This window comes from Corylus avellana, chromosome 7 (genome assembly GCF_965113065.1).
Source record: "Corylus avellana chromosome 7, dhCorAvel1.hap1.2, whole genome shotgun sequence".
Taxonomy (NCBI): domain Eukaryota; kingdom Viridiplantae; phylum Streptophyta; class Magnoliopsida; order Fagales; family Betulaceae; genus Corylus; species Corylus avellana.
Window position 1 is genome coordinate 11560670 of NC_142496.1, and position 144179 is coordinate 11704848.

At 41.4% G+C, this 144179-nt stretch overlaps 2 protein-coding genes, 1 long non-coding RNA gene and 1 pseudogene across 4 annotated transcripts; 2 read left to right on the forward strand and 2 right to left on the reverse strand.

The window, feature by feature from the left end:
* The first annotated feature begins 9052 nt into the window (after nt 1–9052).
* LOC132185250 (uncharacterized) lies at nt 9053–10283 on the forward strand (annotated as a pseudogene).
* A 2609-nt stretch (nt 10284–12892) lies between these two features.
* Nucleotides 12893–15058, reverse strand: LOC148584474 (uncharacterized). The gene is made up of 3 exons (XR_015912918.1): nt 14887–15058; nt 13612–13774; nt 12893–13506 (listed from the first exon to the last, which is right to left on the reverse strand). It is a non-coding gene; the product is annotated as an uncharacterized LOC148584474 (long non-coding RNA).
* A 1994-nt stretch (nt 15059–17052) lies between these two features.
* On the reverse strand, nt 17053–28963 carry LOC132183878 (inorganic pyrophosphatase TTM1). The gene is made up of 12 exons (XM_059597341.2): nt 28724–28963; nt 27708–28077; nt 23291–23405; nt 22853–23048; nt 22642–22755; nt 22353–22526; nt 20649–20843; nt 19925–20047; nt 19747–19859; nt 19388–19511; nt 18726–19001; nt 17053–17517 (listed from the first exon to the last, which is right to left on the reverse strand). Exons 2-12 carry the CDS (start codon nt 28048–28050, stop codon nt 17299–17301), a joined length of 1992 nt encoding a protein of 663 aa, XP_059453324.1. The 5' UTR covers nt 28051–28077; nt 28724–28963; the 3' UTR covers nt 17053–17298.
* Nucleotides 28964–31086: 2123 nt separating this feature from the next.
* Nucleotides 31087–84445, forward strand: EMB1873 (porphyromonas-type peptidyl-arginine deiminase family protein). Of its 2 annotated transcripts, XM_059598462.2 has the most exons (10): nt 31087–31336; nt 45663–45776; nt 45870–45959; nt 46056–46140; nt 48116–48171; nt 48282–48360; nt 51933–52067; nt 58989–59221; nt 81199–81357; nt 84147–84445. In XM_059598462.2, exons 1-10 carry the CDS (start codon nt 31250–31252, stop codon nt 84237–84239), a joined length of 1131 nt encoding a protein of 376 aa, XP_059454445.1. In that variant the 5' UTR covers nt 31087–31249; the 3' UTR covers nt 84240–84445. The 2 variants fall into 2 exon arrangements, with proteins under 2 accessions (XP_059454445.1, XP_088374393.1); XM_088518267.1 differs by lacking the exon at nt 51933–52067.
* The last annotated feature ends 59734 nt before the right edge of the window (nt 84446–144179 follow it).

Genomic DNA, 144179 nt, shown 5'->3' on the forward strand with positions numbered 1-144179 from the left:
TGAGTCAAACCGTTATAGAAAAATTGAATGAGCCTCCAAGTCTCAAATCCGTGGGGGTAGGCATTTCAAAATCAGTTCTTTAAACCTCTCTCGGCTTTCATAGAATTTTTCTCCTCTTCTTGTGTGACACCACTAATCTCCCAACAGAATTCATTGACCTTGGACATCGGGAATAATTTATTCAAGAATTTGCTAACCAGGGTTTCCCGAGAAGTGATGGATCCGAGCATGTTGGAGTTCAACCAAGCTTTTGCCCTATCATGTAGGGAAAAAGGAAACAGCCTTAGACGTATCGACTCCTTAGAGAAGTTTTGAGACCTAAATGTAACGATTCAGGGAAAAGCGCTAGCCACATCTACATTCTCATCCCAAAAGGACTAGTCAATTTGGAACTTTCCTAAAATTCATTATAAAGCCTAGTTTCACCTAGTAACTAGGCAATGTGGGACTTAATATCCATGACTATCTTTATAAACGACCCACTCTATGTGGGCTTCTTCTCATCTTCCCAATATGGGACCGGGGTGTTGCAAACTTTTCCTCTTAAATTCTTGACGACCTCATCAGGTCCACCTCATGCAGTGTTCCAGTACCACATGACCTGGTGTTATTAGGTGGCTCTGATACCACTTGTAACGACCTAGGAAAAAGCACTAGCCACATCTGGGCTATCACCCCAAAATGACTAGTCAATTTAGAGCTTTCCTAGTATTTATTATAAAGCCTAGTTTCACCTAGTAACTAAGCAATGAGGGACTTAGCACCCATGACTATCTTTATAAACTATCCACTCTATGTAGGCTTCTTTTCATCTTCCTAATATGAGACCGGGGTGTTACATAAAAGTCGAACAAATATCTAGGAAGGTATTCACATGATTGTACAGATTCTCATTCCTAAACCATGGAAGGAGGGAAGGAGTTGAATCACATGGGATTTCAAGTCAAAGTGAGTAGCATCGGTTGTAGGCAACACTATGCATGATGGAGGGTTGGTAACGATGGGTGTGAACAACTCTCTAAGGGTCCTAGCTTCATCTAGATTCTCAGGCCAATCTCCCATCTCAACAGAATTTTCTAACTCAGCAGAATTTTCTAAATCAGCAGGTGTTCTTAGATTCTCTCTAGCTGTTCTTTCAATCTCGGAATCTTAGGGTATTAGCTCTAGGTTTAAAGATGGAAAAATTACAGTTTATCCCCCCAAAGTTGACAGCATTTTTCAATTCGAATATCAAAGTTTCAATTTTTGCAATTCACCCCCACAAAGTTCTAATTTTTTTCAATTCGGCCAATATTATCCCAAAATTCTCATACTACCCTGATTTTTTTTCTTTTTTTTTTTAAGGAAAAAAAAAACAAACAAATTTGGGGGTGCAAAAATGGTCAGATGGCCAAAGGAGCCACCCCGATTTTTTAAAAAAAAGTTTTTATAAAAAATAAAAAAAATAAAAATTAGGGACAATATGGGAAGTTTTGGATACAATTGGTCAAATTGCAAAAATTTGGAACTTTGGGAGGGTGGATTGCAAAAATTGAAACTTTGATATTCGAATTGAAAAACGCTGTCAACTTTGGGGGGGTAAACTGTAATTTTCCCTTTAAAAATTTATGACCAAGCATGCAAAAGAAATTAAACTATCAAACTCAAGTATCACAAAAATAAACAAAATCACAAGAAAAATAAATTCAAACAAAAACTAAAAACTCACAAAAAATGACCAAAAAAAAAAAATTGGCAAAATTTTCAGCTATTGATCTACAGCAAGTGCTGCCCTTTGCGTTGGTGCGCTCGAGTGCAAGCTTGGTGGGATCGAGCCACGTGCTCTGATCCGTTAGTGCTGCTGCTTTGGCCGTGAGTGCGCTCGAGCGTACCAGGTGTGCGCTCGATCGCACTTGTGTTGTTGTGCAGAGAGTGATGCGGTCAGAAGTTGCAAAACAGTAAAAAGAAAAAGGTAAATAAAAAAAATAAAAAAATTATAAGTGCATAGAAATAAAATATAATCAAATTGCAACATTTAAAAATCCTAGCTATAACTAGTAGAAAGATAAAACCAATTTAGACATAAATTGTTTTCAAAAATCAATCAATTCCCTAGCAACGGCACCAGCTTGTTGTGAAATTTTATTGTACTCACAAGTGCACGAATCGTTTTGCAATATAGTGTTGGAAGTGTGACGTCGAACCCATAGGGAATTGTGTTGATGAAAACAAAATATACCTAAACCAATTAAATCTTAACCTAGTTTCAAAAGATGAGTGATTTTTTTTTTTTTTGTGAATATAAAATCAAAAGCATAGACTAATAAAGTGACAATGATCAAGTGGTGAAGCACTAAGGTTTCGGAATTTGCACTCACAAAATCATATCAACATATTCTCATGACCAATAATATTTCCAAAAGCATATGTATGTATGCTCTACTTTGCTTCAAAGAATTTATTAAAACCATCCAATGTATCCATTCATGCACAAATCACAAAAGATATCTAATTTAAATCAAATCATCAAATGTATCCGTAAAATAAATTACAAGGGATATCCAATTTTTTTTTTTTACAAAGAAAACCCAAGCAATCAATTAAATGAATGTCTTCACCTAATTGAATTGAAAGAGAACAATTAGAAAATCAAACTCATTTAATTGGAAAATATTACATCACATGAAAATATTGTTGCTAATCATAAGTGAGGCTTCATCCTCAACCTTAGTTGAGAGTTTAGCCTCTCATGGAAGTGAAAAATAATACAAGAGTAATTGAATCCATGGAGATTTTGAGAAGCTTATAAATTGAAAACTCCAAAATTGAGAGCACCAAAGGCTAAGAAAGCCCTAAACTTTATTCTCTTTACTCTGAAATTTCGTACTTAGCGGCCTCTAGAATTTTCTTTTATGTCTCATCGATTTATAGGGCTTGTTCTAGGTTTTTAACCTAATAAAAGTAGCTAGGACTGATAAGTGGTCCATCTAGACGGGACTTTTCACCATCCGAACGGGTACTTCACCCGAGTGCGCTTGATCACACACTAGGTGCGCTCGAGCACACCTCCGTCCGGACGGAACTTTCCACTGTCTGGACGGGTGCTTTCACCATGTGTGCTCGAACCCCTTAGACATGTTGAGCTCAATCCAACTTTGTTGACAATGCTTCCCAAAGTGTCTTAAGCCCCATAATTAATGGAATTAGTTGCATTTTTTCTTCGGAACTTGAAAACACAAAAACAAAACAATATCAAACAAATAACAATGCTAAGGAATTAACATATGCAAATTAAGAAGCTCAAATATACAACATTTAACACTCATCATAGACCATACAGTTAAACTATCATTGATTCACATGATGATACCATGTACGATACCTATACTGCATTAATGGGTAACTGTCATACTCAAAATGCTGCATACTTTACCAAATGGAGTTCATCACTAAATGACATAAGTACTATATGCATTTTTACTCACTAAGTCTTTAGACTTACCCCTTTATTTTTCCCTTTCCATCGTATATAATTGTGCGATTTAGCTAGCATAGAGGAAGATGCCTACGAACGACATAATGGCGGTGGCCCAAGACCTGATCCAAGTCATTTTTGAAGATATGGACCCGATTTGGCTCAAGTCCATGTGGGATGATGGAGGAACTCCACAGGCAGAGATGATAGAGATTTTTATCATGCTAGCACTACTTAAACTTAGGCGTTGATTTTGTTATCATATGTTCAAACAATTACTTGTGGTTTGTAATATTTGATGATCGGTCTTTGACTAGCACATTTGGAGATTTATTTATGTTATAATGCTTTCCCGTTACTCTGTTGTTATGAATATAGTATTTTGTTATTGCTTTTCTATTCCTGTGGTTGAAAGTCTTCCACTGTATTTTCTCGTTTAAGAGAGGTTATGATCCCCAAGTCTTGTTCCGTAAGGGACAAGGCTGGGAGGCGAACTATGAGATCAATTATCAGTTAATTAATTTTCATGGAATGTTACAAAAATAAAACCTAAAAAAAATCAACCCAACTCACTTCAAATCCAATGCTAATCATAACGAAGCTTTTTCTGGTGTGAAGAAGAAGAAGCTTTTGTTTTTTTTTTTTTTTTTTGAGGGAAAATGAAATGGTAATTGAAAACAGCTGGCCTGTTGTTAAAATCAAAATTTACTGCCTCGGTTATACAAAAGTAGCTAGCATTTGTATAGACCATCGGATTTAATGAACAGTCACAATTTCGTAACATGAGAATCACATATTTTGAGTAATTGGACGAGATCTGAATCCCAACTTTCTTCTTAAGTTTTGTTTTGTTTTTTTTTTTTTTGTTTATATATATATATAGGATCCCACTTGTATGAACTACTAGGAGCTTTATAAATTTAGCAAATTCGGATTGTACTGTGACGGTCTGAATAGAACAAACATTTTTGTGTAAAGTTGAGTCAGTCGACATACCCCTATCACCCAATTGACAATATTTCTCTCAAACTTTTAATTATGACAATGTTTCTCTCAAATTACCAAAAAATTGTCAATGTTCTCCCTAAGGCTAGCAAAAAGATAAAAATGCTCTTATATATTTCTCAATAAGACAAAAATACCCCTATAAATTCAAAAATTATTTTTTAAACCAAAATTTTTATTTATTTTTTAAAATTTTGTTTTTGAAAACGAAAATTTTCATTTTCTTAAGCGAAAAATTGTTAATTTTTTTAAAACAGAAATTTTTATTTTAAAAAGTTATAAAACAAAAACAAAAATTTTCATTTTTTATAACAGAAAAAAAAAAATCAAATTTTTTAAATTTTAAATTTTAAATTTGCCACCCTTTAGATTTTTTTTATTTTTTTTTTTTTTTAGTTTTTTTCTAGAAGTTTTGGTATGTTTTGTTTTAATTTTACTAAGGGTAGTTTCGTTATTGGGGGGAACATTGACAATTTTTGGTAGTTTGAGGGGGGTATTTGGACTTTCTCCAATATTTTTTTTATTAAAATATATGACAATTCCACTTATTTAGAAGGGGAAAATCCACTTTACCCCCCCCCCCCGGCGGAAGTTTCAGGGGTTTTTTAATTTGAATCCCAAAGTTTCAAAATTTGCAATGTACCCCCCTAAAGTTACAAAATTTGTCAATTTAAACCTTCTGTTAGTATCTGCCGTCAAAGTGGATGGAAAACGTCTCACATGCATATCATGTGATCTTTTTCATCCTGCTGTTCCAAGTTTGCCCTCAATAACACCTAAAGCCCTTTTCTTTTTCTTTTTTCACTCCACCTTAGTCAACCCGTTTTTCACCATCCTTCACGGCCTCACGCAGCTCTATCCCCCTTTTTCACTCCAATAACCACACCGAAGTCATACGGCTGAAGACGACAAGAAGAAACGTGGTCCCCTTGTGAGTACCGAAAGCGATTTTCGTGGTCCCCGTGTGTTTCTACCCCACCCACACGACACGCACACGACAAGAGGAAGACGACAGTTGGTGAATTCGTTCGTGGTCCCCTTGTGCTTGGAGAAAAGGGACAGCACACTACTCTCTTACATAAATTTCATTAAATTACAAGGTATGCCCTAAATTTGCTGATACTGATGAAGTTTTGTGTAATATTGGGGGAATAATTAGGGTTTGCAGTTTTGTGTAATATTAGGGGATTTGGGGGAATTTTTAGGGTTTAGGGTTGTTGTCGATTGAGATTAATAGGTTGGTTAAATGGTTTGAAATGAGTTTGGCTATGGATTTGTTTAGGGTTTAGGGAAAACGATTAAATATTAATTGTGTTTAGGGTTGAACAGTGGTGTATTTTGTAGTATGAGTTAGGGAAAATTAAGAGAGGCTAAATTTTGTATTGCTTGTGTTATGGGCTTGTTCCTGGCATAATTAAGATTTGGATATTTTTCATTACAACTGAAGTTGTCATTTCTGATTTGAGATAAATGAGACAAAATAATGAGTTACTAAGAAAGTTGTAACGCACATAAAAGACAGATTTAAATATATTTAGCAGGTTGTCTATTATCATGAAATTTTGACTGATAAGGCTCAATCGATCATCTGCTATTGTAATATTTTAAGTAATTTAAGAACCAAATTGGAACTTCTTAAATATGAAACACCAAATATCTAAACTTCCAGTGAGGATAAAGGGCCAAAATCCTTAATATAAAATACTTGAAAAAGAAGGTGTTCAATCATTCATATTTGTTTATATGGAATTCTCCATAAACATTTTATGTTTCCCCTTCAACTTTTTCTTTGTTCTGCTATTGATTAGCTTCTGAAAAAGAAGGAGTTCATATTCATAACATAGTGCACGGAATTCTCCATAACATTTTATGTTTCTCATTCACCTTTTCTTCTTCTTCTTCTATTTCTAGAAAGAAAATATAATGGAAGCATATTATGGAAAATGTATATGTAGAAAAGGTAACAATATGTGTGCTAAAGAATACAATCTAATCAAGAAAATATAAGTATCTAGTAACCTACTATTTATTTAGAAGTCTACAACCTTTCTGTGACATGAGAGGGAACCTACTATTTATTTTCAACATGATCTCCTAGTTACTTGTGAGTTAATTATATGAATTAGAAAAATTCATGATTGATACAAATACTTAATAAAATCTATTTAATAGTAGTTGTCTATTAGCATGACATTTTGACTCATAAGGCTCAATAGATCATCTGCTATTGTAACCCCCACCTCCCTGTGCCCAGTACCAAAAAGGAAAATTATACTAGTGGTGGCTGTAGGGTTTTAGATTAAATTTGCCCAAATAATTTCTTTAGATTTAAAAACTATCATTTTCATAATGATATATTGAAATAATGAATAAAAGTTCATAGGTAAGAAAAAAGGTTAAAAAGTATGAATACCATTCAAGCTACTGAAAAAAAAAACTGATGGCACAATTTTTAAATGTAACATATAAATTTCTAATTTCTATTTGATCACAATGATAATGTATTAATGCATTTACGATGGCAGTAGCAAGTATTAACCATGTTGACACCTTAAAATTTCAAGTATTAGCGTAAAGTTTAAAGAAGCGAAAATGTTTGCACTATAATTCTTAATGATCAGTAGTGATTTGATTCCACTCTTTTTGAAATAGCCCTATGGGATATTCAAAAAAATTATATCATCTGTCAACACTAAAGGGTTGATTACATGTTCAGCACAAACTAAATTAAGAATAATAACCGAACAACATATGTTTTAATCATCATAAATCATGAAACATTTCTAAAAGAATAATCTATTTATTCCGCTTCAACCAAACGACTAAAGCATCACGTTGAATGATGAGGGATGTATGTTGTGATTCCAATGATCATATTATTTGAGGGGAAAGTGTTAGATGGTTTTATTTTCGACAAGGTGTTCATTCTTACGGTATAATAATGTTGGAGATATGAAACCAAGTCAAATAATTCATTGCTTATAGTCATTATTGATGCAAGATACAAATTCCCATCAACTGCAAATTGTGGACCTTTCTTAACCCGCCCAATTGCCGGATTTAGAGTTATTCGATAGGTGGTTTATAATTCATAAGTACTTGTCAAAACTTTTATTTGATAATGACTATTTCATTCTACCATTTGCAATTTACAATTAATTGATTGTATCAATTTCGTTTATTTTTCTTGAGATGTTTTTTTATTACAAAATTTGATAAAATATTTATTTTCACTTTGTAGGATGGCCAATTCAAGATTAGTGTTCGAGGTCCATTATGGGGGTAGATTCAACAGGACAGTTGGATGTGAGTATGTTGGGGGGGATGTGGCAGTCCATACAGAAAGTGTTGACCCAGATGAATTGTCTTACTTTGAATTGGAAGCCATATGTCGACATTATGGGTATAACTCAGGGGATTTAATTTATTTTCAACAACCTAGTCACACTCTAGCTAATGGGTTGCATTTGATTACATCTGACCATGCTATGCTATCTATGGTTGCCTCCCATACTGGTCATAACATAGTGCACCTATTTGTTGTTTCTTTCGGAGAGAGTGGAGTTGGTGAAGAGGAATGTGAGGAAGAGCATGAAGATGAGGATGGAGGGAGGGCTGATCTTAACGACCCTTGGTGGCGTGAAAAGCTTAGTGATGATGAAGATCTATTTGATATAGATGTTGATGGGATTGATGATGGGGCTGGACCATCAAAAACACAACCCAATACGTCCAATGTAGCAGAGTGTGAGGATGTGGAACAAGATAGGGATGAAAGAGGTGTAGAAGAGGGTGATGAAAATGGAAGTGATCATCATGAGAATGATGAGGGAGAGGCTGCTGTTGATGAGCAAGATGAAGGGAATAATAGTAGGGGTAAATTTAAGAAATCATTTGATGACGATGATGGTGATGATGATGATGTTGACAACTCCGACATGGGTAGGAGTGATATTCTTGTGTCACCAGTCCTTAGTGATGAAGATGGTGAAGCCGTATCTGCACCCACATTAGATTTTCATGCTGTGAATCTAGGGGATCCAGCCATTCGGCTTCAGATGAAATTCCTAAATATTAAGATGTTTAGGGAAGCTGTTAGGGTGTATAACCTAAAGAGGGGGAAGGATGTCAGATTTTTAAAAAAATGAAACAATGAGGCGTGTAGCGTTATGTAGAGAAGCCAAATGTAAGTATTGAGTGTATGCAAGGAAGATGCCTGAGGAAGAATCATTTCAGGTGAGATCTGTACACTCTAAGCACAGTTGTGGTCGGAAATACAGAAATACAATAGTCAACTCCACTTGGATTGCGAACAAGCTAATTGACAAGTTTAGGGTTCAGCCCAACATGCCTTTGGAAGTAATCCAACATGAAGTGAAAGACAAATGGCGTGTGGATGTCAATCCAACTATGATGTACAGAGCTAGGAGGAAGGCCAAGCAAAAGTTATATGGGAATCTTGAGGGCCAATATCGGAGGTTGTGGGACTATTGTGAAACATTGAGGCATACTAACAGTGGAAGCTGTGTTCTGATGAAAGTAGACGGACCAAACCCAAACTTGCCTCCAAGATTTAGAAGATTGTATGTTTTTCTGGCAGCCATGATGAAGGGCTTTCTAGAGGGTTGCCGGCCTTTCATAGGGGTAGATGGGTGCTTCCTAAAAGGACCATTCAAGGGCCAACTCCTGTCTGCAGTTGGAAGAGATGAGAACAACATGTATCCAATTGCTTTCGCGGTTGTCGAAGCTGAGACGAAAGACAGTTGGATTTGGTTCCTTGAAACACTCATTTCTGATCCTGGTACCTATGCTAGGCATGCTAGGCATGCTAGGCCTACATTCATTTCAGATCGGCAGAAGGTAACATTTTAGTCACACTTTATAAAATATTCATGCATTTTGTTTGACTCGAGAAAATGTAACATTTTATAATTTTTTTTTTTTTTTGCAAGGTCTTATGCCTGCTTTTGAGGTTGTTGTGCCAATGGCTGATCATAGGATATGTGTTAGGCATCTATATGCCAACTTTAGAGACATTTGGGGGGCATCGAGGGTTGGCATTGAAGGAACAATTATGGGCTGCAGCGTCTTCATACACAGAATATGCTTTCAATGATCATATGGAAAAGTTGAAGAAAATGAACACAAACGCCTATGAGTATTTGAGTAATGTTGACCCTAGCGGGTGGTGTAGGGCATGGTTTAGTGACTGCTCAAAATGCGACCTACTAGTGAACAACATCTATGAGTGTTTCAACTCATACATTTTAAAGGCTCGTGACAAGCCCATATTGACGATGTTGGAGATGATAGGGAAGAAGCTGATGAGAAGATATCAAGCTAAGAGGGAAGGGATAGAGAAATTGATTGGGAAGTTATGCCCTAGGATTGCTACAAAGTTGGAAGCAATTGGGTTGGAAGCAGTGAATTGCATTGCGCAGTATGCTGGTGATTCAATGTTTGAAGTTACTTGTTTGGATAATAGACAATTTGTCGTAGACCTCAGTAGAAGGAGGTGTGGTTGCAGGCAGTGGGAACTTACTGGAATTCCATGTCCCCATGCAGTGGCCGCTATACTTTATGATTGTGGGGATCCAGAGGATTATGTTGATGAATGCTTTACTATAGCAGTGTACAAGAAAGCATATGCTCCAATTATATATCCAATGCCTAGTGAGGAACAGTGGATCAAAACGAGTCATGATAAATTGGAGCCTCCAATAGGCCGAGTTGCTCCTGGTAGGCCAAAGAAGCAAAGGAAAAGGGGTCTGGATAAGAGTAAAGACCCCAAAAATCCAGACCGGATGAGAAAATTTGGAGCTAGAATGAAATGTGGGAAGTGTAATGGCGTTGGCCACAATAAAAGGTCATGTCCAACGAATAGAAGTGAAACATCCAACAGCAGGATAGTACAACATCTGTAAGTTTATTTGTTTACATAACTATTATGTTTAATAATGAGATGCTTAATAATATTTATAGTGTGTGTGCTTTTATACATGATAATATTGTGACACTTATTTGTTGTTATCAGGTGTTATGTGTGCAGTCACAAAGGGTTGGTTCAAGGACACCTAAAGTGACCAAAGGCAAACAAAAGGTTGGGGAGAAAGTACTACTTTCAATGCTATGGTATTATTGTAGGAAATTCTAACATTGAGTACTAAAATATCATCTTATTGGGAGTGACTTACATCTATTGCATATTTTCTCTTGGTATGGGGCCTCCTTTAAGGTTAGGAGAACAATTTATAAGATTGTTCTCCATTCAGTACACCGGGTTTCAATGATTGGTATTACAATACTCCACTTTTCAACAAATGCAATTATTAATATTTTTCCTTTCCACTATTTGTTATTCAGAGGGGTCAGCCGACAAATGGTGGTGGACTATGTGGTCCACAACAAAAATCTACAGTTTTTAAGGTTATGGTTTACTATACCCTTATTTTATGTTTGTTTTTTGTACCCTCATAGTTTGTGCCGGTTAAACTAACTTTCGGAATGTTTTGCTTCTTTTGTTTTTGCTTCTTCTTTTTTAGCATATAAAGAAGAAGGGCATATCCAACAGGAAAGCGGCTACAAGTGTTGGTGGTATACATTCCAAGAGGAAGGTAATCAACATCCCACAACTTGTTGATGAGCGAGACCACACACCGCCCCCTGGATTTGGTTATGAAAGAAGATAATTACCGCCTACTGGGGTTGCTGACGAAGCAAGGGTATCACTTACCACTTCTGATAATGATAAAGGAAAAGTATCACCTCCACCTACATTTGCAGAGCATGAAGCAGGATTTGGTGCAGGCATTATCGTACCTCCAGCATGGGGTGTATCAATCAGAGAATTAACAGATGATCTAATAATTCCTACAATGTCAATGGGAGGGCCTGCAACAAGGACTCACCGTTCGGATCGGATAGCTGGTATTTGCCATAGTGTTCCCATAAAAAACACTGGGCCAATACACATTGATCTAACATAAGATGGAAGTGAAACTGAAGCCGTTGGAAGGAGAGGGCCATTAATTAGGGGTGGTGCAAGTTCAAGACCTGCAAGAAAAGGTCCACTGACTAGGGGTGGTGCAACTGTAGCAATTGGCACCAGGGGTGGGGCAGCTAGGGGTGGTACACTTAGGGGTGGGACAGTCAGGGGTGGTGGAACTGCTTCTTCATCACTAGACAAAGGAAAAGGCAAACGCATTGTTACAACAGTCCAAAAAGGAATAGAAATTATGGAGGCTAAGAAGAAAAGACCAAATCCAGATTGGAAGTCATAGTCTGCGATGTGAATGACTTGAAAATACTCAAAATGGTAGTTTTCGTATGTTAGGTGTTATGTAAAATGGCATGTAAATTTGTTGGTTTCGTAAGTTTGGTGGTGTGTAAAATGATAGGTGAAACTTTGTAGTTTTGGAATGTTGGGTGGTGTGTAAAATGATAGGTTATATAGTTTGTGTGTAAAATGATAGTTGAAACTTTGTACTTTTGAAATGTTTGATTTTGTAGAATGACATATAAACTTGGAAGGTTTGGTATATTTGATGGTGTGTAAATGACAGGTTATATCGTTTGTAGGTTTGGAATGTTTGGTTTAGTAGAATGACATGTAAACTTGGAAGGTTTGGTATGTTTGGTGGTGTGTAAATGACAAGTTATATAGATTGTAGGTTTGGAATGTTTGGTTTTGTAGAATGAAATGTAAATTGGTTGGTTTGATTTTTTTTGTAGGTGTGTAAATGACAGGTTATATACTTCGTACGTTTGGAATGTTTGGTTTTGTAGAATGAAATGTAAATTGGTTGGTTTGGTGGTGTGTAAATGACAGGTTATATACTTTGTACGTTTGGAATGTTTGGCAGTGGGCAAAATGATAGGTTATGTTTGGTATGTACGACCCTTGTGTACAATGACATGTAAATTTGTTGTTTTGGTATGTTTGATGGTGTGTAAAATTATAGGTGAAACTTTGTGGTTTTGAAATTTTGGATGGTTTGTAAAATGATAGGTTATATACTTTGTAGTTTTGGTATGTTTGGTGGTATGCAAATTAGGTTGCAATACTCGTGCCATTATTAGTGTGTTTTGCTGTGTTTGGTGGTTATGTAAATATTCATTTCAGGTAACATTTGTAGTGTGCGTGTAAGGTAAATAGGCATGAAATTTACAGCTTTGTCAGTTTTGGTACAATTATACAGGTTTTCCATACACTATTATTAATGATACTAGGTACTATGCACTTGGAACGTTTTAAACACAATAATACAAAGCACGGTCTTTGCACAATATAAAGTCCAAACATGATAACTCAAAGAAGGAAATTGTAAGTTTTTTTTCCTTAAATTAACAAGGCTAAACCATACTATTGGTCTCGTAAGCATGCGGAAAGGTTCCATATATTGCTTTTAGGAAGTTCATGAGTCCATCCAAAAAGCTAATAAGGCTATACAAAAGTGAATGACTTGAATTAACCCATGTCATCAATACAAAAATAAATCCCACATCGGGCTATTGTCTTCAAATAAATCTCACATGGGACTACATAATGACAACATGAATAACAACTTATATCATACTATGCATTAGTTACGAACATATCAAAAAACCACAACAAAAAACCACAGCAAGATCCAGCAGCCCCACCATGACAGCCAACCTCAAGACAACATCACACGGCCTACTTTGCATACATGGTGACCGTTGGAAGTGTATCCAAAGAAGAACATGAATAGTGCCAAGATTATTAAGCTCCATGAACAAACAATTATTGTCTGGTAATTCTTCTTCATTGCATGCATCTTTATCTCTCCAATCTTTACTTGTTTACGATACTGAGATATCTCACTCTCCGTTTCTGCCTTGAGCTGCGCAATTTTTTTTTCATTTTCTGCTCTCACATTCCCAACTTCAACTTCAACCAATGTTTCACATTGTTTGGCTTGAGCCTCCAAATATTCATGCCTTTTATGCAAACGATGAACCACCTTCCTACCAAAGGAGCACATCTTTGGATCAAGCCACTCAAAGAAACCACAGTCTTGGTTAATCTGCAAAAACACATTACACCTACCAATCACCAACCACTAAGAGATTATTAAATAAGAGCACATTTTATGTTCATACCATGATTACATAAAATATCAAGTACTTGCCTTCCAATTTTCGCAACTCACAAACTTCTTTCCAAAGTTTTTCTCAGTATTGGCGGTTTTGACAACTGTGGGCCGCTTGCAGAAGCAAAGGCGCTGCAATGCAGATGAAGCATTGCTTTAAGATGAACCAAAGAAACTTGTACTTTCATTTGAGGTATCCATCCTACATGATATACTAATACATAATTAGTTTACTTGCACATTATTGTCGATCACATTTGAAAGCAACCATAATGCATGCATATGCTCAAACTCAAGGGGTAATAATGCATGCAAGCAACAAATCTATTATGAACCAATCTGTTTAATATATAATATTGGTACTTAGATTAACTGTTTACTTGCAAGCATAAACCAAGCTACGTTTTACTACTTGATTAATACAATTTATTTTTATTTTTTTAACACGGAAAATATTCTTCTACAAATTACACTATTACAGTTCTAAAACCTAAGACATACACTTAAATAAAATGAATCTGCAAACTATAATGTAAATCGAAAAAATACTATCAGCAATAACCTCCAAGAAAAATATAATCCCTATTTTCACTTCAAGTTTAGTTCTTTCTTTTGTTTTTTTTAGTACATGCAAATCCCATATGAAAATTGGTATGTTGTGGAAACATATATTTCTTCTAATGGACCAGAAAAAAGAGAGTTTCCTTCACAAAAAGCACAAACAACGCATACACTTAGAATGCCTAAATGAAAAAGTGAGTGTAACCCAAAGTTAGCCCAAAGCTATTCCAAGGAACAATGAAGCTTAGTAGGGTCTTGGTGTCCATTGTCTTCACATACATGTCTATGTCATCAGAGTCTCTCTTCAAGACAGTCTTCTCTCCCCCCTTTTTTACCCAACATGTACCCTCCAACCCATTTTTCACATGAAATGGCCGAAAAGCTCCCCCCCCCCCCCCCCCCCCGCCCTAAAAAAAAATGATAGGTTACTTTCAAATGCTTTTCTATCAAACTCAGTTGATTAATTAACGCAAACCCGTTAGGGAATATAGCAATATTAACAATTAAAACACAAGAAAAATATATAACAACAAATATTTATTAGACTACTTTCGAATTACAATGACAAAAAGCAGACATTGAAGACTATTATGTTGCATTTGGATGTGCAGCTGGAAATATGATAGGCAGACATATAATATTCCCCTAAACCCAATTTACAAGAACCCTAAACAAAATTCTCACAAAACCCCCAATTTTACGTAAAACCCTAAAATAATAGATGGTCTTATATTTTGAAATTTTGGGGCATACCAACTGGTTTCGTGTGTATGTGGAAGATGATTATGTCTAAGGTTGCTCCACGATTTGGTTGCTGTCGTCTTCGGCTGGGAGGATTTCGGTTCTGCACTTGAGCGTCGTCTTCAGCTGGGGAGCACGACTTGTTTCCCTTTTCCTTGCTGTCGTGGGTGTGTGCGTGTGTTGGAGTTAAGAAGATAAGGTAAGGTGCAAAATGGGTCCACTTAGCTACTATAAAAAGAAAAAAAAAAAAAAAAAAAAAAAAGGCCTTTATGTTCACTGAGGGCAATCTTGTAATTTTGATATCAATATTGAGGGCAAACTTGGAAGAGCAAGCTAAAAAAGATCACGTGATATGCACGTGAGACGTTTTCCATCCACTTTGACGGCAGATACTAACAGAAGGTTTAAATTGACAAATTTTATAACTTTAGGGAGGTGCATTGCAAATTTTAAAACTTTGGGGTTTCAATTGAAAAACTCTTAAAACTTCAGAGGGTAAAGTAGATTTTCCCCTATTTAGAACTTAATTGGTACTCACTTGAAACTAACTTAAATCTACAAATTCTTTCACTTGATTAACATTTCTCCATGATTCTAGTTCAAACTGTATACTTCTTAGTTCAAATTGGAAATATAAAATTAGATGTCAAATATATTGTCAAAGTATATCTCATTTAACTTAAGACCAATATTTATACTAAAGTATTCTTAATCATCCTAATAAATTCTTTATCTGTCACAAAAGGTATTATTAGTAACCCTGTCAAGAATGATCGAATAATCAATTCGAATTTTGGGGGAGTTACACTAGGGCTTAAAAAAAATTCCTAAAATCACATTTTGTCAAGAATGATCGAATAATCAATTCAAATTTTGGGGGAGTTACACTAGGGCTTAAAAAAAATAAATAAATAAATTCTAAAATCGCATTTTGACATAGGAGGCTCGATCCTAAAAATTGGATGATTGATCCTTAAGGTTTCTAGCCTTGAGGGGCTAAAGATCAATACTCTCTTGTGGATGATCAATCATCTAGGTCAAAAACTAACTTGGCAGTCCTTTCGAGCCCCAAAAACTCCCTCAACCTTCCCAACTTGATTTTCAACTAACTCTAGAGTCTAAAATACAACGTCTCTTAACAAAGATTAGGACCGAGTTATTATAGTTTTTCGTAGCTTAACTTGTAGGTTTTAAGCTTGTACTCATGTTGTAAGCCTTAATCTTAGTTTAATGATAGTTTAGCGTTATAATAATATTAGACGTGGTTTCTTTAGCATGGATGTATTATTATTGGTTAAGACTCTATTAGGGACCATGTTAAGATCTCAAGACTTGTTTAAAAGTAGTTTGGCGCATTTAAAATGAAAGGACATAGTTTTCATCTAACCTATTCTATAAAAATGATATGTCATTTTTCTTGCGAAAAGCACATGTTTTTTAAATAGCATGTGAGATGCTGAAAAACACATGCTTTTTGAATAAAATTTCTTTAAACTTTGTCCTTACAATTAATAAAAGCATGTACTTCTCACATTTAGCGGACACATGTCATTTTTATGAAAACCTAAACATATTAATATACATATTAAAGTGACTAAACATATTAATACTTAATTTGATTTATATTATTTGTTTTCTTATTTGATTAGGATATTAATAATACTTGATTTATTGAATAATTTATATATTATATGAAAGTGGCACTTGTCAGCATTTTAAAATGCCACATGTCATAATTTTAAGGCACTTCTAAGAGATGTTTCGGCTATATATATATATATATATATATATATATATATATATATATATATATATATATATGCTTTACAAGACCTTGCAAATGCCGGGGCCACTAAGAGATCGACATGTTGTGTTTTGGTGCAAACGAAGCCTATCAAGGGATAATTAGATCCGGAGGAAGAGGATAAACTAAAGGCAGAGATGATGATTATTATTATTATTATTATTATTTTTTTTTTTTTTTTTTTATGTCAGGAAACCTCTCCAAGGTGGGACCCTTCAGACCCAACCCTGCAAAGCAGAGATTATAAAAGCAGGTTGCAGCGGATGTGTCATTTTATCATACCTCTTTTTTCTTTTTCTTTTGCTTTTCTGGTTTGCCTATTATGTTTTGTTCATACGCAATTTCAATGGAACATAATTCAGTCATGTTAGACATACTAGAGAAGATACCACCATATTTACAACACTTGCAGTAGTGTGTATGCATAGAACAATCAGCAGCCAGCGTATCTGCGTATGTATACAACTTTAAAGATTAACAGAAACCCTTATTTAAAAGACTTGAAGATTTTCAACATTTTTAGTACTTACAAGACCACCTTAGAATAAGCCTCTCGAACCATGGAGCTGTCTGTCAATGATCGAATCTCATGAAATATTTATTCACCTTGGCAAGAAATACTATTTGTGGGATGTAAAACCCTTGAACAAGAAGACACCCAAACCAGCAATTGCCAAAGTTAGAATAAGAGGGATGCCCATAGAATCAACACCCATGAATCTGTTTGTCTCATCTCTTCTTCCATGACGTGACCTTTCTCCCCAGTACTCATGCAAAAGATTGCTTAGATTGTCTAATTGGTGCATGATTTGACGTTGTCCCCGGGCAATAACAAGTATCTGTTTACCAAACACCGACAAATAATCAGAACAATCGTTCAACAGAAAGTTTAAACTATTCTGGACAGTCATCTTTATTTGGTATTTGATCAGATGGCAAGGAAATCTAAGTCAGTTTAGATATATTTTAAGCAGAAAGGAAGATAAAGAAAAATTTATAGAGACGAGCAATTTCCTAGATTGTTAAAGCCACTCTTCATCATGAATCAATTCCTCTAACAAACAATGGGTGGTAAGTTAACACAAGTCCTTATTGGATGTTGGCTATTGTTCTCTATCAATTTTCTTCCACGAGTGGAGCACAAAAAACTACCTCAAATGTGCGCTAGCTTAACAACACCGGACTGCTAAAGTTGTCATGCAAATGCTATTATAATCTTATGCTTTTTGTTTGTATGCAAATGAAGAGGCACAAATAAAGATTTCATCCCAAAAGGGTGCTTCACCTTCTTCTATTAGTAAAAATAAATAAACAAATCAATGTCATCTGCATTCATATCCATTCTTCCACAGTAAAAAGAATAGTTTACATGTCATTCTTTTACTGAGTAATGCTCCAAGTATATAAATAAAAAGAGTCAATAATAATTTGACCCAAAAGGTTATTTCACCTACTATTAGCAAACTTAAATTTGATATCATAAGTGTTATTCATTGTCCACATTAAAAAAGTGAGTTTTAAAGTTTTACCCTCAGAGACCCAAAAGGTTATTTCACCTACTATTAGCAAACTTAAATTTGATATCATAAGTGTTCTTCATTGTCCACATGAAAAAAGTGAGTTTTAAAGTTTTACCCTCAGAGAGTAATATGTTCATTACCGCTTTTGCAAAGTCTGTCCTCGTTACATTCATCTCCCAAAACATCTTATCATCTAAACCCAATACAAACTTTTTATTTCTCTATTTTTCGTGAAAATAAAACAGCAAAATGTATCTAAAAAAAAGGAATTACAACATTTTCAGTTAAAAGAGCCACCAACGTGCTTTAAAGATATTGTGCTATATTCAGTATTCTTTGGTTTTTTTTATTGATAGCCTTTTTTTATTTTCTTTTTTGAAAAGTTTGTTTGCCACTTAGCTAATGCATTTTAGTACTAGGCAGCTAAAAAACTCAAAAAAAGAAACTTCATATATACTATGTAACACTACAGTCATAGATCCTTTCCTTCTTTCGGCAACAGAGATGAGATTCATTAGTATACATACCTCTTCCATTACTGGGGACTCCCTAGCCAATTGGGAAGAAGATGAAGAATGGGGCAGTAATGGCCCAGTAGTCAATGAACCATTCCCCAAGCCAGTCCCAAAAAGAGAAATGGGCCCAGAGCCATTGCATGCTTCAGCCTGCAAAGGCAAGTTTTGTTGACTGGCTGAAACTCTCCTGACAGAGATCTTCGAATTCAGCTCTTCAATACGAGATGTAAACTCGTCCATCCTCTCATTCAGTGTGGAAATTTGTTCCGAGAGTTGAGTAATAACTCCCTAAAGGAACTCCAAAAACAAATTGATAGATGAAAACTAATGCCGCATGTAGATGCCATGGCGGCTGTAAAAAGAACAGAACTAGGAAAGAGCAATGAAAGAAACAGAAACCAATTTGGAGGGCTAAAACTTATAAATTTTCACCAATCATGTGGGTGTACGGTGAAAGCATGCCTTGCAACTCTTTTATACTAACAAAAAAAACCATTTATATATAGGGAAATTGAATACAAACTTGCCCCTGCTTCCTTCTATTTTAGTTTCTTGCTAACCAAACAACAAAATGACAAGATTCCACAACCAGACAGTGGAGGGTTCCCACAAAGTGGTTTAGGAAAAGACCGAAATATTAGCATTGGAAAATTTGAAAGGCGAAATACACTCACTTGGTTTGCAAGTGCTGCAGGTGATTCTGGGGTTCTCCCATCAAACCTTCGATTGTTAACAGCAAGCTTTGTGAGCTTTGATAGGTTCTTGTCCCTTTGATTTGAGTATGAGTGTGATATACCTCTGCCCAATATGTAACAGAATATTGTGAGATAACTCGCCAGTCCTCATTTTCCATGAACTTGAAATCATTTTGAGTTTAACTACTATACTGAAAAAGAAAAATTATATAAATAGAATCATATTGGGGAAAACATGTGAGCTTCTAAAAGCATGATACTTTTTTTTATTCAATTTTTTTGTATCATACCATTTCAGATTGCAGATATATAAAACTGTTGCTAGAAATGGACAGTACCGGTTGAGATACTTCATTCTCCTATCTGCAGAGGCTCGAGAAAGGGCTTCTTTAGGGCTTGAAACCAAATCATCGTCTATGCTGAGCTTTGTCTTCAAATCATCTGGCAATGCCTGAAAATTGATCAGATCAGGACTATGCACGAGAAGGTATAGCATGCTAAGCAAAAGAGTCACACCATAACATCATTAACAAGCTTCTCCAGCTGAATTTGTTCTATGTAAGTTCGAGGAACATATGAACCATCCAAACCCAGCTGCTCTGCAATATATTTAACATATAATCGATCTCTTCCCTGCACCTTTATACCAAAAATAGTGAAACTAAATTAGTGCTAAGCTTTGAAAATTCACCTAATAAACCAACAGTGACAAAAATTAACAGATTAGCACAAAAATATCCCATTCTATATACTACTTAACCAATGGCCTTCAACTCTCCAACTGTTACACAAGATATTTTCATTACTGAAGGGTAAAAAAGACCCTAGCGGTAACAGTCAGAAATATTTGATTGTGCGAATGTGAGCCAGCACGTGTGTGTGTGTGTGTGTGTGTGTGTGAGAGAGAGAGAGAGAGAGAGAGAGAGTTACTTAGGATTATTGATCAACATAGCTATGTCAAACACAGGACTTGGAACTTGGATTAGTCAAGTGCTGAGTCAGCCACAAGTCATGAGCTGACAACTATGTACATGTACGTGATACACTACCATCCAAAGAATGGAATAATGTTGCAATGATCAAAGCATTGCAATTATTTTTACTAACAAAAAAAAAGTCAGACTAATCATTGCATGATCATCGGGAACTAAACAAGAGGACCTGACAATAATAAAGAATGGAATTAGTGCAACAGACCCCATATCAATATGAACAAACACATTAAGTAATCAGTATATACCTGAACATATTTGCGATTAAGTTGTTCTAACCAGTCAATTTTCACGCACACCCTGTCATCAGAGAAGACATGACTGCTCCGTTTCAAGATGGTTGCAATTGTATAACCCAAAGCCATGAGCCCTCCAAGAAGGCGCACACTGACTTCAAAAGTGATTCTAGGTGATATAATAAATGGACTATCTGTAACCCATTCCTGCAAACACGAAGCAGAAAAATTCAGAAAACCTAAATTTTCCCACATTTTACAGTCCTCAAAGTTCACTCAGGAAATCTCAATCATGAAGGAAGAACATATCAGAAAACCCAATCTGCCACTGAAGGAAATCACTTTATGCTATTTGATTGCCCATGTTCCCAAATATTGCAGATTCCTAATTTCATTACAGCATACAGTGCCATGCATCAAAATTTGATTATCACACTAAAATGCCCTGCATCTAGCTCCTGAGGTGCAATATTAAACTTTTGCATCAAGATGTCTTGTTTTCATTTTTTCTGCATAGGTCCTTCCAAAAATAGGTCCAAAAGGTTTGCAGAATATCTAATTAAAGGTGACTGCTCACTATTGCAAAATATCAAACAATCCAGGAATTCCTTAGAGTTACGAGCTTATTATCCAGCTATAGTTACTAACTGAATTGCTTAATCCTATTAGTAGGAAGAGGGAGAGATGAACCAATCCTATTAGTAGAAAGAGAGAAAGATGAATACCAGCTATAGTTACTAAACGAACTGCTTAATTTTTTCAAGTAATCTGAAACAAGCAGGATTTGAAAAAGAGGCTTTAGGTATGATTATATGGTATGCTACAAGCTTCCATGACTATGATGATTGCATCTGCTTTACTAGGTGAAGGGATGCATAGGCCATGGAAGTCTGGTACAGATTCTTTATCAATGTACTATTTTTTTTTTTAAGTAATCGAAATATATATCATTAAAAGCGTAAGGCACCCCAGATACACATGAAATATACAAGAGAAAATACCTAGTTATGAGCAAAATTTATCAACGTACTTATACAAGAGGTAAAGGGCATTGCAGCCTGTCTAAAAGTGCAGCAGTTGACTAACACAACTAGCAGCTAGGATGGAAGATACAGTCAAGACCAAAAAGTAGGTAAATAAACAAATAAATTAGGGTGTAGCATCCAATAAATACACTTAAAAGGCTATATAAAGTCTGGAATGTCACCAATTTCACATGATAAGGTGAAACCTAAAATCAAGACCATACAAATAATTTCTTTTTCCTTACCAGAGTTGGAAGGAAATATAAATAGCCCCTTGGAAGTCTCATAGAGATCCATCCTTTAATAATGTAATATTACAAAAGGTGAGGGATTCTTTCAATCATACTACAAGGAGCAATGAAACAGGAAAACCCTAAAAGTAGGGAAATAAATATATAAATTAAGATGTAGAATCTAATACAAGACATTCAAAATGAATATGTGGTCTGAATGACTTGATATGAATACATAAAACCTACAATCAAACCCCTATAATTATATCTTTTATTTCTGATCTCAGATGGAAGCACATATGATATATGTGAAGTCATGGTCATCACAATATCTTCATCATTGACGTAAAAATACTAAATATTATTAATGATTCCTTCAACGCAAATCAAGCATATACTCAAAAAACAAAAGTATCACTTCAATAAAGAAGCTTGGGTTTACAATACTATTGGCCAACCTCGAACATGAGATTGTACTTTCCATCCCTGTTCCTCATCCTTAGATATGATTGACATGCTTCAGGATCTTCCCCTGGTGGTAGAAGATATATGTCATATGTTTCCTCCGTAGTTTCCTTATGTTCTTCAGAAACAACAGCCTTGATTTGATCCACTGTCACTGCCCTTGTTGACTACAATAATAGAATCACACTGCGTAAGAGTTAGATGAAGTAAACAGAATCATGAGGCACTTATAACAGATGAACCATAAAAACTTCGGATTGAGTGAGTAAACCATAGGTTCACCTTTAGTATATAAGTGGGGTTCTGAAATCCACTGAAAGGATTAAATTTGTTGATGATTTTTATATGTGCTGTTTGGAGATCCGGCTCAATAAAAGCTTTGTACATAGGATATACCTGTAAAAAATACATTGAAAAGAACTACCGTAGATGCTATAAACAGATCAGTCAAAGTCCTTAGTTAAAATATTGAACATGAGATCAGTGAAAAGACCGTTTCAGATATTTGATGAATTATCTCTTCAGGCTCTTGGCCAGCACGTTGAATGTCCCGCAAGACCCGTTTGACAAGATCAAAATGAACCCCACCAGTGACAGAGACGCGAAGATCTAGCAAAGGCCGCAATCTTTCACTTAGGGCATAGATGCCTTCAACAATTACAATGCGGGAGGTAGGGACTTCAGCTGTCCTATAAGAAATTGATTGAGTCAAAATTATGAAAGCGCAGTGCTGGACACAGAGAGATGTGATGGGCAAAGCAAAAATTATATGAGGCTATGCATGAATGATCAAAAGAAGCAAAACTCTAAATAACATGGAAGATTTTCTGAACTAGCAGCATCTCATGCATTTCTAGTCATGTATCTTAAGTGGAGATGGCACAGTTCCTAGTCAAGAGCTTTAGGAAAAACAGACTGGAGAGAATACAACCTGTAACCTACGCGAGAGCTAGCTTTGAAATCATATATTGGGACCTGAGCAGGCTTCCCTGCTTTTAAATTGTGTATGTTCTCTAGCAACGTGTCATAATCTGTCAAGCGTGGGTCTGTCACAAAACATAACAACCATTAGTGCTCTACCACAGATTCTTCTCCCACCTTGTTCATTACCTTTAATGATATACAAATAACAATCAGTGGATAAAACCCAAGAAGCAAAACCAAGTTATACATTCAGGAGAACTACAATAAGGGAAAGTGAAAGACATTTGCAACATTTAATAATATGATAAAAAATTATCCCTCTCATGGTCTGCAATATATTTCATTGAAAGTATTTAACAAGCTTTTTCAAGTGGAATGAATCTTAAGTTGTCCTTTGGTATAATGAGAGAATAAAATAAAATCCATCCATTTACCATACAGTTGGCAAAAATGAAAGTAGATGATAGCTAAGGTGCTCTCAAATGTTGAAACCCAATCGAATCAATAGTCCTAACCCAACCAACTAACACCAGTCAATTTCTGATGATTAAAACAACTCAGTCAATTTTTCCATTGGATTGCTAATGCAAATAGAAGACATAACAAAATTGAGATGTTGATTGTAAAAGGCTTTACCACTTCAGATCAAGAGGTTATTAGTAACCATGTCACCCATTTTTACGAATCTCTTTTCACAGAGAGTCTCATTTGGTGGCCAAGGCTAGATGATCTTGATTTTGACATGTTGAATGTTGCTGAGGCCACTAGGTTGGAAGCTCCTTTCGAGGAAAGGGAGGTTTGGGAGGTGGTGAAAGGAATGGATAGGGACAAGGCTCCAGGTCCGGACAGCTTTTCTATGGCGTTCTTTCAGGATTGTTGGGATGTGATCAAGGGGGACATTATGGCGGTCTTTGCGGAGTTCCATGATCGAGGTAGGTTTGAGAAAAGTCTTAATGCCATGTTCATCTCTCTTATTCCGAAGTCTCATGGAGCGACTGATATAAAGGATTTTCGTCCAATTAGCCTTGTGGGAGGGACATACAAAATTATTGTCAAGGTCCTAGCCAATAGAATGAAGAGAGTGATGAACAAGGTAATCTCTAAACCCTAGAATGCTTTTGTTAAAGGCAGGCAAATCTTGGACTCAGTTCTCATCCCCAATGAATGTCTGGATAGTCGTATCAGATTAGGGGAACCCGGCTTATTGTGCAAATTGGATATGGAAAAGGCTTATGATCACATGGATTGGAAGTTTCTTCTCTACTTACTGAGAAGGTGCGGTTTTGGAGAGAAATGGTGTTCCTAGATTGAGCATTGCATCTCGTCCGTGAGATTTTCAGTTTTGATTAATGGTTCTTCATCCGGTTTCTTTGATAATTCACGTGGAGTGAGGCAAGGTGACCCTCTCTCTCCATTCCTGTTTGTCTTGGTCATGGAGGCTTTCAATAGGTTGATCGATGCCTCGATACATAGGGGACTCATCTCTGGGTTTTCAGTGGGAGCTAGAGAAACGGATTAAATTATCATCTCTCACCTTCTCTTTGCTGATGACACTTTGGTTTTTTGTGGGGCAGATCCTACTCAAGTAAGAAATACTAGCGTTGTACTTGTCTGCTTTGACGCTGTCTTTGGGTTAAAGGTGAACTTGGCTAAATCCGTCTTGGTCCCTGTGGGTAGTATGGACAATGCGGACAGGCTGGCTAGTATTTTGGGATGTGGTAGAGCTCCTACGCCGCTGAAGTATTTGGGTCTCCCGTTGGGGGCCTCGTTTAAGGTCAAGGCTATTTGGGAGGATGTGTTGGAGAAATATGCTAGAAGGTTGGCCTCTTGGAAACGCTTGTATTTATCAATGGAGGGGAGGATCACTCTCATAAAGAGCACCTTATCCAATCTTCCCACCTACTTTCTGTCTCTGTTTCCTATTCCGACTTTAGTGGCGAAGCGTATTGAGAAGATTCAACGTGATTTCTTATGGGGTGGGTTGATGAAGAGTTTAATTCCATCTGGTTAGTTGGAATAAGGTCTATTCTCCAATCTCTAAGGAAGGTTTAGGCATTCGGAATTTGCGTTTGATGAATCAAGCTTTATTGGGAAAATGGTTGTGGAGATTTGCTCAGGAGAAAGAGGCTTGGTGGAGAAAGATTCTAGTGGCAAAGTATGGTGCGGTTTGGGGTGGTTGGTGCTCCAGGGTACCCAGAGGATCGCATGGGGTAGGGTTATGGAAGCAAATATGCAAGGGGTGGAGGTCGTTCCAATGCCACATTAGATTTGTCCCTGGTCTTGGGTCCAATATCAGGTTCTGGGAGGATATATGGTGCGGTGACATGTCTCTCAAGGAGGCTTTTCCTGGACTTTTCAATATTGCCACCAAGAAGGATGCGTCTATTGCAGACAATAGGGAATGCTTAAATGGCTCTGTTCAGTAGAATGTTTCCTTCACTCGCAGGGTACATGATTGGGAAGTGGAGGTCTTGGCTTCTTTTTACATGCTATTGTATTCGCATCCAATAGGCGGGGAAGGGGAGGATAGAATAAGGTGGATCTCTTCTCGTAAAGGCAAATTTGAAGTAAGATCTTTTTATAGGATCCTTGCTTCTAAAGACCCCATTCTTTTCCCTTGGAAAAGTATTTTGCGCACCAAGGCTCCCTCGAGAGTGGCCTTCTTTGTTTGGACGGCCGCGCTTGGAAAGATTCTAACTTTGGACAATGTTCGGAAGAGAGGTATTTTTTTTTGATAGGTGATAAATCGTTGTTGCATGTGTGAATCAGATGGAGAATCTGTTGATCATCTCTTTCTTCACTGTGGGGTGGCGCGTACCATGTGGAATGCCATTTTCATTCGGTTTGGTTTGTGTTGGGTTATGCCGGGTAACGTTAAGGAGTTGTTTGCTTCTTGGTAGACAGGTGATAAAACTAGCAGCGCCGTTGTGTGGAAGATGGTTCCTCTATGCCTCTTGTGGTGCATTTGGAACGAGAGAAATGCTAGATGTTTTGAGGACTCATCTACAAATATAGAGGACCTTATTTATTTTTTCTTGTACACCCTTTTCTCTTGGACTGCTGGTTGGCTAACGCCTATAGTGATCAGCTTCCAAGATTTTCTTTTTATGTTGTCTTCTTCTTTCTCTTCCTCTTAGTCGCTCTCTTGTATACTGCCGGTGTGCTAGGGTTGCGCTCCTCTGCGCTCTTAATCTATATATCTTTACTTATAAAAAAAAAAAACAACTCAGTTATGATTTAGGGTTACGGACGACCAACCCAACAATTGTTGGTTTGGATGTAGGTGAACATAACATTACCTATTCATAGGATATATACATATATGCCTTCTTCTTCTTCCTCTTCTTCTTTTCAAAGGAGTTACATTTTCCTCAGTATTTCCTCTCTCAGGGTGTAGGTGAACTTGACATTGCCTCTCTTCTCTCGTCACTGCCAGTGTTCCTAGTTTTGAGATGAAGTGAAGTACTAGAAACAGATTTTTCAGATTTGTGATTTGAAGAGGATAATGTTTTGGGGTGGTGTTGGCGACCTCGGTGTTTGTGTTGTTTGTATTGGTTCTTGGCCTGGAAGTTTAAGTGGTGAATTATAAATGATGGGTTTGTAAAATGTGGCTATGCAGGATTTGAGTGCAGATGGGTTTGGTGAATTGCAGGCAAGGTATTTGGTGAAATGCGACTGTGCAGGTAAGGATTTCAGGCCAAACAGCCCAAAACCAACTGCCTGCTGTCAAAGTCAGTGCGGTTCAGCAACCATACACCAACTTGTACATTCGAGGGGCAGTTTCCGGTGGTTGACACATAAGTTTGGATGTTTCAAAACCAGGGGTTGGTGCTCAACCCTAGTGATTGTCACAAATCCAGGTAAATGAGAGTGGAAGTCACCTTTCCATAAGTTCTTCCAGTGTGAACTGTGGGTACAACACAAACGAGAGATATACACCTTTGATGTCCAGGAGACTACTACTGACTAATATTAGCAATATCTAAGCCACTCAGGATATTGGGAAAGAAGAGTGATGAAAAATGTATTTAAGATCAACCATGCAAATCTTGAATAGGAGTAACTACTTAGGCAAATAGTAATCTGAATAGCCACGGAAAGCTTGGAGATATCCTAAAAAATTCAATTCATATGTTGTATACTTGTTTCTTTGACAATGTTCACTACCTTATGAAGTCCTAACAGTCAACTCTGCCAGTCATTAGGGGGCTTCTCAACTAGATGGAAAAACAATAAAGCATGTTATTGATTTACACTCCGTCATCTTCTCCCAGGGGATGTATGGAATTAAAATGCAATTGCTTACAAGAAAAAATAGTAACTAATGTTTAAAAGCATTCTCAAGAGCATAATCCGTATCAAACACACGCAGATGCCTGATAACTCTGACATAAAACATATAAGGGAAAGAAATTAAAGTTTACCATCAAAGTTGCCATCAATAATTCGACTAGAGTCATTGTAGTTGTCCATTGTTATAACAGCAATGCTGGGCATAAAGCTGAGCACCTTCTCAGTGAACACAGTCTTTCCAGCTCCAGAAGGACCCGCAACTCCTACTAATATTATCCCATCATTCTTTTGAGCCAGTAGCTGGCATGCACGAATTACAATAAAGAAACCTTTCTCAAATGAGAGTGGATCTTGGATTGGGACAATTTCGTAGCGGTCAGAGTCCTTTTTTTTAACCAGTTGGACCTGGTCCCGCAACAGACCAGAGCGTCGCCGAGGTGAATCGGCACCAGAAGAAGGATCTTGAGCCGCCATCTAAAAACCTAATATATATTTTCCAAGCTGAGAAAAGAAAAGAGAGAAAATAATAAGAAGCGTATATAACAAAAAACAGCTAAAATTGAAAATGTGTTTCAATATATGCAAATCAAATGGCAACTAAAATTGGACAAGAGCAACTCCACTCAAGCAGACTAGCTAGAAGGTTCATAATAGGAGCTTTTTTGGTCTCCAGACAACAGTACTGTAGCAAAATGTTAGAAATTTTTTAATCCTTTTTCTCTCTCCCCCTTTCAGTTCTCTTTCCCTCTATCTCTCTCCCTTGCCGTTCCTTTACATCCAAACCATCGTCGTCCTCCATCCTCCACAACAAAATCAAAGTTCCTTAACCGAAACCAAAATCAAAGACGATTGTCTTCATCGGCCCCAAACCATTGTATTCATCCCAAGAGCACATTGAAACCCAATCGTCTTCCATCAACCAAAACATCTCCAATATCAACAGAAGCTTACTCCATGGATTCCATCAATCGAACCACAAATTCTATGAATACTAGCACAAATGCAGAAAATCAAAGAAATTATTATCATTACCCATCACAAATCTTTCTTCAAAACACCAACCCACAACTACCCATACCAAGAAATCAAGAGAAACCCCATGACAAATAGACACTGATGAGAGAGACAAGGTGTAGAGAAAAATTACCTTCTGTTAGCAGAGAAAGAGAGAGACATAGAGAGATAGAGGAGTTCGACGAGATGAGAAGAGAGAGGAAACGAGAGGTATAGAGAAAAAAATCACCATTTGTCGGCAGATAAAGAGAGAGACAGTGGGAAGAGAGGGGTTTGACGAGAGACAGAGGGAGACGTGAGTGGTGATCGAGTGGGATCCGGCTTCTGTGTGTTACCATCTACCGGTAAAAATAACAGATTTTAACTCAGATATTTGTAACCCATGCGACGTTTTGGTGCCGACTGCCTAGCCTAGCAAAAAGGCAATTAATGCCGTTTGTTTTCAAGGCAAAATCAAGCCTAGAATTTGTCCAAGAAGCCCAAGTTGAAGATTTCAATGAAAAACATGTTAAACAAATTTTTGGATTGAGCAAAAATTTTTACTCATACTAAATAATATTAATCCGAACAATTAACAAGCGAGAGGAACTTCTATTTGGGTGCGGCACAATCTCAACCCCTTTGTGCCCCCACCAATAAGAAACTGACACCTAAACATATTATAATAAACCTAAGATTAAGAAAAAAAATACAATCACACTGTATTATACCAAAACTTAAAAAATAATTAATTTTTTTTATAAAAAAAAAAAAAAAATGAAGGGATGGCTCGCTAGCCACCCCCTCCCACTAGGGGTGGCTGACGAGCCACCCGGCTACATTTGGGGTGGCCTGTGCGGCCACCCCATGGCCTAGGGGTGGCTCCTTAGCCACCCTGTGGGCTGGGGGTGGCCTGTGAGCCACCCCCAATGGTGGCTGGCCACCCTAGATAGATTTGAGGGTGGCCGCAGCCAACCCAACCACCACTAGGGGTGGCTTACGGACCACCACTAGGGGTGGCTAGGCCCTAAGGTGGTTGCGCGCCACCCCAAAAGTGGCTAGTGTGGCTTGCCGGCCACCCTGGATTGCCCTCTAAATTTATTTATTTTTTAAAATAATAAAACTTGATATAATAAGGCATGATTGTGTTTTCTTTCTTACTGTGTTCCAAGTTAAGGTGTAAGCTTTTAAATGGTGAGCATAGAAATTAGAGGGTGTACAGAAGTTAGGATAAACATTTTATCATGTTCTTTCTGCAAAAGTGATGTTTTGCAGCATCCAATAGAAGGTGTACACATTTGATAGAATAGGAATAAAAACATTGAATTTTTTCTCTCTCCCACTTCCTCTTCTTCTCTGGTTCATCTTCATCGTAAATTTTATTTCCTCTTCTTCTATTTCTCTCCAACCATTCACCCACCACATCCACGACTGGGTTACGGCAGGCGGCAGCCCTCTCCGGCGGATCCCTTTAAGGCGATAGAATCCCTAAAAGATTAACCTTTTCTCCTATAGGTTTTAGTTTTAAATCAAAAAAAAAAAAAAAGAGTTTTGAGGTTGAATTTGGTAGAAAAGTGGCTTGAGAAGGTAATCCACGGTTGGGTCGTAGGTGTTGCCAGACCCACGGCGTGGGTTTGGCAGGCTCAAGTCTTTTTTTTTTTTCTCACATTTTGATTTTGTATGGTTGTTCTCACTTCTTTTTTTTGTTTCTTCTTAAATTAATGATGTGTCACAATGTAATTTGATGCTGTAAAAGGGCCGGTTTACACTAAGACTTGATAGTAGGGGCCCTCTAGAAGTTATACTCTTAACAATTAGATAAATAGAATACAACAAATATAAATAGAACAATGAAAATATCTCACGAATCTATAGAATCACACAACAATATTAGTTAATAAATCTTAACATAAAGAGTCTTGCTATGCTGCTACCAAATTTTGGATACATATTAAAAGGATAATAATAATAAAAATTTTGTTATTTTTTTTAGTTAAATTTTTATGAGTTAATATTTAGTTTTTAATGCCTTAAAATTTGTTTTTAGATTTAAAACTAAAATCAAGGGGTGGAAGGTTAACCATTTAGGGATGGTATCACCTAAAAGAGATTCGATCATCCTAACTTTGGTGTTAATATCTCAAATTTGGTGTTAATGTCTTAAATTTGGTGCTAATACCTTAAATTTGAATTTTCTTTTAATATCTCTCTTTTTTAATTAAAAAAAAAAGGAAAAAGAAGAGGAGAGATATGTCTATGCTTGGCAGCTGGAAATCTCTATTCTAACATAAAAACTTATAACCAATCACCTATTAACTGACTAACCGAATAATTGAAAGAATCGAAACTATTAATTGCCCGTATGAAATCGAGTAATTAATTAATTTAACTGATATTTACGAATCAAATGACGAAAATGCCCTATCTATACCACCGAAACCCATCCAAATTTATTTTTCCGAAAAATTAGGACCACGTCACGTGATTAGAGCCCATTGCGTTATTCCGCTGACAAAAGTCGCACCGGATTTAAGGGGGTCGTATACATTGCCGAAAGATCACATCGAACTCGATCGGAGTCTCGGTTCCACCTTTGACTCTTTTTTTCTCTCTCTCAAGGGTCAAGCCACTTCACTTCAGCTTAAGCGAGAGAGGGAGAGAGAGAGAGAGAGAGAGAGAGATGGACTTGGAAGGAACTCCTGGTCTCCATGGATACCGCATGCCCGCCGAGTGGGAAACGCATGCAAAGTGTTGGATGGGTTGGCCTGTAAGTACATCTCCGCTTTCACGTGACATGATAATGTTATTCAGGTTCATGGGTCATGAAATTAATGACCTTTTTTTTTTTTTTTTTTTTTTTTCTTTTATTTTGGGCGTTTGGGAAATGGATTCTCAGCTAGGTTCGTGTTGCGCATGAAATCCAATAAATTTTAAATGAGTTTTTGGTCAGTTGTTTTTCTCATGTATATATCTATATTTTTGATGCCTCAATTAGCTTCTATGTATGCCTAATGTATGGTTGTCAGGTTATGTTATGGAAGTAAGATTTTTGTAATACCATTCATATGTTCGATGAATTTTCCTCGATATATTTGTTAATTATCACATGTTCGTCTATTTGGGTTTTGTAGGATTTTATCTTCTCTGGATATAAGTGAATTGTAGAAACTATTTTGTTACATTATGTGCTTGGAGTGCACTGTTACGAACCATATGATATATGATGTTGCTGGGCCTTGTTTGGGATCGCCTTTTGGTGTGCCGGATGCCAAAGAGTGCTTTTGCTTGCATTTCGTGACACCAAGAAGCTCCCCTATCTACATTTGATGACATCAAGTGACCAAGATTGCTTTTACCATCATACAAATGCCCAAACTTCTTCCTTTTTTCTTTTTTATTAAAGAAGCTAAAATTTGGAGCTTCTAAGAAACTGCTCCTTAGGATGTCATTTGCCAGAGATTTGTTAGTGAATAGACCATAGACCAATTCCTATTGGTTTAAATGACTTTGATACCTTCCACAAACAAATATATCAAACCCAGGCCCCAGCTCCCTTGACATGATGAAACTGTTAAAGGATAAATCTCAACAAGGCAGCAGACCTCTCAGCTGCTAACGACCCAGGAGTCCCATATTTCATGCAGGCTGAATGACAGCCTACAACAGACCACAATTCAAGATGATGGACAGCTCAAAATCCCTCAATTCACGCAAACCATGTTTCCTGAACTTCCAGATTTTCTGCAACAAGATACAAGTCCTCTCAATTCCATATTTGGATTTCACTTGTATCACTCACATGATAGCTTTCCTTAAGTGTTTTTCTGTTTATGCACTTCTTTGTAAATCTTCCGTATAGAACTTCTAGCTCCTTTGGTTATAAATATGAATGAACTACTCTGTTGTTGGTAAGTTAACCAAACAGAGATTTCTCAAACTCTTTCAGAAACCACTACCAACTCTTCTAATTGTAGAACTCTGGAAACGGGCCATTAGATCTTGCTTTGTGACTTTGCCATTACTCATTCATGAATAGCATTACTTTCCCAAAGTTCGAATTTGAAATTTTTATTTTAGAAAGTTCTCCCACGCTCATTACACTAGCACTAATAGTTTCAGCAATCATTGTTTGATATTCCAGCTGTGCTACATGTGTGGTTTTGGTTGCATTGTATGTAATCCTGGCATAGCAAAACTCTCTAAGAGCACTAGCAATAAACACCCAACCATTTTCCTTAAATGTAATGAACAAAACTACTTTTTGCTTCCCTATACAAATATACTACACAACAACTTCCCTTAATCTTTCTCAATACCATTCAAATGTTAATTTTTTTTTTTTTTACCTTTTCTTTTCTTTTCTTTATTTTATTTTTATTTCTTTTTTCCTTTCACTGTATCTCTCACTCTCCCTCATTCTGTGTCTCCCTTTCTGTCCTCTATGTAATATCTTCTTGAAAGATCGAGAGCTAAAATCTTACCAATAAGAACATAAGTGTTAGTATATTATTGTCTCGCGAGGTGAGGGTTGGCGTGTGAGTAGGTAAGGGGTGGTTCCCCCGCCCATCTAGTGGCAGGCAGTAGTAGTTCGGTAAGAAGAATGGGGTATCTGGGGTTTTTTTACGTAGAAAAGAAGTCTTTTGAATTCAGGTCAGAAGTGAGAGGGGGTGTTCGCTTGGCGGAAAAAAGTAAGGGTGTTTCTTGGTTGGTGATCATGGCATGGCCAACAGTATTCTGGTTCTTAATGTCTTGGGATTACCTGTCTCACAACGATAAGACCAAGGAGAATTGGAGGACCTTCCGGTTCGGTAACACCGTATATGTGTTACAAAGGTGAAGGAATAACTATGGGAATTTCATGGAGCTCTCAAAATATGGTGGGAGTGGAAGAAGAAGCTTCATTATCATACCAGAGGGAGATGAAGGAATGGGCTGGAAGGAATGTCGAATGCAATTATTATGGCTGAAACAACACCATGAAAAACAATGCTCAAAAGGAACGCATGCGAGTAAGGCTCCGGAGGCAAAGATGGGGAACATAGTAACAGAATCGCAAGGAGTCCATGGAAAAGTGTCTTATGCGGACGTAGTGATGGGTAAGGGGATGGAGGCTGAGCAGAGGATTCCGACTCTGGCCATCTCGCAAAATTTACAAGGTGGCGCTCAACTCGTTGGCGACCATGGTGCTGCAACAGTCAAGGAGAAGCCCATTCAGGAAAGTGTTGAAGACAAGTTGACTGTGGACCATGCTGGAATTAATGAGAAAAGATTTTCGCCGCTCATAACGGAAGGGAATATTATGGCAATTCGAAATATGTTGGTTGCATTTAAGGAGGAAATAAACAGCTGTCTGGAGAAGAATTAAAGTGAGCGTGGCATATTCTTGGGCTGGACAAGGAAATGGGCCTAGAGATGGAGCACCAGCAAGCAAAACCTTGGGCGCACGTCTAGCAGCCCAAGTATCATCAGCAGCCCAAACCAATTGTCAAGAAAACATAATTTCAAAGGAAAACACTGAAGTCCAAGCCACGTTGGCATTGGAAAAACACTGCACGTTGCCGATGCCGGAGCAGCTGTTGGAGAGTCGCTGGAGCTGAATCTTGGCTCAACAGTAACAGATCAAGCCACACAGGCCAATTGCTCTGCGAAACAGAATTGCGATGGTCTCCAGCAGCCTGAAGAATCAGTAGAAGACAACGCAATGGTGCCAGAGAGTGGCCAGAGGTGGGTGCTGGAGTCGAAGTCCACAACGGCAACGATGGCAGATCCCATACTTTTTCCAGAGAAGTCAGTCAAGGCCGACCAGGCCTTTGGGCAGACTCGGGAGCACATAGCGAACAACCCATGGCTTGTGGCGGCAGTCAGAGGTAGCCCAGAAGTGGAGGAAACGCCATAATTGGAGAGAATAGTGTCAAAGTTGGACATTGAGCAGCTTGAGCAAGATATCAATAGGAAGGTTGCACAGGGGAATGAATTGACTAAGGCACTGATGACAATAGGGGCGGAGGGCTGCTACAAATTTTTTTTTTGATAAGTAATAAAAGTTTTATTAAAAAGCGTAAAGGCGCCCCAAGGTACACTGGGAGTATACAATAGGATCACCTAACTAGAAGGAGAAAAACGAAGAAGAAAATCATCATAACTAATCGAAACTGGAAAGACATGCGCAACGGTCCAAAGATACAGAGTTTAAAAGCAAGATGCTAGTATGTCTTTCCAAGTCCCCTCCAAATCCTCAAAGCACCTATTATTCCTTTCCCTCCACAGTCACCAAAAAAAGCATGTAGGCACCATTTTCCATACCGCGGCACTCCCCCTCCTCCTCGAAGACCACCAACAAGCGAGCAAATCCGAAACCCTATTCAGCATCACCCAAGACAACCCAAACAGACCAAAAAAGGTGCTCCACAAAGCATAAGCTACCTCGCAATGAAGGAGAAGATGGTCCATTGTCTCCTCGGTCTTCTTGCACATACAATACTTGTTTGTCACAATCACCCGTCGCTTTTTGAGATTGTCCAAGGTCAAAATTTTACCCAAAGCCGCCGACCACACAAAAAAACTCGCCCTCGGAGGAGCTTGGGTACAATTCGCAAAATAGATGTGAGGGCAAGGAGGAGAAGATGACAGAAGTAGCTTTGAATTCCCTAAGATGTTGGTGGACCCCAATGGACAGCAAGCCAACTGTTTTAAAATGGCCAATAATTTTTGTCTAAGGGGAAAACTCTGTTCATGAAGACAAGCAGCTCACTGGCAAGGAATTGATACAGTTTTGGGATGAAGAAGTGGTGGATTGTGAACCCCTAGCAGTATAAAGGGGGACATGCTGGAGGGTGAGTTGACTCAGGAAGAGACTTGTGAATGGGTTGTGGAAAGAGTGAAAGGTTTTTGCCATGTTGTTGGGTTGTCACTTGAAGGACATGAGGAAGAGATAATGGCGCTGTTCAGAGCAATTGAAGTTGATTGAAAGAACAAAAAAAGTCCTCCTAAGGCGGACATAGTGGTGGCACCTCCATCAACAATGTCCAAAGGTAAACGAGAGTTACAACGACTGTCATGTTTGGTTAATTATGATGGCAAGAAAGAGACTGCAATCAAGGTCAATGGGAAAGGGAGGGGTTCGATGGTTGATTAGTGAAGCCAAGAATTTTGTAGTGGAATGTAAGGGGGCTGAACTTGGAGGAAAAAAGAATGAAGATAAAGGGCCTTCTAGGGGAGTGGAAAGCGGATATTGTGTGCTTACAAGAAACTAAATTGCAGCAAGTTACTAGAGAAGTAGCAAGGAGCTTGTGGGGTTGCCCTCACATGGATTGGTATTATGTAGGGTCACATGGAGCTTCTGGAGGCATTTTGCTGATGTGGGATAAAAGGGTAGTGGAAAGATTGGAGGTTAGTGTGTGGCGTTTCATCATTGCATGCTATTTCCAAAGTGTCAGTGACAACTTTGAATGGGCATTTGCAGGTGTGTATGGTCCCAATAATAATAATGATAGGCAACTACTGTGGGATGAATTGGTCGGCATCATGAGTTGGTGGGAAGTGCCTTGGTGCATTGGTGGAGATTTTAATGCCATTAGATTTCCAAGTGAAAGGGTAGGTGTTACGTGGTATGCAAATCGTATGGAGGAATTTTCTAGTTTCATCTTTGATCAAGGCTTGCTTGACATCCCTTTGGTGGGTGGGCAATATACTTGGTCAAATAACCATTATTGGTCTAGAATTGACAGATTTTTATTATCTCCTGACTGGGAAGAAAAGTTTCTTGATGTGGTTCAACGAAGACTCTAGTGCCTATTGTCGGATCACTCTCCCATCTTACTTGATTGTGGGGAAAGGAAGAGAAGAGGTGGATACTTCAAGTTTGAGAGTATGTGGCTGAAATCTGAGGGGTTTGTGGATCAGGTAAAAATCTGGTGGCAATCTTATCAATTTACTGGGAGTTCCAGCTATGTGCTTGCATGCAAATTAAAATCTTTGAAAGGTGATCTGTGACGATGGAATAATGGGGATTTTGGGCATGTCGGGAAAAGAAAATGTTGCTGGATGACATTAGGAAGCTTGATATTAGTGGGGAAGGTCGTGGGTTGAATGAGAAGGAAAGGAGGAGCAAGGAGGAGTTATCTTTGGAGTTGAAAAGATTATTGTTGTGTGAAGAGATAAGTTGGCGTCAGAAATCTCGGGCACTATGGTTAAGGGAGGGGGACAAGAATACCAAATTTTTTCACAGGATGGCAAACTCAAACAAAAGAAACAATGCCATTGAGTCTTTAATTATCAATGGTTCTTTGTCTTCGGAGGCCACTGATATCAAGACGCACATTGTTCAATTCTATACTTATTCATATACTGAAAGATGTAGGAGGAGGCCGACACCGGATGGTCTATCCTTTCAATCTATTGGTAGCGAGGAAGGGTTGTGGTTAGAAAGGGACTTTGAAGAAAATGAGGTGTTAGAAGTGGTTAAGGAGCTACAAGGAGACAAATCTCCGGGCCCTGATGGCTTTTCATTTGGTTTTGTGCAAACATGTTGGGAAGTAATTAAAGAAGACATTATGGCTGTTTTCCGAGATTTCCACAAGAAGGAAAGGTTTCAGAAAAGTCTAAATGCTACATTCATTGCGCTTATTCCAAAAAAAAGCAGGTGCGGAGGAGTTAAAGGACTTTCGACCTATTAGTTTGGTGGAAATTGTGTATAAATTAATCTCCAAAGTGCTAGATAATTAGTTGAAAAATGTGTTAGATAAGATAATATCGAAGTCTCAAAATACGTATATCAAGAGGAGACAGATTCTAGATTCGGTACTGATAGCAAATGAATGCATTGACAGTCATCTTAGATCTGGAGAATCCGGTTTGTTATGTAAATTGGACTTAGAGAAGGCGTATGATCATGTAAATTGAGAGTTTTTGCTATTCATATTGCAACAAAGTGGGTTTGGGGAAAAATGGAGGAACTGGATAGCGTTCTGCATTTCTACAATCCGATATTCAGTTTTGATTAATGGAGAGCCCTCAGGTTTTTTTAGTAGCTCTCGGGGCATAAGACAAGGGGATCCACTATTTCCTTTTCTATTTGTTATTGTTATGGAGGGGTTGAGTAGGATGATGGAGGCTACAGAAAACAGTAATCTTGTGTTTGGATTTTCTATGGGGATGAGAAACAATCTTGGACTCAGTGTCTCACATTTGCTGTTTGTTGATGATACATTGATCTTCTGCCGTCACAATGAGGATCAACTTAGAAATTTGTGTTGACTGTTTTTAGCTTTGAAGCTGTCTCGGGGCTAAAAGTTAATTTGGCAAAGTCTGAGATTGTTCCAATTGGTGAGGTGGAGAACGTTGATAGGCTGGCAAGAATTTTTGGTTGTAGGGTGGCAAGATTACCCATGAAATACTTAGGTCTTCCTTTGGGGGCGTCTTACAAGTCTACCACCATTTGGAATGACATTGTTGACAAAATGAGAAGGAAATTGGCGGGTTGGAAGAAAATGTATCTATCAAAAGGTGGGAGGCTCATACTGATTAAAAGCACTTTGTCCAACCTCCCCACATGCTTTTTGTCTCTATCTCCTATTCTAGTGAGCGTGACGCACAGTTTGGAGAAAACTACAAAGAGATTTCCTATGGGGTGGACTAAATGAGGAGACTAAATTCCATTTAGTGAAATGGACTAAAATTTTCTCGCTCATGCAAGTTGGAGGTTTGGGCATCTAAAACTTACGCACTTTTAATCTAGCCTTATTGGGTAAATGATTATGGAGATATGCTACGGAAAGGGAGGCATATTGGAGGTTGGTTGTTGAGGGCAAGCATGGGTGCATGAATGGTGGTTGGTGTACCAAAGTGGTGGAGGGTCCTTATGGAGTGGGAGTGTGGAAGCATATTCGGAGAGGATGGGAGGTAGAGTTGGTGATAGCGTTCTTTGGGAAGTTATATACTTTTCGCAGGCGTATGGGAGTAATGGACTGCATGTTGTGGAATCCTTCCAAACGGAATATTTTTGGGGTAAAATCTTTTTTTCGCATGCTCTCTTCTTCGGGAACAGAAACTTCCACTTTTCCATAGAGAAGTATATAGAAAGTCAAAGTTTCATTGCAAGTCAGTTTCTTTGTGTGGACGGCGACTCTAGGAAAGATTTTGACTTTTGACAACTTGCGTAAAAGAGGTATCATTGTGGTGGGATGGTGTTGCATGTGCAAGCAATGTGGTGAGTCTATCAACCATCTTCTCCTTCATTGTGAAGTGGCACGAGTGTTATGGAGTGTAGTACTCACTCTTTTTGATGTCACATGGGTTATGTTTGGAGGGGTGGCAGATTTGTTAGTGTGTTGGCGTGGTCAACTTGGTAATATTTCAGCTAAGGAGGTGTGGCGAATAGCACCATTGTGTCTTATGTGGATCATTTGGCGAGAGCAGAATGCAAGATGCTTTGAAGATCAAGAAAGGTCAATGGAAGAGCTCAAAAAGTTGCTTATTCGAACATTGTTCCATTGGACTGAAGCTTGTAGTGTGCCTAAGATTTCCACCATGTCTCTATTTTTATCTTTATGTTCCTCTTTTTGTCTATAGTGGGGCTTTTTTTTATATACTTCCTGTGTATTAGGGTTGCGCCCCTCTGCGTTTTTCAATGAATTGCTTATTTATCAAAAAAAAAAGTGTTAGTATATTGATTTTCCGAAATCGATTCCAACAGGGATGGGGAATTATTCTTTTTTCTTATTCGTAAATCCCCTTTTTTATCATCCCATCCAAGAGCTTTGTTTTGAGCAATCAAGATCTTGGAGTTTTGAGTTGGAAGCGCTTGGGACAAATAGCAAAGGAATGTACAAAGATGTAAAAAGAAAAGGAATGCAAGGTCTTGAATGATGGCTTGAGCTCAGAGAGAGAGAGAGAGAGAGAGAGAGAGAGAGAGCTTTTTGAGGAAACCCGGGGAAAATGCTTCAACGAAGAAGAAGGAATATGGGGGCGAAAACATGTGAGAGGAGAAATAATATATATATATATATATATATATATATATATATATATATATATATATATTTTTTAATTTTTTAATTTTTTATGATTATAATAAGGCATTGGGTAGTTAAAGTGCTACCCAACCCAATGAGAGCGAGCTTTTTGAGGAAACCCGGGGAAAATGCTTCAATGAAGAAGAAGGAATATGGGGGCGAAAACATGTGAGAGGAGAAATAATTTTTTTATTTTTTATTTTATTTTTTATGATTATAATAAGGCATTGCATAGTTACAGTGTTACCCAATGCATTGGGTAGCACTGTAGCTACTCAAGGGTTTAGGCTGAATTTAGGAAAATTGATGTGGGTAGTTTTTTGTGATTTTTTTTTTGAGATTTTCCCTATATATAGAGGGAAGGGAGTGGGCTATAGGGTGTTTGTTGCTAGTGATTTAAGCCCTTAACTTATATCTATCTAAGCAATTCCATGGCGTGTAGCTTTCAAACGCGGGAGAAAGCGTCCACGGTGTGTGATGACTATGTGCAAGCGCTGATGGGACGAGAGGTTGGTGAGTGTCAGAAGCAATTCCATGCTGGTGTAAGTCTTGAGCTACGGGAATGCAGAGAGACGTTGAATTGGCTGAAAGAAGAAATTGACGTTGGAATTCACAAGTTGGATAGGGCTCTTTTAAGAATGGAGGAAAGTGGGCTTCATCAGGTTGAAGGGGGTGGTGGTTCAGCCCAGGCTGTTGGAGTGAGTGAAAAGCTGGAGAGGAAGACGTGGACTGATGGTCACGGTCCAAGGCCTGGGAGAGGTTTAGGTTTAATTCATTCTGGGGGTGAGGGTAGAGAAGTTAAAGGAAAAGAGTGGGCTGACCGGAATGGCGTTAGGCCCACGAGAGAATTTAAGGTAAAGAGAAAAGTGGTAGTTTATAAGAGGAAATCTGAGTTGGGCTCAGGTCTGGGCCAGGAGGGCCGGGGCAATATGGGATCCAAGGGTGAGAGATCTATTGGTCCCCACCCGTTGAGTATGAAGGGTGGGCTGATGGATCGGCAAAAGGGCTTGACCGGAGATGATGGGGCGTCGTCACCGGAAGGAGACTCGCGATCGGAAATGAGGTCGCCGGCAGTAGTGGCTGTCCCTGTCGAGGTCCCGGCGGTTGGCGTGGAGGTGCCGGAATTTCCCTCTGACGGAGGTGGGCCGGCGACAGGTGCGACCCAGAGTGGTCCAGCTTATGATGCGATTCAGAGTGGACCGGCGAAGCTCTTGGAGGCCACAGAATCAGCAAACTCGACACTAGAAGTGATGGGGAAGCTCTCACCGGTAGCCCTGATCGCCGATCTAGAGCCGGCTGCGCCAGGACAGTTGCCTAGCGGTGAGGGGAAGCGTCTGAAGGTAGGCGGAGAAACACAGAGGGGGCCGGCGAAGTCTCTGGTGGTCTCGGAATCGGCAGGTGGGAATCAGGAAGTGACAGGGCAGGGTTCACAGGTTGTTCAGAGCGGCCCTGTCGAAGGCTTGGATAGCCACGTGGAGCGCACCGAAGCCCATTCTGTCGGCAAGAAGAACTCAGTGCTTGCCGGAGCTTCCCAGAGTGCGTCGTTGAAGGGTTTGGTGGTCCAAGGCTCGGCAGGTCAGGCCCAGTTGTTGAAAGAGAAGTGCTCGACGATGGTGAAGATCGCAGAAACAGTGGAGGTGGCGCCGGGAGTGGATGCTGGCAGTGTGGGGTCTCGTGTTCTGCCTGGTGAGCCTCCTAGCCAGTCGGAGTTGCTGTCGCAGGTCAGAGGGGAGGGAGTTCTGGTTCAGGCTCTGACCGAGGATAATGGGCTGGTGCCGTGGGCGCAGGGAGAAGGGTCTCAGGCAGGTCTGGAGGCTTGTGAGGGGCTGGGCTTGTTGCAGGACACTAGGATCATAGCTGATTACTCTGCTGGGAAGGTGGGCAGGGAGGGTGAAGCTCGAGTTGTAGACACAGATTTTTGTGAGGTCAGTGTGCCTTCTCCCTTGAAGTCGTACGGGCCCAATGATGGGGGTGTGAAGGGATACTCGGATTGGGTAATCCAGTGTGCTAATGAGATCTATCCCATTGTGGGGATCTCTTACACGGGTCACAAGTTACAATTGCTTGCGCTTTTGACCTTCTTGGAAGAGGAACGTCGGAACAATGAGATGATTTTGAATACGAGTAGTGGGGCCAAGGGCAAGAGGGAGATTAGGAATTTGAGTGTTCTGTGAACTATGATACTAAAGGGGCGAGTTCAAGTCGCGGAAATAGGAAGGGGAGGGGGCAGGTGGTGTCATTATGAAGTTAAAAATACTTTCTTGGAATGTGAGAGGGCTGAACAGGAAGGATAAACGCCTGAGGGTGAGTAATATGCTTAGGGATTGGAAGGCTGATATTGTTTGTCTTCAAGAAACCAAGATTCAGGAGATGTCTCGCAGTATAGTCCGTAGCTTATGGGGGAGGAGTCATGTGGATTGGTGTTGTTTGGATTCTAGTGGGGCTTCGGGAGGTATTTTAATTATGTGGGATAATAGGGTGGTGGAGAAGGTCGAGGTTTGTGTGGGGTCTTACACCTTGGCAATCTCTTTTAGAAACAGTGGAGATCTTTCTGTTTGGGCTTTTGCTGGGTTTATGGCCCAAATCTCTATAGGGACAGGAGGCTGCTATGGGAGGAATTAGCGGGTGTTATTAGTTGGTGGGATATGCCTTGGTGTATTGGGGGTGATTTCAATGTAACTCGCTTTCCCAGTGAGAGATCAAGTGATGCTCATTTAGACTCGTCTATGATGGAATTCTCGGATTTCATTTCGGATCAAGGGCTCATGGATCTTCCCTTGATTGGGGGTTTGTATACATGGTCTATTTCTAATGATCCCCCCCTATGGTCAAGGATTGATCGGTTTCTTATTTCTCCGGAGTTGGAGGCACGGTGTCCAGGGGTTAAGCAAAAGAGACTCTCTCGCCTGTGCTCGGATCACTTCCCAATTTTACTAGAGATGGGGGAAGTGCCAAGAGGGAAGAGGCCGTTTAAGTTTGAGAACATGTGGCTTAAAGCAGATGGTTTTGTGGCCCAAGTGAAACAATGGTGGGATTCCTATGAGTTTCATGGTTCGCCAAGTTTCGTGTTTGCGAGCAAGCTAAAGGCCTTAAAGCTGAATTTGAAGATTTGGAACGAAGAGGTTTTTGGTAACCTTGATAGGAATAAGAGGATGCTTCTTGAAGAGCTTCGGTTATTGGATGCGAATGAAGAAAGTAGGGCTTTGGAGGAAGGGGAAGTTAGGAGGAAGGCGGAGGTGGCTCGAGAGTTAGAGAATTGCATGCTTATGGAGGAGGTGAGTTGGAGGCAGAAGTCCAGGGTGATGTGGCTAAAGGAAGGAGACAAATGCACGAAATTTTTTCACTCCATAGCTAATTCTAATAGAAGATACAATTCTATGGATTCTCTCATGATTGGAGACAGCATCTCTTCAAATCCGTCCGAGATTAGTGAGCATGTGGTTGAGTTCTATCAAAGACTTTTTTCGGAGCAATGTCACTGGAGGCCTATGGTGGATGGTATCTCCTTTGATTCCATTTCGGAGGAGGAGGCTAGATGGTTGGAGAGAGATTTCGAAGAAGAGGAGGTAAGGAAGGTAGTGTTTAAAATGAATGGCAATAAGGCGTCGGGTCCTGATGGGTTTTCTATGGCATTCTTCCAAGTTTGTTGGGAGGTGGTGAGGGAGGATGTAATGAAGGTGTTTTATGCTTTTCATGCTGGGGAGAGGTTTGAGAAGAGCCTTAATGCCTCTTTCATTTCGCTAATTCCGAAGATTCCCGGAGCTACTAATCTCAGAGATTTTCGGCCTATTAGTCTTGTGGGAGGTATGTACAAGATCATAGCAAAGGTGTTAGCAAATCGAATGAAGGTTATGCTGGATAAGGTCATTTCTCAATCCCAGAGTGCCTTTATTAAAGGTAGGCAGATTCTCGATCCTGTCTTGATTTCTAATGAATGCCTAGACAGTCGGCTGAGATCTGGGGAACCAGGGGTTATATGCAAAATGGATCTAGAAAAAGCTTATGACCATGTGAATTGGGGTTTCTTGTTATACATGCTTAGGAGGTGTGGTTTTGGTGGGATTTGGTGTTCTTGGATTGAACATTGTATTTCTTCGGTGCGGTTCTCAATCCTGATCAACGGCTCGCCTAATGGTTTCTTCAGCAGCTCCAGGAGTTTGAGACAAGGGGACCCTTTATCTCCTCTGTTGTTCGTCTTTGTTATGGAAGCTCTAAGTAGAATGATTTCGGCGGCAGTGAACGGGGGTTTTATTGAGGGGTTTCAGGTCGGTCATATTACTACGTCTCATCTTTTGTTTGCGGACGATACTTTGATTTTTTGTAATGCTAGGCCTGCCCAGCTTCGGTATTTGAGGAGTGTGTTTCTGTTGTTTGAAGCTGCTTCCGGGTTAAAAGTTAATTTGGCCAAGTCGGAGATTATTCCAGTCGGGGATGTGGTCCAAGTGGACAGGTTAGCTGAGATTCTGGGGTGTGGGGTTGCTTCATTGCCTGTTAGGTACCTTGGTTTGCCGCTAGGGGCCTCTTGCAAGGCTACACATATTTGGGATGGAGTTATTGAGAAGATAGAACGTCGGTTGGCCGGGTGGAAAAGATCTTATCTGTCTAAGGGGGGGAGAATAACCCTTATCAAGAGTACTCTCGTCAACTTGCCGACGTACTATTTGTCACTCTTTCCCATTCCAGGTAGTGTTGCAATGAGGATCGAGAAGTTGCAGCGGGACTTTTTATGGGGAGGTCTAGGCGATGAGTTCAAGTTCCACCTGGTGGGGTGGGCGAAGGTTTGCACTCCGATGAAGGAGGGAGGTTTGGGTATCAGGAACCTTAGGGTCTTCAATCGCGCCCTCTTAGGGAAGTGGTTGTGGCGTTATGGGTTAGAAAGAGATTCTTGGTGGAGGGCTGTAGTGAATGCGAAATTTGGTAGTCTTTGGGGAGGGTGGTGTTCCTTGGAGCCGGGGGGTCCTCTGGGGGTGGGGTTATGGAAGAACATCAGGAAGGGGTGGGCCAATTTCCAAAGGTTTACTCGATTTCAGGTTGGGGAGGGGTCTAAGGTGCGCTTTTGGCACGATCTGTGGTGTGGTGATTTGGCTCTTAAGCATGCCTTTCCAGGTTTATTTAGCATTGCCTGCGCTAAGGATGCTTCAGTGGCGGAGCATCTGGAGGTGCTGGGAGGCACAAACCAGTGGAATGTGAGCTTTTCTAGAGAAGCGCATGATTGGGAGGTGGAGGTGTTGGCTTCTTTTTTCCAGGTGTTACATGCTGCTCAAGTGAGGCGAGGGTGTGAAGATAGGTTGTGGTGGAATTCTTCCAAAAGAGGCCGATTCAAGGTCAAGCTCCTGTACGCCGCCTTGGCGAGTCCTGTTGGGGGAGGATTTCCGTGGAAGAGTGTGTGGCGTACCCAAGCTCCTCTGAGGGCGAGTTTTTTTGTGTGGTCGGCGGCTTTGGGAAAAATTTTGACCCTGGACAATCTTAGAAAGCGACGGGTGATTGTGACAAATAGGTGTTGTATGTGCAAGAAGTCCGAGGAGACGGTGGATCATCTTCTCCTTCATTGCGAGGTAGCTTATACTTTGTGGAGCACCTTCTTCGGGCGGTTTGGGTTGTCGTGGGTGATGCCGAAGAGGGTTTCGGATTTGCTCGCTTGTTGGTGGTCTTCGGGGAGGAGGGAGAGTGCCGCGGTGTGGAAAATGGTGCCTACGTGCTTTTTTTGGTGTCTATGGAGGGAAAGGAATAATAGGTGCTTTGAGGATGTGGAGGGGACTTGGGAAGACATTTTAGCCTCTTGCTTTCAAACTTTGTATCTTTGGACCGTTGCGCATGTCTCTCCTGTTTCGATTAGTTATGATGATTTTCTTCTTCGTTTTTCTCCTTCTAGTTAGGTGATCCTATTGTATACTCCCAGTGTACCTTGGGGCGCCTATACGCTTTTTAATAAAACTTCTTATTACTTATCAAAAAAAAAAACTTATATCTATCTAAGCTTTATATCTCCTGATTCTATGCACAAAATTTTAGAGCGCTCTTTGACATCCAACCTATCGTGCTTAGTTGGTTATGACAATCAAGCTTCATTTTGAGTTACAGGAACGCCCAGATAACTGGAGAAATAATGCAGTGCATGCCCAAAGTGTATATGCCAGGATAGCATCTGCAATCTCAAAGTTTGAGCCTGTAACTGTATGTGCAAGTGCTGCTCAGGTTGGTAGAAGTGATAAGAGATGAAGAGTCTTATAACTTGTGCTTAATATGGTTCTTAACTAAGTTTGGAATTTGGGTTTATTACATTCTCAGTGGCCCAATGCACGAAGTGAGCTGCCAAAAAATATAAGACTGATTGAGATGAGTATGAATGACTCTTGGTTTCGTGATACTGGACCAACTGTAAGATTCCTTGTTCTACTCATTTTGGCATTTGGAATAGTAATATCTTCAGTTGCATATTTAAATTGACAATGGGAATGGTGCTTTTTTTAATAGTTTGTAGTTAGCAAGAACGCGTCAAATTCTGGTACCTCAAAGCCGAAGGTTGCTGGCATTGATTGGAATTTTAACAGTTGGGGAGGTAAACTATTGAATAGTCAAATCTCATGTCTATCATATATTTAGTTTTGCTTTTGTATCTTAATATTCAAAAAAAGATGGTGCACCATTTTTCTAGAATTATGATCTTTTAAGGGTATGATAATCTCAGCAGTTGAAAGTTCTGTTACATTGATAGCAAAGGTAAGGGTTTTTTAAAATACTGCATTCAACCCCATAGTCTAAAACTTACTATTTGAGTAAGTTATTTCCTGTTCCTTTTCCTTTTATTCTCTTACCAGAATAATTTGTCCTTTTTTTAATGCAAAATTATTTCAATCTCTTCTACCAAAGAGGGGAAGAAAAAAGGGGTGATCAACTGCTGGGATTTGAGGAACTAAATCTAGAATCAAATGTGAACTAATGAAGCTTGTTCACGAGTGGTGCTTTGATAATCTTTTAAGTAGTGCAGAATAAGTGGTGTATTTCTGCTTGTGTAAAGACTTATCTAATTCCCTTTGTCTTTTTTTTTTGGGGGAATAAATGGAAACCAACATCCATTATATGTTTTTTTTGATAAGTAATGATGATATAAAAAGAGTGTAGAGGGGCGCAACCCATATACACGGGAAGTATAAAAAGAGAGCGCCTAAGAGGGAGAGAAATGGAAAAGGAAATCAGAAAAACTAATTACTAAAGGAGCTAGCCAAGCGGCCGTCCAAGAGTAAAGAGTGAAAAAGAAGAAATGAATAAGTTCCTCTAAAGACCTAGAGGAATTCTCAAAACATCTAGCATTTCTTTCGCTCCAAACACACCACATAAGACAAAGAGGGATCATCTTTCACACAACCGCACTACGAGAGCGCCCTCTCGTCCACCAACAATCGAGCAAGTCCCTTACCCTGCAAGGCATAACCCAAAGTAACCCGAACCGACTAAAGATAGTATGCCAAAGAGCTCTTGCAATCTCACAGTGAAGAAGAAGATGATCAACAGACTCTCTGTTCTTCTTACACATAAAACACCATTCCACTACCACAAAGTTCCTCTTTCGCAAATTATCGAGATTCAGAATTTTGCCGAGGGCCGCAGTCTACCCGAAAAAAGCCACCCATGAAGGCACCTTCATACACCAGATACTCTTCCAAGGAAACGCCTCATGGTTGATGTTGGACAAGGCCTTAAAGAACAACTTCACCTCGAACTTACCCTTCTTAGACGAGGACCATCGAATACGATCCATAGAGTCAAAGGTTATCTTACAAGAGTACAACCGATCAAAGAAAGCAATGACTATATCCATCTCCCAATCCTGGACGGGCCGCACAAAAATGACATTTCACTCGACAACCCCATTTCTCCAAGAAAAATTGACCTTCACCCAAGCTTCTTTGTATCTAGCGATATTGAACAAGGAAGGGAAGGCATGCTTCAACGTTTGATCCCTACACCAAATATCATGCCAGAATCGAACTTTCGAACCCACCCCCACCTCAAAACGAATACCTTTGGCAAAGAAGTTCCAATCTTGTCAGATATGCTTCCATAGACCCACACCATGAGAGCCCGAAACCTCCTTAGTACACCACCCACCCTCCTGATCTTTATACTTAGCTTTGATAATCTTGTACCAAAAAGTCTCACTCTCATTCGCATATCTGCAAAGCCATTTCTCTAAGAGGGCTTGGTTAAACTGATGCAACTTCCGAATGCCAAGGCCACTGGAGTGTAGAGGACAATAGACTTGATTCCAGCTTACAAGGTGCAACTTAGGCTCATCTCCCATCCCTCCCCACAAGAAATCTCTTTGGACTTTCTCAAGCCTTTTTGCTACACTCATAGGAATAGGAAACAAAGACAGAAAGTAAGTCGGAAGGTTAGATAACGTACTCATTATATGTACCAAAAAAGTTCCTGAAGTTTGTGACTCTAGATGTATTAGTTAATTTTTTATGACAAGTCTATGATCCTGTTTGCTTGGTGTCTTCTCTAAATGAATTTACTCATAAAATTTCTAGGCATTGATGATGGTTGCTACCAGGATTGGAGTCTTGACTGCCTAGTTGCAAGGAAGGTTAGTGTAACTTAGTAGAAGATACGGACTGCGCTAGATTTTTATGGCTACATCTTTTTTCCAAGGATTTTTTTGTATATATTTGCTAATATCCTTATTGCTTCTTTTAGATCTTGGAGATTGAGAGGATTCCTAGGTTTCCACATTCTATTGTTCTGGAAGGTGGAAGCATCCACGTTGATGGAGAAGGTAACAATTTATTTACTTACAAAAAAAGAAAACAAAAGAGGAAATACTAATCAGTTGATGCCTTAATATCGATGTTGACAAATTGATTGGGCGCTTGTTGCCTCCTTGCACTAATGTACTTATATATTTAAAGAGGATATTATACTTTATGAGCGCGTACCCTTATGTGAGTATGTACATTTAGATTTGCTTTAATAATAAGGAAGAGAGGATATTTAACTTGTAGAAATATTTTTTATGGCAGTTCCTTCGTACAAATGTACATGCACACTGGTCCATATGGGATATTCTAACCCATGGATTTCGTTCTTTTACACTGTATAGATTTATGAGAACTCTATTAATCAGATATTAATATGAATTCCAGACTTTTGATTGATAGGGTCCCTGTGGTCCTTGTAGCTCCATTACAAATTTAAGACGATCTACTTAGGTTTAGAAGGTTAAATACCACAATCTAGTGAATGGCTAGTTAGGTGTAACTTATTTCAAAAACAAAATATAATTATTATTATTTTAATAAATAACTCATTTCATTGATAAGAGTACTAGCAACAGCTTTCCTTAGATTTTCCTTAAATGTAGGGAACCAAACTTCTTCTTGCTTCCCTATTCAAATAAGCTTCACAATAGCTTTCCCTATCCTTTTTTTATACCAATTAAATATTCTTTAAATTAAATGCTAGGGGAAAGAAAGAGGAAAGAGAAACCATTTAAATATTGTTTCAAATAAATGTTAGAGGAAAGAGAGAGGAAAGAGAAAGCCCTTTTGTATTAAAATAATGTTAAGGGAACTAATGTGCTACCCTAAATCTAGGGTAAGACTTTTGCTTCCCTTAGTGTTCCCTAACACTATGTTTCAGATGATTTTTAGGAGTTTTTCCTACATTTAGGAAAGAGAATGAGATTTATGGAAGCAACTGCTAGTGTTCTAAGCACAAAAAGGTGCAACCCTAGTACACAGGATCATGATGTATACAAAGAGAGTCCCCCTTAAATGCTAAAAGAAGAACATAAATCCACAAATTCAAAAAAGTTAGAAAAATGAGAAATGTTATACTCCCCTATCCAATTAAAGAGCGATTTGATCAAGCTGTTATTGAATTCTTCCTTCATCCTTGCACGATCTTCAAAACATGTTGCATTTTGTTCTCTCCATACGCTCCACATTAAGCACGATGAGGCTATCCTTCACACATCTAGAACTGAACGACTGCCCACATGACTTCTCTAACAATCTAACATGTCTCACATAACCCCATTAGACTCTGAAAAGGGTAAAGATCACATTCCATAATTCTCTTGCCACTTCGCAATGGAGAAAAAGATAATCAATAGATTCTCTGCTCCTCTTACATATGCAACACCGTTCCACCACTATTACTTTTCTCTTTCTCAGATTGTCCAAGGTCAAAATCTTACCAAGAGCTACTGTCCACACAAAAATACTCACTCTCATAGGGACTTTTAACTTTTCAAATACTCTTAAGGAAAAGAAGACCCCGAAGTATACAACTCATGAAAAAAACGACCTCACCCCAAATTTCTTTCTCTTTGAAGGAATCCACCGAAGACAATCCTCACCGCCTCGTCTCCATTTGAGGGGAATATAATAACACACCAAAAAACGCAAGCACCAAATCTAGCTCCCAATTTTGTACAGATCTTACAAAAGATACATTCCCCTTCTAATATGTTTCCACACTCCCAACACCGAAAAGCTCCATTACCTCAGAACACCAACCATTGTGCAAACTTTTTTTTGATAAGTACCAACCATTGTTCAAACTATCATATTTTTTTGCTTCAACAACCTAACGGCTCTGTATCCGTAGCATACTGCCATAGCCATTTACCCAACAAAGCTTGATTAAACTTAATCAAGTTTCTAAACCCCAACCCACTATATTGCATAGGAGGACAAATTGTCGACCATTTAGGTGGAATTTAAACTCCTCATTCCCCATAAAAAATCTCTTTGTAGTTTCTCAATCCTATTTGCCACACCCAAATGAATAGGAAACAAGGATATATGATATGTGGGAAATTGGGCAAAGTACTTTTGATCGTCAACCTCCCTCCTTACGACAAATATAGTCTCGTCCAACCCGCCAACTGCCTTTCCATTTTCTCGACAATACTATTCCATATAGAAGCTGATTTGTATGGCGCTCCCAAAGGAACACCCAAATATTTTTTTGGTGACAGAGCCACCCTACTCCCAAATATTATGGTCAAACTTTCTATATCATCCACCTCTCCAAGCGCGACACAATCATTCATGCAGCATTTCTTGAGCCCATTATAAAACCATCTAAAAGACCCCTATCCACAGTTCTCGATATCATGCTACTCGGAACCTCCATAACCACTACAAAAGGTACAGGTGATAACGGATCCCCTTGTCTTAAACCTTGAATTAGTACTAAAGAATCCAAAGGGGGCTCCATTTATTAAAACTGAATAGCGAATTGTAGAAATACAAAAAGCTATCCATGCTCTCTACTTCTCTCCAAACCCGCTCCTTTCCAACAAGTACAACAAATACATGTTCATCCATCACTATCTAATCTCTAATCCATCATTAATTTTTCCATAAAGCAACATCATAGTTACTCATTCAGCCCTCTTGCATTCCAAGATAAAATCTTAGGTCTCATTCAGCCCTCTCACATTCCAAGATAAAATCTTAGGTTTCATTAATCATACAGATGTCCCTCCCCATTCCTTTAACTCTGTGTGATTGCCCTCCCTTTGCAACATAATTGATAGAGCAAGCCAACAACTTTACTTCTCTTTTTCACTTGGTATCTGTCTTGGCGGGAAAACCAGAAGTACTAGCCATACTACTCTCATCCTGGCTTGCTTCAATAACTGTAAACAAAATCAAAATTATCTTTGAGGGCAATTATAACTTTGGACATGATTAGAGTTAAATTGTCTTGATGTAGAAACTTACTGGACTACCACCTTTTTAACTAGAGAAATCTCTAACGGCATGGATTGCATTCGTTTACTTGATAATCTTCTTGGTGAAAGTAACTTACTTTGGAAGGATCCTCACCTGATCTACCTCTTTATCTGTTGAGATGGTTGCATCCTCGTCCATCTAAAACTGTTCTAGAATGAGGAAGCAATCCAAAGGGAAGTGCATATGCATCGAGTCCCATATCTCTTCACTTTGCTGGACCAAAGAAGAAATATTTTGCAAATAGTTAAGCTGGAGATTGTTCAGAAAGGAAAATATACATACATTCAAGTCACCAAATATATATAATTTTACTTTTACTGGGAAGGTTTTCCTTATCTTAATATTGTTGAAGGCCTCATATCTTGATTTTTTTTTGAACATTTATTCTTTCTCAAACTCTGCCCCTAAAGAAGTTATTGTATCACTCAGTGAGGCATCGGGACACTAATAACTATGCAGTTCATGTGGAAAAAATTCCGAGCCAGAGCTTTTCTCCCTTCCCCTGTTATAGACATTTGCAATACCTTACTGAAAATTTCTGCCTTCTGCCTATTTAATTGTATCCTCTCGCATTTATTCGGCGTTTGTTTTCTTCCTTTAGGAACATGCCTTACCACAGAGGAGTGCCTTTTGAATAAAAACAGGAACCCACATTTAAATAAGGGGCAAATAGAGAATGAACTCAAGGCATATCTTGGGGTCAGGAAGGTTATTTGGTTGCCTTGTGGATTATACGGTATGCAATAATATGCTGATTGTTTTCTTCTTTACATAGCTTATATATTTTTTTTAGTTATTATGAAACTCTGCTCTTGATACTTGTTCCCTGTATGAAGGTGTGCTTTCTCTTTTCTCTTATGATCATATGTACACGAATGCATACAATATGCTTCTTTTGTAATATTGGCTAGATGCTCTAAGTGGCATCCATTGTCATTCATTTTTAGATTTTATTGCTCTTTGTATCTTTGGACAATTGCTTATGTTTTTCCTTTAGTGCTTAGTTATTATGATTTTCTTGTTCTTTTTGCCTCTACTACCTAGGTGGTTTTTCTTGTATATTTCTTGTGTACATGGGGTGCCTTACACTTTTAATGATATGTCAATTAATTTAAAAAAAAGGAGAAAACTTCACAAAATCTCACTTAACTTTCATGCGTTTTGAAAGTACCTCTCTGAAGTTCAAAAACTCTCAATTAAGGGTATCGAACTTTCAATTACTCAATTTCGTTAGAATTTTCCATTAAATCTTGTCAAAATTTAAAAAAATAGCCATATTTTTTTTTATTATATATATAAAAAAAATTGTAAAGATTCAGGCTTTTTATTTTTTATTTTTATGAAAAAACATCTTTGCTATATATATATATATTTTAATAAAAAATGGAGTATTTTGGGCATTTTGACAAAAAATTAATGGAAAATCCTAACGGAATGGGATAATTGAAAGTTCGATATTCTTAATTGAGAGTTTTTAAACTTTGGAGAGGTAGTAACTTATCAAAAAAAAAAAAACTTTGGAGAGGTAGTAGTGGTCTTCGAAGAGGAGGGGGAGTGCCGCGGTTTAGAAGATGGTGCCTACTTGCTTTTTTTGGTGTTTATGGAGGGAGATAAATAATAGGTGTTTTGAGGACTTAGAGGGGTCATTGGAAGACTTTTTTTTTTTTTTGATAAGTAAAGATATATAGAATAAAAGCGCAGAGGGGCGCAACCTTAGTACACCAGGAGTATACAAGAGAGTGACTAAGAAGAAGAAAAAGAAGAAGAGAACATAAAAAGAAAATCTTGGAAGCTGATCACTAAAGGCGCTAGCCTCTTGCTTTCATACATTGTACCTTTGGACTGTTGTGCATGTCTTTCCGGTGTCCATTAGTTATGATGATTTTCTTGTTCGCTTTTTCCTTTCTAGTTAGGTGATCCTTTTGTATACACCCAGTATACTTTGGAGCGCCTTTACGCTTTTAATAAGACTAATTATTACTTATCAAAAAAAAAAAAGTAGTGTCAAAACGAGTAGAAGTTCATGGGGTTTTTCTCAAGTTTCCCCAAAAAAAGAAAAAAGAATATAGTGTACATCCCATGTGTATTTGTTTTGGTGGTGATAGTGATGGTGTGATGGTGTGATGGTGGTAAGCTTGGCGGTGTGAGGTTAGATTTGCCTAGCTACTTCCTTATAGATGGGCTTCCAGCCTTCCACTGATAACACATATGCAGGTGGATTTGTGAAGAGGATTGATTTGGGCCCTCCATATCCCTTCAGGAACTTAATACTCCTGCTATTCTAAACAACAAAATCTTTGTGAATTCTCAAAAGGTTTTTCCTAGCCATAAAATCCCTCCTTCAATATCCTCATTCTTGTACCCTTCTAGAAATATTTTGCATTTACATACAAATATTCAAACAGTTAGACATCACTTGTGTCAATTGTACTGAATACCTCTCAAAGTGAGGGTTGCTCGTATTATATAGGAATTGCATAGCTAATTACAGGCTGTATCTCAGCGATTACAACAATATAGGGGAACAAATAAGGTAACTAAAACCCACCTATTAATTACAAAATACTATAGCTATAATACAAAAACATGCCATAACTAGAGAAACTAATTATGGCTAAATATATATATGATATACTGTATCTAACTGACATCCCCCCTCAAATTGATGCTGGTCGATCAAGAAGCATGAATTTGTCCACAAGGAACTGATGACGTTGTCGTGTTATGGCCCTCGTGAATACGTCAGCTATCTGGAGATTAGTGGAAACATGAGGAAGAGATATAACTCGAGTGTCCAAGGCTTCCTGAATAGAATGACAGTTTACCTCAATATGCTTCGTATGTTCATGGTAAACAGGATTAGCAGCTATTTGAATGACACTGGTATTATCAGCATGAAGAGGAGTAGAATTAGATTGAGAAAAACCAAGCTCAGCCAGAAGCCCATGAAGCCATACAATCTCAGAACAAGCAGTAAACATTACCCGGTATTCGGATTTAGTAGATGATTTAGAAAAGAATCACCAAGAAACATACACCAACCCGTGACAGACCGCCGAGTATCCGGACATCCAGCCCAATCTGCATCACTATAAGCAACAAGGCGAAGAGGAGAGCCGGTTGGAAAGAACAACCCACGGCTAGGTGACCCCCGAAGATATCAAATGATAGGGCAAACAGCAGCTATATGAAGATGGCGTGGAGTTTGCATAAACTGGATAACTTGCTGGACATCAAAGGAAATATTATGCCGAGTAATAGTCAAATAGTTCAAGCTGCCTACCAATTGTTGGAACACAGTAGGATCAGAAAGAAGATCACCCTCCTCACTTCGATATTTCACATTAACCTCCATATGAGTATCCACCGAAGAAGAATCTTGAAGACCAGCCAGGCTAATCAAGTCCTGGGTATATTTGTGTTGATTTAAGAATATACTTGAAGAATCAGTGTGCATCTCCAACCCCAAAAAATACGTAAGAGGACCAAGGTCTTTCATATGAAAAGAAGCCTGAAGATTCCGCTTGAGATGGGCAATCAAATTGGAGTCAGTGCCAGTAATGATAATATCATCCACATACACAAGTATAAGAACGAGCCCAGTTGGAGTCTTGCAAAGGAACAAAGATGAGTCATATTGGCTTTGGACAAAGGAGAAGTGAAGCAGAGTAGACCTGAATTTTTCAAACCATGCTCGGGGAGCCTGTTTGAAGCTATAGAGAGACCCGCTTTAACTTACACACAACAGCAGATGGAGAAGAAAACAAACCCGGAGGAGGAGTCACGTAAATATCCTCTTTGAGATCACCATGAAGAAAAGCATTTTTGACATCCATCTGGTGAAGTGGCCAGCCTTGGGAGGCGGCAATAGAAATAATTGTACGCATTATGGTCATCTTCGCCACCGGAGCAAATGTCTACTCATAGTCTACCCCATATTCTTACCTGTTCCCAAGAGCAACTTATTGTGCCTTATACCGATCCAGAGTCTTATCAGAGCGAAGCTTAATCGAGTAAACCCATTTACAACCTATGGCTTTAACATTAGAGGGGCAAGGAATCACGTCCCATGTATGATTGTCCTGAAGAGCCCAAAGTTCCTCATCCATCGCTTTCTGCCAACATTTATATTTAATTGCTTCGGAAAAGCATGTAGGGATGGAAATAGAAGACAAAGTAGTATTAAAAGAAGTGTGGGAAAAACCATACCGATTAGGAGGACGTGATACTTTGGCAGATCGTTGAGGACCAAATTCAGGAACTGTCTCAGATGGCAGCTCAATCTGAGGAGAAGTTGTCGGAACAGTTTCAGATGAAGGGCCAGTCTCGAGAAGGGGCAAAGTCGGTAGACGTCGAGTATACACAGTTCCAGGTTTGAACCGTTTAGGCAGAGAAGGCAATTCATCAAAACAAGGCAGAATACTAATCTCAGGCAATGACTCAACATGTGTAGAAAAGAAACATTGATTCTCAAAGAAAACAACATTACAAGATGTACGAAATTTGTTAGAAGAAGGATCATAGCAAACATAACCTTTGTGAGAAATACTATAACCCATAAAGGCACATTTAACAGACTGAGCAGAAAGTTTATGACGTTCATGAGGAGGTAAATGAACAAAACAAACACATCCAAAAATATGCAAATTAAGATAGCTAGGATGCTGATGATGCAATCGATAATAAGGAGAATCAAAATTCAAGACCTGAGAGGGCAATCTATTAATTAAGTAAACTACAGTAGATAATGCCTCAACCCAGAATTTAGGAGGAACAGATGACTCAAGCAGTAAGGTGCGAACAACGTCCAAGAGATGTCAGTTCTTTCGTTCTGCCACCACATTTTGCTGAGGAGTATAAGGGCAAGAGCACCGAGAGACAATTCCTTTGTAGTGTAAGAAATCATGAAACTCATGGGACATGTATACTACAAAGGTCTGAAAAACAGACAGGACCTCAAATTTGGCCCAAAGAAAATAGACCCAAGTATACCGACTGAAATCATCTATGAATGTCACAAAATATTTATATCGAGCATGGGAAATTACAGGAGAAATGCCCCATACATCACTATGCACAATATCAAAGCATTTTGCAGCATGACTACCATGAGAAGAAAACGAAAGAGTCTTACTCTTACCAGGTTTGCATACAAAATAGTCAAATGACAAATTTTTAGAAACACGTTATTTATTGCCTAACAAACCAGAATTTAAAATATGAGACAGAATAACAGAGCTCAGATGACCCAAATGTTTGTGCCATACTTCGTTCAGAGTGTTAACTGTCATACAAGCCAAAGATAAACAACAGGAATTGAAAAGTGTAGTGGAAATAGTCCGCCAACTTTAGGCCCCTTCGCAAGTATCTTCCCCGACACCTGATCCTGCACAAGACAACCATCACGAGAGAAATGGACATCACTGTTTTTTACAACTAACTGGCCAACTGAAATAAGACTATTAGAAAGTCCAGGAGATACATAAATATCTCTGAAAGAAGGATTGATATCTCCTACTTCATTAATAGCTAAATGACTCCCATTAGTTACTTGAATATGGGATGAACCATGATATGGACGCACATTGCAAAGAGTATCAAACGATCTGGTCATATGATTGGATGTAGCAGAATCAATAAGCCAAGACTTAGACGAAATAGTACCATTACCTTGGAGCCCTAAGGTGGAAAAGGCTGGCATAATCATCTGCTGGACCATTTCAGGGGTAAGCACAGCTGATCCGGCCGTAGAAGAAGCTGAGGACATCACTGGAGCAGAAGAGGTGTTCACTGCAGCCTGATAGGCGGTAGCTGGACAATTCTGAGGCCCAGTGGGTCATTCTTTGATAAAGTGGCCCTATTTCTTACAGTAGTTGCAAGATTTCTTTTCACAGTTGGCGGCAATATGACCATACTCCTTGCAACTGAAACACTGGACCTTGCACATATTCTTACCCTTCCCTTTCCCATAGGTTGCATAGGCTACTGGATTCGAGTTGGAATCTTGCTGAAATGTAGCCTGTATGAGAAGTCGCTGCTCCTCGCGAAGTAATTCTCCAAAATAAACATCCAAAGATGGAAAAAGATCCTGGTTCATTAAATTTGAGTGAGTAACCTCAAATTTAGAGCGCAATTTCATCAAGAATTGATCTCTCTTGCTCTGCTCATGAACAGCTTGAATAGTAGAGAGAGATGTAGCAAGTACCTTCGCACAAACCATATCAGAAAATTATTCTCACAAATTCTGAAAACCAGAAAAATACTCCGGAATGGAGAGATCGTCTTGAGTGTAACTAGCAATCTCATATTCCAACTAAAAATGGCATGCGGTATTGTCCTGATGATAAACCTTCAGCAAATACTCCCACATGGTCTTCGCAGTCTTATATGGCCTCAGATTGAGCACAATAAGAGTATCAACAGATCCTAAGATCCAGGACATCACATGTGCATCCTTGACCTTCCACTTAGCCAACTCCTTAGTCTCCATAGGAGCTAGATCACTACTGTCAATATGTCCTCACAACTCTTTTCCCGTAACAAACAACTGAAATTGGAATTCCCAAGCAGAATAATTTTTTCCAGTAAAACGAACCCCAAAAGTCTCGTTAGAAGACAGGATGACATCAAAAATAGAATAAGAAATTATAAAACCTGATAAAGGAGTAACAGGCCAACTAGATCCGTTGGATAGCAAGCCCAAGCCCACCAAACAGCACCCAAGAAGCCCACAGCCACCAAACAGCAACCAAATCCTTTGAACAGCAAGCCCAAGCCCACCAAACAGCACCCAAGAGCCCACACAATTACCAGTCAGCAACCCAAACCAAATAGCAACCCAAACCAAACAGTGCCCAAACCAGCACCCAAACCAATCAGTAACCCAGACAGAAATCGCTGACAACACCAATACAGCAACCAAACCAGTCAGCAACCCAAACAGAAATCGCCAACAACACCAAATAGCCGACAAAAATCGCCAATAGCCCAAATCGCCGGGAACACCACGCCGACCACGCTCACCGCACCAAATCCTCCAGAAATTGCCAGGAACACCACGCCGACAGCACCAAATCCTCCAGAAATCGTCAGGAACACAATGCCGACACCACAGACTTCACAGACCTCCAAAGAGTCTGCCGATAGCCACTAATCACCAAAAAAGTAGTTTCCGGTAAGAAATTCCCAACCCTCAATAGAAACAGCTGCTACCCTCAACAGAAACTGACGAATAGCAGTTTAGAACCCACTAGAATTATCGACAACTTCCCCTGAAGTTACCGACAACCAAAGAGAGCAACTGCACAGTCCCGACCCAACTCAGAAAGCTCAAATCACAACCCTAATTTAGATGATTTTGGCTCTGATACCATGTCAATTGTACTAAATACCTCTCAAAGTGAGGGTTGCTCGTATTATATAGGAATTGTATAGCTAATTACAGGCTGTATCTCAGCAATTATAGCAATATAGGAGAACAAATAAGGTAACTAAAACCCACCTATTAATTACAAGATACCATAGCTATAATACAAAAACATGCCATAACTAGAGAAACTAATTATGGCTAAATATATATATGATATACCGTATCTGACTGACAACTTGGTCACCTTCTCTATCTTTCTTGAAACCTAATTTACATAAGGTTTAACAGGTGATGATGATACTAATGGTCACATTGACAACATGTGCTGTTTTGTGAAACCTGGCGTGGTTTTGTTGTCTTGGACCGATGATGAAAATGATCCTCAGTATGAACGATCTGCAGAAGCCTTTTCTGTTCTTTCTAGTGCTACTGATGCCAATGGTAGGAAATTAGAAGTGATTAAACTCCATGTTCCAGGGCCACTTTACATGACAGATGAAGAGGCAGCTGGAATAATTCAGGTAAATATTTTATAGCCCCAAAATTTGGCTTTCTTGGCTCTTTGTCTTAACACTTGTCTAACTACAATTTAAAGCTAACTTAAAATCTGAACACTTCATTTCATTCTCCTGGTTCTTTCATTTGGTAATTAAATAGTGGAGATGATTGCCAAGTTAAACTAACAGTAACTAGTTTATTTGGAACTTCGAAAGTTTGTGGGTTCATCCTTATATTTGTATGAGGAATCCTCACATTGCCTCTTTCTTGTTGTTCCCCTATTTAATTCTTTACTAGTTAAAAAGATCCACCCTTTGACTTTATTGTAAATAGATTACTGATGTGGTCTTTTTAAAGCAAAAATATATCAATAATAAAATACCACTCGCAATAGTACGAATCCTTGTAGAATAGGGCTATATTGAGGGTGTCGAACCTCAAGGACTGCAAGGAATTGTTATCAAGTTTTTCAAGATTAAAAGTAACTTAGGGAAAGAGTTTGTTGATTTGTTTTGTAACTAAAGAGCATAAAAGTAAGAACTTCAGAATTGTTAACGCTCATTCATTACTTTTTTGAGGATATTTACTTCACATGTGTGGATTATCTGCTGGCAATGCTCAGCCTTGTGGTAATTTAAGCATTGATAAGACTAGATGCTAGGTTCTTAAAATGGTAGCTGAATATCCCTATCAAAGAGAAAACTTGGTTAGCTCTACATCTATCTATGGAACTTAATGGGAGCCTCGTAAATAATTTGCCTATTCATTCATATCTAAAACAAGTGCTTCTTTTCCCAATAATTTAGATTGCAGGGGTTGGTGAGAGCTGAGAGCTGTGTGTTGGTGAGCTGAGAGCTGTGTCGGCGCGTGGGGGCGCGCGTGTTGGTTGGTGCTAGTTGTAGGTTGTGTTATGTCTGGGCCGAGGAGGTGGACGGTGGAGTCCAAGGAGTTTGAGGTGTTGATCAAGGTAGGGGCATCAGGGGTGAGGATTTTTGAGAGGAGCAAAAGATTCAAAAGGTCCATTTTCTTGAAAAAAGATGAACAAGCTTGGTTGGTGCGTATAGTGGATGATTTGGTGGCAGTGGACAATTTTGAAGTATTTTGGGATCAATCTAGAGCTGGATATCCTAGAATAATTGCCCAAAAGTGCTCAAATAGGCATGGAAGTTTCTTGACAGTGGAGGAATTTGATGGAAGGAGTTGTGGCTCGATCATCATTCCTGAAGGACGTTGTGGGTTTGGGTGGGATCGTTTCATTAAGGAAATGCAAGCGGCCAACTCATCTCTCTGGGAATATCGAGTGATCAGTGAGTATAGAGAGCTAAGGGGAGAAAAGGGAGAAAACGAGGTTAAGAAGCAGAGAAGCTATGCGGAAACAATGAGATTACAGTCGAAGGAATCCTAGGAAGGAGGCAATTTCGGCCAGTTTCAGGGTCGGCGAGGACATATGGAACAGAAGGTACAGAGCTATGGCAAGAATTCATTATGTCTGAAGAAGGCCCAAGTTTTGGCGACGGCTCAGGGAGGCTCTGGGGGGGTCCCGACGAAGTTTTTCTGGCCGGCGAAGTCTGTGCAAAATCCAGGAGAGAATGGATTGTATGTTACGTAGGACGAAGGTTGCGTGGAGGTCTCGTCTTCAGCTCCGGCAAGAGGTACAGCAAGGTCGGCGGAACAGCTGGTGTCGTTGTGAGTCTCTGATCGTATGAAGGGATGGGAGGGGATGGGGTACCATGCTGGGCAGGTAGGCATCGAGCTCCTCAACATGAAGGAACTGTTGAAACATTTGAAGAGGGAATGTGATGTGGGGATGACCAGGATCGATAGGGTGTTTAAACAGATGGAGATCAATGGGTTTGGGCCGGAAAATAAGAAATTAGATGGACTGGGGAAGGCAGAAATGAAAGGGAAGAAGAAAGTTGGGCCGGGAGGAACAAGCAGACTGAAGGTCAAGAAGAAAATGATTTTTAAGCTCAAAGGAGTCGTGGGCTCAGGCTCTAGCCCATTTAAAGCTAGACCGAGTCTTTTTAGCTTTCCAGTTGTGGCCTCAATGGAGGCCCTTAAGAAAAACACGAAAGGCTTGCATCTTCCCATGGCTACTCCGGCGAGTTCGTCTTTGGCCGTAAGAGTTTTATTGGGGGGAGGGGGGAATGGGTCAGCGATAGGAGCGACTCCCAGGGAGATTAGCAGCACGTCTGCATGGGGTGCTGGTATTTTCCTGGCCGAAGAGAGAACCAGAGATATGAAGCCCGTAAGTCAAGTGAAGAAGACCCAGCCTACCAGTAAGGAGACAACCTTGTTGACTTATAGGAGGAGGAAGATTGGGCCGCAGAGATGGGACGAGACATGGGTGGGTTCGCTAGAAGCCTCAACTTCGAAGTCTGGGCAGTTGAAGGGGCTCCTGGGACCGACGCCGGAAAAGCCTCAGAGGGTGCCGGAGACGCTTCCGTCGTCGTCGGAACAACAGAAGACGCCGGAGAGGGAGGGTACGTTTTTGGCCACACGTCAGCTTCTGAGGGGGAGTTCCTCTTGCCGGAAGGTTGGGATGGCCGTGGGGGAGTGGGCTCAGTAGGCTCGTCGGGGGGAGGAAATGAGATTGGGTCTGTTGACTCAACTTGGGTAGGAAAGATTGGATCGAACATCGGAATTGGAGATATTTGAGTCTGATTTAGGCATGGATGGGGACAAAATTGCTGAAACAGTAGGTTTGGAGGATTTAGGGTCAGACACGATTTCATCCAGCTGGGTAGTTGAAAACTGCCTCAAATTTTGCCCAAAAATTGGCGTTTCTGATGAGGGGAAAAAGGAGGACTTGGAGGCTTTATTCAAAGCTGTTGAAGCTTCTAGAATACAGTACGATTCGGACTTGGGAGGTGTTTCTGCCTGTGTTCCTGCACTCAAAGGACTTGAAGAGATTGAGGAATGTGAGAGGGTCGCTTTGGTGGATCATGAAGTTTAATATAGTAGTATCGAATGTGAGAGGGTTGAATGCCCTCAAAAAAAGGTTGCGCATTAGGGGTCTTTTGAAAGAATGGAAAGTAGATGTAGTGTATTTGATTGAGACGAAGATAGAGACTATCTCCAGAGAGGTGATACATAGTCTTTGGGGAGGTTAGCATGTGGGATGGAAGTATAAAGGTTCTAATGGTTTTCTGCGCTCTTTAATGCATCATTACTTATCAAAAAAAAAAAAAAATGGTTCATCGGGGGGATGCTAATGATGTGGGAAAGGAGGGTAGTGGAGTGTAAAGAGGAGTGTTGATGTAGGACATGTGTGTCCCCACCCTCAAGAATAAATAGTTTACTTTTAATCCTTTTCCTACTAGGAGTATATTTACTTTTCCTATTAGAATTATGTTTACTTTCCCTACTAGGATTATGTTTACTTTCCTACTAAGATTAGATTTACTTTCTCTACTAGAAGTAGGTTTACTTTTTCTCCAAGGATTTCTCTTCTATAAATAGGCGAGCTTATTATGTAAAGCTGAATCAATTGAATTATTATAAAATCAGAGAATTCTCTCTCAAATACTCTGCGGAGTTTTATCTTTCTTTTAGCCTGCGGGCTTGTTTTATCTTTTTGGGTAGAAGACGAAAACGCTTCTCCTTGCAGAATCAAAGACGCTGCTCTTTGATTAGTTACCTTAGTCTTCCGCTACGTCAGTTGGTATCAGAGCAGGTTTTATCCTGATCATGACCAATCAGCGCAACGGTGACAATTCCCTTAACGACGCTGCTCGTGACAGGGAGGCTCCTTGGAGAGCCGAATTCCAAGAGTTCCAGCAAATCCAGCAAACGATGCAATAGGAGATACGACAGCAAACGATGCAATAGATGATAGAGCGCATGCACATACGTCCTAATCGTAATCACAGGGACAATGATGCCCATGATGACGATGGGATCCGAGTGAGGCCTATTCCTCACCAACGACCTGCACCCATAAACTGACCACCGGCTTATGACGATCTTAGTGACGATGAAGACTTCGCTGAAGGAGTATTCGGACGGGACATTGGGGTAGATCGAAGGGGAGGATTACATAGAGGAGTCGGTCGTGGTGGCGCAGGCTTCAGAGGTTATCAGCGCGGTGGAGCTGGCCATATGAGGAATGTCTATGAAGGCGTTGGCTACCGGGATGCTTATGGAGAGCAACCCAGACGTCAAGATCATGGTACGGAGGAATCCCACGAATACCGAATAAAGATTGATCTCCCATCATTCAACGGGCATCTTCAAATCGAAGATTTCTTAGATTGGGTGATGGACGTAGAGAGGTTCTTTGATTATATGAGTATTCGCGAGGATTGCAATGTGAAATTAGTGGCATACAAGTTCAAGGGAGGAGCTTCTGCTTGGTGGGAAAATTTACAAATTTCCCGAGCCCGACAAGGGAAGGGACCTGTAACTTCATGGTTGAAGATGAAGCGGCTACTCAAAGCACAGTTTTTACCATTGGACTTTGAGCAACGGCTATTCCAATAATACCAAGAGTGTCGACAAGGAGGTCGGACCATCCAGGCGTATGTTGATGATTTCTTTCGCCTATCTGCTCGGAATGATCTCATGGAGACAGAGGATCAACAAGTTGCAAGGTTTATTGGTGGACTGCGTGTGGCAATACAAGATAAGGTTTCTATGCATCCTGTCTTTACTTTGAACGAGGCAGTTAGTTTGGCAACTCGAGCAGAGAAGCAACTGGAGAGGCCTAAAGCACCAACCTGGGAGTGAAACTCGAGCGATTCGACAAAACCAACACAGGGTCGGGGAAAACAACCTCTAGTCCCGACAGTCGCACCAAGTCAACTAGTGACTTCCACGGGAAAAGGAGCCAGTAGCAGTTCAAGCACCCCGAGACAACCAGCCAACAATCCATATGCATGGCCCGGTCTAGACAAGTGTTTCAAATGCAACCAACCGGGACATAGGTCGCATCATTGTCCCCGAAGGTAGATGGTAAACTTGATCGAACCCGAGCCAGAGGAAGGGTCCGAGAATGGAGATATTGATACACCTGAGTATGAGGAAGAGGAGTTGGCTGACGCTGATGAGGGAATCCCACTTTCCCGATCCTTAGTAATTCAACGTTTACTCTTGACCCCGAGGCAAGAGGATCAATCTCTAAGGCACAAGATTTTTCGTACTCGCTGCACAGTCAACTAGAGGGTATGTGATGTGATTATTGATAGTGGTAGTGGGGAGAACGTAGTGTCTAAGGAGATGGTTTCGAAGTTGGGTTTGAAAACTGAGAAGCACCCTGCTCCATATAAGATCGGATGGATCAAGCGGGGAACCGAGACACTAGTAACCGAGAGATGTCGTTTCACATTTTCGATCGGTAAGCATTACTCGAATTCTATTTTGTGTGATGTTGTGGAGATGGATGCATGCCACTTAATCCTGGGAAGACTGTGGCAGTTTGATGTGGATGCCCAGCAGCAAGGAAGAGCCAATGTCTACACTATCTTTTGGGATGGTCGAAAGATAACATTTCGACCCTTACAAGAAGTCGAAAATTCTACTCAGTCCAAGGGAAAGCCGGTCCTCCTATCCACTGGATCAGACTTTATAGAAGAAGTTAAGGAGGCCCGAGACATCATAGCATTGGTGACCGAGGGAACCCCGGGCTCCGTCTCACAAGAAGTTTCCGAGATAATGCAGCCGATGTTAGAAGAATTCCAAGACATCATGCCTAAAGAGATACCCGAAGGACTGCCGCCCATGAGAGATATCCAGCACTATATTGACTTAGTGCCGGGAGCAAGTCTCCCGAACTTGCCACATTATCGAATGAGCCCAAAGGAGAATGCTATTTTGCAAGAGCAAGTAGAGGGGTTAATTCGGAAGGGACACTTGCGTGAGAGTATGAGTCCATGCACAGTACCGGCCCTACTTGTACCGAAGAAAGATGGGAGTTGGCGAATGTGCATGGATAGCCGGGCAATAAACAAGATCACGGTCAAATATCGGTTTCCTATTCCCCGAATAGGTGACATGTTTGATATGCTATCTGGGGCTAAGATTTTTTCGAAGATTGACTTGAGGAGTGGATATCACCAAATTCGTATACGACCAGGAGATGAATGGAAAACTGCGTTCAAGACTAAAGAGGGGCTTTATGAGTGGATGGTGATGCCTTTTGGCCTTTCGAATACACCAAGCACTTTCATGTGACTCATGAATCAGGTACTGAAACCTTTTATCGAAAAATTTGTCGTTGTCTATTTCGATGATATTCTTATCTATAGTTGCAACGTGGTGGATCACATGGATCACGTGAGGAAAGTGTTGGAGGTCCTTCATGAAAATAAGTTGTTTATCAACTTAAAGAAGTTTGGTTTCATGATGGATCAATTACTCTTCCTCGGATTTGTAGTCAGTGCCGATGGAATTCGAGTGGATGAAGAGAAGGTGAGAGCAATCCGAGAATGGCCCATGCCCAAGTCAGTGGGAGAAGTAAGAAGTTTCCATGGGTTAGCAACTTTCTATAGAAGGTTCGTTCGTAATTTCAGCAGTATTGTAGCACCGATCACCGAGTGTATGAAGAAAGGAAAATTCAATTGGGGTGACGAAGCCGAGCGAAGTTTCTCAATCATCAAAGAAAAGCTATGCACAGAACCTGTACTTGCCTTACCTGACTTTGACAAGCTGTTTGAAGTTGAATGTGATGCATCAATCATCGGGATAGGAGCTATGTTATCTCAAGAAGGGAAGCCCGTTGAATTTTTTAGTGAAAAGCTCGGAGAAGCAAGACAGAAGTGGTCAACATATGAGTTGGACCTTTATGCTGTCTTGAGAGCCCTCAAGGTGTGGGAGCACTACCTGATCCAACGAGAGTTTGCCCTCTATACCGACCATCAAGCATTAAAGTTCATCAGTAGTCAAAAGAATCTGAATTGGATGCATGCTCGGTGGGTTTCTTACATCCAACGGTTCACTTTTTCTCTTAAGCATAAGTCGGGAAAACTGAATCGTGTAGCTGACGCTTTAAGCCGCCGAGCTACCTTACTGATCACCATGAAAGCTGAAGTGACTGGATTCGAGTGCCTAAAGGAGTTATATAAGGAAGATGAAGATTTTGGTGAAACCTGGAAGCATTGCAAGGCAGGGCAACCAATTTCTGAGATACATATTCAGGAGGGGTATTTATTTCATGGGAATCGGCTGTGCATTCTGAGGAGTTCCTTACGGGAACAAATAATCCGAGAATTACATGTTGGAGGTTTGGGTGGTCATCTGGGAAGAGACAAGACTATTGCTCTGGTAGAGGAGCGGTATTACTGGCCGCAACTGAAGAAAGAAGTAAGTAATTTTGTCCAACGATGCCAGACTTGTCAGGTCGCCAAGGGGCAAACCCAAAATACGGGATTATACATGCCTCTACCAATACCAGAAGTACCGTGGGAAGATGTATCCATGGATTTTGTATTGGGTCTCCTGAGAACCCAACGAGGAGCAGATTCTATAATGGTAATTGTGGATAGATTTTCCAAAATGGCTCACTTTGTTGCTTGCAAGAAAACATCTGATGCGGTTCAAGTGGCCAATCTATTCTTCCGAGAGGTGGTTCAATTGCATGGAGTCCCAAAGTCTATCACTTCTGACCGAGACACCAAGTTCTTGTCTCACTTTTGGCGAACATTATGGAGGCGGTTCGACACAGCATTGAACTTTAGTAGCACGAGCCATCCGCAGACAGACAGGCAGACAGAAGTTGTTAATCGAACTCTAGGTAATTTACTTCGATGTATTGCAGGTGACAAACCGAAGCAGTGGGACCTGGCTTTAGCTCAAGCTGAGTTTGCCTACAATAACATGGAGAATCGATCTACTGGAAGGCACCATTTGAAGTCGTCTATGGGAGAACTCCGAGACTTGCAGTAGATCTTGCAGCTTTACCTAAGCTACCTGGTGCAAGTGTGGCAGCGGAGCATTTAGCAGAACGGGTGAAAGCTACCCAAGAGGGAGTTCGTCAGCATCTAGAAGAATCCTATGCTAAGTACAAGATGGCAGTAGACAAGGGTCGGCGATCGAAGATTTTTCAAGAAGGAGATCTTGCGATGGTGTATCTACGCAAGGGGCGACTGTCGACTGGTACCTCTGGAAAGCTGAGGAATAAGAAGTATGGTCCATGCAAGGTACTAAAAAGGATTAACGACAATGCATATGTCATCGATCTTCCAGAAGAAATGGCGATATCCTCAACATTCAACGTGGTAGAACTTTTTGAATATTTTCCACCAGAGGAGTCAGAACTTACCTCGAGGACGAGTTCTTTTCAAGAAGGGGAGACTGATGTAGGACATGTGTGTCCCCACCCCCAAGAATAAATAGTTTACTTTTAATCCTTTTCCTAGTAGGAGTATATTTATTTTTCCTATTAGAATTATGTTTACTTTTCCTACTAGGATTATGTTTACTTTCCTACTAAGATTAGATTTACTTTCTCTACTAGAAGTAGGTTTACTTTTTCTCCAAGGATTTCTCTTCTATAAATAGGCTAGCTTATTATGTAAAACTGAATCAATTGAATTATTATAAAATCAGAGAATTCTCTCTCAATACTCTGCGGAGTTTTATCTTTCTTTTAGCCTGCAGGCTTGTTTTATCTTTTTGGGTAGAAGACGAAGACGCTTCTCCTTGCAGAATCAAAGACGCTGCTCTTTGATTAGTTACCTTAGTCTTCCGCTACGTCAAGTGTGTGGGACATGACACTTTGGCTTGCTCTTTTCAAAATGTAAAGGATAGATGGGTTTGGGCGTTTGGGGGAGTGTATGGGCCGAATGAGGAAGTGGAGAGAAGGTCTCTTTGGGAAGAGTTGGCTGGTTTGATGAGGGTGTGGGAGGTCCCTTGGTGTTTGGGTAGGGATTTTAACATTGTACGTTTTCCCAGTGAGCGCTCCAATGGTTCTTATTATTCTTCGGGCATGATGGATTTCTCGGACTTCATCTCAGAGAATAATTTGGTAGATATTTCGATGATGGGGGGTCAATTTACTTGGTCAAATAATCAAGAAAATGAGAGTTGGTCGATGATTGACTGGTTCTTGCTTTCCTCGGATTGGGAAGATCAATACCTAGCAATATCACAAAGGAGACTTAAACGCCTGCTCTCAGATCACTTCCCTTTATTACTGGACTGTGAGACTCCTTGTGGAGGTAAGAAGGGTTTTAAATTTGAAAATATGTGGCTTAAGGTAGAGGGTTTTGTTGATATGGTTGCTTCTTGGTGGGGGTCGTATTCGTTTGAGGGTTTGCCTAGTTTTGTGCTTGCTAATAAACTAAAATCCCTTAAAGTGGACTTGAAAAAGTGGAATAAGAGGTCTTTGGGGATATTGGGAGGAAAAAGGAGGAGTTGTTGGGAGGTATCCAGGAGTTGGATGAGCTGGCAGAATCGAAAGGCTTAGATCAGGAGGAGAAAATCCGAAAGGCGGACAAGTTGAAAGATTTGGAGAATACATTGTTGTGTGAAGAAATTCATTGGCGCCAAAAATTGAGAGCTTTGTGGCTCAAGGAGGGGGATCGGAATACTCGCTTTTTCCACAAGATGGCTAATTCTCATTGAAGGTACAATCGTGTGGAAGTGCTTCGTATTAATGGCGTTTTATCAGGTGATCCAGCTGAGGTAAAAGATCACATAGTGCAGTATTACCAAAGCCTTTATTCGGAACAAAGCACTTGGCGCCCTAGAATGGATAACCAGCCGTTTTTGTCAATTGATGAGGAGGATAATAGGTGGTTAGAAAGAGATTTTGAGGAAAAGGAGGTTTGGGAGGTGGTAAAAGGCATGGATGGTGATAAGGCTCCGGGTCCAGATGGCTTTTCCATGGTTTTTTTTCAAGCTTGCTGGGGTGTTATTAAACAAGACGTTATGGCGGTTTTTGCAGAGTTCCATCATAGACGTCAATTGATGAAGAGCTTGAATGCAATTTTTATTTCCTTGATTCCGAGAAAGGCGGATGCGGCGGAGATGAAGGACTTTCGGTCCATTAGCCTGGTGGGAGGGGTGTATAAAATTGTGTCTAAGGTTCTTGCCAATAGGATGAGAACTGTTTTGGGTAAGGTCATTTCCTATTCTCAAAATGCTTTTATTGGGGGTTGGCAAATCCTAGGTTCCGTTCTCATTGCAAATGAATGTGTGGATAGTCGCATGAAATCAGGGGTGCCAGGTGTTCTTTGTAAATTGGACTTGGAAAAGGCCTATGACCATGTAAATTGGGACTTTGTTTTGTATTTGCTGCATAGATGTGGTTTTGGTGAGAGGTGGAGGGCTTGGATAGGGTGGTGTATTAAGACAGTAAGATTCTCCATTCTTGTGAATGGTTCTCCGGAAGGGTTCTTTAACAGTTCGAGGGGAATCCGGCAAGGGGATCCTCTCTCACCGTTATTGTTTGTGCTTGTTATGGAGGCTTTGAGTAAGATGGTGAATGCGACGGTTGACTAAGGCCTTTTGACGGGCTTCTCGGTGGGAAATAGGATCTTGTCAGAGTTGTTGGTCTCCCACTTCTTATTTGCGAATGATACTTTGATTTTTTGTGAAGATTATATCGAGCAAATCCGGTATGTTCGTCTCATTCTCTTATGTTTTGAAGCTGTTTCAGGTTTGAGAGTGAATCTGGGAAAGTCAAAGATTGTGGCCATTGGTGAGGTGGAGAACATTGAGGTTTTAGTTAACACATCCTTGGGTGTAGTGTTGCCGATTTGCCTTTGAAGTATTTGGGCCTCCCTCTTGGGGCGTCGTACTAGGATACGACTATGTGGAATGAAGTGATCGAAAATATGGAGCGTCAGATGGCAGGTTGGAAGAGAATGTATCTTTCTAAAGGAGGTCGCTTAACCCTCATTAAGAGTGTTAATCAAATACGGTCCATATATATTTAGCCATAATTTGCCTTTCTAGTTATGGCATGTTCTTGTGTTATAGCTATAGTATATTGTAATTAATAGATAGATTTTAGTTGCCTTATTGGTTTCCCTAGATTGCTGTAATCGTTGAGATACAGCCTGTAATTACCTAGACAATTTTCTATATAATACTAGCAATTCTCACATTGAGAGGTATTTAGTACAATTGACATGGTATCAGAGCCTAATTTATCTAAATTAGGGTTTTGATTCGAGTTTTTTTTTTTAGTTGGGTCGGGACTGAGTTATTGGTCTCTTTGGCTGTCATTAACTTTAGGGGGAGTTGTCGATAATTCGGTTGAGGGTAGGGAATTTATTCTTACCTGAATTTCTGGAGGATTTGGGGCTGTCGGCGTGGAGGTTTTGGGGCTGTCGGAGATTTCTAGAGGATTTGGGGCTATCGGTGTGGAGGTTTTGGAGCTGCCGGAAATTCCTGGAGGATTTGGGGCTGTCGGCATGGACTGTCGCAGATTGCCGGAGATTTTTGGAGGAGTTGGGTTGTCGGCTTCAATCTCACTCTCGTCGGTGACTCTCTCGTTGCTGACGTTGTCATCGCTGGCTGGTTCCGTTGCCGGCGTGGACTGTCCCTGATTCTTGGTGCGATTTTGGTGTTGAGGAGTGTGGACTGTCGCTGGTTCTTGATTTCTGGAGGAGCGTGGACCATGGTTTTGAGCTTGCTGTTTGGGTTTGCTGTTCGGTGTGGTCAGCAATCATCAAATTAGGCTTGCTATTTGGTGAGCGTGACTTTTTTTTGTTGGGTGGATTGCTGTTTGGACTTGGGCTTGGGCTTGGGCTTGGTTGCTGTTTTGGGTTGTTCTGGTGGGCTTGTTACTCATTTATCAAGTTTTATAATTTCTAATTTTTATTTCATTATGTCTTCTAGCGAGACTATTGGGGTCCGTTTTACTGGAAAAAATTACTCTGCTTGGGGATTCCAATTTCAATTATTTGTGACGGAAAAACAGTTGTGGGGTCATATTGACGGTAGTGATCCAGCTCCTACGAAAGCTAAGGATTTGGCTAAGTGGAAGATCAAGGATGCACGTGTGATGTCTTGGATCTTAGGGTCTGTTGATCCTCTTATTGTGCTAAATTTGAGGCCCTATAAGACTGCAAAGACTATGTGGGAGTATTTGCTGAAGGTTTATCATCAGGACAATACTGCACGTCGTTTTTTAGCTAGAATATGAGATTGCTAATTACACTCAAGGCAATCTCTCCATTCCGGAGTATTTTTCTGGTTTTCAGAATTTGTGGGGAGAATTTTCTGATATGGTTTATGTGAAGGTACCTGCTGCATCTCTCTCGGCTGTTCATGAGTAGAGCAAGAGAGATCAATTCTTGATGAAATTACGCCCTAAATTTGAGGTTACTCGCTCAAATTTAATGAATCGGGATCCTTCGCCATCTTTGGATGTTTGTTTTGGAGAATTACTTCGTGAGGAGCAACATCTTCTCACACAGGCTACGTTTCAGCACGATTCCAACCCAAATCCAGTAGCCTATGCAGCCTATGGGAAAGGGAAGGGTAAGGATATGCACAAGGTCCAGTGTTTTAGCTGTAAGGAGTATGGTTATATTGCCACCAATTGTGCAAAGAAATCTTGCAATTACTGTAAGAAACCGGGCCACTTTATCAAAGAATGTCTCACTCGGCCTCAGAATCGTCAAGCTACTGCCTATCAGGCTATAGTAAACACCTCTTTTGCTCCAGTGATGTCCTCAGCCTCTTCTTCTGCGGCCGGATCAGCTGTTCTTACTCCTAAAATGGTCCAACAGATGATTATGTCAGCCTTGTCTGCTTTAGGGCTCCAAGGTAATGGTATTATTTCATCTAAGTCTTGGCTTATTGATTCTGCAGCATCCAATCATATGACCAAATCATCTGCTACTCTTTGCAATGTTCGTCCATATCATGGTTAATCTCATATTCAAGTAGCTAATGGAAGTCATTTAGCTATTAATGAAGTATGAGATATTAATCCTTCATTCAGAGATGTTTATGTCTCTCCTGGCCTTTCTAATAGTCTTATTTCAGTTGGCCAATTAGTTGAAAAAAACTGTGATGTCCATTTTTCTCGTGATGGTTGTCTTGTGCAGGATCAGGTGTTGGGGAAGATACTCGTGAAGGGGCCTAAAGTTGGCAAACTATTTCCATTGCACTTTTCAATTCCTAGTTGTTTATCTTTGGCTTGTAGGACAGTTAATAATCCAAACGAAGTATGGCACAAACGTTTGGGTCATCCAAATTCTGTTATTCTGTTTCATATGCTAAATTCTGGTTTATTAGGCAATAAAGAACGATTTTCTCAAAATTTGTCATTTGATTGTTCTGTATGCAAACTTGGTAAGAGTAAAACTCTTTCATTTTCTTCTCATGGTAGTCGTGCTACAAAATGCTTTGATGTTGTGCATAGTGATGTATGGGGCGTATCTCCTATAATTTCTCATGCTCGATATAAATATTTTGTAACATTCATAGATGATTTCTGTCGATATACTAGGGTTTATTTTCTTCGGGCCAAATCCGAGGTTCTGTTTGTTTTTCGGACCTTTGTAACATATATTGAGAATCACTTTTCTATAGGCATTAAGATTTTGAGGTCTGATTTTGGTGGAGAATACATGTCCTACGAGTTTCATGATTTCTTATGCCACAAAAGAATTGTCTCTCAGCGTTCTTGTCCTTATACTCCTCAGCAAAATGGGGTGGTGGAACGAAAGAACCGTCATCTCTTGGATGTTGTTCGTACTTTATTACTTGAGTCATCTGTTCCTTCTAAATTATGGGTTGAAGCATTATCTACTGCTGTTTACTTAATTAATCGACTGCCCTCTCAGGTCTTGCAGTTTGATTCTCCTTATTATCGTTTGTATCATCAGCATCCTAGTTATCTTAATCTGCATACTTTTGGATGTGTTTGTTTTGTTCATTTATCTGCTCATGAACGTCACAAACTTTCTGCTCAGTCTGTTAAATGTGCCTTTATGGGTTATAGTGTTTCTCACAAAGGTTATGTTTGCTATAATCCTTGTTCTGACAAATTTCGTATATCTCGTAATGTTGTGTTCTTTGAGCATCAATGTTTTTTTTCTACACATGTTAAATCATTGCCTGAAATTAGTATTCTACCTTGTTTTGATGAATTGCCTCTTCTGCCTGAGCGGTTCAAACCTGGAATTGTGTATACTCGACGTCTACCAACTTTGCCCCTTCCCGAGACTAACCCTTCATCTGAAACTGTTCCGACAACTCCTCCGATTGACTCGCCATCTGAGACAGTTCATGAGTCTGGCCCTCGACGATCTGCTAGGGTATCACGTCCTCCTGATAGGTATGGTTTTCCCCACACTTCTTTTAATGCTACTTTATCTTCTATTTCCATCCCTCCATGTTTTTCGAGGCTGTTAAATATGAATGTTGGCGGAAAGCGATGGATGAGGAACTTCAGGCTCTTCACGACAATCATACATGGGGCATGGTTCCTTGCCCCTCTTATGTTAAAGCCATTGGTTGTAAATGGGTTTACTCAATTAAGCTTCGCTCTGATGGGACTCTGGATCGGTATAAGGCCCGATTAGTTGCTCTTGGGAACAGGCAAGAATATGGGGTGGACTATGAGGAGACGTTTGCCCTGGTCGCGAAGATGACTACAGTGCGTATAATTATTTCTATTGCCGCCTCCCAAGGCTGGCCACTTCACCAGACGGATGTCAAAAATGCTTTTCTTTATGGTGATCTCAAAAAAGATATTTACATGACTCCTCCTCCGGGGTTGTTTTCTTCTCTATCTGCCTCTGTGTGTAAGTTGAAGCGGTCTCTCTATGGCTTGAAACAGGCTCCCCGGGCATGGTTTGAAAAATTCAGGTCTACTTTGCTTCGCTTCTCCTTTGTCCAAAGCCAATATGATTCTTCTTTGTTCCTTTGCAAGACTCCGACTGGTCTTGTTCTTTTACTTGTGTATGTGGATGATATTGTCATTACGGGAACCGACTCCAGTTTGATTGCACATCTCAAGCGGAATCTTGAAGACTCTTTTCATATGAAAGACCTTGGTCCTCTTACGTATTTTTTGGGGTTGGAGGTGCACACTGATTCTTCTGGTATATTCTTGAATCAACACAAATATACCCAGGACTTGATTAGTCTAGCTTGTCTTCAAGATTCTTCTTCGGTGGATGTGAAATATCGAAGTGAGGTTAATGTGAAATATCGAAGTGAGGAGGGTGATCTTCTCTCTGATCCTATTGTGTTCTGACAGTTGGTAGGCAACTTGAATTATTTGACTATTACTCGGCTCGATATTTCCTTCGCTGTCTAGCAGGTTAGCCAGTTTATGCAAACTCCCCGCCATCTTCATTTAGCTGTTGTTCGGCGTATCATTCGATATCTTTGGGGCTCTTCTGGCCGTGGGTTGTTCTTTCCAACTGGCTCTCCTCTTCGCCTTGTTGCTTATAGTGATGCGGATTGGGCAGGATGTCTTGACACTCGGCGGTCTGTCACAGGTTGGTGCATGTTTCTTGGTGATTCTTTGATTTCTTGGAAGAGTAAGAAGCAAGCTCGTGTTTCTAAATCATCTACTGAATCCGAATACCGGGCAATGTTTGCTGCTTGTTCTGAGATTGTCTGGCTTGGTGGGCTTTTGGCTGAGCTAGGTTTTTCTCAAACTGATTCTACTCCTCTTCATGCTGATAATACTAGTGCCATTCAAATAGCTGATAATACTAGTGCCATTCAAATAGTTGCTAATCCTGTTTACCATGAACGTACGAAGCATATTGAGGTAGACTGTCATTCTATTCGGGAAGCCTTGGACACTCGTGTTATCTCTCTTCCTCATGTTTCCACTGATCTCCAGATAGCTGACGTCTTCACGAAGGCTATGACACGACAACGTCATCAGTTTCTTGTGGGCAAATTGATGCTTCTTGATCGACCAGCATCAATTTGAGGGGGGATGTCAATCAGATACGGTCTATATATATTTAGCCATAATTAGTCTTTCTAGTTATGGCATGTTCTTGTATTATAGCTATAGTATATTGTAATTAATAGATAGATTTTAGTTGCCTTATTGGTTTCCCTAGATTACTGTAATCGCTGAGATACAACCTGTAATTACCTAAACAATTTTCTATATAATACGAGCAACCCTCACATTGAGAGGTATTCAGTATAATTGACAAAGAGCACTTTGGCTAATCTTCCGACTTACTTTTTGTCTCTGTTTCCGATTCCTGTAAGTGGAGCTAAAAGGATTGAGAAAGTTCAAAGAGATTTTTTGTGGGGAGGAATGGGGGATGAGCCCAAGATGCATCTTGTAAGTTGGAACCATGTCTGTAGCCCTCTACGCTATGGTGGTCTTGGCATTCGGAAGTTGCACTAGTTTAACCAAGCTCTTTTGGGGAAATGGCTTTGGAGATACACAAATGAGAACGGGGCTCTTTGGTGTAAGGTGATCAAAGCTAAGTATGAAGACCAAGAAGGTGGGTGGTGTACGAAGGATGTTTCGGGCTCTCATGGTGTGGGTCTATGAAAGCATATTCGTAAAGGGTGGAATTTCTTTGCCAAAGGTATTTGGTTTGAGGTGGGGGAGGGTTTGAAAGTTCGTTTCTGGCATGATATTTGGTGTGGGGACAATTCTTTGAAGCAAGCTTTCCCGTCCTTATTCAGTATCACTAGACACAAAGAAGCTTGGGTGAAGGATAATTTTATTGGGAGGAATGGGGTTGTTGAGTGGAATGCCATTTTCGTACGATCGGTCCAAGATTGGGAGATGGATTTGGTTTCTCCTTTCTTTGATCGGTTGTATTCTTGCAAGGTTTCCCTAGGTAGTGTAGATCGTATTTGCTGGTCTTCGTCCAACAAGGTCAAGTTCGAGGTTAAGTCGTTCTATAAGGCCTTGTCCATTTCTAATCAAGAGGAGTTTACTTGGAAGAACATCTGGCGTACTAAGGCGCCTTAGCGGGTGGCTTTTTTCGGGTGGACTGCGGCCTTAGGCAAAATTTTGACTCATGATATGCTGCGTAAGAGGAACATAGTGGTAGTGGAGTGGTGTTGTATGTGCAAGAAGACCGGAGAGTCAGTCGATCATCTTCTTCTCCACTGTGAGCTCGCAAGTGCTCTTTGGCACACGATTTTTCAGCAGTTTGGGTTGCATTGGGTCATGCCTTGCCGGGTGAGGGCATTGTTTGCTTGCTGGTGGTCGGGAGGACGATCTCGAAGCGCGGTTGTGTGGAAGATGATCCCTCAGTGTCTTATGTGGTGTATTTGGAATGAAAGAAATGCTAGATGTTTTGAAAATTCCACTAGGACCATAGAGGAATTGACTCATTTTTTTTTCTTTACTCTTTATTCTTGGACGGCCGCTTGGCTAACTCCTTTAGTGATTAGTTTCTCCGATTTTCTTTTTCATTTCTCTCCCTCCTAGGCGCTCTCTGTTTATACTTCCCGTGTATGTGGGTTGCATCCCTCTACGCTCTTTTTATATATCATCATTACATATAAAAAAAAACAAAAAAAAGAGCATAATAGTAAAAGAGAATTGAAATATAAGAGAGAGAGAGAGAGAATGGTATTGATTTCATCTCTATCCGCACAACAATGGTTAATCATATTTAATCAAGAAATTCATTCTATGCATGTTATAAATAAACAAGAAATTACTATATTAAGGAACAAGTATAATCCATCTTTGGTTGGCACGGACCATTCACCTAACCACATGCGGTACGATCCATCTTTCCTAAGTATGGATTATTTAATTCCTTAATAGGATACATACAATTAAGGGAATAGTAAAGCACATCTTCGGTTAGCACGGATTGTTTACCTAAATTACACTAAACTAGGGTGTAGTACAATCCGTCTTCCCTATGCATGGCCTATTTAATCCTTTTAATCTTATGTCAATTAAAACTGTTGTATAATCATCATCCCCATAATCACAAAAAATAAGAATGATTTGAGTTCAATAAAGACAAAAAGCTTCCTCCTCTGCACTCTTTATTGCATAATTACTTATCAAAAAAATAAAGGCAAAAAGCTTTCTAAGACAAGATAAGACTTTCACCAATATTAATTTTGGAATTTAAGAACTATTGCATTTAAACATGAAAGAACGATTTGAGTTCAATAAAGGCAAAAAGTTTTCTAAAACAAGATAAGAATTTCACCAATATTGATTTTGGAATTTAAGAACAATTGCATTTAAACATGAAGAACAATATTAAATTGCAGCAATCTTCTAAATTATACAACCACCATGCAAAAACTGAAAATATATAAATTAAGATGTAATCAAACCATTGTGCTTGGATAGGATTACATCAATACTCCACGAAGGATTTTAGCCGCTTATGACTCTGCTAAGCCTCCAATAAGTATTTGCTAAATTTTTTGCTTTAGGTAGCAGTGTGTCTTTCTTTAATATTTAGAGGCCTATTTATAGGGATTAGGAAAACCTTAGAAACCCTAGGAAAATCGCAGGTCAGTTTCCCAGTCCAAGTGGGAGACTAAAAACCTACTCCAAGCTGAAAAAGGAATCTTTCCGCATCTAGGGAACCCGAGTGTGCTTGAGCCCAAAGGAATTGCGCTGGAGCGCACTACCGTCCGGAAGCAAGTTTCAGCCGTCCGGATGCCCTTGTGCTTGATCCCCTAGATGGTGCGCTCGAGCGCACGGCTGTCTGGACGTGAGTTCCAACTGTCCGGACGGTTACCGTGTGCTGGATGCCCATTGCTTCAAAAATGTTTCCAAAGTGTGCTTTTTGCCCAATTTTCAATGGAGTTCTTGAATCTTTCATTTAAAACCTTGAACGATAAAAACAAAACAAAATCAAACAAATAACAACGCTAAGGAATTAACATACGCGAATTTAGTAATTTACGTGGTTTGAATGTGCAACATTGAGTGCTTATCAATTATCATCACAAAAATAAAAGCTAATCATGTTAACAATGGCCGACATGCCTTTTCTTTTCTAAGGAACTGAGGTAAAAAGCTTGTCAATGCAAAAAATTAAAATTAAAACAAAATTTCTACCATTAACTAAACCAAAAGCAATCTTCTAGATCTTAAGAAGAAGGCCAAAAGATTGAAGATTTGAATCACCTTCTCTGCTGTCACAGAATATGTAACACCCCTTTCCCGTAAGAAGACGATATTACACATCATTTGAATCAGAAACATAAGGATTCAAGAATTCCATAAACTGAAAATCAAACGTCTCATAACAATTAAAAGCTTAATCTATCGTATTACTATTATCACAACTCAGCCCATTAAACTTACCTCTAAATCCCTAGTCTTAACATAGAAATCATGTTGGAACAAAAACAAACTGATGTGCTACGTGCACTTATTCAAATCCTCTTCTAGGTGAAGGCTTTTGACTCTAGGTTTCTTGTTCTATAGAACCATCCACGACCTCATCTGGATTGTTTTAAAACATAAAACAAAGGTGTGTTGAATACTCAGTAAATAGATACATGAACAGTAAATGAAGTTAGAAAAACTATTCATTTTCAAAATTTTCAAAAAGTACAATCAAAACATTCACAAATATCGTCAACATTTTTTTTTTTTCCTTTAATCTCTTGAATGACCAACACACAATTGCGCCTTGTGTGTAAGGGTTGGTGATCACAAAGATCCTAACTTCCCTCTTGTGGCCACAAGTGGAGCCGCGTCAAGGATATGGACATCACTTGATAAATGATGGTACACTCGAGTGTTTTAATCCTCTTAACACTTCCTTATTAAACCCACTAAATTAAAAGAAATAACTAAGCAAATGACTACCACACAATAATTTTATTTTATTTTTTAAAGGAAAAGCTTCAGAGGTCCTTAAGGTCTGAGTTTTTATCAAAACAAAATATCAAAAAAAAAAAAAAAAAAGTCTGGCAGCGGCCACCCAACCTCTTTTTTTTTTTTTTTTGATATTTATATTTATGATTATAATTTTTTCTTTTTCTTTTTATATATATTTTTTTAAAAGGGACAAGCGCTGCCTTTTGATTGGGTATGGTAGCACTGTTAAAATTTTAATGGAAGGTAGACAAAAGAATCTATTTGATAACAATTTAAATTTTAGGGATTGAATCGATAAAATTTAAACCTTAGAAAGAGATTTGATAAAAAGTCATATTTTTTCCTAAAAAAGAAGCTAAAACTACATTATAAAATTACCCTAGGGGGTCTAGGGTGTCATTGAATATATCTTTGTATCTAAATAAATGGGCCTATCTATTACTTTCCTTCCAAATGTTATACAGGGTGGCAAAGTGGTGCATATATGAGAAGATTGTTTCCTTTGTCTTTGCAACGTTTATTGGACCAATTGGCATTTCCTCCCTCCTAAAATAAAGTGTTGAGGGGAAGGGAACAGGTTCAATCCTATATGGACGAGTAGGTTGTTTTACCTATCAAAAAGAAGTTCCTTTGTCTCTAGGTTTCTTTGTTTGTTGTGATTGAAAACTAAATAAAGAAAAAAGCAATTAGTACATGCTGTTGGATGTGGTTGTGTGGATAGTGTATCTGTAACAATGGCCCATAAGATGCGGAAAGATGGTGTCTCCACATTATCTCCCCAACAGTTTTGCCACAAACAATAATAAAATCTGTTGTCATCACTTTCAGATGACAGCTTAGGAACTTTCAGATGGCATACTTAGGATCACCTTTTTTTTTATTTGATAAGTAATGATGATATATAAAAAGAGCGCAGAGGGGCGCAACCCACATACACGGGAAGTATAAATAGAGAGCGCTTAGGAGTGCGAAAAATGAAAAAGAAACTCAGAGAAACTAATCACTAAAGGAGCTAGCCAAGCGGCCGTCCAAGAGTAAAGAGTAAAGAAGAAAAAATGAGCCAATTCCTCTATGGTCCTAATGGAATTTTCAAAACATCTAGCATTTCTTTCATTCCAAATACACCACATAAGACATAGAGGGATCATCTTCCACACAACCGCGCTTCGAGAACGTCCTCCCGACCACCAACTAGCAAACAAGTCCCTCACCTGGTAAGGCATGACCCAAAGCAACCCAAACCTTTGAAAAATCATGTGCCAAAGAGCACTTGCGAGCTCACAATGAAGAAGAAGATGCTCGACTGACTCTCCGTTCTTCTTGCACATACAACACCACTCCACTATCACTATGTTCCTCTTGCGCAACGTATTATGCGTCAAAATTTTTCCTAGGGCCGCAGTCCACCCGAAAAAGGCCACCCGCTGAGGCGCCTTAGTACACCAGATGCTATTCCAAGGAAACTCCTCTTGATTAGAAATGGACAAGGCCTTGTAGAACGACTTAACCTCAAACTTGCCATTCTTGGATGAAGACCAGCAAATACGATCTACACTGCCTAGTAAAACCTTGCAAGAATACAACCGATCAAAGAAAGGAGAAACCATATCCACCTCCCAATCTTGGACCGATCGTACGAAAATGACATTCCACTCAACAACCCCATTCCTCTCAATAAAATTATCCTTCACCCAAGCATCTTTGTGTCTGGCGATACTGAATACTTAGGATCACTTTCCCTATAACAAAGTAAGTCATGGACTTTTCCTATTTAGTTCAATGCCCTGAATTTGGCTAAATATCAATTCCCAATTTAAGTGATAAATGGGCAATGAATAAGACGGTGATTTACTCCTACACTTACACATGTTATTCAAGAAAAGTAAATTACTAGAAGATGGTCTACTGCAGCTTCTAATATGGAGATCTGATGCCTTTTTTTGGTCCCCAGGTCATTGTAGATATCTTAGTGAAGCCTCTTTAAGAATGCCTGATAGAGTTACCCTCTGTCAGAATGTTTTCTCTACTCTCCATCTTTTTTTTTTTTTTTTTTTTAATTTTTTAATTTTATTTTCAATAACAATATTTATCATTGGCTTATGAAAAAGAGAAAATTCACTTGAATCTATGGAGTATATGTTTTTTATTTTTAAACTTTTGTTCTATATCATCTAGGAAATGGTTTAAACTTTAATGCTACCCCTATTAAATCTAGGTTATGTGCAACAAATCAGAGTTATAAATCTTATAGTGCATCATTTTCTCTAATCTTCAATGTTTCAACAGGATGGTGAGGCTAAGCTGAGACTCCCAGGTACAAGACTTGCCGCTTCATATGTGAACTTCTACATTGCCAATGGAGCAATAATCTTACCACAATTTGGGGACCAAAAGTGGGATGATGAAGCTGTTCGTGTTGTATCTCTAGCCTTTCCAAATCATGAAGTAAGCAAATATTATTGTTCAATTTACATATACAATCTTCATTAGAAAATTTGTGGAGGGGTCCAATTCCATTTTCGGAGACAAATTGCTTAATATATCTTGATTGAATAATTGACATGTCAACTATAACTCTTATCTTATTATAGCTGATGTTTTTAAAAATTACATCGAGATTCTAACTTGTTTTGTTCTATTTTCATAGAATATCAAAATAGAGAAAGGGATAAATTAATGTCAAAATCTTAACAATTTAGGCTATTTCATAGATTAAGCTCATTATATATGCCACCAATCTGGCCTTGTGTCTTGCACAGAACCATTGGCCTTTGCTTTTCTATAAACACCCATTGGCATCTAATTGCCCTTTTAACATTAGGCAGTTTGATTAGTTGCCATGTGTCATTTTTGTGAAGTGCTTTCATCTCTTCTTGCATTGCTTCCTTCTACTTTTGATCATTAATTGCCTCTTGTAAACTTTGAGGAATAATTAAACATGGACGACAATTTGGAGACAGGAATGATATGAGGTGAAAGATGCTTGTAGGAAACAAATTGGAAATAGGATGCTAAGTACAGGATCTAACTTCTTTGTGTTGAGCAATAGGATGGTCAATGTTATTAATTGAGGAATTTAAAATAGGTATGGAAGTAGGATTACCTAGGGTGGCAAAATGGGTTGGCAGGTCAACACAATTACGACCTGAATGACCCGCCACCCGATTAACCTAAACCAGAACACGACCCGTTTAGCTAAACGGGTCGAACTCTCATACACGAACACAACACGAAAGATAGCTAGATAACTCAACACGACCCGTTTGAAATTACCGGGTCATATTAGGTTGACACGATTCGTTTACTTAAAAGGTAACACGACCCGACACGTTTGAATGAAAAATAGGAAAAATAATGTAATAATAATACCAATGCCATTGAGATTAAATAGAATTCACAAATTACAATATGATAAAAACATAATAGGTTTAATTGTTAACAAATTGCCATTCAATAAAAACATTCACAAAGATTAGCAATTTTCAACTCCATATCATACAATTTATGTTAGGGTTAGGTTAGTTTAACTGTAGGATTTTTTTTTTTTTAAAAAAAAAAAAAACAGGTTTGGCGGGTCACCCGCTTAACCTGCGGTTGACCTACCAGACACGAAAAATAACTGGATCATAAACGGGTGGATTATGACCCGAACCTGTTTAGATCAACCCTAAAATCTAACTTTGTGTCGGGTTTGCGGATGTCAAAATTGCCTGCCCTAGGATTAACTGAGATAGGGTTTACTGCTTGGCATGGTTGGGAGGTGGTGGTGTTACTTTTCTGGCGTGTGGAGTAAACTTTCAACTCTTCCACCTGTGGCTCACATGGCTCATTAGTAGGTGATGACTCATCAACAGGTGACTCATGTTCTGGCAAAGTAGCAATTATAGGCAAAAGACTCAGACCACTTCTCTTTACTACTATTCTTTGCCTGAAGAGAAATTTGGGTAGGTGAAAAAAATAAGGCTGTGATTCAAAAGAGTCGCATCCATCAACACAACGTTTCTGTGACGGGGAATGATAATGCTTCTACCCCCTTTGGAGTAGGTGCATACCTAAAAACAACACATTTGAGCACTTAAGGATCCAATTTGCCTCGAGCTTGACCTTGGAGATGAACAAAACAAATACACCCAAACACCCGGGGAGAAACAACCAAGGTAGAAGGAGAGAAAGATGGTAACAAACCTCTATAGGTGTCTTGAAATTCAAGAAATGAGATGACAACCGATTGATGAGATAGTCAGTAGTGAGAAGAGCAGCATCCTAATAAGATTTATGAACATGCATAGAGAGCATTAAGGCCCGAGTTACCTCTAAGAGATGCCGAGAACATATCACTTTTTGCTTTTAACAAATAAATCCATGCAGTCTGAGAATAATCAGCATCCAAAATCTCCTTTGCAGTTCTAATAAATAAGTATCCTTGGCTACGTTCGATTGCATGGAGTGTAACAACCAGGACATGATAGTGGATTTTTTTGCCTCCCATTCATCATAAGCGGGATTATCTACTGATGGTTAGGATCTTACCATTTAAATATCCCATTTCCCCGTTACTCCTAATATAAAAGAATGCTAATTGGGACCAAGCAAGGTAATTGAGCTCATCCAATTTAACTGTTGTGATATTATGGGTTGGGTTGTCAATAAAGGAGGTTGTGTGGCTCTCTATCCCTCTTTTTAAAACTTCTATGGTTTGATTCACTTTTGTAATCTTGTGATCAACCATCTAAACCAAACAAATAGCTTCAAAACACGACTAATGGGCTGAAGAACACATAATGGGGAGCCAAACCAACCAAATTATATAACAAAGATAACTTCTAGCTACCCATACTATTCAACAAGGCATAAGAAAACAAACCAGGTCCTCTCAATCACAGAATTTCAAAGTTGGTACAGCTGATGATCATGATGATAATTAGGAATATGTATGATATATAAAAAAAATAAAATAAAATAAAAAATCTGAGGAGCATCACGGCCATCTCTTGTGGAAGTAGAAGGACTATGAGTGCAATTCAGTTTGTGATGCAAGTATAAAATATGTTACTTCCAATGATCAAGTCTCATAGCTAGTAATAGTAGTAGTAGCATTTGTTGTAAACTAATCTCATATTCTTCCATCACCTCTATGTATCATCATAATATCGTAATGTTTTCTTTTGTTGAAAGTGTAATTATCTACATAATAGTTCCGAAGAAAAAATATTTGAATTTTTTGGGTTTCTCAGGTGGTAAGAATCGAAGGAGCGAGAGAGATTGTTTTGGCAGGTGGAAACATACATTGCATTACTCAACAACAACCGGCCATTCCGGAATGCTGAAGGAACCATGTGGGCATGGATTTATTAATTAATATTCATTATTCATATCGAGATTAATCACTTCCATTTTATATGTCATATGTGTGGTGTTGCATTCAGATGCTAATCTCTACTACTCTTTGCCCCGCACCCCCACAGAGGTGGTAGTAATGTATGATTTGCTCTTCGTTTCATTTAAAGAAAGAAAAACAAAAAGAGTTGCATCATTTTTGAATAATATTATTTTGTAGACCCACATGAAATAACCAAGTGGGCCATACCTTTTAAAAAAGTCGCTAGACATTGATTTCAGACCATTCATTGCTTATGGTCCTAGGCCATTTACTTAATAACCTAAACGACTGTAAAATTAATGGTGAATCAGGAAATCGGTCCTTTCTGTACCCTATAAATTATACACAATATCCATAAGCTTTATGTATCTTAAGTGGGTCAAGCAAAAGATACCATTTTCCTAGTGTTTGGGCTTTCAGAAGATTTTATTGGTATGGACTCCGATTTTTCTTTATTTATTTATTTTTCTTTTTTATTTTTTTAACTTATTGTGAAAATCATGATAGCTAAGGTCTTGGTATTTATGAATGATAAGTTAAATTTACTTTTACATTGAAAGCCTATGGTAACATTGTATATTATGTTAAAACGATATTGATGCTTCATTGTAATGTGATATTATTGAAGACGATCTCGACTTTGGATATTACGAGCACTCAAGTATGCCTCATACTAATTTTTCCTCTCCTTTTCTCTTCCTAGCATTCCCTCTAATAATAAAGAAAAGAGTTTGGCCGTTCCATATCATCATGATGAGTTATTGGGTTTCTTTTAATAATTTCTCAAAGCAGCTTGACCTTTCTCTATTTATTTAAGTGTATTTGGTGATTCGTGCATGCTCCAATGATGTAGCGGAAGACTAAGGTAACTAATCAAAGAACAGAGTCTTTGATTTTGCAAGAAGAAGTGTCTTCATCTTCTACCCAAAAAGATAAAAACAAGTCCGCAGGCTAAAAGAAAGATAAAACTCCGCAGAGTATTTGAGAGATAATAATTCAATGAGTTGAGTTTTATATAATAAAGTAGCTTATTTATAGAAGAGAAATACTTGCAGAGAAAGTAAACTTACTTCTAGTAGAGAAAGTAAATCTAATTCTAGCTATAAAGTAAACATAATCCTAGCAGGGAAAGTAAACATAATCATAATAGGAAAATGATTATAAAATAAATAAATAAAAACATTTATTTATTTCTTTAGTGGGGACTGCATGTCTTGCATCAGTCTCCCTATCTTGAAAAGAACTCGTCCTCGAGTTAAGTACCAATACTTTGGTGGAAAATATTAAAAAATGTATGTCACGTTGAATGTTGAGGATATCGCCATTTCTTCTGGAAGATCGATGACATATGCATTGTTGTTAATCCTTTTTAGTACCTTGCATGGACCATACTTTTTATTCCTCAACCTTCCAGAAGTACTAGTTGGTAGTCGCCCCTTGCGTAAATACACCATCACAAGATCTCCTTCTCGAAAAATCTTCGATCACTAACCCTTGTCTGCTGCCATCTTGTACTTAGCATAGGATTCTTCTAGATGCTGACGAACTCTCTAGGGTTAGAGGCATGTATAATCCCGTATTTTGGGCAAAATTACTTACTTCTTTCTTCAGTTGCGGCCAATAATACCACCCCTCTACTAGAGCAATAGTCTTGTCTCTTCCTAGATGACCACCCAAACCTCCAACATGTAATTCTTAGATTATTTGTTCTCGTAAGGAACTCCTCGGAATGCACAACCGATCCGCACGAAATAAATACCCCTCCTGAATGTGTATCTCAAAAATTGGTTGCCTCGTCTTGCAATGCTTCTAGGATTCACCAAAATCTTCATCTTCCTTATATAACTCGAATCTAGTCACTTCAGCTTTCATGGTGATCAGTAGGGTAGCTCGACGGCTCAAAGTGTCAGCTACACGATTCAGTTTTCCTGACTTATGCTTGAGAGAAAAAGTGAATTGTTGGATGTTGATGAGTGCCAAATAATGCATATTTGGACCCCTTAATTTGCTTTTTCTAAACTTTTAACTTTATTATTTTATGATGTTTTGGTTAGTTTTGGAGTTTTAGTGTTTTGTAGGTTGCTAAGGAAAAATTGCGCCTTTGAAGGGAATATCCATTAATTCTGGGGCTGAAGACACTTCAGGGAGCATTGACAACAAATTTGGATCGAGCAATGATTTGCACCCGATAAGTCCCACTAAAAAGACGATATCTAGAGTTGTAGAGCTTGGATTGAAGCGATCTTGGTGTCATTGGAAAGCTAACTCAAAGATCTATAAAGTCATATTTCATAAGAGTTGTCTAATTCCACAGGTAGTGCGCTCGAGTACACATATAGTGCGATCGAGCGCACTCGTGCCCATCGAAACTGGAAAGTGCATGCTCTAGTGCGATCGAGCACACTTGGCCGACTTGGCAGCACTGAAACCCTAAAATTACCTTATAAATATTATTATTTTCTATTGTAAACGCACAGAGACGTGCCGGGGGTGCCATGTTTTGTCAATTTTCGTACTTTCTAGGTTTTTGGAGCTTTGTACTCCAATTCTTTTGTAAGTACTTTAATTTTACTGAAGTTAATTTAGTTTTTTTTAATGTTTTTTTATGTCTTAGTTCGTACAATTCCGTCGTTTAATGTAATGTATGTTCGTTTCAATTCAATTGTGTGAAAAAATTGTGATTGATTGTTGTCTATAAATCATGAAAACGTTGGATATTCATTGTGTTTCATGCAACAGATACATTGCATTTTTTGGTTTACTTTGGATAACCATTGTCTTTTGTGCAAAGCATAGATACATTGGATCTTTTGAACTAAATTGGATATGCATTGTTTTTCGTAAATATGGATGGATTCATTGAATGTTTCAATAGGATTTTATAAAAACAATAGAACATGCATTGGGTCTAATCGCTTGTCGGATGTATGAACTAAACATGAAAATGTGTGCTTTGATTTGGTGAGGTGAATTCTGAAACCTTAGTCGTTTATCATTTGATTATTGTCATCTTGTTTAATTTATGCTTGTTTATTTCTTTATTCAAAAATCCCAAAATTCGGAACTAGGTTAAAATAAGATTAGTTTAGATAAGAATTGATTTTTTCAACGCAATTCCTTGTGGATCGACCTCGTACTTGCACACGTTGTACTGCACACAACTCATGCACTTGCGAGTAATTATAATTTGCACATCAAGCTTTTGGTGTTGTTGCCGGGGATTTGTCTGTTTGTGAAAATTGATTTTTGTTTGAATTAATTTTATTTTTCTACTACTTTAGGTAGATTTTTCTTTTCTTTTCTTTTTGCAATTTTATTTTATTTTATTTGTTTTTTTTTTTGAGATTTTATCTAACCAAAAAAAAAAAAGAGAGAAAAGTTTGGTTGTTTTTGAGTTTCTATTACAGTGCCAGAAAAATCACTCCCTACTAGTGCAATCGATTTCACCTCGCCTACGCTCGAGGGCACTCGAGCACATGGGCAGCAAGCGATCGTACTTGCGCTCGATCCATCTCGCGCTTGCTCTCAAGTGCATTGCACACTCTCGCTTGATCGCACTTACCTATGCTCGAGCGCACTTCCAGAGATCAGCCTCAGTAGACCAAAAGCAGCTAAGTAAAAAAAAATTTGCAAATTCTTTTTGTCCTTTTGTGTTTTGTGCTTTTATTTTTCTTTTCTGTATTTTTGTTTATTCTATTGTCAAAAAAAAAAAAAAAAAAAAAATTGTGGTTAATGTTTTATGTGGAAGTGTGTTTTGTTTAAATAGTGAGGGTAAAGCATGAATTTTCCTTTTGATAATTTTTATGCTCCTCATAGTGTTAGGATGCCAAATCTTATTCAAGTTTGGGGGACGCCCTGGCCTTTTCACACTCCGGTTCCTCATCCTACGGTATTGTATCTCTTGCCACATTGGAACAATGTGTCATTTAAGTTTGGGGGACAAACACTCTGTCTGTTTGTTTGTTTTTATCTCTTAAAAAAAAAAATTGTGCTATGTTGTTGATTGGGGATGAGTTACATCATAACTGTGGTTTGCATGTCATTGGTGTATTTAACTTTTTGAACATTGTATGTCATTAGAAATCTGAATCTTTTGACTCATTTGGTGGATTCGAGAGACTTCACATGCTTTAGATCCTATCACAAGCATATTAGCGTAGAATCTGTGAGGTATAAGATTTGACTTGATTATGATGTATCTTGAGATTTGTAGGATGAAGTGTGATGAAACCTTGGCTTGAAATTAAAAATTAAAAAAAGAAAAAAAAAATCAGTTTGAGCTTCTCATTGAGTAACAGGACCTCATACCTTACTAAGCATTGAATGTTCACGTAAAAAGATGAGAAATTCAATTTGGCTGATTGTATGTCTAGTTTGGCTTCGTAGCCTTTTTGACTTGAGTAATTATGCCCTTAGGGATGTTTTTACATCTAGTGCCATAAAACCATCTGGTTTGGAAGTCACTGGCCCAATCCTCGTTACATAGGTCAATTAGAAAGCTTAAGGAAGCCAAGCATTGCACAGCCTACACAAAAAATGCATGTCTTGATTTAAGCCTTGGTTGTTTTCATCTGAGTGAATTCCTACGACTTTTGAGGTATACCTTACTTTGAGAAAAATTGAAGCCTCATGATTGTATGTTAGCCTCACATTGCACTTATTGGAGCATGTGTTGTCTCAAACTTCCATCTTTGAGTTGAATGATTTGTGGTTGACTTGATGATGTGATTGTGGTGTTCACTTTGTTAAACCTGCTCTTAATATAAGAACCATGTGTTTGTGTGAAAATTTGTGTTTGTCAATGACATAGTGCTAAAAATGTTTGTGGGTATCATTGCTGTTAAATCCTCACGAGACATCACTCGTACTCTAGGGATGCCTAGGGGTTTAAAAGGCTTATTGCATATGTTAAATGCAATCGTCTCTCTCACAACAGCGGACTTATGTTTCTTGCTTTTATTTTGTTTTAACTAAGGGACTAGCAAAATGTAAGTTGGAGGTATTTGATGAGTGCAAAATATTGCATATTTGGACCCTTTAATTTGCATTTGCTAAGCTTTTAGCTTTATTATTTTATGATGTTTTGGTTAGTTTTGGTGTTTTAGTGGTTTGTAGGTTGCTAAAGGAAAACTAGGCCTTTAAAGGAAAAATCCATTAATTCTGGGGCTTAAGACACTTCAGGGAGCATTGGCAACAAATTTGGATCGAGCGATTATTTGCACTCGACGAGTCCCACTAAAAAGGCCATATCTAGAGTTGTAGAGCTCGGAGTGAAGTGATCTTGGTGTCATTGGAAAGCTAACTTAAAGATCTACAAAGTCATATTTCATAAGAGTTGGCTAATTCCGCAGGCAGTGTGCTTGAACGCACATATAGTGCAATCAAGCGCACTCTTGCCCATAGAAACTGGAAAGTACATGCTCTAGTGTGATCGATTGCGCCTAGAGTGAGATCAAGCACACTCGGCCGACCTGGTAGCTCTAAAACCATAAAATTAGCTTATAAATATCATTCTTTTCTATTGTAAACGCACAAAGATGCATTGGGGGCGCCGTGCTTTGTCAATTTTTGTGCTTTCTAAGTTTTTGGAGCTTTGAACTCCAATTATTTTGTAAGTACTTTAATTTTAATGAAGTTAATTTAGTTTCTTTATGATTTTGTTATCATGAGAGGCTAAATCTTCAACTAAGGCTGAAGATGAAGCCTCACCATTGATTTGTTTGTATATTTTTATGTCTTAGTTCGTACAATTCTGTCGTTTAATGTAATGTATGTTCGTTTCAATTCAATTGTGTGACAAAATTGTGATCGATTGTTGTTTATAAATCATGAAAACGTTGGATATTCATTGTGTTTCATGCAACGGATACATTGCATCTTTTGGTTTACTTTGGATATCTATTGTCTTTTGTGCAAAGCATGGATACATTGGATCTTTTGAACTAAATTGGATATGCATTGTTTTTCGTAAATACGGATGGATTCATTGAATATTTCAATAGGATTTCATAAAAACAATAGAATATACATTGGGTCTAATCGCTTGTTGGATGTATGAACTAAACATGAGAATGTGTGCTTTGATTTGGTGAGGTGAATTTTGAAACCTTAGTCGTTTATCATTTGATTATTGTCATTTTGTTTAATTTATGTTTATTTATTTCTTTATTCAAAAATTCTAAAATTTGGAACTAGGTTAAAATATGATTAGTTTAGATAAGAATTGATTTTTTCAACACAATTCCCTGTGGATCGACCCGCACTTGTACACGCTATACTGCACACGACTCGTGCACTTGCGAGTAATTATAATTTACACATCAGATGTAAGAAACCCACCGAGCATGCATCCGATTCAGATTCTTTTGACTATTGATGAACTTTAATGCTTGATGGTCGGTATAGAGGACAAACTCTCGTTGGATCAATAAGTGCTCCCACACCTTGAAGGCTCTCAAGACAGTATAAAGCTCAAACTCATATGTTGACCACTTTTGTCTTGCTTTCTCCGAGCTTTTCACTAAAAAATTCCATAGGATTTCCTTCTTGAGATAACACAGCTCCTATGCTGATGATTGATGCATCACACTCAACTTCAAACAGCTTATCAATGTCGGGTAAGGCAAGTACAGGTGCTGTGCATAGTTTTTCTTTGATGATTGAGAAACTTTGCTCGGCTTTGTCACCGCAGTGGAAGACTAAGGTAACTAATCAAAGAACAGTGTCTTTGATGCTACAAGGAGAAGCGTCTTTGTCTTCTACCCAAAAAGATAAAAACAAGCCCATAGGCTAAAAGAAAAATAAAATTTCGTAGAGTATTTGAGAGAAAATTCTCTGATTTGATAATATTTCAATTGATTTTTTTACATAATAAGCTAGCCTATTTATAGACGAAAAATACTTGTAGAGAAAGTAAACCTACTTCTAGTAGAGAAAGTAAAAGCTAATCCTAATGCTAAACAAGAACTTATCCAAAGGTTAGTAGAGATTCCTACATTAGCATTGCGGAATAATTATAAGATAAAAATATAATTTTTAATATTATCTATATGTATATTAGTTCGGTCCAAAAGGTTTCCTTTGTGTGTTTGAACTCAACAGTCAACACTAATTTAGTAATCACTCAATGTGATAAAATGTTATACACTTTCACTCTCACTCTTAAATGTACAATCTCTAACGCGCGTAATGACAACCACCGTACTAACATACTCTCTCAACAATCTTTTCTCTCGCTACCACATGCAATCCAAATAGGAAAATAAACATAATCCTGATAACAATAGTAAACCTAATTCTAATAAGAAAAGGAAAATAATTAAAGCAAATCTAACCCTATTAAGGAAATGAAATAAAGTTCTAATAAAATAAAAATAAATCCTAATATAAAATTGACAATCAGCGGGAATCGTGACAATCTTTCCTTTTGTACTTCCATTGTTTGAGAACGGATAAAATTCTGATCAAGCGGCGTTGCTCCAATATTATTTTTGATATTTTCCTTATTTTCGTTTTTACCGAAAATATAGGTAAATATCGTCCTATATCAAACACCCTCACTTGAAAAAAATTCGTTCTCAAGTTTTCTTTGGGACATGGCACGCCCAGCTCCTCCGCAGAACTATATTTGGAGAAATCTACATAGATTTCACATGTTTTCTCCTTTTCGTCATTTTTCATAAAAATTCCCCCAATAATTTCTTCATGGACGTTATCTTCCAAAGAATCGCCAATTTTTGTGGTGATCGTGATGAGTTGCACCTATGGTGGAGGAGGTTGCATCTGTGGTGGAGGAGGTTATAATTGTGGTGGAGGAAGTTGTACTTGTGGTGGACGAGGTGGTAGCTATTCCTCCATTGATGTAGTCGTTGGAATCAATGATGGTGGCTGCACATATGTTTTCTTTGACAGCAACTCCACTTCTTCAACCAACTTAACATCTTCCACAACTTCTTTACCATAATTAAAATTCTCTTCATAGGCGAAGGGCCTATTTGGAGAGTTATGAAGATGATTATGGATGACGAAAATGGCTTATGTCATCCTCACGGAATCGGTCAACATAAGGATACCGAACGGGTTCCCTTCGAATCCCATAGTCATCTGGTGGTAGAAACCAAGCATTGAGTAACCGCTTCATCTTCGGCCAAGATGTCATGGGTCTTTTTCCTTCCCTGGATCGAGAGAGCTTCAACCATTCCCACCATGCGGATGCTCCACCTTTGAGCTTATAAGCCACCAACTTCACCTTATTTTCTTCCGGAATACACATGTACTCAAAGAAACTTTCTACCTCCATTATCTAGTCAAGGTAATCATCAATGTGAAGATAACTATCAAATGAAGGGAGATCGATATTCATCCAGTACTCCCGGGTGTCTCTGTGATTCCAATGGGCACGCATTTGCCTGCGTTCAAATGAATTGCACAACTGGCGCACCTCTAGTTGCATCTTCTGCGCCGTCTGTCGGAGCTCTTGAAATTCGGCTCTCAAAGGAGCCTTTGATCCCTTTGATTTATCGCTGATAGTTGGATCTCGAAACAACATTTCTCTCAAGAACGGCGTCGTTATAGAAGTTGTTGTTGTAGTATAAGTTAGCTATCGAATCTGGATAATGGCGGCTTGGATACCCCATGAATTTGGCTCTTTCAAGAGCCTCTCCCTTACAAGTGGTGTTGTTGGAGAAGTTTGTCACTGTTGCGCTGATTGGTCATGATCAGGATAAAGCCTGCTTTGATACCAATTGACGTAGCGGAAGACTAAGGTAACTAATCAAAGAGTAGCGTCTTTGATTCTACAAGGAGAAACGTCTTTGTCTTTTACCCAAAAAGATACAAAAAAGTTCGTAGGCTAAAAGAAAGATAAAACTTCGCAGAGTATTTGAGAGATAATTCGCTAATTTGATAATAATTCAATGAGTTGAGGTTTACATGATAAGGTAGCCTATTTATAGAAGAGAAATACTTGTAGAGAAAATAAACCTACTTCTAGTAGAGAAAGTAAATCCAATCCTAGTTGAAAAGTAAACATAATTCTAACAGGGAAAGTAAATATAATCCTAATAAGAAAATGATTATAAAATAAATAGCTAAAAAACTATTTATTTATTTATTTATTTTTCTTTAGTGGGGACTGCATGTCCTGTATCCTAGAAGAGAAATACTTGTAGAGAAGGTGCATGCTGCATGAGCTTGGATTTCGTGCAATTGTTTTGGTGTGATTTCATTTCTTATTATACGAGCAAAAAGAAAGACAAAACCACAGACAAACAACACAATTACCAAATACCTTAAAAAAAAAAAAAAAAAGAAAAAAAGAAAAAGAAAAGAAAAAGAAGGATTGGGGAGCCTGTGTCGAGTTTTAATTGGCGGCTCGACTAAATTGTATCGATCCCATAATTTTCATAAATTCATTTCCTTCTAAATATTTAAAAATGGCTTTTCCCACTTGGCTTCTCTTACCTGACTTGTGATGTAATTGTCATATTTTTTATTTATTAAAAAATGGCTTTTCCTACGCCATAGACATTGTTGCAGCCCCCATAACTAGGCCTGTAAATGAGCCGACACACTCGACAGATTGCTCGATACTCGCTCGACTTAGCTCGACCCGAACTCGAGCTCGACACTGTACTAGCTCACTTGTTATTGTTGAAACTTGCTCGATTAGCTAGTGACACATGTCTGACTCGCTCGAGTAAGCTCGACGGGGGCTCGTGAGTTCGACTCGTTTAAGTCGAGATCGGCAGGCTCGCCCAAACTCGTTAAGGGATTGTGAGCTCGAATCGTTTAACTCGATAATTGCCTGGTTCGCCCGAGCTTGTTAAGGGATCGTGAGCTTGACTCGTGTAGCTCGATAATTACCCGGCTCGCCCGACTTGTTTAGGGCTCGTAAGCTCGACCCGTTTTATCATCCGACCCGACCCAATCCACACGGCAATGTAACTAAAAAAGTAATTAAACATGTTATTAATCAATAATAATCATAACTTCAATGTGTATACAATTAACTAATTAAGATCTAAGGCTATAGTGTAACTAATATTATATGGACTATGTTATTATTTATAGGTTTAATGTCCATTGTCCAATTCCAAAATAATAATAATAATAATAATAATAGTAATCATAGGTTCAATGTGTGTACAATTAACTAATTAAGATCTAAGGGTATAGTATAAGTGTATAACTAACATTGTATATAGTATAGACTATGTTATTATTTATAGCCTTATAGGTTTAATGTCCAATGTCCAATGTCCAATTCATAAGTTAATAATAACAATAATAATAATAATAATAATAATAATAATCATAGGTTCAATTAATTTGTGTACAATTAATTAATTAAGATCAAGGGTATAGTATAATAATGTAACTAATATTGTATAGAGTATAAACTATGTTATTATTTATAGGTTTAACGTCCAATGTCCAATTAATTAGTTAATAATAATAATAATAATAATAATAATAATAATAATAATAATAATAATCATAGGTTCAATTAATGTGTGTACAATTAATTGATTAAAATCTAAGGGTACAATATAAGTATATAACTAACATTGTATATAGTATAGACTATGTTATTATTTATAGGTTTAATGTCCAATGTTCAATTCATAAGTTAATAATAATAATAATAATAATAATCATAGGTTCAATTAATTTGTGTACAATTAATTAATTAAGATCAAGGGTATAGTATAATAATGTAACTAACATTGTATAGAGTATAAACTATGCTATTATTTATAGGTTTAATGTCCAATGTCCAATTAGTTAGTCAATAATAATAATAATAATAATAATAATAATAATAATCATCATATTCATAGGTTCTATTAATGTGTGTACAATTAATTGATTAAGATTAAGGGTATAGTATAAGTATATAATTAAGTTAGTGTAGAGTATAGACTATGTTATTATTTAGAGGTTTAAATTGTTTAATGTTCAATGTCCAATTAATTAGTTAAAAATAATAATAATAATAATAATCATCATATTCATAGGTTCAATTAATGTGTGTACAATTAATTGATTAACATCTAAGGGTACAATATAAGTATATAACTAACATTGTATATAGTATAGACTATGTTATTATTTATAGGTTTAACGTCCAATGTCCAATTCATAAGTTAATAATAATAATAATAATCATATTCATAGGTTCAATTAATTTGTGTATAATTAATTAAGATCAATGGTATAGTATAATAATGTAACTAACATTGTATAGAGTATAAACTATGTTATTATTTATAGGTTTAATGTCCAATGTCCAATTAGTTAGTCAATAATAATAATAATAATAATCATCATATTCATAGGTTCAATTAATGTGTGCACAATTAATTGATTAAGATCTAAGGGTACAATATAAGTATATAACTAAGTTAGTGTAGAGTATTGACTATGTTTTTATTTATAGGTTTAAATTGTTTAATGTCCAATGTCCAATTAATTAGTTAATAATAATAATAATAATAATCATCATCATATTCATAGGTTCAATTAATGTGTGTACAATTAATTGATTAAGATCTAAGGGTACAATATAAATATATAACTAATACTGTATATAGTATAGACTATGTTATTATTTATAGGTTTAATGTCCAATGCCCAATTCATAAGTTATTAATAATAATAATAATAATAATAATAATAATCATATTAATGTGTGTACATAGGTTCAATGAAGATTAAGGGAATAGTATAATAATAATAATCGTATTCATAATAATCAATTAATAATAATAATAATAATAATAATAATAATAATCTCAAGATTCTCAACCGTTTACTATTAATAATAAATTAATAATAATAATAAACTCAACTCTCAAGAGTCAAGAATCTCAACCGTTTAGTAAATTAGTATTATTAATAATAATAGTAATTAATTAATTATTATTAAAATAATAATAATTACTACTATATATTATTATATAATAAGAATATATAATAATTATTATCAATTTATCATATTCATAATAATAAATATGTAGTACTACACTAGTGTATATGCACACACGGTTTCTTTAGTACTTTAGTTAATTAAACGGTTAAGATTTAATTGATATAAATTTGTATTTAATTTTAACGGTTTAGATAATTTATTGGATAACTAAAGAGACGAGCTCACCTGAAATTACCCATACTAGATTATTCTGATTATTTGAATTTTTGAAATTTTAGACATTTAATCATAGCCGTCCGATTTAATTTGATTTAATTCGAGCCGTTGGATTTAGTTAATGGAATACAGCTATAATCCATTACGAAGGTGAGAGTTATATGGGGTGACACGAAGTGATTCGAGTTCGTTTGCCCCCCCATTTTCTTTAACGAACGGTAACTTTTTGTGAAAATAACAAGTGCCCCGATCCCGGCCGAAACGACTCGAATTACACTTCGAGACCCGCCGACATGATCGCCACGATGCACAGAGCACCCTCGTAAATTTTCGGGCAAATCGGACGACGTTGTATTTTTTCACAACCAGGACCGAAACCCTAGGCCGAACAAAATGGTCATATGCGAAGTGAAATTTTTTTGCTCGAAATTTTACGAACTTGTGCAGAACTTTTAGGCCATCATATCGACGGGTGACACGACGTGATTCGAGTTCGTTTGCCCCCCCATTTTCTTTAACGAACGATAACTTTTTCTGAAAATAACAAGTGCCCCGATCCCGGCCGAAACGACTCGAATTACACTTCGAGACCCGCCGACATGATCGCCACGATGCACAGAGCACCCTCCTCAATTTTCGGGCAAATCGGACGACGTTGTTTTTTTTCACAACCAGGACCGAAACCCTAGGCCGAACAAAATGGTCGGATGCGAAGTGAAATTTTTTGACTCGAAATTTTACGAGCTTGTGCAGAACTTCTAGGCAATCATATCGGCGGGTGACACGAAGTGATTCGAGTTCGTTTGCCCCCCCATTTTCTTTAACGAACGATAACTTTTGTGAAAATAACAAGTGCCCCGATCCCGGCCGAAACGACTCGAATTACACTTCGAGACCCGCCGACATGATCGCCACGATGCACAGAGCACCCTCGTAAATTTTCGGGCAAATCGGACGACGTTGTATTTTTTCACACCAGGACCGAAACCCTAGGCCGAACAAAATGGTCGGATGGGAAGTGAAATTTTTTGGCTCAAAATTTTACGAGCTTGTGCTGAACTTCTAGGCAATCATATCGGCAGGTGACACGAAGTGATTCGAGTTCGTTTGCCCGCCCATTTTCTTTAACGAACGATAACTTTTTGTGAAAATAACAAGTGCCACGATCCCGGCTGAAACAACTCGAATTACACTTCGAGACCCGCCGACATGATCGCCACGATGCACAGAGCACCCTCGTAAATTTTCGAGCAAATCGGACGACGTTGTATTTTTTCACAACAAGGACCGAAACCCTAGGCCGAACAAAATGGTCGGATGCGAAGTGCAATTGTTTGGCTCGAAATTTTACGAGCTTGTGCAGAACTTCTAGGCAATCATATCGGCAGGTGACACGAAGTGATTCGAGTTCGTTTGCCCCCCCATTTTCTTTAACGAACGATAACTTTTTGTAAAAATAACAAGTGCCCCGATCCCGGCCGAAACGACTCGAATTACACTTCGAGACCCGCCGACATGATCGCCACGATGCAAAGAGCACCCTCCTCAATTTTCGGGCAAATCGGACGACGTTGTTTTTTTTCACAACCAGGACTGAAACCCTAGGCCGAACAAAATGGTCGGATGCGAAGTGAAATTTTTTGGCTCGAAATTTTACGAGCTTGTGCAGAACTTCTAGGCAATCATATCGGCGGGTGACACGAAGTGATTCGAGTTCGTTTGCCCCCCCATTTTCTTTAACGAACGGTAACTTTTTGTGAAAATAACAAGTGCCCCGATCCCGGCCGAAACGACTCGAATTACACTTCGAGACCCGCCGACATGATCGCCACGATGCACAGAGCACCCTCGTAAATTTTCGGGCAAATCGGACGACGTTGTATTTTTTCACAACCAGGACCGAAACCCTAGGCCGAACAAAATGGTCATATGCGAAGTGAAATTTTTTTGCTCGAAATTTTACGAACTTGTGCAGAACTTTTAGGCCATCATATCGGCGGGTAACACGACGTGATTCGAGTTCGTTTGCCCCCCCATTTTCTTTAACGAACGATAACTTTTTCTGAAAATAACAAGTGCCCCGATCCCGGCCGAAACGACTCGAATTACACTTCGAGACCCGCCGACATGATCGCCACGATGCACAGAGCACCCTCCTCAATTTTCGGGCAAATCGGACGACGTTGTTTTTTTTCACAACCAGGACCGAAACCCTAGGCCGAACAAAATGGTCGGATGCGAAGTGAAATTTTTTGACTCGAAATTTTACGAGCTTGTGCAGAACTTCTAGGCAATCATATCGGCGGGTGACACGAAGTGATTCGAGTTCGTTTGCCCCCCCATTTTCTTTAACGAACGATAACTTTTGTGAAAATAACAAGTGCCCCGATCCCGGCCGAAACGACTCGAATTACACTTCGAGACCCGCCGACATGATCGCCACGATGCACAGAGCACCCTCGTAAATTTTCGGGCAAATCGGACGACGTTGTATTTTTTCACACCAGGACCGAAACCCTAGGCCGAACAAAATGGTCGGATGGGAAGTGAAATTTTTTGGCTCAAAATTTTACGAGCTTGTGCTGAACTTCTAGGCAATCATATCGGCAGGTGACACGAAGTGATTCGAGTTCGTTTGCCCGCCCATTTTCTTTAACGAACGATAACTTTTTGTGAAAATAACAAGTGCCACGATCCCGGCTGAAACAACTCGAATTACACTTCGAGATCCGCCGACATGATCGCCACGATGCACAGAGCACCCTCGTAAATTTTCGAGCAAATCGGACGACGTTGTATTTTTTCACAACAAGGACCGAAACCCTAGGCCGAACAAAATGGTCGGATGCGAAGTGCAATTGTTTGGCTCGAAATTTTACTAGCTTGTGCAGAACTTCTAGGCAATCATATCGGCAGGTGACACGAAGTGATTCGAGTTCGTTTGCCCCCCCATTTTCTTTAACGAACGATAACTTTTTGTAAAAATAACAAGTGCCCCGATCCCAGCCGAAACGACTCGAATTACACTTCGAGACCCGCCGACATGATCGCCACGATGCAAAGAGCACCCTCCTCAATTTTCGGGCAAATCGGACGACGTTGTTTTTTTTCACAACCAGGACCGAAACCCTAGGCCGAACAAAATGGTCGGATGCGAAGTGAAATTTTTTGGCTCGAAATTTTACGAGCTTGTGCAGAACTTCTAGGCAATCATATCGGCGGGTGACACCAAGTGATTCGAGTTCGTTTGCCCCCCCATTTTCTTTAACGAACGATAACTTTTGTGAAAATAACAAGTGCCCCGATCCCGGCCGAAACGACTCGAATTACACTTCGAGACCCGCCGACATGATCGCCACGATGTACAGAGCACCCTCGTAAATTTTTGGGCAAATCGGACGACGTTGTATTTTTTCAAAACCAGGACCGAAACCCTAGGGCCGAACAAAATGGTCGAATGCGAAGTGAAATTTTTTGGCTCGAAATTTTACGAGCTTGTGCAGAACTTCTAGGCAATCATATCGGCGGGTGAAACGAAGTGATTCGAGTTCGTTTGCCCCCCTATTTTCTTTAACGAACGATCACTTTTTCTGAAAATAACAAGTTCCGCGATCCCGGCCGAAACGACTCGAATTACAATTCGGTACCCGCCGACATGATCGCCACGATGCACAGAGCACCCTCGTAAATTTTCGGGCAAATCGGACGACGTTGTATTTTTTCACAACCAGGACCGAAACCCTAGGGCCGAACAAAATGGTCGGATGCGAAGTGAAATTGTTTGGCACGAAATTTTACGAGCTTGTGCAGAACTTCTAGGCAATCATATCGGCAGGTCACACGAAGTGATTCGAGTTCGTTTGCCCTCCAATTTTCTTTAACGAACGATAACTTTTTCTAAAAATAACAACGTCCGCGATCCCGGCCGAAACGACTCGAATTATAATTCGAGACCCGCCGACATGATCGCCACGATGCACAGAGCACCCTCGTAAATTTTCGGGCAAATCGGACGACGTTGTATTTTTTCACAACCAGGACCGAAACCCTAGGGCCGAACAAAATGGTCGAATGCGAAGTGAAATTTTTTGGCTCGAAATTTTACGAGCTTGTGCAGAACTTCTAGGCAATCATATCGGTGGGTGACACGAAGTGATTCGAGTTCGTTTGCCCGCCCATTTTCTTTAACGAACGATAACTTTTGTGAAAATAACTAGTGCCCCGATCCCGGCCGAAACGACTCGAATTACACTTCGAGACCTGCCGACATGATTGCCACGATGCACAGAGCTCCCTCGTAAATTTTCGGGCAAATCGGACGACGTTGTATTTTTTCACAACCAGGACCGAAACCGTAGGGCCGAACAAAATGGTCGAATGCGAAGTGAAATTTTTTGGCTTGAAATTTTACGAGCTTGTGCAGAACTTCTAGGCAATCATATCGGCGGGTGACACGAAGTGATTCGAGTTCGTTTGCCCGCCCATTTTCTTTAACGAACGATAACTTTTGTGAAAATAACAAGTGCCCCGATCCCGGCCGAAACGACTCGAATTACAATTCGAGACCCGCCGACATGATCGCCACGATGCACAGAGCACCCTCGTAAATTTTCGAGCAAATCGGACGACGTTGTATTTTTTCACAACAAGGACCGAAACCCTAGGCCGAACAAAATGGTCGGATGCGAAGTGCAATTGTTTGGCTCGAAATTTTACTAGCTTGTGCAGAACTTCTAGGCAATCATATCGGCAGGTGACACGAAGTGATTCGAGTTCGTTTGCCCCCCCATTTTCTTTAACGAACGATAACTTTTTGTGAAAATAACAAGTGCCCCGATCCCGCCCGAAACGACTCGAATTACACTTCGAGACCCGCCGACATGATCGCCACGATGCACAGAGCACCCTCGTAAATTTTTGGGCAAATCGGACGACGTTGTATTTTTTCACAACCAGGACCGAAACCCTAGGCCGAACAAAATGGTCGGATGCGAAGTGAAATTTTTTGGCACGAAATTTTACGAGCTTGTGCAGAACTTCTAGGCAATCATATCGGCTGGTCACACGAAGTGATTCGAGTTCGTTTGCCCTCCAATTTTCTTTAACGAACGATAACTTTTTCTAAAAATAACAAGGTCCGCGATCCCGGCCGAAACGACTCGAATTACAATTTGAGACCCGCCGACATGATCGCCACAATGTACAGAGGACCCTCGTAAATTTTCGAGCAAATCGGACGACGTTGTATTTTTTCACAACCAGGACCGAAACCCTAGGGCCGAACAAAATGGTCGAATGCGAAGTGAAATTTTTTGGCTCGAAATTTTACGAGCTTGTGCAGAACCTCTAGGCAATCATATCGGCGGGTGACACGAAGTGATTCGAGTTCGTTTGCCCGCCCATTTTCTTTAACGAACGATAACTTTTGTGAAAATAACAAGTGCCCCGATCCCGGCCGAAACGACTCGAATTACACTTCGAGACCTGCCGACATGATTGCCACGATGCACAGAGCTCCCTCGTAAATTTTCGGGCAAATCGGACGACGTTGTATTTTTTCACAACCAGGACCGAAACCCTAGGGCCGAACAAAATGGTCGGATGCGAAGTGAAATTTTTTGGCACGAAATTTTACGAGCTTGTGCAGAACTTCTAGGCAATCATATCGGCAGGTCACACGAAGTGATTCGAGTTCGTTTGCCCTCCAATTTTCTTTAACGAACGATAACTTTTTCTAAAAATAACAAGGTCTGCGATCCCGGCCGAAACGACTCGAATTACAATTCGAGACCCGCTGACATGATCGCCACGATGCACAGAGCACCCTTGTAAATTTTCGGGCAAATCGGACGACGTTGTATTTTTTCACAACCAGGACCGAAACCTTAGGCCGAACAAAATGGTCGGATGCGAAATGAAATTGTTTGGCTCGAAATTTTACGAGCTTGTGCAGAACTTCTAGGCAATCATATCGGCAGGTCACACGAAGTGATTCGAGTTCGTTTGCCCTCCAATTTTCTTTAACGAACGATAACTTTTTCTAAAAATAACAAGGTCTGCGATCCCGGCCGAAACGACTCGAATTACAATTCGAGACCCGCTGACATGATCGCCACGATGCACAGAGCACACTCGTAAATTTTCGGGCAAATCGGACGACGTTGTATTTTTTCACAACCAGGACCGAAACCCTAGGCCGAACAAAATGGTCGGATGCGAAGTGAAATTGTTTGGCTCGAAATTTTACGAGCTTGTGCAGAACTTCTAGGCAATCATATCGGCAGGTGACACGAAGTGATTCGAGTTCGTTTGCCCCCCCATTTTCTTTCACGAACGATAACTTTTTCTGAAAATAACAAAGTCCGCGATCCCGACCGAAACGACTCAAATTACAATTTGAGACCCGCCGACATGATCACCACGATGCACAGAGCACCCTCGTAAATTTTCGGGCAAATCGGACGACGTTGTATTTTTTCACAACCAGGACCGAAACCCAAGGCCGAACAAAATGGTCGTATGCGAAGTGAAATTTTTTGGCTCGAAATTTGACGAGCTTGTGCAGAACTTTTAGGCCATCATATCGGCGGGTGACACGAAGTGATTCGAGTTCGTTTGCCCCCCATTTTCTTTAACGAACGATGACTTTTTGTGAAAATAACAAGTGCCCCGATCCCGGCCGAAACGACTCGAATTACACTTCGAGACCCGCCGACATGATCGCCACGATGCACAGAGCACCCTCCTCAATTTTCGGGCAAATCGGACGACGTTGTATTTTTTCACAACCAGGACCGAAACCCTAGGCCGAACAAAATGGTCGGATGCGAAGTGAAATTTTTTGGCACGAAATTTTACGAGCTTGTGCAGAACTTCTAGGCAATCATATCGGCTGGTCACACGAAGTGATTCGAGTTCGTTTGCCCTCCAATTTTCTTTAACGAACGATAACTTTTTCTAAAAATAACAAGGTCCGCGATCCCGGCCGAAACGACTCGAATTACAATTTGAGACCCGCCGACATGATCGCCACAATGCACAGAGGACCCTCGTAAATTTTCGAGCAAATCGGACGACGTTGTATTTTTTCACAACCAGGACCGAAACCCTAGGGCCGAACAAAATGGTCGAATGCGAAGTGAAATTTTTTGGCTCGAAATTTTACGAGCTTGTGCAGAACTTTTAGGCAATCATATCGGCGGGTGACACGAAGTGATTCGAGTTCGTTTGCCCGCCCATTTTCTTTAACGAACGATAACTTTTGTGAAAATAACAAGTGCCCCGATCCCGGCCGAAACGACTCGAATTACACTTCGAGACCTGCCGACATGATTGCCACGATGCACAGAGCTCCCTCGTAAATTTTCGGGCAAATCGGACGACGTTGTATTTTTTCACAACCAGGACCGAAACCCTAGGACCGAACAAAATGGTCGAATGCGAAGTGAAATTTCTTGGCTCGAAATTTTACGAGCTTGTGCAGAACTTCTAGGCAATCGTATCGGCAGGTCACACGAAGTGATTCGAGTTCATTTGGCCGCCCATTTTCTTTAACGAACGATAACTTTTTGTGAAAATAACAAGTGCCCCGATCCCGGCCGAAACGACTCGAATTACACTTCGAGACCCGCCGACATGATCGCCACGATGCACAGAGCACCCTCGTAAATTTTTGGGCAAATCGGACGACGTTATATTTTTTCACAACCAGGACCGAAACCCTAGGCCGAACAAAATGGTCGGATGCGAAGTGAAATTTTTTGGCACGAAATTTTACGAGCTTGTGCAGAACTTCTAGGCAATCATATCGGCAGGTCACACGAAGTGATTCGAGTTCGTTTGCCCTCCAATTTTCTTTAACGAACGATAACTTTTTCTAAAAATAACAACGTCCGCGATCCCGGCCGAAACGACTCGAATTATAATTCGAGACCCGCCGACATGATCGCCACGATGCACAGAGCACCCTCGTAAATTTTCGGGCAAATCGAACGACGTTGTATTTTTTCACAACCAGGACCGAAACCCTAGGGCCGAACAAAATGGTCGAATGCGAAGTGAAATTTTTTGGCTCGAAATTTTACGAGCTTGTGCAGAACTTCTAGGCAATCATACCGGCGGGTGACACGAAGTGATTCGAGTTCGTTTGCCCGCCCATTTTCTTTAACGAACGATAACTTTTGTGAAAATAACAAGTGCCCCGATCCCGGCCGAAACGACTGGAATTATACTTCGAGACCTGCCGACATGATCGCCACGATGCACAGAGCTCCCTCGTAAATTTTCGGGCAAATCGGACGACGTTGTATTTTTTCACAACCAAGACCGAAACCCTAGGGCCGAACAAAATGGTCGGATGCGAAGTGAAATTTTTTGGCACGAAATTTTACGAGCTTGTGCAGAACTTCTAGGCAATCATATCGGCAGGTCACACGAAGTGATTCGAGTTCGTTTGCCCTCCAATTTTCTTTAACGAACGATAACTTTTTCTAAAAATAACAAGGTCTGCGATCCCGGCCGAAACGACTCGAATTACAATTCGAGACCCGCTGACATGATCGCCACGATGCACAGAGCACCCTTGTAAATTTTCGGGCAAATCGGACGACGTTGTATTTTTTCACAACCAGGACCGAAACCCTAGGCCGAACAAAATGGTCGGATGCGAAGTGAAATTGTTTGGCTCGAAATTTTACGAGCTTGTGCAGAACTTCTAGGCAATCATATCGGCAGGTGACACGAAGTGATTCGAGTTCGTTTGCCCCCCCATTTTCTTTAACGAACGATAACTTTTTGTGAAAATAACAAGTGCCCCGATCCCGGCCGAAACGACTCGAATTACACTTCGAGACCCGCCGACATGATCGCCACGATGCACAGAGCACCCTCGTAAATTTTCGGGCAAATCGGACGACGTTGTATTTTTTCACCACCAGGTCCGAAACCCTAGGCCGAACAAAATGGTCGGATGCGAAGTGAAATTTTTTGGCACGAAATTTTACGAGCTTGTGCAAAACTTCTAGGCAATCATATCGGCAGGTCACACGAAGTGATTCGAGTTCGTTAGCCCTCCAATTTTCTTTAACGAACGATAACTTTTTCTAAAAATAACAAGGTCCGCGATCCCGGCCGAAACGACTCGAATTACAATTCGAGACCCGCCGACATGATCGCCACGATGCACAGAGCACCCTCGTAAATTTTCGGGCAAATCTGACGACGTTGTATTTTTTCACAACCAGGACCGAAACCCTAGGCCGAACAAAATGGTCGGATGCGAAGTGAAATTTTTTGGCACGAAATTTTACGAGCTTGTGCAGAACTTCTAGCCAATCATATCGGCAGGTCACACGAAGTGATTCGAGTTCGTTAGCCCTCCAATTTTCTTTAACGAACGATAACTTTTTCTAAAAATAACAAGGTCTGCGATCCCGGCCGAAACGACTCGAATTACAATTCGAGACCCGCTGACATGATCGCCACGATGCACAGAGCACCCTCGTAAATTTTCGGGCAAATCGGACGACGTTGTATTTTTTCACAACCAGGACCGAAACCCTAGGCCGAACAAAATGGTCGGATGCGAAGTGAAATTGTTTGGCTCGAAATTTTACGAGCTTGTGCAGAACTTCTAGGCAATCATATCGGCAGGTGACACGAAGTGATTCGAGTTCGTTTGCCCCCCCATTTTCTTTAACGAACGATAACTTTTTGTGAAAATAACAAGTGCCCCGATCCCGGCCGAAACGACTCGAATTACACTTCGAGACCCGCCGACATGATCGCCACGATGCACAGAGCACCCTCGTAAATTTTTGGGCAAATCGGACGACGTTTTTTTGCACAACCAGGACCGAAACCCTAGGCCGAACAAAATGGTCGGATGCGCAGTGAAATTTTTTGGCCCGAAATTTTACGAGCTTGTGCAGAACTTCTAGGCAATCATATCGGCGGGTGAAACGAAGTGATTCGAGTTCGTTTGCCTCCCCATTTTCTTTAACGAACGATCACTTTTTCTTAAAATAACAAGGTCCCCGATCCCGGCCGAAACGACTCGAATTACAATTCGGTACCTGCCGACATGATCGCCACGATGCACAGAGCACCCTCGTAAATTTTCGGGCAAATCGGACGACGTTGTATTTTTTCACAACCAGGACCGAAACCCTAGGCCGAACAAAATGGTCGGATGCGAAGTGAAATTTTTTGGCACGAAATTTTACGAGCTTGTGCAGAGCTTCTAGGCAATCATATCGGCAGGTCACACGAAGTGATTCGAGTTCGTTAGCCCTCCAATTTTCTTTAACGAACGATAACTTTTTCTAAAAATAACATGGTCCGCGATCCCGGCCGAAACGACTCGAATTACAATTCGAGACCCGCCGACATGATCGCCACGATGCACAGAGCACCCTCGTAAATTTTCGGGCAAATCGAACGACGTTGTATTTTTTCACAACCAGGACCGAAACCTTAGGCCGAACAAAATGGTCGGATGCGAAGTAAAATTGTTTGGCTCGAAATTTTACGAGCTTGTGCAGAACTTCTAGGCAATCATATCGGCAGGTGACACGAAGTGATTCGAGTTCGTTTGCCCCCCCATTTTCTTTAACGAATGATAACTTTTTGTGAAAATAACAAGTGCCCCGATCCCGGCCGAAACGACTCGAATTACACTTCGAGACCTGCCGACATGATCGCCACGATGCACAGAGCACCCTCGTAAATTTTCGGGCAAATCGGACGACGTTTTTTTGCACAACCAGGACCGAAACCTTAGGCCGGACAAAATGGTCGGATGCGAAGTGAAATTTTTTGGCCCGAAATTTTACGAGCTTGTGCAGAACTTCTAGGCAATCATATCGGCGGGTGAAACGAAGTGATTCGAGTTCGTTTGCCCCCCCATTTTCTTTAACGAACGATCACTTTTTCTGAAAATAAAAAGGTCCGCGATCCCGGCCGAAACGACTCGAATTACAATTCGGTACCCGCCGACATGATCGCCACGATGCACAGAGCACCCTCGTAAATTTTCGGGCAAATCGGACGACGTTCTATTTTTTCACAACCAGGACCGAAACCCTAGGCCGAACAAAATGGTCGGATGCGAAGTGAAATTTTTTGGCACGAAATTTTACGAGCTTGTGCAGAACTTCTAGACAATCGTATCGGCAGGTCACACGAAGTGATTCGAGTTCGTTTGGCCGCCCATTTTCTTTAACGAACGATAACTTTTTGTGAAAATAACAAGTGCCCCGATCCCGGCCGAAACGACTCGAAGTACACTTCGAGACCCGCCGACATGATCGCCACGATGCACAGAGCACCCTCGTAAATTTTTGGGCAAATCGGACGACGTTGTATTTTTTCACAACCAGGACCGAAACCTTAGGCCGAACAAAATGGTCGGATGTGAAGTGAAATTTTTTGGCACGAAATTTTACGAGCTTGTGCAGAACTTCTAGGCAATCATATCGGCAGGTCACACGAAGTGATTCGAGTTCGTTTGCCCTCCAATTTTCTTTAACGAACGATAACTTTTTCTAAAAATAACAAGGTCCGCGATCCCGGCCGAAACGACTCGAATTACAATTTGAGACCCGCCGACATGATCGCCACGATGCACAGAGGACCCTCGTAAATTTTCGGGCAAATCGGACGACGTTGTATTTTTTCACAACCAGGACCGAAACCTTAGGGCCGAACAAAATGGTCGAATGCGAAGTAAAATTTTTTGGCTCGAAATTTTACGAGCTTGTGCAGAACTTCTAGGCAATCATATCGGCGGGTGACACGAAGTGATTCGAGTTCGTTTGCCCGCCCATTTTCTTTAACGAACGATAACTTTTGTGAAAATAACAAGTGCCCCGATGCCGGCCGAAACGACTCGAATTACACTTCGAGACCTGCCGACATGATTGCCACGATGCACAGAGCTCCCTCGTAAATTTTCGGGCAAATCGGACGACGTTGTATTTTTTCACAACCAGGACCGAAACCCTAGGGCCGAACAAAATGGTCGGATGCGAAGTGAAATTTTTTGGCACGAAATTTTACGAGCTTGTGCAGAACTTCTAGGCAATCATATCGGCGGGTCACACGAAGTGATTCGAGTTCGTTTGCCCTCCAATTTTCTTTAACGAACGATAACTTTTTCTAAAAATAACAAGGTCCGCGATCCCGGCCGAAACGACTCGAATTACAATTCGAGACCCGCCGACATGATCGCCACGATGCACAGAGCACCCTCGTAAATTTTCAGGCAAATCGGACGACGTCGTATTTTTTCACAACCAGGACCGAAACCTTAGGCCGAACAAAATGGTCGGATGCGAAGTGAAATTGTTTGGCTCGAAATTTTACGAGCTTGTGCAGAACTTCTAGGCAATCATATCGGCAGGTGACACGAAGTGATTCGAGTTCGTTTGCCCCCCCATTTTCTTTAACGAACGATAACTTTTTGTGAAAATAACAAGTGCCCCGATCCCGGCCGAAACGACTCGAATTACAGTTCGAGACCCGCCGACATGATCGCCACGATGCACAGAGCACCCTCGTAAATTTTTGGGCAAATCGGACGACGTTTTTTTGCACAACCAGGACCGAAACCCTAGGCCGAACAAAATGGTCGGATGCGCAGTGAAATTTTTTGGCCCGAAATTTTACGAGCTTGTGCAGAACTTCTAGGCAATCATATCGGCAGGTCACACGAGGTGATTCGAGTTCGTTAGCCCTCCAATTTTCTTTAACGAACGATAACTTTTTCTAAAAATAACAAGGTCCGCGATCCCGGCCGAAACGACTCGAATTACAATTCGAGACCCGCCGACATGATCGCCACGATGCACAGAGCACCCTCGTAAATTTTCAGGCAAATCGGACGACGTCGTATTTTTTCACAACCAGGACCGAAACCTTAGGCCGAACAAAATGGTCGGATGCGAAGTGAAATTGTTTGGCTCGAAATTTTACGAGCTTGTGCAGAACTTCTAGGCAATCATATCGGCAGGTCACACGAGGTGATTCGAGTTCGTTAGCCCTCCAATTTTCTTTAACGAACGATAACTTTTTCTAAAAATAACAAGGTCCGCGATCCCGGCCGAAACGACTCGAATTACAATTCGAGACCCGCCGACATGATCGCCACGATGCACAGAGCACCCTCGTAAATTTTCAGGCAAATCGGACGACGTCGTATTTTTTCACAACCAGGACCGAAACCTTAGGCCGAACAAAATGGTCGGATGCGAAGTGAAATTGTTTGGCTCGAAATTTTACGAGCTTGTGCAGAACTTCTAGGCAATCATATCGGCAGGTGACACGAAGTGATTCGAGTTCGTTTGCCCCCCCATTTTCTTTAACGAACGATAACTTTTTGTGAAAATAACAAGTGCCCCGATCCCGCCCGAAACGACTCGAATTACACTTCGAGACCCGCCGACATGATCGCCACAATGCACAGAGCACCCTCGTAAATTTTCGGGCAAATCGGACGACGTTTTTTTGCACAACCAGGACCGAAACCCTAGGCCGAACAAAATGGTCGGATGCGCAGTGAAATTTTTTGGCCCGAAATTTTACGAGCTTGTGCAGAACTTCTAGGCAATCATATCGGCGGGTGAAACGAAGTGATTCGAGTTCGTTTGCCTCCCCATTTTCTTTAACGAACGATCACTTTTTCTTAAAATAACAAGGTCCCCGATCCCGGCCGAAACGACTCGAATTACAATTCGGTACCCGCCGACATGATCGCCACGATGCACAGAGCACCCTCGTAAATTTTCGGGCAAATCGGACGACGTTGTATTTTTTCACAACCAGGACCGAAACCCTAGGCCGAACAAAATGGTCGGATGCGAAGTGAAATTTTTTGGCACGAAATTTTACGAGCTTGTGCAGAACTTCTAGGCAATCATATCGGCAGGTCACACGAGGTGATTCGAGTTCGTTAGCCCTCCAATTTTCTTTAACGAACGATAACTTTTTCTAAAAATAACAAGGTCCGCGATCCCGGCCGAAACGACTCGAATTACAATTCGAGACCCGCCGACATGATCGCCACGATGCACAGAGCACCCTCGTAAATTTTCGGGCAAATCGGACGACGTTTTTTTGCACAACCAGGACCGAAACCCTAGGCCGAACAAAATGGTCGGATGCGCAGTGAAATTTTTTGGCCCGAAATTTTACGAGCTTGTGCAGAACTTCTAGGCAATCATATCGGCAGGTGACACGAAGTGATTCGAGTTCGTTTGCCCCCCCATTTTCTTTAACGAATGATAACTTTTTGTGAAAATAACAAGTGCCCCGATCCCGGCCGAAACGACTCGAATTACACTTCGAGACCTGCCGACATGATCGCCACGATGCACAGAGCACCCTCGTAAATTTTCGGGCAAATCGGACGACGTTTTTTTGCACAACCAGGACCGAAACCTTAGGCCGGACAAAATGGTCGGATGCGAAGTGAAATTTTTTGGCCCGAAATTTTACGAGCTTGTGCAGAACTTCTAGGCAATCATATCGGCGGGTGAAACGAAGTGATTCGAGTTCGTTTGCCCCCCCATTTTCTTTAACGAACGATCACTTTTTCTGAAAATAACAAGGTCCGCGATCCCGGCCGAAACGACTCGAATTACAATTCGGTACCCGCCGACATGATCGCCACGATGCACAGAGCACCCTCGTAAATTTTCGGGCAAATCGGACGACGTTCTATTTTTTCACAACCAGGACCGAAACCCTAGGCCGAACAAAATGGTCGGATGCGAAGTGAAATTTTTTGGCACGAAATTTTACGAGCTTGTGCAGAACTTCTAGACAATCGTATCGGCAGGTCACACGAAGTGATTCGAGTTCGTTTGGCCGCCCATTTTCTTTAACGAACGATAACTTTTTGTGAAAATAACAAGTGCCCCGATCCCGGCCGAAACGACTCGAAGTACACTTCGAGACCCGCCGACATGATCGCCACGATGCACAGAGCACCCTCGTAAATTTTTGGGCAAATCGGACGACGTTGTATTTTTTCACAACCAGGACCGAAACCTTAGGCCGAACAAAATGGTCGGATGTGAAGTGAAATTTTTTGGCACGAAATTTTACGAGCTTGTGCAGAACTTCTAGGCAATCATATCGGCAGGTCACACGAAGTGATTCGAGTTCGTTTGCCCTCCAATTTTCTTTAACGAACGATAACTTTTTCTAAAAATAACAAGGTCCGCGATCCCGGCCGAAACGACTCGAATTACAATTTGAGACCCGCCGACATGATCGCCACGATGCACAGAGGACCCTCGTAAATTTTCGGGCAAATCGGACGACGTTGTATTTTTTCACAACCAGGACCGAAACCTTAGGGCCGAACAAAATGGTCGAATGCGAAGTAAAATTTTTTGGCTCGAAATTTTACGAGCTTGTGCAGAACTTCTAGGCAATCATATCGGCGGGTGACACGAAGTGATTCGAGTTCGTTTGCCCGCCCATTTTCTTTAACGAACGATAACTTTTGTGAAAATAACAAGTGCCCCGATGCCGGCCGAAACGACTCGAATTACACTTCGAGACCTGCCGACATGATTGCCACGATGCACAGAGCTCCCTCGTAAATTTTCGGGCAAATCGGACGACGTTGTATTTTTTCACAACCAGGACCGAAACCCTAGGGCCGAACAAAATGGTCGGATGCGAAGTGAAATTTTTTGGCACGAAATTTTACGAGCTTGTGCAGAACTTCTAGGCAATCATATCGGCGGGTCACACGAAGTGATTCGAGTTCGTTTGCCCTCCAATTTTCTTTAACGAACGATAACTTTTTCTAAAAATAACAAGGTCCGCGATCCCGGCCGAAACGACTCGAATTACAATTCGAGACCCGCCGACATGATCGCCACGATGCACAGAGCACCCTCGTAAATTTTCAGGCAAATCGGACGACGTCGTATTTTTTCACAACCAGGACCGAAACCTTAGGCCGAACAAAATGGTCGGATGCGAAGTGAAATTGTTTGGCTCGAAATTTTACGAGCTTGTGCAGAACTTCTAGGCAATCATATCGGCAGGTGACACGAAGTGATTCGAGTTCGTTTGCCCCCCCATTTTCTTTAACGAACGATAACTTTTTGTGAAAATAACAAGTGCCCCGATCCCGGCCGAAACGACTCGAATTACAGTTCGAGACCCGCCGACATGATCGCCACGATGCACAGAGCACCCTCGTAAATTTTCGGGCAAATCGGACGACGTTTTTTTGCACAACCAGGACCGAAACCCTAGGCCGAACAAAATGGTCGGATGCGCAGTGAAATTTTTTGGCCCGAAATTTTACGAGCTTGTGCAGAACTTCTAGGCAATCATATCGGCAGGTCACACGAGGTGATTCGAGTTCGTTAGCCCTCCAATTTTCTTTAACGAACGATAACTTTTTCTAAAAATAACAAGGTCCGCGATCCCGGCCGAAACGACTCGAATTACAATTCGAGACCCGCCGACATGATCGCCACGATGCACAGAGCACCCTCGTAAATTTTCAGGCAAATCGGACGACGTCGTATTTTTTCACAACCAGGACCGAAACCTTAGGCCGAACAAAATGGTCGGATGCGAAGTGAAATTGTTTGGCTCGAAATTTTACGAGCTTGTGCAGAACTTCTAGGCAATCATATCGGCAGGTCACACGAGGTGATTCGAGTTCGTTAGCCCTCCAATTTTCTTTAACGAACGATAACTTTTTCTAAAAATAACAAGGTCCGCGATCCCGGCCGAAACGACTCGAATTACAATTCGAGACCCGCCGACATGATCGCCACGATGCACAGAGCACCCTCGTAAATTTTCAGGCAAATCGGACGACGTCGTATTTTTTCACAACCAGGACCGAAACCTTAGGCCGAACAAAATGGTCGGATGCGAAGTGAAATTGTTTGGCTCGAAATTTTACGAGCTTGTGCAGAACTTCTAGGCAATCATATCGGCAGGTGACACGAAGTGATTCGAGTTCGTTTGCCCCCCCCATTTTCTTTAACGAACGATAACTTTTTGTGAAAATAACAAGTGCCCCGATCCCGCCCGAAACGACTCGAATTACACTTCGAGACCCGCCGACATGATCGCCACAATGCACAGAGCACCCTCGTAAATTTTCGGGCAAATCGGACGACGTTTTTTTGCACAACCAGGACCGAAACCCTAGGCCGAACAAAATGGTCGGATGCGCAGTGAAATTTTTTGGCCCGAAATTTTACGAGCTTGTGCAGAACTTCTAGGCAATCATATCGGCGGGTGAAACGAAGTGATTCGAGTTCGTTTGCCTCCCCATTTTCTTTAACGAACGATCACTTTTTCTTAAAATAACAAGGTCCCCGATCCCGGCCGAAACGACTCGAATTACAATTCGGTACCCGCCGACATGATCGCCACGATGCACAGAGCACCCTCGTAAATTTTCGGGCAAATCGGACGACGTTGTATTTTTTCACAACCAGGACCGAAACCCTAGGCCGAACAAAATGGTCGGATGCGAAGTGAAATTTTTTGGCACGAAATTTTACGAGCTTGTGCAGAACTTCTAGGCAATCATATCGGCAGGTCACACGAGGTGATTCGAGTTCGTTAGCCCTCCAATTTTCTTTAACGAACGATAACTTTTTCTAAAAATAACAAGGTCCGCGATCCCGGCCGAAACGACTCGAATTACAATTCGAGACCCGCCGACATGATCGCCACGATGCACAGAGCACCCTCGTAAATTTTCGGGCAAATCGGACGACGTTTTTTTGCACAACCAGGACCGAAACCCTAGGCCGAACAAAATGGTCGGATGCGCAGTGAAATTTTTTGGCCCGAAATTTTACGAGCTTGTGCAGAACTTCTAGGCAATCATATCGGCAGGTCACACGAGGTGATTCGAGTTCGTTAGCCCTCCAATTTTCTTTAACGAACGATAACTTTTTCTAAAAAAAACAAGGTCCGCGATCCCGGCCGAAACGACTCGAATTACAATTCGAGACCCGCCGACATGATCGCCACGATGCACAGAGCACCCTCGTAAATTTTCAGGCAAATCGGACGACGTCGTATTTTTTCACAACCAGGACCGAAACCTTAGGCCGAACAAAATGGTCGGATGCGAAGTGAAATTGTTTGGCTCGAAATTTTACGAGCTTGTGCAGAACTTCTAGGCAATCATATCGGCAGGTCACACGAGGTGATTCGAGTTCGTTAGCCCTCCAATTTTCTTTAACGAACGATAACTTTTTCTAAAAATAACAAGGTCCGCGATCCCGGCCGAAACGACTCGAATTACAATTCGAGACCCGCCGACATGATCGCCACGATGCACAGAGCACCCTCGTAAATTTTCAGGCAAATCGGACGACGTTGTATTTTTTCACAACCAGGACCGAAACCTTAGGCCGAACAAAATGGTCGGATGCGAAGTGAAATTGTTTGGCTCGAAATTTTACGAGCTTGTGCAGAACTTCTAGGCAATCATATCGGCAGGTGACACGAAGTGATTCGAGTTCGTTTGCCCCCCCATTTTCTTTAACGAACGATAACTTTTTGTGAAAATAACAAGTGCCCCGATCCCGGCCGAAACGACTCGAATTACAGTTCGAGACCCGCCGACATGATCGCCACGATGCACAGAGCACCCTCGTAAATTTTCGGGCAAATCGGACGACGTTTTTTTGCACAACCAGGACCGAAACCCTAGGCCGAACAAAATGGTCGGATGCGCAGTGAAATTTTTTGGCCCGAAATTTTACGAGCTTGTGCAGAACTTCTAGGCAATCATATCGGCAGGTCACACGAGGTGATTCGAGTTCGTTAGCCCTCCAATTTTCTTTAACGAACGATAACTTTTTCTAAAAATAACAAGGTCCGCGATCCCGGCCGAAACGACTCGAATTACAATTCGAGACCCGCCGACATGATCGCCACGATGCACAGAGCACCCTCGTAAATTTTCAGGCAAATCGGACGACGTCGTATTTTTTCACAACCAGGACCGAAACCTTAGGCCGAACAAAATGGTCGGATGCGAAGTGAAATTGTTTGGCTCGAAATTTTACGAGCTTGTGCAGAACTTCTAGGCAATCATATCGGCAGGTCACACGAGGTGATTCGAGTTCGTTAGCCCTCCAATTTTCTTTAACGAACGATAACTTTTTCTAAAAATAACAAGGTCCGCGATCCCGGCCGAAACGACTCGAATTACAATTCGAGACCCGCCGACATGATCGCCACGATGCACAGAGCACCCTCGTAAATTTTCAGGCAAATCGGACGACGTCGTATTTTTTCACAACCAGGACCGAAACCTTAGGCCGAACAAAATGGTCGGATGCGAAGTGAAATTGTTTGGCTCGAAATTTTACGAGCTTGTGCAGAACTTCTAGGCAATCATATCGGCAGGTGACACGAAGTGATTCGAGTTCGTTTGCCCCCCCATTTTCTTTAACGAACGATAACTTTTTGTGAAAATAACAAGTGCCCCGATCCCGCCCGAAACGACTCGAATTACACTTCGAGACCCGCCGACATGATCGCCACGATGCACAGAGCACCCTCGTAAATTTTCGGGCAAATCGGACGACGTTTTTTTGCACAACCAGGACCGAAACCCTAGGCCGAACAAAATGGTCGGATGCGCAGTGAAATTTTTTGGCCCGAAATTTTACGAGCTTGTGCAGAACTTCTAGGCAATCATATCGGCAGGTCACACGAGGTGATTCGAGTTCGTTAGCCCTCCAATTTTCTTTAACGAACGATAACTTTTTCTAAAAATAACAAGGTCCGCGATCCCGGCCGAAACGACTCGAATTACAATTCGAGACCCGCCGACATGATCGCCACGATGCACAGAGCACCCTCGTAAATTTTCAGGCAAATCGGACGACGTCGTATTTTTTCACAACCAGGACCGAAACCTTAGGCCGAACAAAATGGTCGGATGCGAAGTGAAATTGTTTGGCTCGAAATTTTACGAGCTTGTGCAGAACTTCTAGGCAATCATATCGGCAGGTCACACGAGGTGATTCGAGTTCGTTAGCCCTCCAATTTTCTTTAACGAACGATAACTTTTTCTAAAAATAACAAGGTCCGCGATCCCGGCCGAAACGACTCGAATTACAATTCGAGACCCGCCGACATGATCGCCACGATGCACAGAGCACCCTCGTAAATTTTCAGGCAAATCGGACGACGTCGTATTTTTTCACAACCAGGACCGAAACATTAGGCCGAACAAAATGGTCGGATGCGAAGTGAAATTGTTTGGCTCGAAATTTTACGAGCTTGTGCAGAACTTCTAGGCAATCATATCGGCAGGTGACACGAAGTGATTCGAGTTCGTTTGCCCCCCCATTTTCTTTAACGAACGATAACTTTTTGTGAAAATAACAAGTGCCCCGATCCCGCCCGAAACGACTCGAATTACACTTCGAGACCCGCCGACATGATCGCCACGATGCACAGAGCACCCTCGTAAATTTTCGGGCAAATCGGACGACGTTTTTTTGCACAACCAGGACCGAAACCCTAGGCCGAACAAAATGGTCGGATGCGCAGTGAAATTTTTTGGCCCGAAATTTTACGAGCTTGTGCAGAACTTCTAGGCAATCATATCGGCGGGTGAAACGAAGTGATTCGAGTTCGTTTGCCTCCCCATTTTCTTTAACGAACGATCACTTTTTCTTAAAATAACAAGGTCCCCGATCCCGGCCGAAACGACTCGAATTACAATTCGGTACCCGCCGACATGATCGCCACGATGCACAGAGCACCCTCGTAAATTTTCGGGCAAATCGGACGACGTTGTATTTTTTCACAACCAGGACCGAAACCCTAGGCCGAACAAAATGGTCGGATGCGAAGTGAAATTTTTTGGCACGAAATTTTACGAGCTTGTGCAGAACTTCTAGGCAATCATATCGGCAGGTCACACGAGGTGATTCGAGTTCGTTAGCCCTCCAATTTTCTTTAACGAATGATAACTTTTTCTAAAAATAACAAGGTCCGCGATCCCGGCCGAAACGACTCGAATTACAATTCGAGACCCGCCGACATGATCGCCACGATGCACAGAGCACCCTCGTAAATTTTCGGGCAAATCGGACGACGTTTTTTTGCACAACCAGGACCGAAACCCTAGGCCGAACAAAATGGTCGGATGCGAAGTGAAATTTTTTGGCCCGAAATTTTACGAGCTTGTGCAGAACTTCTAGGCAATCATATCGGCGGGTGAAACGAAGTGATTCGAGTTCGTTTGCCCTCCCATTTTCTTTAACGAACGATCACTTTTTCTTAAAATAACAAGGTCCGCGATCCCGGCCGAAACGACTCGAATTACAATTCGGTACCCGCCGACATGATCGCCACGATGCACAGAGCACCCTCGTAAATTTTCGGGCAAATCGGACGACGTTGTATTTTTTCACAACCAGGACCGAAACCCTAGGCCGAACAAAATGGTCGGATGCGAAGTGAAATTTTTTGGCACGAAATTTTACGAGCTTGTGCAGAACTTCTAGACAATCGTATCGGCAGGTCACACGAAGTGATTCGAGTTCGTTTGCCCCCCCATTTTCTTTAACGAACGATAACTTTTTGTGAAAATAACAAGTGCCCCGATCCCGGCCGAAACGACTCGAATTACACTTCGAGACCCGCCGACATGATCGCCACGATGCACAGAGCACCCTCGTAAATTTTTGGGCAAATCGGACGACGTTGTATTTTTTCACAACCAGGACCGAAACCTTAGGCCGAACAAAATGGTCGGATGCGAAGTGAAATTTTTTGGCCCGAAATTTTACGAGCTTGTGCAGAACTTCTAGGCAATCATATCGGCAGGTCACACGAAGTGATTCGAGTTCGTTTGCCCTCCAATTTTCTTTAACGAACGATAACTTTTTCTAAAAATAACAAGGTCCGCGATCCCGGCCGAAACGACTCGAATTACAATTTGAGACCCGCGGACATGATCGCCACGATGCACAGAGGACCCTCGTAAATTTTCGGGCAAATCGGACGACGTTGTATTTTTTCACAACCAGGACCGAAACCCTAGGGCCGAACAAAATGGTCGAATGCGAAGTAAAATTTTTTGGCTCGAAATTTTACGAGCTTGTGCAGAACTTCTAGGCAATCATATCGGCAGGTCACACGAGGTGATTCGAGTTCGTTAGCCCTCCAATTTTCTTTAACGAACGATAACTTTTTCTAAAAAAAACAAGGTCCGCGATCCCGGCCGAAACGACTCGAATTACAATTCGAGACCCGCCGACATGATCGCCACGATGCACAGAGCACCCTCGTAAATTTTCAGGCAAATCGGACGACGTTGTATTTTTTCACAACCAGGACCGAAACCTTAGGCCGAACAAAATGGTCGGATGCGAAGTGAAATTGTTTGGCTCGAAATTTTACGAGCTTGTGCAGAACTTCTAGGCAATCATATCGGCAGGTGACACGAAGTGATTCGAGTTCGTTTGCCCCCCCATTTTCTTTAACGAACGATAACTTTTTGTGAAAATAACAAGTGCCCCGATCCCGGCCGAAACGACTCGAATTACACTTCGAGACCCGCCGACATGATCGCCACGATGCACAGAGCACCCTCGTAAATTTTCGGGCAAATCGGACGACGTTTTTTTGCACAACCAGGACCGAAACCCTAGGCCGAACAAAATGGTCGGATGCGCAGTGAAATTTTTTGGCCCGAAATTTTACGAGCTTGTGCAGAACTTCTAGGCAATCATATCGGCGGGTGAAACGAAGTGATTCGAGTTCGTTTGCCTCCCCATTTTCTTTAACGAACGATCACTTTTTCTTAAAATAACAAGGTCCCCGATCCCGGCCGAAACGACTCGAATTACAATTCGGTACCCGCCGACATGATCGCCACGATGCACAGAGCACCCTCGTAAATTTTCGGGCAAATCGGACGACGTTGTATTTTTTCACAACCAGGACCGAAACCCTAGGCCGAACAAAATGGTCGGATGCGAAGTGAAATTTTTTGGCACGAAATTTTACGAGCTTGTGCAGAACTTCTAGGCAATCATATCGGCAGGTCACACGAGGTGATTCGAGTTCGTTAGCCCTCCAATTTTCTTTAACGAATGATAACTTTTTCTAAAAATAACAAGGTCCGCGATCCCGGCCGAAACGACTCGAATTACAATTCGAGACCCGCCGACATGATCGCCACGATGCACAGAGCACCCTCGTAAATTTTCGGGCAAATCGGACGACGTTTTTTTGCACAACCAGGACCGAAACCCTAGGCCGAACAAAATGGTCGGATGCGAAGTGAAATTTTTTGGCACGAAATTTTACGAGCTTGTGCAGAACTTCTAGGCAATCATATCGGCAGGTCACACGAGGTGATTCGAGTTCGTTAGCCCTCCAATTTTCTTTAACGAATGATAACTTTTTCTAAAAATAACAAGGTCCGCGATCCCGGCCGAAACGACTCGAATTACAATTCGGTACCCGCCGACATGATCGCCACGATGCACAGAGCACCCTCGTAAATTTTCGGGCAAATCGGACGACGTTGTATTTTTTCACAACCAGGACCGAAACCCTAGGCCGAACAAAATGGTCGGATGCGAAGTGAAATTTTTTGGCACGAAATTTTACGAGCTTGTGCAGAACTTCTAGACAATCGTATCGGCAGGTCACACGAAGTGATTCGAGTTCGTTTGCCCCCCCATTTTCTTTAACGAACGATAACTTTTTGTGAAAATAACAAGTGCCCCGATCCCGGCCGAAACGACTCGAATTACACTTCGAGACCCGCCGACATGATCGCCAAGATGCACAGAGCACCCTCGTAAATTTTTGGGCAAATCGGACGACGTTGTATTTTTTCACAACCAGGACCGAAACCTTAGGCCGAACAAAATGGTCGGATGCGAAGTGAAATTTTTTGGCCCGAAATTTTACGAGCTTGTGCAGAACTTCTAGGCAATCATATCGGCAGGTCACACGAAGTGATTCGAGTTCGTTTGCCCTCCAATTTTCTTTAACGAACGATAACTTTTTCTAAAAATAACAAGGTCCGCGATCCCGGCCGAAACGACTCGAATTACAATTTGAGACCCGCCGACATGATCGCCACGATGCACAGAGCACCCTCGTAAATTTTCGGGCAAATCGGACGACGTTGTATTTTTTCACAACCAGGACCGAAACCCTAGGGCCGAACAAAATGGTCGAATGCGAAGTAAAATTTTTTGGCTCGAAATTTTACGAGCTTGTGCAGAACTTCTAGGCAATCATATCGGCAGGTCACACGAGGTGATTCGAGTTCGTTAGCCCTCCAATTTTCTTTAACGAACGATAACTTTTTCTAAAAATAACAAGGTCCGCGATCCCGGCCGAAACGACTCGAATTACAATTCGAGACCCGCCGACATGATCGCCACGATGCACAGAGCACCCTCGTAAATTTTCAGGCAAATCGGACGACGTTGTATTTTTTCACAACCAGGACCGAAACCTTAGGCCGAACAAAATGGTCGGATGCGAAGTGAAATTGTTTGGCTCGAAATTTTACGAGCTTGTGCAGAACTTCTAGGCAATCATATCGGCAGGTGACACGAAGTGATTCGAGTTCGTTTGCCCCCCCATTTTCTTTAACGAACGATAACTTTTTGTGAAAATAACAAGTGCCCCGATCCCGGCCGAAACGACTCGAATTACACTTCGAGACCCGCCGACATGATCGCCACGATGCACAGAGCACCCTCGTAAATTTTCGGGCAAATCGGACGACGTTTTTTTGCACAACCAGGACCGAAACCCTAGGCCGAACAAAATGGTCGGATGCGCAGTGAAATTTTTTGGCCCGAAATTTTACGAGCTTGTGCAGAACTTCTAGGCAATCATATCGGCGGGTGAAACGAAGTGATTCGAGTTCGTTTGCCTCCCCATTTTCTTTAACGAACGATCACTTTTTCTTAAAATAACAAGGTCCCCGATCCCGGCCGAAACGACTCGAATTACAATTCGGTACCCGCCGACATGATCGCCACGATGCACAGAGCACCCTCGTAAATTTTCGGGCAAATCGGACGACGTTGTATTTTTTCACAACCAGGACCGAAACCCTAGGCCGAACAAAATGGTCGGATGCGAAGTGAAATTTTTTGGCACGAAATTTTACGAGCTTGTGCAGAACTTCTAGGCAATCATATCGGCAGGTCACACGAGGTGATTCGAGTTCGTTAGCCCTCCAATTTTCTTTAACGAATGATAACTTTTTCTAAAAATAACAAGGTCCGCGATCCCGGCCGAAACGACTCGAATTACAATTCGAGACCCGCCGACATGATCGCCACGATGCACAGAGCACCCTCGTAAATTTTCGGGCAAATCGGACGACGTTTTTTTGCACAACCAGGACCGAAACCCTAGGCCGAACAAAATGGTCGGATGCGAAGTGAAATTTTTTGGCACGAAATTTTACGAGCTTGTGCAGAACTTCTAGGCAATCATATCGGCAGGGCACACGAGGTGATTCGAGTTCGTTAGCCCTCCAATTTTCTTTAACGAATGATAACTTTTTCTAAAAATAACAAGGTCCGCGATCCCGGCCGAAACGACTCGAATTACAATTCGGTACCCGCCGACATGATCGCCACGATGCACAGAGCACCCTCGTAAATTTTCGGGCAAATCGGACGACGTTATATTTTTTCACAACCAGGACCGAAACCCTAGGCCGAACAAAATGGTCGGATGCGAAGTGAAATTTTTTGGCACGAAATTTTACGAGCTTGTGCAGAACTTCTAGACAATCGTATCGGCAGGTCACACGAAGTGATTCGAGTTCGTTTGCCCCCCCATTTTCTTTAACGAACGATAACTTTTTGTGAAAATAACAAGTGCCCCGATCCCGGCCGAAACGACTCGAATTACACTTCGAGACCCGCCGACATGATCGCCAAGATGCACAGAGCACCCTCGTAAATTTTTGGGCAAATCGGACGACGTTGTATTTTTTCACAACCAGGACCGAAACCTTAGGCCGAACAAAATGGTCGGATGCGAAGTGAAATTTTTTGGCCCGAAATTTTACGAGCTTGTGCAGAACTTCTAGGCAATCATATCGGCAGGTCACACGAAGTGATTCGAGTTCGTTTGCCCTCCAATTTTCTTTAACGAACGATAACTTTTTCTAAAAATAACAAGGTCCGCGATCCCGGCCGAAACGACTCGAATTACAATTTGAGACCCGCCGACATGATCGCCACGATGCACAGAGCACCCTCGTAAATTTTCGGGCAAATCGGACGACGTTGTATTTTTTCACAACCAGGACCGAAACCCTAGGGCCGAACAAAATGGTCGAATGCGAAGTAAAATTTTTTGGCTCGAAATTTTACGAGCTTGTGCAGAACTTCTAGGCAATCATATCGGCAGGTCACACGAGGTGATTCGAGTTCGTTAGCCCTCCAATTTTCTTTAACGAACGATAACTTTTTCTAAAAATAACAAGGTCCGCGATCCCGGCCGAAACGACTCGAATTACAATTCGAGACCCGCCGACATGATCGCCACGATGCACAGAGCACCCTCGTAAATTTTCAGGCAAATCGGACGACGTTGTATTTTTTCACAACCAGGACCGAAACCTTAGGCCGAACAAAATGGTCGGATGCGAAGTGAAATTGTTTGGCTCGAAATTTTACGAGCTTGTGCAGAACTTCTAGGCAATCATATCGGCAGGTGACACGAAGTGATTCGAGTTCGTTTGCCCCCCCATTTTCTTTAACGAACGATAACTTTTTGTGAAAATAACAAGTGCCCCGATCCCGGCCGAAACGACTCGAATTACACTTCGAGACCCGCCGACATGATCGCCACGATGCACAGAGCACCCTCGTAAATTTTCGGGCAAATCGGACGACGTTTTTTTGCACAACCAGGACCGAAACCCTAGGCCAAACAAAATGGTCGGATGCGCAGAGAAATTTTTTGGCCCGAAATTTTACGAGCTTGTGCAGAACTTCTAGGCAATCATATCGGCGGGTGAAACGAAGTGATTCGAGTTCGTTTGCCTCCCCATTTTCTTTAACGAACGATCACTTTTTCTTAAAATAACAAGGTCCCCGATCCCGGCCGAAACGACTCGAATTACAATTCGGTACCCGCCGACATGATCGCCACGATGCACAGAGCACCCTCGTAAATTTTCGGGCAAATCGGACGACGTTGTATTTTTTCACAACCAGGACCGAAACCCTAGGCCGAACAAAATGGTCGGATGCGAAGTGAAATTTTTTGGCACAAAATTTTACGAGCTTGTGCAGAACTTCTAGACAATCGTATCGGCAGGTCACACGAAGTGATTCGAGTTCGTTTGCCCCCCCATTTTCTTTAACGAACGATAACTTTTTGTGAAAATAACAAGTGCCCCGATCCCGGCCGAAACGACTCGAATTACACTTCGACACCCGCCGACATGATCGCCAAGATGCACAGAGCACCCTCGTAAATTTTTGGGCAAATCGGACGACGTTGTATTTTTTCACAACCAGGACCGAAACCTTAGGCCGAACAAAATGGTCGGATGCGAAGTGAAATTTTTTGGCCCGAAATTTTACGAGCTTGTGCAGAACTTCTAGGCAATCATATCGGCAGGTGACACGAAGTGATTCGAGTTCGTTTGCCCCCCCATTTTCTTTAACGAACGATAACTTTTTGTGAAAATAACAAGTGCCCCGATCCCGGCCGAAACGACTCGAATTACACTTCGACACCCGCCGACATGATCGCCAAGATGCACAGAGCACCCTCGTAAATTTTTGGGCAAATCGGACGACGTTGTATTTTTTCACAACCAGGACCGAAACCCTAGGCCGAACAAAATGGTCGGATGCGAAGTGAAATTTTTTGGCACGAAATTTTACGAGCTTGTGCAGAACTTCTAGGCAATCATATCGGCAGGTCACACGAGGTGATTCGAGTTCGTTAGCCCTCCAATTTTCTTTAACGAACGATAACTTTTTCTAAAAATAACAAGGTCCGCGATCCCGGCCGAAACGACTCGAATTACAATTCGAGACCCGCCGACATGATCGCCACGATGCACAGAGCACCCTCGTAAATTTTCGGGCAAATCGGACGACGTTTTTTTGCACAACCAGGACCGAAACCCTAGGCCGAACAAAATGGTCGGATGCGAAGTGAAATTTTTTGGCCCGAAATTTTACGAGCTTGTGCAGAACTTCTAGGCAATCATATCGGCGGGTGAAACGAAGTGATTCGAGTTCGTTTGCCCCCCCATTTTCTTTAACGAACGATCACTTTTTCTGAAAATAACAAGGTCCGCGATCCCGGCCGAAACGACTCGAATTACAATTCGGTACCCGCCGACATGATCGCCACGATGCACAGAGCACCCTCGTAAATTTTCGGGCAAATCGGACGACGTTGTATTTTTTCACAACCAGGACCGAAACCCTAGGCCGAACAAAATGGTCGGATGCGAAGTGAAATTTTTTGGCACGAAATTTTACGAGCTTGTGCAGAACTTCTAGACAATCGTATCGGCAGGTCACACGAAGTGATTCGAGTTCGTTTGCCCCCCCATTTTCTTTAACGAACGATAACTTTTTGTGAAAATAACAAGTGCCCCGATCCCGGCCGAAACGACTCGAATTACACTTCGAGACCCGCCGACATGATCGCCACGATGCACAGAGCACCCTCGTAAATTTTTGGGCAAATCGGACGACGTTGTATTTTTTCACAACCAGGACCGAAACCTTAGGCCGAACAAAATGGTCGGATGCGAAGTGAAATTTTTTGGCCCGAAATTTTACGAGCTTGTGCAGAACTTCTAGGCAATCATATCGGCAGGTCACACGAAGTGATTCGAGTTCGTTTGCCCTCCAATTTTCTTTAACGAACGATAACTTTTTCTAAAAATAACAAGGTCCGCGATCCCGGCCGAAACGACTCGAATTACAATTTGAGACCCGCCGACATGATCGCCACGATGCACAGAGGACCCTCGTAAATTTTCGGGCAAATCGGACGACGTTGTATTTTTTCACAACCAGGACCGAAACCCTAGGGCCGAACAAAATGGTCGAATGCGAAGTAAAATTTTTTGGCTCGAAATTTTACGAGCTTGTGCAGAACTTCTAGGCAATCATATCGGCAGGTCACACGAGGTGATTCGAGTTCGTTAGCCCTCCAATTTTCTTTAACGAACGATAACTTTTTCTAAAAAAAACAAGGTCCGCGATCCCGGCCGAAACGACTCGAATTACAATTCGAGACCCGCCGACATGATCGCCACGATGCACAGAGCACCCTCGTAAATTTTCAGGCAAATCGGACGACGTTGTATTTTTTCACAACCAGGACCGAAACCTTAGGCCGAACAAAATGGTCGGATGCGAAGTGAAATTGTTTGGCTCGAAATTTTACGAGCTTGTGCAGAACTTCTAGGCAATCATATCGGCAGGTGACACGAAGTGATTCGAGTTCGTTTGCCCCCCCATTTTCTTTAACGAACGATAACTTTTTGTGAAAATAACAAGTGCCCCGATCCCGGCCGAAACGACTCGAATTACACTTCGAGACCCGCCGACATGATCGCCACGATGCACAGAGCACCCTCGTAAATTTTCGGGCAAATCGGACGACGTTTTTTTGCACAACCAGGACCGAAACCCTAGGCCGAACAAAATGGTCGGATGCGCAGTGAAATTTTTTGGCCCGAAATTTTACGAGCTTGTGCAGAACTTCTAGGCAATCATATCGGCGGGTGAAACGAAGTGATTCGAGTTCGTTTGCCTCCCCATTTTCTTTAACGAACGATCACTTTTTCTTAAAATAACAAGGTCCCCGATCCCGGCCGAAACGACTCGAATTACAATTCGGTACCCGCCGACATGATCGCCACGATGCACAGAGCACCCTCGTAAATTTTCGGGCAAATCGGACGACGTTGTATTTTTTCACAACCAGGACCGAAACCCTAGGCCGAACAAAATGGTCGGATGCGAAGTGAAATTTTTTGGCACGAAATTTTACGAGCTTGTGCAGAACTTCTAGGCAATCATATCGGCAGGTCACACGAGGTGATTCGAGTTCGTTAGCCCTCCAATTTTCTTTAACGAACGATAACTTTTTCTAAAAAAAACAAGGTCCGCGATCCCGGCCGAAACGACTCGAATTACAATTCGAGACCCGCCGACATGATCGCCACGATGCACAGAGCACCCTCGTAAATTTTCAGGCAAATCGGACGACGTTGTATTTTTTCACAACCAGGACCGAAACCTTAGGCCGAACAAAATGGTCGGATGCGAAGTGAAATTGTTTGGCTCGAAATTTTACGAGCTTGTGCAGAACTTCTAGGCAATCATATCGGCAGGTGACACGAAGTGATTCGAGTTCGTTTGCCCCCCCATTTTCTTTAACGAACGATAACTTTTTGGGAAAATAACAAGTGCCCCGATCCCGGCCGAAACGACTCGAATTACACTTCGAGACCCGCCGACATGATCGCCACGATGCACAGAGCACCCTCGTAAATTTTCGGGCAAATCGGACGACGTTGTATTTTTTCACAACCAGGACCGAAACCCTAGGGCCGAACAAAATGGTCGAATGCGAAGTAAAATTTTTTGGCTCGAAATTTTACGAGCTTGTGCAGAACTTCTAGGCAATCATATCGGCAGGTCACACGAGGTGATTCGAGTTCGTTAGCCCTCCAATTTTCTTTAACGAACGATAACTTTTTCTAAAAATAACAAGGTCCGCGATCCCGGCCGAAACGACTCGAATTACAATTCGAGACCCGCCGACATGATCGCCACGATGCACAGAGCACCCTCGTAAATTTTCAGGCAAATCGGACGACGTTGTATTTTTTCACAACCAGGACCGAAACCTTAGGCCGAACAAAATGGTCGGATGCGAAGTGAAATTGTTTGGCTCGAAATTTTACGAGCTTGTGCAGAACTTCTAGGCAATCATATCGGCAGGTGACACGAAGTGATTCGAGTTCGTTTGCCCCCCCATTTTCTTTAACGAACGATAACTTTTTCTAAAAGTAACAAGGTCTGCGATCCCGGCTGAAACGACTCGAATTACAATTCGAGACCCGCCGACATGATCGCCACGATGCACAGAGCACCATCGTAAATTTTCAGGCAAATCGGACGACGTTGTATTTTTTCACAACCAGGACCGAAACCCTAGGTCGAACAAAATGGTCGGATGCGAAGTGAAATTGTTTGGCTCGAAATTTTACGAGCTTGTGCAGAACTTCTAGGCAATCATATCCGCAGGTGACACGAAGTGATTCGAGTTCGTTTGCCCCCCCATTTTCTTTAACGAACGATAACTTTTTGTGAAAATAACAAGTGCCCCGATCCCGGCCGAAACGACTCGAATTACACTTCGAGACCCGCCGACATGATCGCCACGATGCACAGAGCACCCTCGTAAATTTTCGGGCAAATCGGACGACGTTGTATTTTTTCACAACCAGGACCGAAACCCTAGGCCGAACAAAATGGTCGGATGCGAAGTGAAATTTTTTGGCACGAAATTTTACGAGCTTGTGCAGAACTTCTAGGGAATCATATCGGCAGGTCACACGAGGTGATTCGAGTTCGTTAGCCCTCCAATTTTCTTTAACGAACGATAACTTTTTCTAAAAATAACAAGGTCCGCGATCCCGGCTGAAACGACTCGAATTACAATTCAGTACCCGCCGACATGATCGCCACGATGCACAGAGCACCCTCGTAAATTTTCGGGCAAATCGGACGACGTTGTATTTTTTCACAACCAGGACCGAAACCCTAGGCCGAACAAAATGGTCGGATGCGAAGTGAAATTTTTTGGCACGAAATTTTACGAGCTTGTGCAGAACTTCTAGACAATCGTATCGGCAGGTCACACGAAGTGATTCGAGTTCGTTTGGCCGCCCATTTTCTTTAACGAACGATAACTTTTTGTGAAAATAACAAGTGCCCCGATCCCGGCCGAAACGACTCGAATTACACTTCGAGACCCGCCGACATGATCGCCACGATGCACAGAGCACCCTCGTAAATTTTTGGGCAAATCGGACGACGTTGTATTTTTTCACAACCAGGACCGAAACCTTAGGCCGAACAAAATGGTCGGATGCGAAGTGAAATTTTTTGGCACGAAATTTTACGAGCTTGTGCAGAACTTCTAGGCAATCATATCGGCAGGTCACACGAAGTGATTCGAGTTCGTTTGCCCTCCAATTTTCTTTAACGAACGATAACTTTTTCTAAAAATAACAAGGTCCGCGATCCCGGCCGAAACGACTCGAATTACAATTTGAGACCCGCCGACATGATCGCCACGATGCACAGAGGACCCTCGTAAATTTTCGGGCAAATCGGACGACGTTGTATTTTTTCACAACCAGGACCGAAACCCTAGGGCCGAACAAAATGGTCGAATGCGAAGTAAAATTTTTTGGCTCGAAATTTTACGAGCTTGTGCAGAACTTCTAGGCAATCATATCGGCGGGTGACACGAAGTGATTCGAGTTCGTTTGCCCGCCCATTTTCTTTAACGAACGATAACTTTTGTGAAAATAACAAGTGCCCCGATCCCGGCCGAAACGACTCGAATTACACTTCGAGACCTGCCGACATGATTGCCACGATGCACAGAGCTCCCTCGTAAATTTTCGGGCAAATCGGACGACGTTGTATTTTTTCACAACCAGGACCGAAACCCTAGGGCCGAACAAAATGGTCGGATGCGAAGTGAAATTTTTTGGCACGAAATTTTACGAGCTTGTGCAGAACTTCTAGGCAATCATATCGGCGGGTCACACGAAGTGATTCGAGTTCGTTTGCCCTCCAATTTTCTTTAACGAACGATAACTTTTTCTAAAAATAACAAGGTCTGCGATCCAGGCTGAAACGACTCGAATTACAATTCGAGACCCGCCGACATGATCGCCACGATGCACAGAGCACCCTCGTAAATTTTCGGGCAAATCGGACGACGTTGTATTTTTTCACAACCAGGACCGAAACCTTAGGCCGAACAAAATGGTCGGATGCGAAGTGAAATTGTTTGGCTCGAAATTTTACGAGCTTGTGCAGAACTTCTAGGCAATCATATCGGCAGGTGACACGAAGTGATTCGAGTTCGTTTGCCCGCCCATTTTCTTTAACGAACGATAACTTTTTCTAAAAATAACAAGGTCCGCGATCCCGGCCGAAACGACTCGAATTACAATTCGAGACCCGCCGACATGATCGCCACGATGCACAGAGCACCCTCGTAAATTTTCGGGCAAATCGGACGACGTTTTTTTGCACAACCAGGACCGAAACCTTAGGCCGAACAAAATGGTCGGATGCGCAGTGAAATTGTTTGGCCCGAAATTTTACGAGCTTGTGCAGAACTTCTAGGCAATCATATCGGCGGGTGAAACGAAGTGATTCGAGTTCGTTTGCCTCCCCATTTTCTTTAACGAACGATCACTTTTTCTTAAAATAACAAGGTCCCCGATCCCGGCCGAAACGACTCGAATTACAATTCGGTACCCGCCGACATGATCGCCACGATGCACAGAGCACCCTCGTAAATTTTCGGGCAAATCGGACGACGTTGTATTTTTTCACAACCAGGACCGAAACCCTAGGCCGAACAAAATGGTCGGATGCGAAGTGAAATTTTTTGGCACGAAATTTTACGAGCTTGTGCAGAACTTCTAGGCAATCATATCGGCAGGTCACACGAGGTGATTCGAGTTCGTTAGCCCTCCAATTTTCTTTAACGAACGATAACTTTTTCTAAAAATAACAAGGTCCGCGATCCCGGCCGAAACGACTCGAATTACAATTCGAGACCCGCCGACATGATCGCCACGATGCACAGAGCACCCTCGTAAATTTTCGGGCAAATCGGACGACGTTGTATTTTTTCACAACCAGGACCGAAACCTTAGGCCGAACAAAATGGTCGGATGCGAAGTGAAACTGTTTGGCTCGAAATTTTACGAGCTTGTGCAGAACTTCTAGGCAATCATATCGGCAGGTGACACGAAGTAATTCGAGTTCGTTTGCCCCCCCATTTTCTTTAACGAACGATAACTTTTTGTGAAAATAACAAGTGCCCCGATCCCGGCCGAAACGACTCGAATTACAATTCGAGACCCGCCGACATGATCGCCACGATGCACAGAGCACCCTCGTAAATTTTCAGGCAAATCGGACGACGTTGTATTTTTTCACAACCAGGACCGAAACCTTAGGCCGAACAAAATGGTCGGATGCGAAGTGAAATTGTTTGGCTCGAAATTTTACGAGCTTGTGCAGAACTTCTAGGCAATCATATCCGCAGGTGACACGAAGTGATTCGAGTTCGTTTGCCCCCCCATTTTCTTTAACGAACGATAACTTTTTGTGAAAATAACAAGTGCCCCGATCCCGGCCGAAACGACTCGAATTACACTTCGAGACCCGCCGACATGATCGCCACGATGCACAGAGCACCCTCGTAAATTTTCGGGCAAATCGGACGACGTTTTTTTGCACAACCAGGACCGAAACCCTAGGCCGAACAAAATGGTCGGATGCGCAGTGAAATTTTTTGGCCCGAAATTTTACGAGCTTGTGCAGAACTTCTAGGCAATCATATCGGCGGGTGAAACGAAGTGATTCGAGTTCATTTGCCTCCCCATTTTCTTTAACGAACGATCACTTTTTCTTAAAATAACAAGGTCCCCGATCCCGGCCGAAACGACTCGAATTACAATTCGGTACCCGCCGACATGATCGCCACGATGCACAGAGCACCCTCGTAAATTTTCGGGCAAATCGGACGACGTTGAATTTTTTCACAACCAGGACCGAAACCCTAGGCCGAACAAAATGGTCGGATGCGAAGTGAAATTTTTTGGCACGAAATTTTACGAGCTTGTGCAGAACTTCTAGGCAATCATATCGGCAGGTCACACGAGGTGATTCGAGTTCGTTAGCCCTCCAATTTTCTTTAACGAACGATAACTTTTTCTAAAAATAACAAGGTCCGCGATCCCGGCCGAAACGACTCGAATTACAATTCGAGACCCGCCGACATGATCGCCACGATGCACAGAGCACCCTCGTAAATTTTCAGGCAAATCGGACGACGTTGTATTTTTTCACAACCAGGACCGAAACCTTAGGCCGAACAAAATGGTCGGATGCGAAGTGAAATTGTTTGGCTCGAAATTTTACGAGCTTGTGCAGAACTTCTAGGCAATCATATCGGCAGGTGACACGAAGTGATTCGAGGTCGTTTGCCCCCCCATTTTCTTTAACGAACGATAACTTTTTGTGAAAATAACAAGTGCCCCGATCCCGGCCGAAACGACTCGAATTACACTTCGAGACCCGCCGACATGATCGCCACGATGCACAGAGCACCCTCGTAAATTTTCGGGCAAATCGGACGACGTTTTTTTGCACAACCAGGACCGAAACCCTAGGCCGAACAAAATGGTCGGATGCGCAGTGAAATTTTTTGGCCCGAAATTTTACGAGCTTGTGCAGAACTTCTAGGCAATCATATCGGCGGGTGAAACGAAGTGATTCGAGTTCGTTTGCCTCCCCATTTTCTTTAACGAACGATCACTTTTTCTTAAAATAACAAGGTCCCCGATCCCGGCCGAAACGACTCGAATTACAATTCGGTACCCGCCGACATGATCGCCACGATGCACAGAGCACCCTCGTAAATTTTCGGGCAAATCGGACGACGTTGTATTTTTTCACAACCAGGACCGAAACCCTAGGCCGAACAAAATGGTCGGATGCGAAGTGAAATTTTTTGGCACGAAATTTTACGAGCTTGTGCAGAACTTCTAGGCAATCATATCGGCAGGTCACACGAGGTGATTCGAGTTCGTTAGCCCTCCAATTTTCTTTAACGAACGATAACTTTTTCTAAAAATAACAAGGTCCGCGATCCCGGCCGAAACGACTCGAATTACAATTCGAGACCCGCCGACATGATCGCCACGATGCACAGAGCACCCTCGTAAATTTTCGGGCAAATCGGACGACGTTGTATTTTTTCACAACCAGGACCGAAACCTTAGGCCGAACAAAATGGTCGGATGCGAAGTGAAATTGTTTGGCTCGAAATTTTACGAGCTTGTGCAGAACTTCTAGGCAATCATATCGGCAGGTGACACGAAGTGATTCGAGTTCGTTTGCCCGCCCATTTTCTTTAACGAACGATAACTTTTTGTGAAAATAACAAGTGCCCCGATCCCGACCGAAACGACTCGAATTACACTTCGAGACCCGCCGACATGATCGCCACGATGCACAGAGCACCCTCGTAAATTTTCGGGCAAATCGGACGACGTTTTTTTGCACAACCAGGACCGAAACCCTAGGCCGAACAAAATGGTCGGATGCGCAGTGAAATTTTTTGGCCCGAAATTTTACGAGCTTGTGCAGAACTTCTAGGCAATCATATCGGCGGGTGAAACGAAGTGATTCGAGTTCGTTTGCCTCCCCATTTTCTTTAACGAACGATCACTTTTTCTTAAAATAACAAGGTCCCCGATCCCGGCCGAAACGACTCGAATTACAATTCGGTACCCGCCGACATGATCGCCACGATGCACAGAGCACCCTCGTAAATTTTCGGGCAAATCGGACGACGTTGTATTTTTTCACAACCAGGACCGAAACCCTAGGCCGAACAAAATGGTCGGATGCGAAGTGAAATTTTTTGGCACGAAATTTTACGAGCTTGTGCAGAACTTCTAGGCAATCATATCGGCAGGTCACACGAGGTGATTCGAGTTCGTTAGCCCTCCAATTTTCTTTAACGAACGATAACTTTTTCTAAAAATAACAAGGTCCGCGATCCCGGCCGAAACGACTCGAATTACAATTCGAGACCCGCCGACATGATCGCCACGATGCACAGAGCACCCTCGTAAATTTTCGGGCAAATCGGACGACGTTGTATTTTTTCACAACCAGGACCGAAACCTTAGGCCGAACAAAATGGTCGGATGCGAAGTGAAATTGTTTGGCTCGAAATTTTACGAGCTTGTGCAGAACTTCTAGGCAATCATATCGGCAGGTGACACGAAGTAATTCGAGTTCGTTTGCCCCCCCATTTTCTTTAACGAACGATAACTTTTTGTGAAAATAACAAGTGCCCCGATCCCGACCGAAACGACTCGAATTACACTTCGAGACCCGCCGACATGATCGCCACGATGCACAGAGCACCCTCGTAAATTTTCGGGCAAATCGGACGACGTTTTTTTGCACAACCAGGACCGAAACCCTAGGCCGAACAAAATGGTCGGATGCGCAGTGAAATTTTTTGGCCCGAAATTTTACGAGCTTGTGCAGAACTTCTAGGCAATCATATCGGCGGGTGAAACGAAGTGATTCGAGTTCGTTTGCCTCCCCATTTTCTTTAACGAACGATCACTTTTTCTTAAAATAACAAGGTCCCCGATCCCGGCCGAAACGACTCGAATTACAATTCGGTACCCGCCGACATGATCGCCACGATGCACAGAGCACCCTCGTAAATTTTCGGGCAAATCGGACGACGTTGTATTTTTTCACAACCAGGACCGAAACCCTAGGCCGAACAAAATGGTCGGATGCGAAGTGAAATTTTTTGGCACGAAATTTTACGAGCTTGTGCAGAACTTCTAGGCAATCATATCGGCAGGTCACACGAGGTGATTCGAGTTCGTTAGCCCTCCAATTTTCTTTAACGAACGATAACTTTTTCTAAAAATAACAAGGTCCGCGATCCCGGCCGAAACGACTCGAATTACAATTCGAGACCCGCCGACATGATCGCCACGATGCACAGAGCACCCTCGTAAATTTTCGGGCAAATCGGACGACGTTGTATTTTTTCACAACCAGGACCGAAACCTTAGGCCGAACAAAATGGTCGGATGCGAAGTGAAATTGTTTGGCTCGAAATTTTACGAGCTTGTGCAGAACTTCTAGGCAATCATATCGGCAGGTGACACGAAGTAATTCGAGTTCGTTTGCCCCCCCATTTTCTTTAACGAACGATAACTTTTTGTGAAAATAACAAGTGCCCCGATCCCGACCGAAACGACTCGAATTACACTTCGAGACCCGCCGACATGATCGCCACGATGCACAGAGCACCCTCGTAAATTTTCGGGCAAATCGGACGACGTTTTTTTGCACAACCAGGACCGAAACCCTAGGCCGAACAAAATGGTCGGATGCGCAGTGAAATTTTTTGGCCCGAAATTTTACGAGCTTGTGCAGAACTTCTAGGCAATCATATCGGCGGGTGAAACGAAGTGATTCGAGTTCGTTTGCCTCCCCATTTTCTTTAACGAACGATCACTTTTTCTTAAAATAACAAGGTCCCCGATCCCGGCCGAAACGACTCGAATTACAATTCGGTACCCGCCGACATGATCGCCACGATGCACAGAGCACCCTCGTAAATTTTCGGGCAAATCGGACGACGTTGTATTTTTTCACAACCAGGACCGAAACCCTAGGCCGAACAAAATGGTCGGATGCGAAGTGAAATTTTTTGGCACGAAATTTTACGAGCTTGTGCAGAACTTCTAGGCAATCATATCGGCAGGTCACACGAGGTGATTCGAGTTCGTTAGCCCTCCAATTTTCTTTAACGAACGATAACTTTTTCTAAAAATAACAAGGTCCGCGATCCCGGCCGAAACGACTCGAATTACAATTCGAGACCCGCCGACATGATCGCCACGATGCACAGAGCACCCTCGTAAATTTTCGGGCAAATCGGACGACGTTGTATTTTTTCACAACCAGGACCGAAACCTTAGGCCGAACAAAATGGTCGGATGCGAAGTGAAATTGTTTGGCTCGAAATTTTACGAGCTTGTGCAGAACTTCTAGGCAATCATATCGGCAGGTGACACGAAGTAATTCGAGTTCGTTTGCCCCCCCATTTTCTTTAACGAACGATAACTTTTTGTGAAAATAACAAGTGCCCCGATCCCGACCGAAACGACTCGAATTACACTTCGAGACCCGCCGACATGATCGCCACGATGCACAGAGCACCCTCGTAAATTTTCGGGCAAATCGGACGACGTTTTTTTGCACAACCAGGACCGAAACCCTAGGCCGAACAAAATGGTCGGATGCGCAGTGAAATTTTTTGGCCCGAAATTTTACGAGCTTGTGCAGAACTTCTAGGCAATCATATCGGCGGGTGAAACGAAGTGATTCGAGTTCGTTTGCCTCCCCATTTTCTTTAACGAACGATCACTTTTTCTTAAAATAACAAGGTCCCCGATCCCGGCCGAAACGACTCGAATTACAATTCGGTACCCGCCGACATGATCGCCACGATGCACAGAGCACCCTCGTAAATTTTCGGGCAAATCGGACGACGTTGTATTTTTTCACAACCAGGACCGAAACCCTAGGCCGAACAAAATGGTCGGATGCGAAGTGAAATTTTTTGGCACGAAATTTTACGAGCTTGTGCAGAACTTCTAGGCAATCATATCGGCAGGTCACACGAGGTGATTCGAGTTCGTTAGCCCTCCAATTTTCTTTAACGAACGATAACTTTTTCTAAAAATAACAAGGTCCGCGATCCCGGCCGAAACGACTCGAATTACAATTCGAGACCCGCCGACATGATCGCCACGATGCACAGAGCACCCTCGTAAATTTTCGGGCAAATCGGACGACGTTGTATTTTTTCACAACCAGGACCGAAACCTTAGGCCGAACAAAATGGTCGGATGCGAAGTGAAATTGTTTGGCTCGAAATTTTACGAGCTTGTGCAGAACTTCTAGGCAATCATATCGGCAGGTGACACGAAGTAATTCGAGTTCGTTTGCCCCCCCATTTTCTTTAACGAACGATAACTTTTTGTGAAAATAACAAGTGCCCCGATCCCGGCCGAAACGACTCGAATTACAATTCGAGACCCGCCGACATGATCGCCACGATGCACAGAGCACCCTCGTAAATTTTCAGGCAAATCGGACGACGTTGTATTTTTTCACAACCAGGACCGAAACCTTAGGCCGAACAAAATGGTCGGATGCGAAGTGAAATTGTTTGGCTCGAAATTTTACGAGCTTGTGCAGAACTTCTAGGCAATCATATCGGCAGGTGACACGAAGTGATTCGAGTTCGTTTGCCCCCCCATTTTCTTTAACGAACGATAACTTTTTGTGAAAATAACAAGTGCCCCGATCCCGGCCGAAACGACTCGAATTACACTTCGAGACCCGCCGACATGATCGCCACGATGCACAGAGCACCCTCGTAAATTTTGGGGCAAATCGGACGACGTTTTTTTGCACAACCAGGACCGAAACCCTAGGCCGAACAAAATGGTCGGATGCGCAGTGAAATTTTTTGGCCCGAAATTTTACGAGCTTGTGCAGAACTTCTAGGCAATCATATCGGCGGGTGAAACGAAGTGATTCGAGTTCGTTTGCCTCCCCATTTTCTTTAACGAACGATCACTTTTTCTTAAAATAACAAGGTCCCCGATCCCGGCCGAAACGACTCGAATTACAATTCGGTACCCGCCGACATGATCGCCACGATGCACAGAGCACCCTCGTAAATTTTCGGGCAAATCGGACGACGTTGTATTTTTTCACAACCAGGACCGAAACCCTAGGCCGAACAAAATGGTCGGATGCGAAGTGAAATTTTTTGGCACGAAATTTTACGAGCTTGTGCAGAACTTCTAGGCAATCATATCGGCAGGTCACACGAGGTGATTCGAGTTCGTTAGCCCTCCAATTTTCTTTAACGAACGATAACTTTTTCTAAAAATAACAAGGTCCGCGATCCCGGCCGAAACGACTCGAATTACAATTCGAGACCCGCCGACATGATCGCCACGATGCACAGAGCACCCTCGTAAATTTTCGGGCAAATCGGACGACGTTGTATTTTTTCACAACCAGGACCGAAACCTTAGGCCGAACAAAATGGTCGGATGCGAAGTGAAATTGTTTGGCTCGAAATTTTACGAGCTTGTGCAGAACTTCTAGGCAATCATATCGGCAGGTGACACGAAGTGATTCGAGTTCGTTTGCCCCCCCATTTTCTTTAACGAACGATAACTTTTTGTGAAAATAACAAGTGCCCCGATCCCGGCCGAAACGACTCGAATTACACTTCGAGACCCGCCGACATGATCGCCACGATGCACAGAGCACCCTCGTAAATTTTCGGGCAAATCGGACGACGTTTTTTTGCACAACCAGGACCGAAACCCTAGGCCGAACAAAATGGTCGGATGCGAAGTGAAATTTTTTGGCCCGAAATTTTACGAGCTTGTGCAGAACTTCTAGGCAATCATATCGGCGGGTGAAACGAAGTGATTCGAGTTCGTTTGCCCCCCCATTTTCCTTAACGAACGATCACTTTTTCTGAAAATAACAAGGTCCGCGATCCCGGCCGAAACGACTCGAATTACAATTCGGTACCCGCCGACATGATCGCCACGATGCACAGAGCACCCTCGTAAATTTTCGGGCAAATCGGACGACGTTGTATTTTTTCACAACCAGGACCGAAACCCTAGGCCGAACAAAATGGTCGGATGCGAAGTGAAATTTTTTGGCACGTAATTTTACGAGCTTGTGCAGAACTTCTAGGCAATCGTATCGGCAGGTCACACGAAGTGATTCGAGTTCGTTTGGCCGCCCATTTTCTTTAACGAACGATAACTTTTTGTGAAAATAACAAGTGCCCCGATCCCGGCCGAAACGACTCGAATTACACTTCGAGACCCGCCGACATGATCGCCACGATGCACAGAGCACCCTCGTAAATTTTTGGGCAAATCGGACGACGTTGTATTTTTTCACAACCAGGACCGAAACCTTAGGCCGAACAAAATGGTCGGATGCGAAGTTAAATTTTTTGGCACGAAATTTTACGAGCTTGTGCAGAACTTCTAGGCAATCATATCGGCAGGTCACACGAAGTGATTCGAGTTCGTTTGCCCTCCAATTTTCTTTAACGAACGATAACTTTTTCTAAAAATAACAAGGTCCGCGATCCCGGCCGAAACGACTCGAATTACAATTTGAGACCCGCCGACATGATCGCCACGATGCACAGAGGACCCTCGTAAATTTTCGGGCAAATCGGACGACGTTGTATTTTTTCACAACCAGGACCGAAACCCTAGGGCCGAACAAAATGGTCGAATGCGAAGTAAAATTTTTTGGCTCGAAATTTTACGAGCTTGTGCAGAACTTCTAGGCAATCATATCGGCGGGTGACACGAAGTGATTCGAGTTCGTTTGCCCGCCCATTTTCTTTAACGAACGATAACTTTTGTGAAAATAACAAGTGCCCCGATCCAGGCCGAAACGACTCGAATTACACTTCGAGACCTGCCGACATGATTGCCACGATGCACAGAGCTCCCTCGTAAATTTTCGGGCAAATCGGACGACGTTGTATTTTTTCACAACCAGGACCGAAACCCTAGGGCCGAACAAAATGGTCGGATGCGAAGTGAAATTTTTTTGCACGAAATTTTACGAGCTTGTGCAGAACTTCTAGGCAATCATATCGGCGGGTCACACGAAGTGATTCGAGTTCGTTTGCCCTCCAATTTTCTTTAACGAACGATAACTTTTTCTAAAAATAACAAGGTCTGCGATCCCGGCTGAAACGACTCGAATTACAATTCGAGACCCGCCGACATGATCGCCACGATGCACAGAGCACTATCGTAAATTTTCGGGCAAATCGGACGACGTTGTATTTTTTCACAACCAGGACCGAAACCCTAGGCCGAACAAAATGGTCGGATGCGAAGTGAAATTGTTTGGCTCGAAATTTTACGAGCTTGTGCAGAACTTCTAGGCAATCATATCCGCAGGTGACACGAAGTGATTCGAGTTCGTTTGCCCCCCCATTTTCTTTAACGAACGATAACTTTTTGTGAAAATAACAAGTGCCCCGATCCCGGCCGAAACGACTCGAATTACACTTCGAGACCCGCCGACATGATCGCCACGATGCACAGAGCACCCTCGTAAATTTTCGGGCAAATCGGACGACGTTTTTTTACACAACCAGGACCGAAACCCTAGGCCGAACAAAATGGTCGGATGCGCAGTGAAATTTTCTGGCCCGAAATTTTACGAGCTTGTGCAGAACTTCAAGGCAATCATATCGGCGGGTGAAACGAAGTGATTCGAGTTCGTTTGCCTCCCCATTTTCTTTAACGAACGATAACTTTTTCTAAAAATAACAAGGTCCGCGATCCCGGCCGAAACGACTCGAATTACAATTCGAGACCCGCCGACATGATCGCCACGATGCACAGAGCACCCTCGTAAATTTTCGGGCAAATCGGACGACGTTGTATTTTTTCACAACCAGGACCGAAACCTTAGGCCGAACAAAATGGTCGGATGCGAAGTGAAATTGTTTGGCTCGAAATTTTACGAGCTTGTGCAGAACTTCTAGGCAATCATATCGGCAGGTGACACGAAGTGATTCGAGTTCGTTTGCCCCCCCATTTTCTTTAACGAACGATAACTTTTTGTGAAAATAACAAGTGCCCCGATCCCGGCCGAAACGACTCGAATTACACTTCGAGACCCGCCGACATGATCGCCACGATGCACAGAGCACCCTCGTAAATTTTCGGGCAAATCGGACGACGTTTTTTTGCACAACCAGGACCGAAACCCTAGTCCGAACAAAATGGTCGGATGCGAAGTGAAATTTTTTGGCCCGAAATTTTACGAGCTTGTGCAGAACTTCTAGGCAATCATATCGGCGGGTGAAACGAAGTGATTCGAGTTCGTTTGCCCCCCCATTTTCTTTAACGAACGATCACTTTTTCTGAAAATAACAAGGTCCGCGATCCCGGCCGAAACGACTCGAATTACAATTTGAGACCCGTCGACATGATCGCCACGATGCACAGAGGACCCTCGTAAATTTTCAGGCAAATCGGACGACGTTGTATTTTTTCACAACCAGGACCGAAACCCTAGGGCCGAACAAAATGGTCGAATGCGAAGTAAAATTTTTTGGCTCGAAATTTTACGAGCTTGTGCAGAACTTCTAGGCAATCATATCGGCGGGTGACACGAAGTGATTCGAGTTCGTTTGCCCGCCCATTTTCTTTAACGAACGATAACTTTTGTGAAAATAACAAGTGCCCCGATCCCGGCCGAAACGACTCGAATTACACTTCGAGACCTGCCGACATGATTGCCACGATGCACAGAGCTCCCTCGTAAATTTTCGGGCAAATCGGACGACGTTGTATTTTTTGACAACCAGGACCGAAACCCTAGGGCCGAACAAAATGGTCGGATGCGAAGTGAAATTTTTTGGCACGAAATTTTACGAGCTTGTGCAGAACTTCTAGGCAATCATATCGGCGGGTCACACGAAGTGATTCGAGTTCGTTTGCCCTCCAATTTTCTTTAACGAACGATAACTTTTTCTAAAAATAACAAGGTCTCCGATCCCGGCTGAAACGACTCGAATTACAATTCGAGACCCGCCGACATGATCGCCACGATGCACAGAGCACCATCGTAAATTTTCGGGCAAATCGGACGACGTTGTATTTTTTCACAACCAGGACCGAAACCCTAGGCCGAACAAAATGGTCGGATGCGAAGTGAAATTGTTTGGCTCGAAATTTTACGAGCTTGTGCAGAACTTCTAGGCAATCATATCCGCAGGTGACACGAAGTGATTCGAGTTCGTTCGCCCCCCCATTTTCTTTAACGAACGATAACTTTTCGTGAAAATAACAAGTGCCACGATCCCGGCCGAAACGACTCGAATTACACTTCGAGACCCGCCGACATGATCGCCACGATGCACAGAGCACCCTCGTAAATTTTCGGGCAAATCGGACGACGTTGTATTTTTTCACAACCAGGACCGAAACCCTAGGGCCGAACAAAATGGTCGAATGCGAAGTGAAATTTCTTGGCTCGAAATTTTACGAGCTTGTGCAGAACTTCTAGGCAATCGTATCGGCAGGTCACACGAAGTGATTCGAGTTCATTTGCCCGCCCATTTTCTTTAACGAACGATAACTTTTTGTGAAAATAACAAGTGCCCCGATCCCGGCCGAAACGACTCGAATTACACTTCGAGACCCGCCGACATGATCGCCACGATGCACAGAGCACCCTCGTAAATTTTCGGGACGTTTCATTTGTTCACAACCAGGACCGAAACCCTACGCCGAACAAAATGGTCGGATGCGAAGTGAAATTTTTTCGCTCGAAATTTTACGAGCTTGTGCAGAACTTCTAGGCAATCATATCGGCAGGTGACACGAAGTGATTCGAGTTCGTTTGCCCCCCCATTTTCTTTAACGAACGATAACTTTTTGTGAAAATAACAAGTGCCCCGATCCCGGCCTAAACGACTCGAATTACACTTCGAGACCCGCCGACATGATCGCCACGATGCACAGAGCACCCTCGTAAATTTTCGGGACGTTTCATTTTTTCACAACGAGGACCGAAACCCTAGGCCGAACAAAATGGTCGGATGCGAAGTGAAATTTTTTCGCTCGAAATTTTACGAGCTTGTGCAGAACTTCTAGGCAATCATATCGGCAGGTGACACGAAGTGATTCGAGTTCGTTTGCCCCCCCATTTTCTTTAACGAACGATAACTTTTTGTGAAAATAACAAGTGCCCCGATCCCGGCCGAAACGACTCGAATTACACTGCGAGACCCGCCGACATGATCGCCACGATGCACAGAGTACCCTCGTAAATTTTCGGGACGTTTCATTTTTTCACAACCAGGACCGAAACCCTAGGCCGAACAAAATGGTCGGATGCGAAGTGAAATTTTTTCGCTCGAAATTTTACGAGCTTGTGCAGAACTTCTAGGCAATCATATCGGCAGGTGACACGAAGTGATTCGAGTTCGTTTGCCCCCCCATTTTCTTTAACGAACGATCACTTTTTCTGAAAATAACAAGGTCCGCGATCCCGGCCGAAACGACTCGAATTACAATTCGGTACCCGCCGACATGATCGCCACGATGCACAGAGCACCCTCGTAAATTTTCGGGCAAATCGGACGACGTTGTATTTTTTCACAACCAGGACCGAAACCCAAGGCCGAACAAAATGGTCGGATGCGAAGTGAAATTTTTTGGCACGAAATTTTACGAGCTTGTGCAGAACTTCTACGCAATCATATCGGCAGGTCACACGAAGTGATTCGAGTTCGTTTGCCCTCCAATTTTCTTTAACGAACGATAACTTTTTCTAAAAATAACAAGGTCCGCGATCCCGGCCGAAACGACTCGAATTACAATTCGAGACCCGCCGACATGATCGCCACGATGCACAGAGCACCCTCGTAAATTTTCGGGTAAATCGGACGACGTTGTATTTTTTCACAACCAGGACCGAAACCCTAGGCCGAACAAAATGGTCGGATGCGAAGTGAAATTTTTTGGCACGAAATTTTACGAGCTTGTAAAGAACTTCTAGGCAATCATATCGGCAGGTCACACGAAGTGATTCGAGTTCGTTTGCCCTCCAATTTTCTTTAACGAACGATAACTTTTTCTAAAAATAACAAGGTCCGCGATCCCGGCCGAAACGACTCGAATTACAATTTGAGACCCGCCGACATGATCGCCACGATGCACAGAGGACCCTCGTAAATTTTCGGGCAAATCGGACGACGTTGTATTTTTTCACAACCAGGACCGAAACGCTAGGGCCGAACAAAATGGTCGAATGCGAAGTAAAATTTTTTGGCTCGAAATTTTACGAGCTTGTGCAGAACTTCTAGGCAATCATATCGGCGGGTGACACGAAGTGATTCGAGTTCGTTTGCCCGCCCATTTTCTTTAACGAACGATAACTTTTGTGAAAATAACAAGTGCCCCGATCCCGGCCGAAACGACTCGAATTACACTTCGAGACCTGCCGACATGATTGCCACGATGCACAGAGCTCCCTCGTAAATTTTCGGCCAAATCGGACGACGTTGTATTTTTTCACAACCAGGACCGAAACCCTAGGGCCGAACAAAATGGTCGGATGCGAAGTGAAATTTATTGGCTCGAAATTTTACGAGCTTGTGCAAAACTTCTAGGCAATCGTATCGGCAGGTCACACGAAGTGATTCGAGTTCATTTGGCCGCCCATTTTCTTTAACGAACGATAACTTTTTGTGAAAATAACAAGTGCCCCGATCCCGGCCGAAACGACTCGAATTACACTTCGAGACCCGCCGACATGATCGCCACGATGCACAGAGCACCCTCGTAAATTTTTGGGCAAATCGGACGACGTTGTATTTTTTCACAACCATGACCGAAACCTTAGGCCGAACAAAATGGTCGGATGCGAAGTGAAATTTTTTGGCACGAAATTTTACGAGCTTGTGCAGAACTTCTAGGCAATCATATCGGCAGGTCACACGAAGTGATTCGAGTTCGTTTGCCCTCCAATTTTCTTTAACGAACGATAACTTTTTCTAAAAATAACAAGGTCCGCGATCCCGGCCGAAACGACTCGAATTACAATTCGAGACCCGCCGACATGATCGCCACGATGCACAGAGCACCCTCGTAAATTTTCGGGTAAATCGGACGACGTTGTATTTTTTCACAACCAGGACCGAAACCCTAGGGCCGAACAAAATGGTCGAATGCGAAGTGAAATTTTTTGG

Excerpts from the sequence above, each read along its gene's own strand:
- LOC132183878 (XM_059597341.2), bottom strand. The coding sequence starts at position 28,050 with ATGGCGGCTCAAGATCCTTCTTCTGGTGCCGATTCACCTCGGCGACGC. Across the intron at positions 23,049-23,290 it reads AGCTCTCGCGTAGGTTACAG|GACAGCTGAAGTCCCTACCT; the intron begins GTTGTATTCTCT and ends AATTTCTTATAG. Across the intron at positions 22,527-22,641 it reads ACCCCACTTATATACTAAAG|TCAACAAGGGCAGTGACAGT; the intron begins GTGAACCTATGG and ends CTATTATTGTAG.
- EMB1873 (XM_059598462.2), top strand. The coding sequence starts at position 31,250 with ATGGACTTGGAAGGAACTCCTGGTCTCCATGGATACCGCATGCCCGCC. Across the intron at positions 45,960-46,055 it reads TTCGTGATACTGGACCAACT|TTTGTAGTTAGCAAGAACGC; the intron begins GTAAGATTCCTT and ends TTTTTTTAATAG. Across the intron at positions 48,172-48,281 it reads ACTGCCTAGTTGCAAGGAAG|ATCTTGGAGATTGAGAGGAT; the intron begins GTTAGTGTAACT and ends TGCTTCTTTTAG.